At 40.6% G+C, this 123013-nt stretch overlaps 3 protein-coding genes across 3 annotated transcripts; all 3 read right to left on the bottom strand.

Moving 5' to 3' along the window:
* Positions 1–8770: 8770 nt before the first annotated feature.
* Positions 8771–23238, bottom strand: LOC149450853 (keratin, type II cytoskeletal cochleal-like). Its single transcript, XM_089691495.1, has 9 exons — positions 22768–23238; positions 19495–19703; positions 16006–16066; positions 15116–15211; positions 14860–15024; positions 14448–14573; positions 9949–10169; positions 9442–9470; positions 8771–9353 (listed from the first exon to the last, which is right to left on the bottom strand). The coding sequence occupies exons 1-9, from the start codon at positions 23182–23184 to the stop codon at positions 9196–9198; spliced, it is 1482 nt and encodes a 493-aa protein (XP_089547621.1). The 5' UTR covers positions 23185–23238; the 3' UTR covers positions 8771–9195.
* A 14361-nt stretch (positions 23239–37599) lies between these two features.
* LOC149450852 (keratin, type II cytoskeletal cochleal-like) lies at positions 37600–53090 on the bottom strand. The gene is made up of 9 exons (XM_089691357.1): positions 52622–53090; positions 50665–50873; positions 48851–48911; positions 47713–47808; positions 47213–47377; positions 43128–43253; positions 42342–42562; positions 39564–39592; positions 37600–37960 (listed from the first exon to the last, which is right to left on the bottom strand). The coding sequence occupies exons 1-9, from the start codon at positions 53048–53050 to the stop codon at positions 37812–37814; spliced, it is 1485 nt and encodes a 494-aa protein (XP_089547483.1). The 5' UTR covers positions 53051–53090; the 3' UTR covers positions 37600–37811.
* Positions 53091–83845: 30755 nt separating this feature from the next.
* LOC149450851 (keratin, type II cytoskeletal cochleal-like) lies at positions 83846–91486 on the bottom strand. The gene is made up of 9 exons (XM_089691494.1): positions 91013–91486; positions 90538–90746; positions 89917–89977; positions 89705–89800; positions 88118–88282; positions 87907–88032; positions 86822–87042; positions 86549–86577; positions 83846–86103 (listed from the first exon to the last, which is right to left on the bottom strand). The coding sequence occupies exons 1-9, from the start codon at positions 91442–91444 to the stop codon at positions 85958–85960; spliced, it is 1485 nt and encodes a 494-aa protein (XP_089547620.1). The 5' UTR covers positions 91445–91486; the 3' UTR covers positions 83846–85957.
* Positions 91487–123013: the final 31527 nt, after the last annotated feature.

Below are 123013 nucleotides of genomic sequence, written 5' to 3'. Positions count from 1 at the left end.
CTCACACTGCTGGTGTGTTCAATTTTTTGACATAGGGTGCTGGCAGATTACGGGCCTCCCATTGCTGCTGCCAGGCACGTAATCTGCCATGGGCCCCCGTACCGACTCCTCATGCTGTGACGTTGCAACAAGGTGGAATTCAACCCTACATATGTTAGACCGCCTTTACGAACAGCGAAAGGCCATCACAGATTTCCTGATGTTAAAAGCGGATAAAGGTACTCCCTGTGTAACTTAGATGTCAGCCATTGGCAGCTCATGCGTGACACCTGCGCTTGCTCAGGCCCTTTGAGGAGGCCACGCTATTTGTGAGTCGGCAGGACTATGGGATGAACGAGGTCAAATCTGCCATGGGCCCCCGTACCGCCTGGTCACGCTGCTGCTGAGCCCACAGTGTGACCTGGGTCCCTGTACCGCCTCCCATTGCTCCCACTCTGCCATGTGCCACTTTGAGGTCTCCTCACACTCCTGCGGTTTTCCATTTTGTCATAGGTTGCTGGCAGATTACAGGCCTACCATAGGTGCCGCCAGGCCCAAAATCGGCCATGGGCCCCCGTACCGCCTGGTCACGCTGCTGCTGGTCCCACAGTGTGACCTGGGTCCCTGTACGGCCTCCCATTGCTCCCACTCTAGCATGTGCCACTTTGAGGTCTCCTCACACTCCTGCGGTTTTCCATTTTGTCATAGGTTGCTGGCAGATTACAGGCCTCCCATAGGTGCCGCCAGGCCCCAAATCGGCCATGGGCCCCCGTACCGCCTGGTCACGCTGCTGCTGGTCCCACAGTGTGACCTGGGTCCCTGTACGGCCTCCCATTGCTCCCACTCTACCATGTGCCACTTTGAGGTCTCCTCACACTCCTGCGGTTTTCCATTTTGTCATAGGTTGCTGGCAGATTACAGGCCTCCCATAGGTGCCGCCAGGCCCCAAATCGGCCATGGGCCCCCGTACCGCCTGGTCACGCTGCTGCTGGTCCCACAGTGTGACCTGGGTCCCTGTACCGCCTCCCATTGCTCCCACTCTGCCATGTGCCACTTTGAGGTCTCCTCACACTCCTGCGGTTTTCCATTTTGTCATAGGTTGCTGACAGATTACAGGCCTCCCATAGGTGCCGCCAGGCCCCAAATCAGCCATGGGCCCCCGTACCGCCTGGTCACGCTGCTGCTGGTCCCACAGTGTGACCTGGGTCCCTGTACCGCCTCCCATTGCTCCCACTCTGCCATGTGCCACTTTGAGGTCTCCTCACACTCCTGCGGTTTTCCATTTTGTCATAGGTTGCTGGCAGATTACAGGCCTCCCATAGGTGCCGCCAGGCCCCAAATCGGCCATGGGCCCCCGTACCGCCTGGTCACGCTGCTGCTGAGCCCACAGTGTGACCTGGGTCCCTGTACCGCCTCCCATTGCTCCCACTCTGCCATGTGCCACTTTGAGGTCTCCTCACACTGCTGGTGTGTTCAATTTTTTGACATAGGGTGCTGGCAGATTACGGGCCTCCCATTGCTGCTGCCAGGCACGTAATCTGCCATGGGCCCCCGTACCGACTCCTCATGCTGTGACGTTGCAACAAGGTGGAATTCAACCCTACATATGTTAGACCGCCTTTACGAACAGCGAAAGGCCATCACAGATTTCCTGATGTTAAAAGCGGATAAAGGTACTCCCTGTGTAACTTAGATGTCAGCCATTGGCAGCTCATGCGTGACACCTGCGCTTGCTCAGGCCCTTTGAGGAGGCCACGCTATTCGTGAGTCGGCAGGACTATGGGATGAACGAGGTCAAATCTGCCATGGGCCCCCGTACCGCCTGGTCACGCTGCTGCTGAGCCCACAGTTTGACCTGGGTCCCTGTACCGCCTCCCATTGCTCCCACTCTGCCATGTGCCACTTTGAGGTCTCCTCACACTCCTGCGGTTTTCCATTTTGTCATAGGTTGCTGGCAGATTACAGGCCTACCATAGGTGCCGCCAGGCCCAAAATCGGCCATGGGCCCCCGTACCGCCTGGTCACGCTGCTGCTGGTCCCACAGTGTGACCTGGGTCCCTGTACGGCCTCCCATTGCTCCCACTCTACCATGTGCCACTTTGAGGTCTCCTCACACTCCTGCGGTTTTCCATTTTGTCATAGGTTGCTGGCAGATTACAGGCCTCCCATAGGTGCCGCCAGGCCCCAAATCGGCCATGGGCCCCCGTACCGCCTGGTCACGCTGCTGCTGGTCCCACAGTGTGACCTGGGTCCCTGTACCGCCTCCCATTGCTCCCACTCTGCCATGTGCCACTTTGAGGTCTCCTCACACTCCTGCGGTTTTCCATTTTGTCATAGGTTGCTGGCAGATTACAGGCCTCCCATAGGTGCCGCCAGGCCCCAAATCGGCCATGGGCCCCCGTACCGCCTGGTCACGCTGCTGCTGAGCCCACAGTGTGACCTGGGTCCCTGTACCGCCTCCCATTGCTCCCACTCTGCCATGTGCCACTTTGAGGTCTCCTCACACTGCTGGTGTGTTCAATTTTTTGACATAGGGTGCTGGCAGATTACGGGCCTCCCATTGCTGCTGCCAGGCACGTAATCTGCCATGGGCCCCCGTACCGACTCCTCATGCTGTGACGTTGCAACAAGGTGGAATTCAACCCTACATATGTTAGACCGCCTTTACGAACAGCGAAAGGCCATCACAGATTTCCTGATGTTAAAAGCGGATAAAGGTACTCCCTGTGTAACTTAGATGTCAGCCATTGGCAGCTCATGCGTTACACCTGCGCTTGCTCAGGCCCTTTGAGGAGGCCACGCTATTCGTGAGTCGGCAGGACTATGGGATGAACGAGGTCAAATCTGCCATGGGCCCCCGTACCGCCTGGTCACGCTGCTGCTGGTCCCACAGTGTGACCTGGGTCCCTGTACCGCCTCCCATTGCTCCCACTCTGCCATGTGCCACTTTGAGGTCTCCTCACACTCCTGCGGTTTTCCATTTTGTCATAGGTTGCTGGCAGATTACAGGCCTCCCATAGGTGCCGCCAGGCCCCAAATCGGCCATGGGCCCCCGTACCGCCTGGTCACGCTGCTGCTGGTCCCACAGTGTGACCTGGGTCCCTGTACGGCCTCCCATTGCTCCCACTCTACCATGTGCCACTTTGAGGTCTCCTCACACTCCTGCGGTTTTCCATTTTGTCATAGGTTGCTGGCAGATTACAGGCCTCCCATAGGTGCTGCCAGGCCCCAAATCGGCCATGGGCCCCCGTACCACCTGGTCACGCTGCTGCTGGTCCCACAGTGTGACCTGGGTCCCTGTACGGCCTCCCATTGCTCCCACTCTACCATGTGCCACTTTGAGGTCTCCTCACACTCCTGCGGTTTTCCATTTTGTCATAGGTTGCTGGCAGATTACAGGCCTCCCATAGGTGCCGCCAGGCCCCAAATCGGCCATGGGCCCCCGTACCGCCTGGTCACGCTGCTGCTGGTCCCACAGTGTGACCTGGGTCCCTGTACCGCCTCCCATTGCTCCCACTCTGCCATGTGCCACTTTGAGGTCTCCTCACACTCCTGCGGTTTTCCATTTTGTCATAGGTTGCTGGCAGATTACAGGCCTCCCATAGGTGCCGCCAGGCCCCAAATCGGCCATGGGCCCCCGTACCGCCTGGTCACGCTGCTGCTGATCCCACAGTGTGACCTGGGTCCCTGTACCGCCTCCCATTGCTCCCACTCTGCCATGTGCCACTTTGAGGTCTCCTCACACTCCTGCGGTTTTCCATTTTGTCATAGGTTGCTGGCAGATTACAGGCCTCCCATAGGTGCCGCCAGGCCCCAAATCTGCCATGGGCCCCCGTACCGCCTGGTCACGCTGCTGCTGGGCCCACAGTGTGACCTGGGTCCCTGTACCGCCTCCCATTGCTCACACTCTGCCATGTGCCACTTTGAGGTCTCCTCACACTCCTGCTGGTTTCCATTTTGTCATAGGTTGCTGTATGGCCTCCCATTGCTGCTGCCTCCACCGCCACACTGTGGCTCCAAACACTGGTTTTGGCCCCGTGACTGGCCAAATGAGTGAAGTGTGCGGTGATTCTAAGATCGACGGCACTCATCTGCATGTCATACTGACTGACAGTATTATTTCTCTTCCCCAGCAGACTCCAAGGGCATTTAAATTAAAGGTACAGTGTTCTGCACTAATATTAAGTCTCTCTGAAGCCTAGAAACACCCTTTTTTAAGTTAAATTCACAGCGAATATATTCGACTCGAATCGAATATTGTCCACGAATTCGCCGAATCAGTCGAATCGAATTTTTGAATACTTCGCTCATCTCTATTTATAATGTTTCACTTTAAAGTGGTTGTAAACACAAAAAAAAAATCAAAATTGAAATGACCAGTCTACCTCACACAGCATAGCAGCAGACGTAATCTGTCCCTAGTCTGGCCAATAAAGGAGCAGCCAGACATCTGAAATCCTTTCTGCTTTTCTACAGTGAAAAAAACAGACACACAAAAATCCCATTTCAGTCTTTGCAGATGACACCAAGCTGTGCAGTGGAATAACATCCTTATAGGATGTCTTCAACTGCACAAGCTTAATAATGTCATGCAATGCCAAGCTGCGGTTTCTAAAGCGAGCAATATCCTCTCTTGTATTAAAAGAGGTATAGACTCCAGAAAGAGAAATATCATTTTATCCCTGTACAAATCACTAGTAAGACCTCATCTGGAATATGCAGTTCAGTTTTGGGCACCAATTCAAAAAAAGAACATTGGGGAACTGGAGAAAGTACAGAGAAGGGCAACCAAACTGATAAGAGGCATGGAGGAGATCAGCTATGAGGAAAGATTAGAGGAACTGAATTTATTCTCTCTTGAGAAGAGGAGATTAAGGGGGGATATCTTCAACATGTATAAATACATCCGTGGTTCATATAGAGAACTCGGTGTAGAGCTATTCACCCTGAGGTCATCACAGAGGACAAGGGGGCACTCTTTAAATCTGGAGGAAAAGAAATGTACTCTCCAAACACGGAAAGGTTTCTTCACAGTGAGAGCTGTGAAAATGTGGAATAAACTCCCTCAAGAGTTGGTTCTGGCCAGCTCAGTAGATTGCTTTAAAAAAACGCTTGGATTCTTTCTTAGATACACAGAATATAAGTTGATCCTGTGAAAATCCAATAGACTCTTGGGGGATCAGGAAGGATTTTTTTTGACTGCAGGAGCAAATTGGATCATGCTTTGCTGAGTTTTTTTGCCTTCCATGGGATCAACTGTTAGTATAGCATTATAACTTTTTTTTTTTCGTATGGTTGAACTAGATGGACTTTTTTCTATTTTCAGCCAGACTATGTAACTATGTAACATGAAAAAGAATTGTGTCACCACACCCCCTCTCCCGTGCCTGAAAGACTACTTAGGAGTCAACTCCAGCCTGGGGAAACTGAGAAAACAGTTATCCCCATAAACACTGGGGAGCATTTAAGGCACCGGAGATTGCAGGCTTTCATAGGCTGGAGGGAGCTAAGCAACTGTCGGGAATTACTCAGCAGGACCCTGCTGACACTGAGTGTTTATCTCTACTAAGGGAGAAGGGGGGGGGGGGAATACATGCTTTCACAGGTCATCATTATCAACTAATGGGAGCCAAACATCCTCACACAGATTTAACCCCACAGCTCCTAGGGAGGGAGCCAAGCAGAAGAATCACAATTAATCCCTCAATGGTTGGGCACTTCTACTGTAGTGTACCTACTTTCAAGTAACGCCTGATAGTTACACAGTATCAGTGGTCAGTCATGTGTCAGAGAGAATTTCAGATGACTAGCCTTTCCTTTCTTTTCCAGACTATGGACAAATACCTTCTGCTGTTATGCTGTGTGAGGTAGACTAGTCATTTCAATTTAGATTTCTTGGGTTTACAACCACTTTAAACATTACTAAAATTGTTGCTCCCCACCAAAGGGATATGTTTTACTTTTGTTTGCTTCAGTACATGTTACCCATTATAGTGCCAAGTCACCCATGCCATTTTTTTTTACAAACATTTACCTATTAGCCTAAAAGTGGCCATTGCATTTTTTAACATTGATTTTAATGAGATTCAGATTCAGCACCTGAACTTCAGTAATATTTACCAAACCCGCCTCAAATCGAGCCTAGGTACAGTTGTGTTCAAAATAATAGCAGTCAGGCATCACTATCCTGATCAATCACTGTTTTTGGTAGAAATGATATTTCTACAAGGCAAATAATTTACTAGCAGGTGTAGTAGAGTAATAGAAATCCAACAGACCCAACAGTCATGACATGCATGCTGCTGATTCTGTGTAATTGAATCACTAATTGAAAGGGGCATGTTCAAAATAAGAGCAGTGTGGAGTTCTATTAGTGAGGTCATTCATTCTTTGAAAAACAGATGGCAATTATTGCCCTTATTTAGGGAGGAAGGCAGCAAATGTTGTACATGCTGATTACAGTGCATTTCTCTCTGAAATTCTGAGGAAAATGGGTCGTTCCAGACATTGTTTAGAAGAACAGCGTACCTTGATTAAAAAGTTGATTGGAGAGGGGAAAACATATAAAGAAGTGCAGAAAATGTTAGGCTGCTCAGCTAAAATGATCGCAAATGCTTTAAAACCAAAACCTGAAAGACGTGGAAGAAAGCTAAAAACTACCATTCGAATGGATAGAAGAATAGCCAAAATGGCAAGAACTCAGCCAACAATCAGCTCCAGGAAGATCAAAGAAAGTCTAAAGTTACCTGTGAGTACTGTTACAATTAGAAGACGCCTATGTGAAGCCAAGCTATCTGCAAGAAGCCCCCGCAAAGTCCCACTGTTGAAAAAAAGATGTGCTGAAGAGGTTACAATTTGCCAAAGAGCACATTGACTGGCCTAAAGAGAAATGGCGCAACATTTTGTGGACTGATGAAAGTAAGATTGTTCTTTTTGGGTCTAGTGGCCGGAGACAGTTTGTCAGACGACCCCCAAACACTGAATTCAAGCCACAGTACACTGTGAAGACAGTGAAGCATGGTTGCACAAGCATCATGATATGGGGATGTTTCTCATACTACGGTGTTGGGCCTATTTATCGCATACCAGGGATCATGGATCAGTTTGAAAACATCAGAATGCTTGAAGAGATCATGTTGCCTTATGCTGAAGAGGAAATGCCCTTGAAATGGGTGTTCTAACAAGACAACGACCCCAAACACACCAGTAAACGTGCAACATTTTGGTTCCAGACCAACAAGATTGACGTTATGAAGTGGCCAGCCCAATCTCCGGATCTTAATCCAATAGAAAACTTGTGGGGTGACATCAAAAATGCAGTTTCTGGGGCAAAACCAAGAAATAGAGAAGAACTGTGGAATGTAGTCCAATCATCCTAGGCTGGAATACCTGTTCACAGGTGCCAGAAGTTGGTTGACTCCATGCAACACAGATGTACAGCAGTTCTCAGAAACAGTGCTTATACAACGAAATATTAATTAAGTGATTCAAAGGAAAGCAAAATCTTCAAACATTTTTCAGTTTATATAGTGAATGTTTGAGTTTGTAAAGAAGAATACAAACACTGCTATTTGTTTGAACAGTCTAATATTCACTTTTCTTCAATTTTTTTAGAGGAACAACACAAATTTGATATATTTTTCTTCATGTTTGATTTGGAATAGAATGTGTAGTGTTCCCAATGCATTGGTGTGTATGGAAATAAAAGCTATTAGAAGGATTTTGAGCTTTATTCACTTTTTTCAACACACTGCTATTATTTTGAACACAACTGTATTTGTGGTTCACCCTTAATGGTAATTGAGGTAGGGGAAATTATGGCAGAGCTAGGCCAGGACAGATCGCAATCTGACACTCCCGGAAGTGGGAGAGAAGACTGTTAGGGCTGTGCTAGGTTACTTACTCATCCTGTAGTCAAATTTTCTGGCAAGTTCCAAGGCACATGCTAAGTGATTAAAAAACCATGTATATAGAGAAAAACACACTGCAAATAAGAATTTGAAATGCTTGATTTGTGTGCTTTTGTCCTCAATTTTTTTAAGTTGGTGGCAGGGTAGGCTGGTTGTACAAATGTTGATCTGCCAACCAACTTCTGTGTAATTACCCTGTCAGGTTTTTCCCAGTCGATCAGTGCTGCCGGCTATAGTCCCCTTGCCATCAAAACACAATAGCTCAGTGGGAAGGATGTCAAGGTAAATTTGTGTTTATTTTTGTTTGTTCAACCCGCTGGTTGAGTGAAAAAAGATGATTAATGTGCAGGCTGCCTAAGTTAGAGAAAGGACTGGCTGTTCAGAAAAAGTAAAGATTCTAAAAAATACAACAGCCATATATAAAAGCCTTATAGGCTTTTAACTGGGATATTTGTTAGGAAAAACTCTGTGATGTACCTTTGTCTCCAATGGATATACAGTAGTTCAGTTGGTTAAATCTAATTTGTAGCCATTGTCCAATTTGTACACCAAACATTGAATGCCCATATCCCTGATTTTCTTATAGATATGTAACTTATTTTCCTTTCCTGTCCATTTTCTTCATGCTCTGCTCTTCTCCTTTACCCATAAACTCATTTCCCTTTCATTCCTTTTCTTTTTACCTTTAGCTCCCCAGTTATCCCCTTTTCCTTGTTTTGTGCCCTTCGGTTTGGTTAAAATAAGGACCAAATGCATACTGCATTAGAAGTATTTATTGAAATATATGCCATTCTTAGATATATTGCACTTGTCTTTTGCAAACTTTTTTGATACCAACAAAAAAATGTTTAATAAGAAAAATAAAATCTACAAAGCACAAATCTGTAAACAGCAGTTTATTAGGGAATAGGCTAAGGTAACAGTATTGGGCCTGTGCTGATTGGCTTTGAGCTTGTATCGATGGGGAAATGCAGCTTGCTTTCAGATGCTTTCTGTTTGCATTTGACATTAGCTAAGACATTTCTGGGATCTCTCAGAACACATTGACAGGCACATTTGAGCTGAAGTTGAGCTCCTTCTAACCTTCTTTTGACCATCTCCTTATAAGCGCCATCAACCTGCTTTAAGCTGCTTTTGGATTCCCATTGACTTTACAAAGGCTCTTACTGTATTTATGGCTATACCAGCATGAAGCTTTAAGCTAGGAATGTACATAGAAGCAGAAGCATAATGCAGCAGAATGGAATAACGGTAGTAGCAATAAATGCATTGTTGACAGGGAATATGACAATTCTACTTTTCCATTCTAGCAGTGGTGCTCATGGCTGGAATGGTGCTTGCTTGTGTAAACATGACCATGACTTTTTCCACTGCCAGAACTATGTCCACCTTTGAGATGATGATGTCCCCCATGGGACATTCCTCCTGAATGTTGTTTTCCCCCATGGCTGGAGTGCAGGATAGCTACAGAAAAAAAAAAGAAAAAAATGTAAAAGCATTGTTCCTAGGAATTGCAATTTACAACAAAATTAGGATTAGTGTGTTTACTTACATATATTCACATTTCCATCTGAAGACAATCTAAGACAAAAAATATCACAATGCATGTTAAAACATATATAGCAAAGTATGTTTATTGTTACATCTGTGTCAATGCACTAGTGTTATTTATGAAGTGCAGTGTAGAACTGATAATACTGAAGAGGTAGGGGAGGGCAAGAGGCGCCAATGCTTACAGTCACAGCTGCTGATCTTAACCTCTGTGGAGCTGGAAGAGCACCACTGTGGGGAGTATCTGGAGTCAGTGGAGGAAAGATTTCTACAGTAAACAGCAGCAGGCTGCCAGCCAGGACATGGGAAACACTTCATTAGAGGTAAATTATGTCCTTGGTGTTGTATCCACAACAGCATTTTTAATAAAACTTCAGCTGGAGATTTAAGTGTGTAGTGATTTACTACTGCTGTGATCTTGTTTGAAATCTAACAGATTTTCTTTAAATATGAAAGCATCTACTCTATAATCTATTTATCTGCAATGATAGAATAATATCACACTCACCTGTGCTCCTCTCCCTCCAGCATCTTCTTATAAGTAGCAATCTCAATATCCAGAGCCAGTTTGACATTCATCAATTCTTGGTATTCTCTCAGTTGGCGAGCCATGTCCTGCTTGGCCTTTTGCAGGGCAGCCTCCAGCTCAGCCAGCTTATGCTTGGCATCTCTGACAGCAGACTCACCACGTTCCTCAGCCTCATTAATGGCGGATTCCAAGGCTGCACGCTAGGAAAATATGAAAAGGATGAGGAATTAATTATAGAAGCTAATAGTTTCAGGAAGAACACTGACCCAGACATGTTTAGGCTGGAAATACAAATAAGATAAAAAAATAAAGTTTTATTAGTTAATTCTTTGATAGCCAATGTTGGTGCTGATAGCTCCTTTGGATGGGCCATGAGCCAAGCACAATCCAACCACTCTCAGACAAAGCTATATGATCTTTTGGGACCAGAAACAGAAAATGTAGATACTCCTTTCTAAAGCTCTGGTGAACTGTCTAAGGTCCTTGATGTGTGTTGTATGGCCTTCAGATCCCAGCAGTCAGTAGGAGTGAGATCACTAAGTTGTAAAAGGGCTGTATGACAATGATCTGTAATTATTTATTTATTACAGGTACTTATATAGCGCTATCAATTTACTCACCTCTTTACATATACAGTATATTGTACATTCACATCAGTAGTAATAGATCCCATCCCTTGACCATGTCCTATAGCATGTATCCAGTCTTCAACCACACCAAGACCTCAGTCTTTGACCCTTTCCTAAAGGATATACATAGTCCCTGATAGCATTCTTAGAACCACAGTTAATGAAAATGATGTGGAACCCTAGGGTCTACAGTTGAGGATCTTTATTCCTAGTGAGTTGTTCACCACTGGTCTGAAGGCTCAAGGTTCATACAAGGATAGAAGTTTTGTAATATTTGTGAATTGTAATTGTTGCTATTTTGCAAGAATATACGGAAAGAGGATTTTTAAAAAAGTTGAATTGACATGATTAATGAACGCATAAGCTACATTTTTATTCTTGAGCATTCGTAGCTCATTTGCCTATAAATGTAGCCAAATAAACGGATCTAGAGCAAATTCTTACATTTTTTTTATAAAACAATATCCCATTAGCTTAAATTTCTGTGGAATTAAAGAGACATTCCACATTTAAATTACTTTTCAGTAAATAATACAATAGATTTCTTACTTTCTTCCCTTTCCTTCAGTTAGGCCACTCTTCTTTTCTCTTTTTTTTTATGAAGTTAAAGCAACCCTGTCACTATAATAAATATTTTAACCACTTCCATACTGGACACTTTCAGCCCCTTCCTGCTCAGGGCAATTTTCAGATTTCAGTACTGCACTACTATGAATGACAATTACAAAGTATAATTTTTTTTTTTAGACAGAGCTGTCTTTTGGTGATATTTAATCACCACTGGGTTTTTCATTTTTGCTATATAAATTTTAAAAATATCAAAAATTTTGAAAAAAACATGTTTTTCTTAGTTCCTGTTATATAATTTTGCAAATAAGTAATCCTTCTTCATAAATTTAGGCCAACATTTAATCTGCTACATTTCTTTGTTAAAAAATAACCAAAATCATTGCATATTATTTAGTCTATTTGCAGTTATAGAGTCTACAAGCTACAGTACACACAGTATACTTTAAAATTGATCTGTCCTAGTGTATTGACTGCCTATCTTAATTCTCGAGGCCCTAATATGCCAGGACAGTACAAATGTAACCCATTGAAATGTTATTACTTGCAAAACATTAATGTATTGCAATACAATACATTGGGCATTAGATGGGAGTTGCCTGTCGTTCAGGGTCACTCACATGGACAGAACAGCCCTCTGGAACTTGTATGCTGAACAGCAGGACTTAGCTGGAGAGCAGGGTGGTCAGGGACTACATTTTCCAAGAAAGGTAGCGTGTAGGCAGGGGGCATATAAATATCTAAGCCCGGGAGATTGGCCAAGAGAGTGTGGGGAGAGACTGAAGGAGAAGGAGGTGTGCTGACAGCAGAAGTGCTGAACTAGGCCACAGAGCCAGAGTTAGAGAGAGAGGAAGAGCGAAAGAAACCTACTGACCACCAGGTCTGCCACACTGCCCAGCAGGCCCTTCTGACAGTAGGAGACGGGACATTGAGTCTAAACTGGAGAGTCCTTGGACTGACCCCATCTGCAGAGAATATGGTGTCAGCAGAAGTTGGGCTTTCAATAAGAGGTCCAAATCAACAGGGAACCCAAAAAATTACTAAGCAACCCTTAAGGGGGTAGTGCTACACAAATATCTCCCAAAAGACCCCTTATTGGAAAGTAGACTCCTCACGGTATTCAGTAAGGGACATGGTGAATTGTTTGAAGCTGTAACTGTTTTCCCACAGTTCTTTGGAAAATAAAGAAATTAAATAAAATGTGTATTTTTTTCACTAAATTGCTATTTCTTACACATGCCATAGGCATACTTGCAGTTATACCCAAAAACACATTCTACTACTCCTCCCAAATAAGGAGATACTACATGTGTGAGACTTGATGCATAGAAGGGTCCAAAATCCAAGGGACACTTTTGGGTTTTCAAGGAGCATAAATTACGCCTAAATTAGAAGTCTAGTTTCTTGACTACCTATCACATTCAGGGCCGGATCTAGCCTGTCTGATCTGGGGATGCATTGAAAAAAAGTAAAGGGGCTTGCTTTTCGACCTAAAAAAAGATACATAATGAATTGCTATTATAATTTGACAAAGACAATGAACTAGGTAATGGTAGCCAAATGAAGTACACAGGCACACATGCACAATGCTTGTTGCGCTACACACCACACAGCGGATATATCTGTGGAGGTCACCCATCCTCATCTTGTCTCTCTTCCCAGACCCTCCTCCTTTCCCCCAAATCATCCAACTGCATCTGTTCTGATAGCTGTCAGTGTTACAGCCTACCTGACAGACACCTCCCCCCCACTTCCTCACAAGACCACTACCTGAGCCTGACTACCCCTCCCACTAGCCTGCAGGCAGTGTGCATCATTGTGCTAACAGTGGGAAGGGGTAAAAACTTGTACTGAGCACAGGGGTCAAAAGTATGTAACATACAGAGTGCAAGTGACTGGAGTATGTAACATACAGAGTGCAAAAATTAGAAGGGGGTAACATGCAGGCAAATGCTGCAAAGGCAGTGGATGGGATTGTACACATGCTGCAGCTATTATGCTGTGCATTTTGATGTGGCAAAAACTAGCCCCCTGTTGCGTTCAGCTGTCAAATTTGACCCATTTCATTGGATGAGGCTGCCCCGCAACTGTGTGAAACGCATGCAGTTGCAGCATGGTGTGCAAGGTTTTTAGGAGGTGGTGAGGAACCAGAATAACACTTTATCACCACCTGTCAAACACCCTCTGCAAAGTGATCAACTGTGGATTGCTCTTCAGAGGGTAACACAATTGTACTATAGCAAATTCCTTGGGCTTCAATTGTTCCATAAGGACTAGGGGTAGAAAGGGGACTATTTAATGACTTTTGGGTGCAGATGGAGTAATCTACAGTGCTGCGTTTCTGTCAATTATATTGAACTTTCAGCCTGCCCCTGTGGATTGCTAAAGAAGATGTTGGGACTTTAACTGATATTGTGATGGAGATTATCTCACCTGGACCCAAAAGTTAATAATTAGTCATCTTTCTGCCACTGGGCCCCATTAATTCAACATCTGTCAAATGCTCTGAAAAGTGATCCACCATTAAATACTTTTCAGAGGGTAAACCTAGCATAAATGATGGGAGGGTTTTCGTTCTGCTATTTAACTCCTTGTGTGCTAGATTTTAAATACATTTTCTTTCCCTGGAGTTCTTTAAATACACAGGTCCTAAGAGAGAAGTATAAAGCATCTCGTAGTGACAAGATCATATGAATTGTAAGCAAAAGATGGCACATTAATTACACACAACCCTTCTAGTGGGCACTCCTGCACTTTTCAGATGGAATACCCCCTCCCTGCACACACGACCATCCCAGGCAGAGGAGTCCTCCAGAAGGAGCCTGGATTGGCCACACATGAACACTTTTGTCCCAGGTTGCAGAATTTGAATGGCATGTCCATCCTTCCACCTACTGCCAGAAAACAAGGCTGCCGCATATCTTACCTTCTGGAAGAAAAGATGCCCCAGACTCTTGTACCCTGTTAGGGTATTGTTTGCGATTGAATCGGTGTGACAACTAATCAGGCCAAAAGTGGACTATGTAATTGCTTTCAGGTGCAGGCGGAGTAATGTGCTGCACTGTATTTCCCACCAGCAAAGTTTCAGCCTCTTCTATATCAATTTGCCTGGCAGGCCAGGACTTTAATTTAATTGTTGGGAAATGAAGTGCAGGATATTACTCTGCCTGCACCCAAACATGATTAAATAGTCCCCTTATTTAAATGCTCTATGAAATGTGTTGCTTAGAGTATTGGTGAAATTCTGGGAACACTTAAGAAATCTAAAAAATTCTTATTTACCTGAGATTTGGCACATTCAATCTCTCCCTTAAGTTTTTGAATTGCTCGGTTTAGCTCAGCGATCTCATTTTTACTGTTCTGCAAATCATTTCCATTTCTGCCAGCTGCCATGCGCAAGTCCTCAAACTAGGAAAAAAGGATCATCATGTTATTTTTTTCTTAACACTGGTATTCATACAGGGGCAGACTGACAATTCATGGGGCCCCCGGGCAATAGGGGATCATGGGGCCCCTATGGCCTTGCCCAAACTCAAAAAAGTCTATGAAAAAGGTACCAGGAGCATCTCATGGGGCCCCCTACTGACCCCGGGCCCTCAGGCAGTGCCCGAGTTTCCAAATGGTCAGTCTGCCCCTGTATTCATACTAAATAAGGATCTTAATGTTCATCTGGCAGCTACTATGTTAGACTTACCCTTGACTGGTACATGGCTTCTGCTTCAGCTCTGCTTCTGTTGGCAACGTCTTCATACTGAGCTCTGACCTCAGCAATAATGCTGTCCAGGTCCAGGTTTCTGCGGTTGTCCATGGACACAATGACTGAAGTGTCTGAGATCTGAGCCTGGAGTTGATTGATCTCCTACAGAATGAATAGTAACCAAACTTTGAGACTAGATAGGAAAATCAATAAAAGTTAAGAATCCTTTAGCAATAGGTTAATGGAGTTTTACCGCTTCATACAGAGTCCTCAGGAAGCTAATTTCATCGGTCAGAGCATCAGCCTTTCCTTGCAGTTCAGCTTTGTTCATAAATGCAGCATCTACATCCTACAATTAACATTAGTTAGATGAGTCTTGATAAAATGAAGGCAGGGGAGGCATTTGGTTTAGGAAAGACAACATTTCTCAGAAGGTACACATCATGATTTTTATGTCTGTAATATATGCTAAACATATACTTTAAACCTTTAGATAAGCATATATTATCCAATTAAATGAGGCATGTGTATTTTTACTTTTTTTTACTTTTATTTTTTTAGACCAGTGGTGTAATCCAGCTTGAAACTTTTCATCTGTGTAGAGCTTCCTCTACCTGTAGTCACTGATACTTTCCCTCTCTGTACTTGTGCAAGGTGAATGGTCTTGTACAGTGGCGTGTTCACCGCAGGGCAAACAAGGCATTTGCCTTGGACAGCAATTTCCATGGGGGCAGTGGCTGGAGGGGGATGTTTGGGTGATGGCGGTGGGGGGGAGGTTAATTGTGGTTGGTTGTGGCAGAAAATGGTGGGCCTGGGGGGCAGCACAGCTTGTATCCACCTACTGCTCTAGTTTTGCAAAGTTTGGTGAAGATATAAGGGCCTATATCTTGTGTGGCTTGTGAGGAATATACTATATTATAATATGTAGTTAAATTAATGTTTTTGTACCTGGAGTTCAGGTATAAACTTAAGTAAAATGGTATACATGTTCCACAGTATACTAGATGTGCTGAAACAGACCATTTAAAAAGCATAACTCTTTTTTTTATGAGGGTATGTATTATTCTCTAAATTGCAAACATCTGGAACATGTTATTGGTGCATAAATTAAATGATAATGGAAGTACTAGATGACATTCTTACCTTTTTCAGCAGGACAAATTCATTCTCTGCAGAAGCGCGTCTGTTCATTTCTTCTTCATATCTGACAATAAAATAAACTATACTTTCATCTGTACTAGCAAATAATTTATATTTATGTACCACAGCACATGACCTACAGTCACGTATTATTGTATATAGTACTAAGGACCATCTTATGTTTGGGCAGAAATGGGTTAAAGAGTGTACATGCTCCCCCACCACATAGTTGTACACGTAAAGGGCATGCAACCTGTCATCGCTTAAAAGCACTAAAATAAGAGGCAGGAGAAAAGATGGGCTATTACTATTATTATTATACAGAATTTATGAATTTATATAGTGCCACTAGTTTCCACTGTGCCTTACAAAATAAAGATCAATAATACGACCATCAGTCCCACCCCTCATGCCAAGGTACTAGGTATAATCCTAGACTCCCATCTGTCCTTTCAACCCCAAATCCAATCACTGTCCAAATCTTGTAGATTTCACCTCCACAACATCACCAAGATATGACCGTTCTTAACCTCTGAAACTACTAAGCAACTTATTCACTCCCTGGTTATATCTTGCCTTGACTATTGTAACTTTCTCCTCGTTGGCCTACCTCATCGCAGGTTATTCCCTCTTCAGTCGATCATGAATGCTGCTGACAGACTCATCCACCTTACTAACCGTTCCATATCTGCCACCCCTCTCTGCCAATCCCACCACTGGCTTCCCATTGCCCAATGAATAAAATTCAAAACATTAACAATCACATATAAAACCATTTATAAATCAAATTACATCACCAATCTTGTCTTCAAATATCACCCAAATTGTCCTCTCCGCTCCTCCCGCGACCTCCTGCTCTCTAGCTCCCTTGTTTCCTCCCAAGCTCATCTCCAGGACTTCTCCAGAGCCTCCCCCATCCTCTGGAACTCTCTACCCCAATCTATCAGACTTTCGCCTACTCTGCTCACTTTTAGGCAATCTCTGAAAATCTATCTCTTCAGGGAAGCCTATCCTGCCTTCAGCTAATTACGGAATCTTCTATTCCTTCTACCAGTCCATCCCCCACAGTTATTACCTTTTGTACCACCAGCCCCTTCCTCTTAGATTGTAAGCTCCAAGGAGCAGGGCCCTCCTAACCCTTTTGTATTGAACTGTATTGTTACTGTTTTGGCTTTCTTTATTTTGTAAAGTGCTGAGCAAACTGTTGACGCTATATAAATCCTGTATAATAATAAATAAAGACAGTGTAATTACAAAACAGTTCAAGACAAGAGGCTTAGGAAAGCACTGCTTGCTAGAACTTACAATCTACAGGAAAGAGCAAGTGACAAAAAGAGTAGTAACTATGTGGGGAGGAGTTTGAGAAAGTAAAATTCAGTTGTTATATAGAAGCAGGATAGGCTGTGGAAACATGAGTTTCCACAGATTGCTTGAAGGCTGACAGGGAGGGAGTTCCCCAGGATAGGCTCTGAGAGAAGTCCTGGTGGTGAACATGGGAAGAGGTGACGAGGAAGTTAGAGAGCAAGAGGTATTGGAAGGAGTAAAGAGGATGGTTTGGGTGGTATTTTGAGACTAGGCTGGGGATGTAGCTCAGGACAGAGTTATAAGGGCTTTGAATTTTAAAGTTTATCCAAACTCAAAAAAGAAAGAGTTTCTCTGTTATAAGAAACATTTAGACATTGTAAATGTGTCTATGTAGTACTCTGGAACTTCCTGCTATGTGAAGGTGTCTGCACTTCTGTGCCTACAGCCTCATAGCTGTATACCTGCACTGTGATATCTAAGACACTGCTGCCTCTGGCTGCAAGCAGATTTGGGGTGAGATTTTGTGATGTCACTAATGTACTGTTTACTGCTTTCCCTGTTGGATGATCTGATATGAGAAAAAAGACCATGCTGCTAACAAAATGGTCACCTCCAGACAGAGACACAATGCAGGACAAGACATAGTAAGTATGAGTGCAAAGCTCTGCACAATCATAATAGTGCAGTGGTCAGGATTATACATAAATACAGTCCAGCATCCAGAATACAGTAGGCCATTAAAGTAACCTATTAGAACCATCCATACTTTATTGATATGTCTGTTGTATAAGACACTAGTTATAGAGCAATATGAATGTACATAAGATCACATGGAAAATCAAACAATACATGCTGTAATTTTCCCCATGGTAGAACACACGCAAAGCACCCATCAAGAAATTTGATAAATTTGTAATAGATGGCAAGGCAACCATACTGGGCTTCTGGGAGAGAATGTGTTATAATGCCTGCCTCCAGTACACCCTACCATCACCCTGCAATGCTGGCCCCCCTCCAGCCTGGGGACCACTGTCACCCACTAGGTGGAAAGAGGTTTGAAGTAAGGGATGTGATCTAATATAAAATCAAATATTCTGAAGCGCAAGAGGAGGCCCAGTACTAAAAGGATCTCAGTAAATGGTGCATTACCCATGAGAGTTACCACTGCTGCTGTTACCATCAGATAGATGAATCCAGAAGCTTCATAGTGATAGTAATATAAAAACCCCACTAGGGGGAGTACTTTTATTGGAATAAGCAATGGAACATAAAACACTTTAGCCTGTGGCTTGGAGGAAGTGCCTGGGTCAGGTGGATGGCCCGTCCGCTCGGGGATGATGTGCAGTGGTGACGAATGGAGTTGAACCTGTCAGATGCAGGGACCACGTGATCGCGGCTTCCCAGGATGATGTCAAGAGACGGAGGGGAAGCCCAGCGTACTGCCGCAAGCAGGGGAGATGTGGCCGGTTACCAGGACGACATGTTGCTTGTAGGATTTGAGAAAGCGTTTGTGCGCGAAACATGTTGTCCTGGGGAAGTAAAGGATTGTGTGTCCATGAAAAGCTGGGAAAACAATCCTTCACTTCCCCTAGTACAAGCACCACCTAGTGTACACTAAACACATAGCTAGGCACACATTTAACCCTTTGATTGCCCTAGATGTTAACCCCTTCTCAACCAGTGTTATTAGTACAGTGATCAGTGCATATTTTTAGCACTGATCACTGTATTAGTGTTACTGGTTCCCACAAAGTGTCAATTAGTGTAAAAATATCTGTTGCAATATCGCAGTCTCTCTATAAGTCGCTGATCGCAGCCATTACTACTATAAAAAATAAGTAAATGAAAAAAAAAACAGTATATGTCCCATATTTTGTAGGTCTATTTGTGGGGAAAAAAGGACATACGTTTAATTTATATACAGTGTTGCATGAGCAGCAATTGCCAGTTAAAGTAACGCAGCGCCGTGTTGCAAAAAATGGCCTGGTCTGGAAGGGGGATAAATCTTCCAGAGAGCAAATGGTTAACTTTTTTGTATAAAATCAACACATAATAGGGAGTCTGGCATACCTTTTGCACATCACCCCAATAAATGTGCACCTAAACCTTTTAAAAGCTTTCTGCTCTGCAGTACTGGTGGGGGAGGTTTTTTTCAAAGTGAACGCAAACTAATAATAAGTAACTTACTTTCTCTTAAATTCTTCCATCATGTCTTCCATGCTGTTCCGTTCTGCCTCTAGCCGAGCACTCTCACATTCCAGACTCTCGAGTTGTCTCCTGAGATTGCCAATAAAAGCCTCAAACAGAGGTTCAATCTGAGAACTGGTTGTCCTCTGCTCTTGTAGAAAAGCCCACTTGGTCTCCAGCATCTTATTCTGCTGTTCCAGGAATCTCACCTGTAAGAAAAATAAAATGAAGTACAGCATAACCATTAGCAGTCATTAAATACTAAAAGGATAGTGGTTTGCCACAATGTGACATTAATATAGTATTGTGGTTGCTGTATTCTAAGTATTGAGAGCTACATTACCCAGTGTCTGGCAGATTAAACAGGTTCTCAGTTCTCTGATTGATGTGCAGTACGTCTATACTGGGGCATCATATGAAGACAGGTAACAGGGTCAAATTTCAATGTGTCTTCTGTGTTCCTACTCACTAGACAATGTGGTCTTATTTTAGATCATATATAACACAAAAAACAGCGCAAAAATTAAATACATAAAAATAATCACAAATAAATAAATGTCCGTGCAAAAATATATATATAATATTTCAAACATAAGTCCTTATTTTCCCAAAAGGATTTTCAAAACAATGTTCCAAAATGTGCTTCCACCTAATCACCACGTGAAAAATAATATTGACCGCACTCACCAGATGGAGGTGAGTAATAAGCCTCATAGGATATAAGGGATCCTATAGCCCCTCAGGAGGAACTCAAATCGCCTTCACCCTGCTTAGATGCAGCAATCAACTCCACTCTACTTCTCCATGGAATCCTCAATAGTGTGCAAGGAAAGAAAGGCTACATAGTGTAATGCTGCCACTCAATACCATATAAATCAATAGAATAAGGACACTCACATGTTTCAATAAAATAACAGGCCTTGTTTAATAGCCTCAAAGGCTTCAAAGGAACAAGTTTCCAAATTGTAAATATAGGGATCTCACGCTTTAAGGATCACTGTAGAGGATGACCAGCTTTCCACCTCAAAAATGGCTGCTTTAACCGCAAAAGTCGGCGTGCGTTCCAAATACCGGAAGTGACGTAGGCCAAGAAGACGGCAGACCATAAGTGCATCAATGCATTTCACCCCACCCACAGGGCGTTTTCAAGACCACAGGGCGTTTTCAAGATTAGGTGGAAGCACATTTTGGAACATTGTTTTGAAAATCCTTTTGGGAAAATAAGGACTTATGTTTGAAATATTATATATATATTTTTGCACGGACATTTATTTATTTGTGATTATTTTTATATATTTAATTTTTGCGCTGTTTTTTGTGTTATTTATTATTGGTGGTTTTCACTGGTGCACAGCTGCATAATTGTATACTTTCTTTGATTGGCGCTGGGATTTTGTTGAGTTTATTTTAGATCATGTTTGCATTATATGAAGTCTATGTTAAAAATCAGATAGTTGGGAGATCGGTCTCTTTTAATTTTAGATAGAGTTATACCATCTTAGAGAACTCCACATTGTACGAGTATGTATTTGATACAGGATCTCTCAAATAGCCCTGTTTCATTAACACTTTTAAAAGAAATATGCAGCTGCCCATGTTTCCTATTTACTATCACTAATGATAAAACTTATTGATGGATAGATTAAAACATGCCCAGTTTAGGGTTTTGGTATATCCGCTATGTAAGGGGCTTTCCTAGGAAAACACTATGCTTTTTAAACTGTGAAGTTTCCGACCTTTTCATACTGAGGCCCTTTACCACATATAAAACTCTCAGAAGAAAGCTTGTTTGTTAACATTTGTACTTCTCTTCTCTGACTGATGCATAAAATACACAGTGAATGGCCACGATGTGTAGTAGAAGTGAGATAGCAGCAGTCAGCCCAGGATCTTGTGATACCCGTAGCACAAATACTCCTGAACAGGGGCGGACTGACCATTTGGAAACTTGGGCACTGCCCGAGGGCCCAGGGACAGTAAGGGGCCCCATGAGATGCCCTTGGTACCTTTTTTATAGGTTTTTTTAGTTTGGCTAAGGACACAGGGGCCCCATGATCCCCTATTACCCGGGGGCCCCATGAGTTGTCAGTCCGCCCCTGCTCCTGAATGAAAAATAAGATGTAAAGCTTGAACTGCGTGACAGGGACCATTCATAAATAATTGTGTTTTATTTATATCAAGACATATCTGTGAGCAGGGTTTTTTTTCTCAGAAAATAAGTGCAGGTACTCTCCCTTCTGAGTCGCCCCTTGTATTCGCCCCCTACTCACCTCCAAGCACTGTTTCTTGGTTCTACCTCCTACCCAACTCCCAGTATTGCCCCTTTTAGAGAATATAGACCCAAGTATCATTTTGTGATACTAGGTAATTTGTATGTGTATGGGATACATTCATGATAAAATGAAAAGCAGTAAACTAGATCTTCTGCAACCAGCAACGTTAGATCCCCCAGCAACAATAGATCCACCCCCAGAAACAATAGTTCCCTCCCAGCAACAAAAGTCCCCCAGCAACTAATAGATCCATTCCAGCAACAATGGGCCACTAACAGCAACAACAGATCTCCCAGCTGTCAGAATCAACAACCCCTCCAATTGTCAGCAACCATAGACCTCTCTCTCAAAAGTAGATCCCTCCCAGCAACAGTTGACCCCTCCCAGAAACAATAGATCTCCCACCAGGAACATGGGACATTCCCAACAACAATAACCCCCCTTGAAACAATAGCACCCCCAGTGAGAATAGTTCCCCAGCAGCCAACAACAATAGATTCTCCAGCACCCAGCAACCCTTGCCATTACATACATTTAGTGTGTTCCCCCGCGTTTTCACTGAAAAAAAAGCCCTGCCTGTGGCACTTGTTATCGAGTTTATTTTTAAAGTTGTAAATACACTTGGTTACAATTCTCACAGAGATGTCCTGATATAAATAAAAATACAATTATTTATGAATGGTCACACACACCTCTGAGGTGGAGAAGCAGAGAGTGAGATAAATGACACAAATAGCCAGTGGGGTGCTTCTTTCATTCCTTATTAAACTGGCCGTTTGTGCAGTAATCACTGGCAGCTTCTCCTGAACTGTGATGAGAAGCAGAGAACATCCTCACTACTGCCCATAGCAGCCTATTAAACTGCTGCACAGCAGAGATAAGCCGTAATAGTTACCATCATGGCTTATCTCACTTTAATAAACTTACACCTTATTTGTGGCTGCTGGAGCACCAAGAAAAATTATTATTGTATATATTGTCATTCAATAAACTTTCTTACCTTGTCAATGAAGGTAGCAAACTTATTGTTGAGGCCTTTGATTTGATTCTTCTCTTCCGTTCTCATTCTTTGGATGTTTGGATCTATCTCCAAGTTGAGAGGGGCCAGAAGACCCTGGTTAACAGTAACTGGGGTGATGCTTCCAGAACCACATGTTCCTCCAAAACCATGACCAAATCCATGTCCATGTCCATGTCCTGCTTTACCTAAATGAAAACTTCCTACTGACATCTTGGGTCCCTTTGATCCAATATTATGGGCACTCTTGCTGCTGAACAAATGGTGGATCTTGTGACCTTGTTTGACGTGTTTAGAAGAGTGTGATAAGAAACTGTGGGAGCCATAATGTTTGGGTAAAGCAGCACAAGGCTTGAAGTGTGTGTTTCCAGAGGAGACCATGGTACATTGATGAGGCATAATGAATTCTCTCAGTCCCCAAGCTGGTCTGCACAGGATATGTTGAATAGAGGGCCTTCCAGGAACTTGCTAATGCACAGAGATTTCATACTGCTTTTATATCTAAACAGACTGTTAACAGTCACATAAAAATTATGACCAAATGATTTTTGTTTTGTAGCATCATCTCTTCAAATTTATAGAAGGCAGACTAGCAACACGCCTGCATTGTCAAAACTTTAATGCAAAAATTTATTAGCTGTACTTGCTGAAATTTAAAATTGTGTTTGCTAGATTTAGTTTCACCACTTTTAAAAGAGAAAGGTGATGTGGACATCAAACATTGATAATATTATTGTTACATAGTTTGCCAAATGTTAATGACTGGATTTGGTTGGATTGAAGTTTTTTAATACTATTGTTGATATATTGTTGAAGTCCTGACAAGGGATGAACAAAATTGTTTTCATGTCCCCAAAATGTTATCAAAAATCAGATTTCAACAAAATGTCATCATTTAGCCAAAGGCAACTGTTCTGGGTATGGGGAACCATGTAACAATGTTTGTAACAATGTTTGGGTCTAGCAGCCAATCGCTGAATCTGAGTGCTATCACATGACAGAAAGAATGATGACACCTCTTCCCCTAGTGTCCAAAACCAGCCAGTACTTGGATTTTGGTACCAGCTGCAAGTGTGGAATGATTGGCAAGAGAACAATGGCAAGGTGGGCATGCTTGGGGCAGGGGCCCTTCTGCACAGACACTGTCACTTTACCTTGAATGTACAAAGTGACAGCGTCTCTTTATTGGGCACAATTAAGAGTTTCCAGTTTGTTAAATTTTGTCATACCACTCCACTCATTGTAGTTATCTTATATCATAGCACATTGGGCTACTGTATAATAATATAGAAGTCCATACTTCTGTTCCCCTTTGTAAGTAACAAAAGTTACAGCAATTTACTTTTTCTTTAAATCTATGTTCAATCCGTGTACAATGTTATGGAGCTCCAAAGAGTGTACTTAGCAATACTAGAAAAAATGGATTTCTGAACTGCATCCCCTCAGTGCAGGCATGCTTTTATGAGTCCAAGCCAAGTGGAGGTATAGAATGGATAATCTATTTAAAATACTCTATATGTTGATTAAGAATCAAGTAATTATTCGTTTTAGTGTGTAATGTTTTACACCACATGATGAAGAATAAAGAGCAAATCACTACCTTCTATGTGTATAGAACCTGTATGGAGGTTGGAGTCTAAAGCAGCAAATCCAGAGGGACCTATATTTTTTTTTTAAATAATTTTTATTACTATTGTAATCTTATAACCAAAGAAATAATGTAAATTTTCATGGTGAATAAGTACTTTTATATGTTGCATACAAACATTTTTAGACAGAAATCCCTTTCATCAGAGGAACTGGGTATAAAATGCCTTATGAAGCAGAGGTTCCCAAACAGCAATGTGCAAAAGCACAAACAAGGAGAGCAAATACTTTATTTATGGCAGACAGAAAAGGAGTCAAAGGGTTAGCACATAGTCCTGATAACGGAAGGCCGATTAGTCCACTGAACACAAAGAATGGGTACTTTTGTGCACTTCAGTCCAAGGATTGACAGGCTGCCTAATGATGGAATGGAGATATTTCACATAGTAGGGATGGGAAGAAAACAGAGCAACACACTGATATAATTTCAGATATGACAATTTTATTAATAAGTAATGTCTACAGTACTGACATTAAAACCATGGAAGTAGAGCTGGGAACCAGCCCAGGTGGACGCCAGAGCTGTCTTTCGTGGACAACTCCTGTCAGCAACAGCAGTCGGCAGATGGCAGAGGGACAGCATGGTGCAGACCAGAGTACTAAGTCAATCTGTCCCCAGGTAAATGCTGCTGGAAAAATTGCTCATGCTTTGTGTTTGGTGCACTTATAAAACTTTGGTTATCTGTATTATGTACTAACCTCTTAAGGTCTTTTCTGTCTGCCATGCATAAGGTAATTGCACTCCTTACAACCTTTAGAGCCCTGTAGTGCCGCTCCAAGCCTGAGGTGTAGTGTGTTTGGCTGCTTGAACTCAGGAAAAGGAGTGTTGGTGGCAGCTTTCACTCATTCAGAAATGCCAGTATGAGAGGTACAGGATGCTGTTCAGCCATCCTGATGCATGTAGGTAAATGTGATGGCATCAGCCAACGCTGATTCACTGGCCACACCCCCCCAATGCTTTTTGCCCTGCATACTAAGGCTTAGTCATAGAGGTCAATTGTGCTCAATATTTGTTTTTTTTCCAACACATTTAACCATGGTTTCCTTTGCCAGTCATTTTAACCTGACCTTTGATTTATAACCAGGCTGGTATTCATTAGTTAACCATAAACAATTTGTACACCTATGGATTACTCTCTCTATTTGTGTGCCATTGACTTTTTTCCTTTTCTGTGTCTCAACCAGTAATGCATGCATGTAGGGGGTACTTTAACAGGTAACAAAATGCATTGTGCCAGTTTGAAAGCCCTGGAAATACTAATATACATAAATCAAGAAAGAGGTTTGGAGCATATTTATTCAGAAAATGCCCCCATCACATACCGCTTGGGCTTTAATATCTATATCTAACATGAAAATCATGTAAAGTGATTAAACACACACAGCTCTTTTTTGGTTTTGGGTAGGCTGATTGCTATGCAGCTTAGGAAGTCTATTGGTACTTTATCTATGTGTAAATTGCTAGCTACTACCACCTGTCAATATGATCGAGATTTGTTTTCCCTGTTTGTTTCATTTATGCTTTATTTAACATTATGGACAGTGGGACACAAGGATAAAAGACCACTAGCCTTTCATACCCAGCATACTACCAATTCCAGTGCTGTAGCAAATACCCAAACCTCCAGCATAAGAAAAGCATGTATGGTGTATGGTGTAACAATACATATGTATTGTTATCTTCTGTTTATTGTTGAAAACTCATGATTAGTTCAACCCCTGACTAACAAGATATATAAATGTATATTTGGTTTAGTCAGTGACTATATATTTGTATGATGTCTGTTTGTTTTAATATATAAATGGTTTATGTCAACTTTGTCTTTTGTCTGTTGTGTCATCTACTAAATAACAAGCTTATTAAACTAATGACAAATGTCAATTTAAAGAGCAAATTATCAACAAGTAATAGAAAAATTTACATTACTGTATATCCCCTGCAACGGGAATGCTTTATTTCTTTTTACAAATAAAAATGTGAAAAACATTACTCTTCTTCAAACTGTGCATCCATAATGAAAAAGAAAACTAGAATTACGAAGATATTGCTGAAGTTATGCTTCACACCGTAGGTAAAGTACATTAGTAAGTGTATTTCAGTAAACAAAGTAAGTTAATACTGAAAGGTACACAAAAATCTTTCTGATCATTTTATCACGTTTATTACTTCCTCTGTTTCTTGTCTGCTCATTTTATTATTTGTTTATCAAACGTGAGCTTGAATTATGCCGTTTTTCTTATATCATCATATAGTTCTGCATACATACAGTATGTAGTATATAAAGGAAATAGAAGAATGACTGGACTTGAAATGGTTGAAATAACTACAGTATATAGATGCATGACCATCTTGAGGGCATCAGGTAAAAACAGTTGCTCTTGGGAAGCCTAAAAAAAGAAACTCCTCCTAATATGAACTATATTAAAAAGCAGATGTTTTTTGCATAGTCTATATGAACTTTTGGCTGCCTCCTATATTAGATACAGTATAAGTATATCAACAGTGACCAATGGAGATTGTTGTAAAATACTGTAAAGAGTTTCTGCTTTAATAATACATGGAGGATTATGAGCCAAGTTTCCATCATTATGAATCTTTGTGTGTACCAGTACTACCACCATTTTTGCACCTTAATGCATTGACTACATTAAGATAAAAATAAGTCCCAGTAGCAGTATCAACCCCCTTCCCCCAAATACTTGATTCTTCACTCAGTCCAGTGATGTGCCCATCTGTAGGGACTCCCTCCTCTATCCCTGCATTCACAAAACAGAGAGGCAGCAGCAGGAGCCATTGGCTTCTGCTGCTGTCAATCAGAGCCAGTGAGAAGAAAAAGGGGAATGGGGACAAGCAACACTGTGTCTGTCTATAGACACACAAAGCCCAGCTCAGGGGTGTGCCTGCATATGTGTCCCCATAGGAAGTAGCTTCCTATGGTGGTGCACAGAGAAGAGGAGGAGTCAAGAGAGCCAGCAGGGGCACCAGAAGAGGAGGCTCTGGGCCGCTCTGTGCAATACAATCGCACAGAGCAGGTAAGTATAACATGTTTGTTAATTAAAAGAATGCTTTTACAACCTCTTTAACCTTTAGGGTTCATGAACTTTCCCATGCTTTGGCAGTGGAAACGCTCAAGCTCAACTGTGAAGTTCCCGGCCGTTTGATGTATAACTGTAGTTTGTGTGGTGAGTCATATTGATCAATGCATGTTTAGCAGAATTTATATAAACTTTTCCCCAGCTTTCCACACTATATATGAATTGGTCATTGTTGAGCAATAGAGACGGTTGTTTGTTGCTATAATAGGCTACATTGCTGGCTGTGTTGCATATGATTGCTTGAATTGTGTCTTCACCTTGATGACTTTCTGAATTGATAAGTACCATCTTTTACTGCTTCAGCCTCTGAGGTCTTTTAATTTTGTTGCATTTATCTGGTTATTATATATGTGATTTATATTTGGAGTATGCATGAAGGTTGCCACTCTAATGAACTGGCATGAACTTAATGGTCTATGACCTTTTAAACATTTATGACTTTTACCGTGCATATTTGAGAACCTACGAGTCTCATCTGAAAGTCAGGACAACAACAGTGTAGTTATTTCCCTAGTAAACAATTTAATATTCTGAGTGTTATCAACACCCATAATTTTGTCTTTACCTCACTCCATAGCTAGATGATGCTCTGTGTAGTTAGTCCAACCCTTCTTCTTCATGGTTTAGTCTCCATTCATCACATGGCCCACTATGATTTTTGATCAGTCTGATATTTATCTGGTATGATCTACACACATTTTTGGATTAAAAAAGCTTTCTACAATATGCAGGATGTCATTAGAATCGAGTCACTGTCTGCTAATTCTACTGAGACCATACGTTACAGCTATCTTACCAAAACTTGATCAGTTATAGAGATCACACTTGCAGTGCTTGGTTTGTAGAGGCAAAACAAGTTGGAGATATCTAAACTGGCTACATGTCTACTAGAAAGCAAGCATGATTGAACAAAGTCCTTGGTTTTCATCTAGAAATATCCCTGATACTAATTAATGTATAACAGAAAAATTATATAATTGCAATGTATTGAAAAATTTGGATGGGTATGAGACATTTTAGGTCTTCATATGCAATATCTATGGAGATCCTGTGAACTGTGTTTTGTTACCATTATTGATAGTTAAAGTAGAACTATAGGTAAACCTTTTTTTTTCATTTGGGATAGAGTATGGGAGGGTTGTAACCCTGCCAGATTCTTTCTTGCCATCTGTGTCTCATTAAGGAGATTTACGTGCACTTCTTGTCTCACAGCCAAAACAGGAAGTGAGAAGAAATCACTGCAACTTAAGGGAATCCCTTGGGGCCCCCCAAGTCACCAGAACTAGTGACCCCATTGGATAATTTTCCCTCTATTACTTTTCTGGGGACAACCCATATGTGGGACTTTCTTTTACTTTCACTTTCAATAATAATGGTAAATAGGACAAACAGAGAGGGTGAATCTCCCTAACAAGAGCACAGACAGCAATGAAAACCTGACAGGTGTTCTAATTATTCTTCACTCTGTCCAAAACTTAAAAAAAAAGTTTTGCCTTTAGTCATACTCTGACCTTCTCTTGTATCGTGTCCTCAGTCTCTGACTATCTCCTGTACTATGTCCACAGTCTCTGACCATCCCCTGTATCCTGTCCTAAGTCTCTCACCATCTCCTGTACTACAGGTGAAACTCGAAAAATTAGAATATCGTGCAAAATATAATTTATTTCAGTAATGCAACTTAAAAGGTGAAGCTAATATATGAGATAGACTCATTACATGCAAAGCAAGATAGTTCAAGCCGTGATTTGTCATAATTGTGATGATTATAGCTTACAGCTCATGAAAACCCCAAATCCACAATCTCAGAAAATTTGAATATTGTGAAAAGGTGCAATATTCTAGGCTCAAAGTGTTCCACTCTAATCAGCTAATTAAGCCAAAACATCTGCAAAGGGTTCCTGAACCTTTAAATGGTCTCTCAGTCTGGTTCAGTAGGAATCACAATCATGGGAAAGTACAGCACAGTAGCTAAATGGTTAGCACTTCTGCCTGGCAGTAATAGGATCGTTGGTTCGAATCCCAGCCACGGCACCACCTGCCTGGAGTTTGCATGTTCCCCCTGTGCCTGCATGGGTTTCCTCCGGGTACTCCGGTTTCCTCCCACTCTCCAAAGACATGCTGGTAGGTTAATTGGCTCCTGTCTAAATTGGCTCTAGTATGTGTATGTATGAATGTAAGTTAGGGACCTTAGATTGTACACCCCTTGCCGGTTAGGGACTGATGTGAATGTACAATACATATATGTAAAGCGCTGCTTGACGGCGCTATATAAGTACCTGAAATAAATAAATAATAATAATGGGAAAGACTGCTGACCTGACAGTTGTGCAGAAAACCATCATTGATACCCTCCATAAGGAGGGAAAGCCTCAAAAGGTAATTGCAAAAGAAGTTGGATGTTCCCAAAGTGCTGTATCAAAGCACATTAATAGAAAGTTATGTGGAAGGGAAAAGTATGGAAGAAAATGGTGCACAAGCAGCAGGGATGACCGCAGCCTGGAGAGGATTGACAGGAAAAGGCCATTCAAAAGTGTTGGGGACTTTCACAAGGAGTGGACTGAGGCTGGAGTCAGTGCATCAAGAGCCACCAGACACAGATGGATCCTGGACATGGACTTCAAATATTCCTCTTGTCAAGCCGCTCCTGAACAACAAACAACGTCAGAAGCGTCTTACCTGGGCTAAAGAAAAACAGACCTGGTCTGTTGCTCAGTGGTCCAAAGTCCTCTTTTCTGATGAGAGCAACTTTTGCATCTCATTTAGAAACCAAGGATCCAGAGTATAGAGGAAGAATGGAGAGGAACACACTGCAAGATGCTTGAAGTCCAGTGTGAAGTTTCCACAGTCTGTGTTGATTTGGGGAGCCATGTCATCTGCTGGTGTTGGTCCACTGTGCTTCATTAAGTACAGGGTCAACGCAGCCGTCTACCAGGAGATTTTGGAGAACTTCATGCTTCCTTCCACAGACAAGCTTTATGGGGATGCTGACTTCATTTTCCAGCAGAACTTGGCACCTGCCCACACTGCCAAAAGCACCAAAACCTGGTTCAGTGACCGTGAGATTACTGTGCTTGATTGGCCAGCAAACTCGCCTGACCTGAACCCCATAGAGAATCTATGGGGCATTGCCAAGAGAAAGATGAGAGACATGAGACCGAACAATGCAGAAGAGCTGAAGGCCGCTATTGAAGCATCCTGGTCTTCCATAACGCCTCAGTAGTGCCACAGGCTGATAGCTTCCATGCCACGCCGCATTGAGGCAGTAATTGCTGCAAAAGGGGCCCAAACCAAGTACTGAGTACATATGCATGCTTATACTTTTCAGAGGTCCGATATTGTTCTATGTACAATCCTTGTTTTATTGATTGCATGTAATATTCTAATTTTCTGAGATTGTGGATTTGGGGTTTTCATGAGCTGTAAGCCATAATCATCACAATTATGACAAATCACGGCTTGAACTATCTTGCTTTGCATGTAATGAGTCTATCTCATATAATAGTTTCACCTTTTAAGTTGCATTACTGAAATAAATGAACTTTTGGACGATATTCTAATTTTTTCGAGTTTCACTTGTATGTCCGCAGTCTCTGACCATCTCCTGTATCATGTCTGCAGTCTCTGACCATCTCCTGTATCCTGTCCTAGGTCTCTGACCTTCTCCTGTATCCTGTACTCAGTCTCTGACATCTCCTGTACTATGTCCGCAGTCTCCGACCATCTCCTGTATCATGTCTGCAGTCTCTGACCATCTCCTGTATTATGTCTGCAGTCTCTGACTGTACCCTGTATCATGTTCGCAGTCTCTGACTAACTCCTGAGGTGGAGCTCTAACAGGAAGAGGTGGAGCCTAAAGCAGAAGTGGAGTTTACCGATGAAGGAGTGGATCTTAAACAGGAAGGGGTGGGACAAATTTATATGGGGGGGGGGGCGGGCGGCGATTTTAGCCTTGTCTAAGGCATCACAAAACCAAAATACACCACTGGTTATAAGAATAAAACATCAGCACAGCTTAATAATTAAAGCTAAATGTATTTACTACTGGCTTCCATCACTGTACATCACTGATATTAAAATACCTTTGTTATTAAAATGCTATAAAATTAAATCAAGGAAACTGAAACCTTTTTTTTTTTTAAATAATTTTGATATTTTCAATTTCAAAGTGTATCAAATAATTATAGTGAACACCATTTGAGAAATCCTGTAAATTATGGGTATATGAATAGATAGATGCATTAGAGCAGAGGTTCTTAAACTTTTTATTCCGAGGAAACAAATAAGAAAATTATTACTTACATGTACAGACAGATTTGAAAGCTTTAACTGATTTTTGTGCAAATGATCATCCAAAACTGAGTGGACTGAATGAAGTGGATGGGCCATACCATAACAAAACACCTTACTATGATCCACAAGACTTTGAAAGGCAACAAACTGTGAAATAAAGTATAGTCCTGTGCTGCAAGCATGTCTTCTCACTAATTCCCTGGCTTCCAGCCACCACCAGCTACTTCACAGACAAGAAAATGAAGCTGTTCACCAAGTATAAGCCTTTAGTCCAATTTATTCAAACTCTTCATGATACGGACAATGCAATCTGGTATGTGCAAGATGTAACACATTTCACTCCAAACGGAGCTTATTCATAGGGTAAGTCCACTGGTGGACTGCTTAGGTGGGCCACCTGGAGAATCCATAGAGAACAATAGTCTGCCACATTCTGAGCACTTGTGCGGCGCACTCCCAGCACAAAGACAGGTACGCAAATATGCAGCCCCATGGAAAAAGGCCCAGTTCTGTGAAGCTGCATGTTTGTGTGACATCGGCATCAAGGGGTTAACTGAAATAAAAGATCATCATGTGGAAACTGAAATATAATTTAAACATTTTAAAATGGTGTTACAATTACATTTGAAGAGCTGCATTAAAACAGTACCTGGTTGTGACGATACTGACTTCTGATGTGCCAAACTGAACGAAGAGAATGGAGAAGTTATTTTATGTGGAGTGCCACCAAAATTCACGGGCCAGCGACAAGACCATCACATTGAGCTGACACATTTCCTATCACAGCTCACAATAAAGCTCAAGAGAGATCAGGTTAAGCTGCATAGGCCACCCTAAAACCATTCAGAATTAATACACATTTGATGTCTTGGCTGAAACTGCCCTTATACATCTCCAGCTCTAAGACTCTACATACTGTATATTTCATAATCCTGGCTATGATAAACTGATATTCATAACAAGCATCTACCTGAATGTATAATTAAATATTAATCAGTTAGATACCAAGCTGACCTATATTATGAGGTGCAGAAAGCTGATGGGACACATTAACCTTTCTTTGGAAGCCATACATAGTATCCCTATAATGTCTGATGTCTCTCAAATCATGATTTCATTCTGTTCATATGCTGGTTGTTAAACTGTAAGACATGATCATATGGGAAAAATTGATATAGGTAAAAAAACTGGCATTGAGGGAATGCCTGTGCAAGAATATCTCTGCACAGGGTGAGGCTTAGAGAACAATCATCACACTGGTCCCGGCAGCTTTAGTGAGTCCAAGCTGGTGTTTGTGCTGGAATTGTTGGATATTCACTGCTAACTCAAGGAAGTAAATAAAACATCCTTTGCTTTGCAATCCTACTACAGAGCACTTCATAAGAGCACAGTGTAAATCCCATTTGTATGAAAATAAAAAAATATGCAAAATACATGTGCACAAGGTGTCAGTGAATTCAATGCCAGAAGTCTTCCAAGCAAAATAGGTGAGTTGGAATCTTTGGTGTGTGAAAAGAATTATGATTTAATTGGTATTGCTGAATCTTGGCTTCATCCTTCACATGACTAGGCCATTAATATTCCTGGATTTGCTCTCTTTCGGAGAGACAGGTTAAAAAGGAAAGGTGGTGGTGTCTGTCTCTATGTGAGAAGTGATCTCAGAGCGAGTGTGAAAGAGGACCTAGTTGATGGAGAGAGTGATGAAGCTGAAGCATTATGGGTGGAACTGCACATGGGTGCGTACTACATAGGTAATTATTGAAGTTTGTTATAGGCCTCCCAGTCTTAATGAGGAGATGGAGGTGTTAATGAGTTGGAGACTCAGCTCCTTGCACAGATCAAAAGGGCTGCAAGGGCTGGGACAGTGATAATAATGGGGGATTTTAACTACCCGGAAATTGACTAGAACAATGGTACTGTAGGAACAGTTAAAGGGCAAACATCTTTAAACCTACTACAGGACAATTTTATGGTACAGTTCATAGAGGCCCCAACTAGGAATGATGCTCTGCTGGACCTGGTTCTCAAACCATGCAGAGCTTATTACAAATGTCCATATAAAAGAACATCTGGTTAGCAGTGACCATAACATGATTTCATTTATTGTTAGCTGTAAACAGCAAGCACAATATGGGAAAAATAAAAACACTCAATTTTAAGAGAGCTAATTTTCCAAGGCTGAGAGTTGCTCTCTAAGACTTAGACTGGGAGGGAATATTGGCATCGATGAACACAACACAGAAATGGAAGCTCTTCAAAAAGACTGTATGTGAACACACTGCAAAATATATTCCCATGGGCAACAAGTTTAAAAGGCTAAAAATCAAACCTATGTGGCTTATGGCCAAAGTAAAAAAGCTATAGATAGTAAGAAAAGAGCTTTTATTAAATATAAAAATGAAGGAACGCTGTCATCGTTTAAACATTACAAAGAATATAACAGAATATGCAAAAAGAAAATAAAGGCTGCAAAAACTGAAAACGAACAACAGATTGCAAGAGATAGCTGGACAAACCCCCAAACATTTCTTCAAATATATTAATAGTAAAAAGGTCCGGTCCGAGCATGTAGGCCCTTTACAAAATAATCTAGAATGGGTGACTGGGGACAAAGAAGGCAAATTTATTAAATACCTTCTTCAGCTCTGGGTATATAAAGGAGCATGGGGGAGCTCTTGACCATAATGGCCATGGTATTGACACAGCTCCAGATGGTCCACATTTGCTCACAATTGATATGATCAAGAAATATATAGACAGAATAAAGGTGAATAAAACACCTGGACTGGATGCCATACACCCACGGGTTCTTAAAGAATTGAGCTCTGTCATTTCAAAGCCATTGTTTCCAATTTGTAGGGACTCTTTAATGGCTGGCATAGTACCACTGGAGTGGCGTAAGGCCAATGTGGTGCCAATATTTAAAAAGGGGTCAAAATCTTTACAAAGTAATTATGGACCTGTTAGTTTTACTTCTATAGTTGGGAAGATACTGGAGAATTTAGTAAAAGACCATATGGATGAGTTATTGCTGGAAAATATATTTTAAGCAACAGACAGCATTGATTCATGACAGACAGAAGTTTGTCAAACAAATCTGATTTCTTTTTATGAGGAGGTGAGCAAAACCTTGGACAGAGGGGTGGCGGTGGATGTGGTATACTTGGATTTTGCAAAAGTATTTGGCACAGTTCCCCACACACGGCTAATGTGTAAGGTAAAGTCTACAGGCTTGGAAAAATCTGTATGTAAATGGATAGGAAACTGGCTAAAATATCGTATTCAGAGCGTAGTGGTTAATGATTCATACTCTGAATGGTCTAGAGTTGTCAGTGGTGTACCCCAAGGTTCAGTGTTGGGACCCTTAATTTTTAAAATATTTATAGACGATATAGGGTCTGGGATTAAAAATCCCATTTCAGTCTTTGCAAATGACACAGATGCATGTTGATAAATGTAAGGTTATGTACTTGGGGGCTAAGAATATGCATGCATCATACATACTGGGGGGGGGGGTACAACTGAGGGAATCAATGGTGGAGAAGGATCTCGGGGTTCTGGAAGATCACAAGCTTAATAATGGCATGCAATGCCAAGCTGCGGTTTCTAAAGCGAGCAAAATCCTCTCTTGTATTAAAAGAGGTATAGACTTCAGAGAGAGAGAGATCATATTACCCCTGTACAAATCATTAGTAAGACCTCATCTGGAATATGCAGTTCAATTTTGGGCACCAATTCACAAAGAAAATTGGGGAACTGGAGAAAGTACAACCAAGCTGATAAGAGGCATGGAGGAGCTCAGCTATGAGGAAAGATTAGAGGAACTGACTGTATTCTCTCTTGAGAAGAAGAGATTAAGGGGGGATGTGATCAACATGTATAAATAAATCAGTGGTTCATATAGTGAACTCGGTGTAGAGCTATTTACCTTGAGATCATCACAGAGAACAAGGGGGCACTCTTTACGTCTGGAGGAAAATAAATTGATTCTCCAAACACTGAAAGGTTTCTTCACAGTAAGAGCTGTGGAAATGCCAAATAGACTCCCTCAAGAGTAGGTTCTGGCCAGCTCAGTGGATTGCTTTAAAAAGGCCTGGATTTTTTCTTGGATACACAGAATATAACTGGATACTAACATTTATAGGTAAAGTTGATCCAGGGAATATCCGATTGCTCTCCTGGGATCAGGAAGGAATTTATTCCCCTGCAGGAGCAAATTGGATCATGCTTTGCTGGGTGTTTTTACTTTCCTCTGAATCAACTGTGGGTGTAGGATTAAAACTTTTTTTTTCTTTTTTTAATGGTTGAGCTAGATGGACTTTTGTCTTTTTCAGCCATATTAACTATGTAATACATTTTTTTTTTTTTACGGTAGTTAAAGAGGAAACCCCATGTTGCAGTTTCTGATGTCACCTGGGTTTCCTGTGAGCTCTGTTGACAAGCTTTAAAAAGGGTAGCTTTCTTCCTCCTTTCCATACAGAAACAAATAACTGTGACTTATTTCTTATTGATTGCTATTAGCATATAGGTCACCATTATAATTGATATGTTTCTGTGGAGGTGCAGTGGGGGGGAAAAAAAACTTAAAATATAATTTTTCCATCTCATCAATAATCATCAGGTCCAAATAAATATATTAGATGCTCTTGATGACCGTGTTTGTGTTAGCGCCACACACAAGTGTGTGCAATGATTTTTACTTATGTTATTATAATATTATAATTATAATGTTGTACTGTTGCCATCCTACTTATTCCTAGCTGCAAAAAAACAACTATCTTAGCTTAAATTTAAATAAACGATTTACTAAAAGTGATTTTTTTTAAACGCTTTCCTTCTAGCAGGAGAAAAGTAGTTTAAAAACATGCCTAAACTGCATTTTTAAAATTACATTTAGGCTCATTTATGAATGTTTAGGCGTCTCAAGTGCATGGGCATTTACTTATTTCATTGGCCAGAATAATTTATTTTGGCCATTGAAATAAAAAAAGCTGAAGCACTAAATGCATGTTTAGATGTGTTTACACATTTAGGAACGTTTATGTGTGTTTTAGCTCTTTCTGCCAAAATGCTTCTCACTTCAAAGCGCAAGTGATATTTTTTCTTCTTTCTCTAAACGCCCCTGTCTCTAAACTCCTGTAGACACCTATGTGTGCTTGGCCACATGGGCTAACACGGAAGGGAGTGTAGAGGCAGAAAAAACAGTCAAATGCCTGTTTTACGGCCATTTGTGAGCTCAAGTGTGCATAAGACCTAACACAATAATCCCATATCAGTCAACAGTAAATGTGTCAAGAAATTTTTAGCAGAGCAACATACTAGTCAGGTTAAAGGGTGGTCACCTGGGGGACACAAACCAGAGAGGAAAAAATCCAGCAAATTCCAAGATGTTGATTGATAGTCACTTTATATCTGGGTGGACTTGCCCCTTTAGTTTTTATATTAAATTGTTATTTTATTATTATTTATACAAGTGTTTAACACTGTTTGGTACAAATTAAAGTCCCAAAAAGTTTTTTCTTATCCCCCTTTCCCCTTTTCTATGTGGTGGATGGAGGGGAATAAGAGATGGTACCAGTGGAGTACAAGATAGTTATTTTTTAACCTGCCCTTTAGCTTTTTGATAGAAAAAGTGTACGTACATACAGATCTAACTGAATGTTACCACAACAGGTGTAAATGTTATACAATTTTGATTGCTAGCATAGGTAACTTTTCGGGTTTCCATGTATCTATTTTACTGAATCAGTATAAACACATTTAGACGAACATTCACAATCATTTAATGATATGGAAATAGTTTATTTAAGACAATTTTGAAGAGCAGAGATAACTTTATATACAATACGTGGTAATATAGGTCACTAAGCAAGCTTAATATAGTAATACAATGGCAATACAGGGAATTCTCAAGAGCCTGCATCTACAACAATAATGGATTTTTTCTTTGTGCATGTTTGCTGTTGGCAGGAACAGGAGTTGTAACAGTTACTTCAGCAATGGTGCCCATGGTTAGAGTGATGCTTCATTTTAGTAGTATGGCTTACAGAGCTAAATCCTCCCGTGTGGTGATGATGTTGATGATGTACACCGTGGTGACCTCCTGAGTGAGGTTTTCCTCCAGTGCTGGAGTGCACAACAGCTGCAGAGAAATATCAGCTTATAAATTGATATGCAAACAACAGTATGAGTCATAAATGGCAATTACTATACCATGGTGACCTTCATATATTGAAGATTAGGTCTCCAAACTCAGACTTTCAGTGAAGCAGAGTTCTGATACTGCATGAAAAGTTTGTTGCACATTGTTTCAGGTATGACAGTGCTCCTCTACATAGTCTAGTGTCTGCCCCATTCTTTAGCATGGATTTAAATCACTTACTGGTAACTAATGTGTCTTTGAGACCCTAATGTTCAGACTTTCCAGTATCAGTTTGTGTCTCTCACATAGGACTATAAAGATTAGAGGTGCCATAAATATGGAAACTTCCAGCTCAGGTCAGTTTTGGACTTCAAAGACAACCAAACAGTTCACCCTTGAAACCACCAAAACTGGCCATAGTAGGTTGCCTTGCTTTATCCAGTCTGGTTGAAAGTACTTGGAATTGCCTGGGAATTACCATTTTGATGGCCAGCATTAGGATGTTTAAAAAAAACAGCTGGAAACATGCCAAGATCTCTGTAAATGTTGTGCACATTGCTGTTCAGGTTATCATTTACAGACTTAAGCCTTAATGAATAGGACCTTATTAAAGGGAATGTTGCACGCTGTAGCCCCCAAGAGGTATAAAAAGGTAACATATGATTAAACCTCAAGACTTAATAAAAAAAAAGGTCTCCCCAGTCTAATGTTCTGCCTAAACTGCATAAGATTCCTTTTACACAGATGTTGCCATTGGATCCTCCTGCCCGTTTTTCAGGCAGACCCGACTGGAACCTCCATTTTCCTCTATGGACCAGTGGGAGTAAATGGACATGTGTCCATTTACACCTGTTGACATTCAATCCGATCTGCCAAAAAGAGACAGATGGGAACCCATTCCCCTTCCGTCTGTTGGATCGGATGGCAGTCAGATGGAAATGGACAGGCAGTCAGTTTCCATCTGACTACCCATAGAGGACAGTGGGCTGTGTCCGTGGACCTGTCATCTGCTTGCTCAGTGAGGACCAGAAGACAGATACCCTCGTTCTATAGTAGTTTAATCACTACTTCTATTGGTTAAGTTTAAAAGCATTGAGGTCTGGTGTTTGTTTTCTTCACTAGGTATGATTCAACTTCACTGCAAATATGTAAACTTGAAATAGTAGTTTTGGATGGAGCTGGCATTCAAAGTTTTCAACTAAAGCTGGGTATACACTAGTAGAATTTAAAACAAAATTTTTATGAAAATTCTTAGAAAATTAGTGTAAAAATCCTCAATAGTATTCATATTTTGTTCAAAAGTAGTTCAAGATTTCATTTGCTTTTAACATTTGATTTTGGAATGAAAGCAATTAACTGAAGGAAAGCCACATACACTGTTAGAAATTTGTACATTCAAGAAAAAACTTCCATCCTCCTCTTTCAAATGTTTTCGTCACTGCTGTCAAAAACAAACGGGGATTTGACTCTACTAATGATTAGAAAAATGAACAAACATTCTTACATCATTCTAACAAGGAAAATATTGAACAAAATTCTACTACTGTATACCCAGCTTAAATTGTAAGAATACTGTACAGGACTATCAGCATATTTTACTTACATATGTTCACAGAGCCTTCACCAGTCAACCTGAAAAGAAAGAAAGAGTATTACAGCTGTTGTAAACCTTTTTTTTTTTTCCTAAAATGAAAAACATGCTATACTCATATGCTCTGTGCTATCATTTTGCACTGAGCAACCCCGATCCTCCTCTATCCCTGTTGGAGCTGTGTGCTCCTCCTTTTCTCCAAGTGCTTCCATAGCAAGCCGGCAGTTATGGGGGGCACTTGTGCAGGCGTACTCCAGAGCTGGGCTGTGTGCATTCATAGACACATACAGGGCAGCTTGGCCCCACCCCCTGCTCTCTCCACACAGGATTTGATTGACAGCAGCAGGAGCCAATGGCTCCCGCTGCCATCAGAGCCTCTTGTGAAAAGAGAAAAAGGGGAAAAGAGCTGCTGCAGGCAGGACAGCCTTGATTGAGAGAAGACTCAGATAAGTGTTTAAGGGTGGGGGGGGGCTGCTATTCTCTGCAGAGAATGCATTAGGGTAAAAAACATTTGCCTTTAGAATCACTTTATTGTTTTTTGTTCTTTTTAATCAAGCTTGAGATTTATTCACATCAGATACTAGTAGCTCTGTTCCACTCAACATGTGTTTACATAAATTACAGTACAATCTTTTTTGTTCCTTCTCCCCAGAAGTTTCTTTAAAAAGTAATTCCCTTGCAAAGTGAACAGTCTGTTTGCCTTTTATAAATCAACGCCATGTTGCTTTGTGTAAAAATGTGTTAAAGTGCTCTTAGCCAATGTTATGGTGGTGACAAGAACTAGTAATGGATTCTCCAGAATGTATTATAACAGGGACTGACTATAGAGAAGCAGTGATTACTCACGTACATTTACTGTGACAGGTGAGATTGTACAGGCACAATCATGTACCTGTACATTGCAGGTTTCTCGGGTCCAGAAGACTGTGCTGTTATTGGATGCAGCAAAAGCCAATCAGCAGGCCCCAGCCAATGATCTATGGCCAAGACCCGCTGATTGACTCAGTGAATGACAGAAGAGAGCCCTATGTTGGTAAAAAACACAGGGTTCTCTTCATACAGCTGCAATGTGCCATTTTTTCCTGCAAAGCAGATAGTAAAAACCAGCACATTGCTTAGTAAAGCACCACATAGCAAACACACTAAACATTGTTAGGCATATATTTAACCCCTTGACCACCCTAGATGTTAACCCTTTCCCAACCATGGCATTAGTACAGTGACAGTGTATATTTTTAGCACTGATCACTGTATTAGTGTCACTGGGGATGTCAGTGGCAGTTAGTTAGTTCCCCTCAGAGCCAGTTAGTGTCATATTGCCCACTGCACCATCACAGTCCTACTATAAGTCGCTGATCGCAGCCATTACTAGTATTAAAAAATAAATAAACCAATAAATAGAATTCCAGTATCTATACCATAGTTTGTAGACACTATAACTTTCACACAAACCACTTATTGGGATTGTTTTTACTAAATACATGTAGCAGAATACATTTTGGCCAAAATTTATGAAGTTTTTTAAAACATTTTTTTAATTGGATATGTTTTATAGCTTTTTTGCTCAAATGTTGGGGCTTTTTTTCATTTATATCGCAAAAAAAATAAAAAAAAGCAATTGTGATCAAATACCACAAGAAAAAACAATTATAAAAAAATACATTTAGTTAGCGTACAGGATTGCATGACTGCACAATCACCAGTTAAAATAGTGCAGTGCCTGCAATAAATGGCCTGGTCATGAAGGAAGTAAAATCTTCCAGAGCTCAAGAGGTTAATGTGAGTATGCAGTACTTTTAGGTGTTTCCTTTTTAAAAAATGTATTTAACTGCTTACCAACCATCCTATAACAGAAATACTGTTACAGGGAGTCACGGGTGCACAAAATCATGTATATACATGTGATTTTGCATTTGTGGGTAGGGTGCGTTTGCGCACCCTACCTGCGCCACCACCTTTAGGATTCCAGCTGGTGATTACTCTCCGGCGCCCGGTGATTACTGAGGATCTCTGACAGGGAGGAGAACTGTTTTGTTTACTGACAGTTCTACTCCCTGTCAGCTTGGGCACACTGCTTTGGATGGGGGTGCACAGTGAAGCACACAGACACCGCCCCATAGTAAAACACAACCCAACACATAGTTAACCCCTTGATCAGCCTTAATGTTAACCCCTTCCTGCCCAGTGCCTTTAGTACAGTGTCAGTGCTTTTTTTTAGCACTGATCACTGTATTAGTGTCACTGGGGATGTCAGTGACACCATCTCAGTTCCCCCCAGTGTTAGAATGCCCGCTGCAGTCATGCTATAAGTTGCTGATCGCCACCATTACTAGTATAAAAAAATTTAAAATCCCAGTATATATATGCCGCCATTTGTAAATGCTATAACTTTCGCGTAAACCAATTAATTTACACGTATTGGGATTTTTTTTTATTGCAAAGACATGTAGCACAATACATTTTGGCCTAAATTTATAATGAAATACATTTTTTTACTGGACATGTGCAATAACAAAAAGTCAAAAATATATTTTTTTCTCGGTCTTTTATTTTATAGCACAAAAAATAAAAACCGCACAGGTGATCAAATACCACTGAAAGAAAGCTCAACTCGTGGAGAAAAGGGCGTAAACTTAATTTGGGTGCAGTGTTGCATGACCACGCAATTGACAGTTAAAGTAACGCACTGCCTGGTCAGGAAGGGGGGTAAATGCTCAGGAGGACAAGTGGTTAAAGAACATACTGAAATTTTGATTTGTGACAGTCAAAGACAAAGAGTCAAACACTCACCTGTGCTCCTCTCCCTCCAGCATCTTTTTATAAGTAGCAATCTCGATATCCAGAGCCAGTTTGACATTCATCAGTTCCTGGTATTCTCTCATTTGGCGAGCCATGTCCTGCTTGGCCTTCTGTAGGGCAGCCCCTAATTCAGCTAGCTTTTGTTTAGCATCTCTGATAGCAGCTTCACCTTGTTCCTCAGCATCATTAATGGCAGCTTCCAGTGCAGCACGCTAAAATTATTATAAATGTATTGCATTCATTTTGTGTTATAATGCATCCATATTGCTACGACCTCACTTCTAATAGCATCTAAGCTGACTGGGTAATATTATCCAAGATCTGTGTGTAGCCATTCCTGCACGGCATATCATAACTGAGTCAGTCTGAATTACAAGACAAGATTTAAAACCCTGAACTAACACCATGAACCAAGTGGACATTTTCTTTCTCTGCTGCCTGTGTCAGCAATGATGGAAATCATGGGATTCCAGTGACTCCTAAAGAAGGATAGGGCCAGGTAACAGCATTAACCTAGGGATCCTGTACAGAAAACCATTTTCTTGCATACTAGTAGTAATGCCAGTTTTTGAAAATTGAAAAAAAAAGATTAATTAAAAGATATATTTACAGGTTTAAATTGTCCTGCTTATAAAATGTTATGTTTATCTTAGATGTGTTTTTACCTGATGTCCAATTGTAAATGTAAATGTCTTATGTTATTATTTTCTTAACCTGTTTTATGCTTTGGCTATATACATGTAATTATACAAATGCTTTCTATGTATAACATTGTACCTGAGATTTAGCACACTCAATCTCCCCTTTAAGCCTCTGAATTGTTTGGTTGAGCTCAGTGATCTCCTGTCTACTGTTCTGTAGATCATTTCCATTCCTTCCAGCAGCCAAGCGAAGCTCGTCAAACTACAGGGTAATGACACAAGCAATAACAAGTCATATTGGTAAGGGTGCATCCCAGTACACAGGATAGATACATTTAACTATAGGATAACGGTAAAAGCAATATAAAAATGCATTGTATGCAAACAATGTATCACTTCCAATATAATTAGAGATGAGTGAATTATTCAAAAATTCGATTCGGCTGATTCGCCGAATTTGCGGGAGAAATTCGATTCGATGCGAATTTATTCGCCACAAATTTAACTTATTAAAAGGGTTTCTAGGCTTCAGAGAGCCTTTATATTAGTGCAGAACACTGTACCTTTAATTTAAATGCCCTTGGAGTCTGCTGGGGAAGAGAAATAATACTGTCAGTCAGTATGACATGCAGATGAGTGCCGTCGATCTTAGAATCACCGCACACTTCACTCATTTGGGCAGTCACGGGGCACGACGAAGAAGAAGAAGAAGAAGAAGAATGAAAAGAAGAATGAAAAGAAGAAGAATGAAAAGAAGAAGAAGAATAATGAAAAGAAGAATGAAAAGAAGAAGAAGAAGAAGAATGAAAAGAAGAAGAAGAATAATGAAAAGAAGAATGAAAAGAAGAAGAAGAAGAATGAAAAGAAGAAGAAGAAGAAGAATGAAAAGAAGAATGAGAAGAAGAATGAAAAGAAGAATGAAAAGAAGAATGAGAAGAAGAATGAAAAGAAGAATGAAAAGAAGAAGAAGAAGAATGAAAAGAAGAAGAAGAAGAATGAAAAGAAGAAGAAGAAGAATGAAAAGAAGAATGAAAAGAAGAAGAATGAAAAGAAGAAGAAGAATGAAAAGAAGAAGAAGAAGAATGAAAAGAAGAATGAAAAGAAGAAGAATGAAAAGAAGAAGAAGAAGAATGAAAAGAAGAATGAAAAGAAGAAGAAGAAGAATGAAAAGAAGAATGAAAAGAAGAAGAAGAAGAATGAAAAGAAGAAGAAGAATGAAAAGAAGAAGAAGAAGAATGAAAAGAAGAATGAGAAGAAGAATGAAAAGAAGAATTAAAAGAAGAATGAGAAGAATGAAAAGAAGAATGAGAAGAATGAAAAGAAGAATGAAAAGAAGAAGAAGAAGAATGAAAAGAAGTATGAAAAGAAGAAGAATGAAAAGAAGAAGAAGAAGAATGAAAAGAGAATGAAAAGAAGAAGAAGAAGAATGAAAAGAAGAAGAAGAAGAATGAAAAGAAGAAGAAGAATGAAAAGAAGAATGAAAAGAAGAAGAATGAAAAGAAGAAGAAGAAGAATGAAAAGAAGAAGAAGAAGAAGAAGAATGAAAAGAAGAATGAAAAGAAGAAGAAGAAGAATGAAAAGAAGAAGAAGAAGAAGAATGAAAAGAAGAATGAGAAGAAGAATGAAAAGAAGAATGAAAAGAAGAATGAGAAGAATGAAAAGAAGAATGAAAAGAAGAAGAAGAAGAATGAAAAGAAGAAGAAGAAGAATGAAAAGAAGAAGAAGAAGAATGAAAAGAAGAATGAAAAGAAGAAGAATGAAAAGAAGAAGAAGAATGAAAAGAAGAAGAAGAAGAATGAAAAGAAGAATGAAAAGAAGAAGAATGAAAAGAAGAAGAAGAAGAATGAAAAGAAGAATGAAAAGAAGAAGAAGAAGAATGAAAAGAAGAATGAAAAGAAGAAGAAGAAGAATGAAAAGAAGAAGAAGAATGAAAAGAAGAAGAAGAAGAATGAAAAGAAGAATGAGAAGAAGAATGAAAAGAAGAATTAAAAGAAGAATGAGAAGAATGAAAAGAAGAATGAGAAGAATGAAAAGAAGAATGAAAAGAAGAAGAAGAAGAATGAAAAGAAGTATGAAAAGAAGAAGAATGAAAAGAAGAAGAAGAAGAATGAAAAGAGAATGAAAAGAAGAAGAAGAAGAATGAAAAGAAGAAGAAGAAGAATGAAAAGAAGAAGAAGAATGAAAAGAAGAATGAAAAGAAGAAGAATGAAAAGAAGAAGAAGAAGAATGAAAAGAAGAAGAAGAAGAAGAAGAATGAAAAGAAGAATGAAAAGAAGAAGAAGAAGAATGAAAAGAAGAAGAAGAATGAAAAGAAGAATGAGAAGAAGAATGAAAAGAAGAATTAAAAGAAGAATGAGAAGAATGAAAAGAAGAATGAAAAGAAGAATGAAAAGAAGAAGAAGAAGAATGAAAAGAAGAAGAAGAAGAATGAAAAGAAGAATGAAAAGAAGAAGAAGAAGAATGAAAAGAAGAAGAAGAAGAATGAAAAGAAGAATGAAAAGAAGAAGAAGAAGAAGAATGAAAAGAAGAATTCCTTTACAGCAAAAAGTGTATCTGCAGAGAGCTCCGCTATTTCTGACAGTTCTCTGACAGTTCTGACAGTTCATTTACAGCGGTTGAAACATTGTATCTATTTATTTCCGAATAAAAACATCTGTATCCTAAATGGAAACAAATAGATACAATGTTTCAACCGCTGTTAATGAACTGTCAGAACTGTCAGAGAACTGTCAGAAATAGCGGAGCTCTCTGCAGTGACACTTTTGCCGGCTGATCGGGGAAAATTCGATTCGTGCATCCGAAGTTTGCTAAAATTCGGATTCGATGCGAATCGAATTTTTCCTAATATTCGAAACGAATTCCACTTCGCCAAGTTCGATTCGCTCATCTCTAAATATAATATCCACATGAAGTTTCTATTGTATGCCCTATCTAATCAGCACAAGTAGTAACGAATAAAAACTTAGAAATAAAGAATACATGTATTTTGTTATATATGAAAGTTGTTAATCTACAAGAATGCATCATGACAGATGACCCTTGATTGCTCAGTCAAAATTAAGCTTAACTTCAGCCTTACTATTAGTCTTGCACAGTTGTACAGGCTCCTCCTCTGTCCTGAAACTTTTTATTCTGATTTTACTGCGCACTGTGAGCTCGTTTCAGTGTGCATTAAAAGTTGCAGCAAGTCATCCAGAGCCTGCCTCAATTCTTTTAGAGAATTCAGCATTATCTCACCCATATCTTATGTGTATGGTACTGTGCACATACATGTGTGTTTTTTCACTCAAGGATTGTAGGGTGTAGGTCTTCAGACCTACCCTAAAGTCCAAGGGGAGGATATGTGGCCATTAGGTTCCTTCCTCCCCTGCCTTGGTGGGGCTCTTTTTGGGAGAACCCCTCACCTAGTACTTGTTGGGTGTCTTTGGCTGATCACAAGGAGAGGGGTCAACTGAGCCTTTTGGCTAGATGGATCTGAGTGTGCCTTGCCCCCCTTCCAAGAGTCTTGCACCGTGAGGGATCAGGGAAGGATCCTTCCTTTTTGGGAGTAGCCTATATGACACACTCTAGTGCAATTTGTTTTTGTGTGTGTTTACGTGCACTTTTTGGTACACTTTTTGTGCACCACAGCGAGGGCTTATATAAAGAAATTCCTTCCCACTCTTACTGTCCCTTTCCAATCCTTTCATTGATTGGATTTGGGTTCCTTAAATTATGGAGGCTCAGCATAGCATGTGGGCATTACAGTGGAACCTGCCTAGGAACATCCATTCTTCCAAAGTGACATCTACCTCCCGCCCCCTCCCACCAGCCATGATCTGCCTGCAGATGACATCATTGGGTTTAAAATAATGTACATAATGAAAACAGAAAGTTTTTTTTAATTATTTTTCATTTTATTAGCATATTGGGGGAAAAAAGAGTAACCAAGGAAGGCAAATTATAGGCAGATTGCACTTCAGTTTTAAAGTGTACTATGTCCAGGGGTGGACTGACTATTTGGAAACTCGGGCACTGCCCGAGGGCCCGTGGTCAGTAGGAGGCCCCATGAGATGCCCCTGGTACCTTTTTCATAGGCTTTTTTGAGTTTGAGCAAGGACACATGGGCCCCATGATCCCCTATTGCCTGGTAGCCCCATGAGTTGTCAGTCCACCCCTGACTATGTCATTAAAAGTTGTGGGAGTGTTACAGAGGTATCTTTCCGGTACTATTAGTCTTACCCTTGACTGGTACATGGCCTCGGCCTCAGCTCTGCTTCTATTAGCAACCTCTTCATATTGAGCTCTGACCTCAGCAATGATACTATCCAGGTCGAGGTCTCTGCTGTTGTCCATTGACACAACCACTGAAGTGTCTGAGATCTGAGCTTGGAGCTGACTAATCTCCTGTAAAATATCACATATTTTATAATTATTATTATACAAGATTTATATATCACCAATGGTTTGCACAGTGCTTTACAAAATGTAAGGAGATAGGACAGCTACAATACAATTCAATACAAGAGGGATCAGAGAGACCTGCTTGTTATCATGTACAAATACACATCTAAAGCACAGTTACAAGTGATTGACAGAGTTACTTTATACAAAGAATGCACAAATCAGTAGTTGCTTTATTATAAGGAAATCGTTACTTTTTTAAATTTAACCTTTGATTGGACAACAGTGCTCAAGCGAGAGAATGAAGTCATTATCAAAAAACACTTAAAAAGTTTTACCGCATCATACAGAGTCCTCAGGAAGTTGATCTCATCGGTGAGGGAATCGACCTTTGTCTGCAGCTCGGCTTTATTCATAAATGCTGAATCGACATCCTAAAGTAAAAAAAAAATGCTAATAAGGTATGTGTACACAAAAAGAAAATGTAATAATAATGGGCCCTGTATTGATCATTTACTTTTCCCTGGAACAGTATGAAAAGACAAAAAACAGCAGGATAAGGACTGCAAATAAAAATATTTAAACAGCAAATACAAATGTAAAATGGACCATGCAGTAAAAATACAAGTTCTGCTTACTATATTAGGGGCCCCCACCCTGTAACCACAAGGTTTGATTTAAGTGAAGGAAATGTAATGCTCATGTCCATGTACACATCCAAATAAAAGAAAACATTTTGCTTCAGGTTCATTCTTGCTTTTAGAAAGAAAAAGGTATTACAGACCAAGTATGACACTAAATTTGAAGACGCTCTTCTTCACATAACTCATGCTGGACACATACAGGGAAATTATGGCTTATTCAGTAAGACGGTGAGAAAAAAACCAAGGCTAATGGACAGTGCAGGAAATCAACAGCAAACAATGCTAAATCACCTGCTATATTGCTTTTGGCACCTCTCAAAGTAGAGGTGAAAGTATATCTCTGTTTCCCAGAGCATGAAGTATAGGTTTGTCCTGATATCAATACGGAGGGCTAGTAAATGTAAATAAATGATAAGGGCAGCCTCAGCTTATATATCTTCACCAAACCCACACCCTGATATATTTTGCCCCACCCACTGGGACTTGGTCATCAGCTTAATCATATGACTAAGCTCTGGTGGGAGGGGCAAAATGCATCAGGATGTGTGGTTTGGAGAAGACATGTAGGCTGAGGTCGCTTCTTATCATTTATTTACCCAGGCTGGTCGGGTTTAGCGGAAATCCTTTCCTTTTTACAAAGCTAAATCACCCGACCACAGAAAACTGACATCTGATTGGTTGCTGTAAATATTGGCATTTTACATTATAAAATAGAATCTAAATGAGGATGAAACCACCAGATCCCACCACTTGAAAGCATCAATTCTAAACCACAAACCACCAAAACTGATGTTACATAGCAGTGCATGTGTGATTACAGACTACCACTTACTCTCTTCAGTGCAACAAACTCATTCTCGGCTGCTGTGTGTCTGCTAAGCTCTTCTTCATATCTGCAAAGGAAATATGAAAATGTATTTATGTTAATCCTGATTGCAGCAAGAAAGACCAACTTCCATGGTCCAACCAAGGTCATTTTAAATAGACAGATAGTTAAACAACAATGCCAGCCAATAACAAAATAATTTGTTCAGCATTTAAAATCAACCCCCCCCCCCAAAAAAAAAAAGCAGCTCTCGCTACAATACTCACTTTCAGTCAGTTACTCACCACTGTAGAAGGTCCTCTTCTCCAGTAGATAATGTTCCTCTTCTTGGTTGAAAGAGGACCAGCTTAATTAAACACACTTCCTATGAGCACGAATTGTTACACACACATACCCTGGGGTGCGTCATCATGTTGGCCTGGGCTCACAAATAAGCAGTACAGAACATTACTTAGACGCCTTATGTGAGCAATGTTTAGGACCAGCTAAATAAGAGGTTTGATACTAGTGTTGGGCTTGATGTTTGGCTGAACACACGAACCTTACGGGTGTTTGGTGGGCTGTTCACCTGCTACGCCCCACAATGCACTGTGTCCATTGTGACAGGACAGGTGCAATGCTTTGGCCAATCACAGTGCTTTATGACATCACTCGCTCGCACCCCCCCTTTCCTGACTTGCCAGGCTGCATGCTCGGATATGGGTCTGGTATGGATTTTAGGGGGGACCCCACACCATTTTTTTAAAACAATTTTGGCATGGGGGTTCATCTCAAAATCTATTCCAGACCGGAAGGCCTTTGTATGGATGGAGGGACCCCACGCATTTTTTAAAAAAAAAATTTAATTGCCAGGCAATGCCAGCAATTCTTTTTACATTCAGCTGTCAGCAGGGAACCTGCCTATTAATATAACTCATGCGGTATTTCAGTAGCTGTGCAGTATCTTACCGCATATTCAGATGCAGTAAGATGCTGACTAGTGAATTGTCCCCTCTGTTCAATGTTCGTGGTTGAATGTTCGACCGCAAACCGAACAGAGGGGTGTTCGGCCCATTACTATTTAATACTCACCAACCCCACCACCCATTCTTTGCTCTGTTCAAGAGCTATGACTGCCTGAAAAAAAAATGTTTGATGACTGTATCTTCTGTAACACTCTATAGGTAGGAACCACAGTGTGCAGCAGGGAACAAGGCAATCCACGCACTCAACAGTATCTCAGATGTGCAGAGAGCAAAAAAAGTAAAGATTAGAGAAATGGCAGGATGACAGGTGAGCATATCCCTCTGCTATACCTGTTTCTGCTTTTTACATTTTCTAACTACATGAGTCATTTTAAATCCAAATGCCCAGACAACTAGTCTTTTTAGAAAGGCAATAACAGCTCCAACATTGTTCTCATGACAGATTGCGCTGCAGCATCAGATTTCTCCAACTGTTTGCTATATACATAGTTGATGTCTGGACCAGGACAAGGGGGTGGGCAGGAGAGGTGGCTGCCTGGGCACAGCAGTTTATTATATTTACGGGGGTGCCAGTGAGATCATTCTGATACAAGGCAGTTTGACAAGCGGATAACTGCTGGGGGTAAGATCCCCTAAGCTCACACATAATGAAGGTGGCACAGTTCAGGTTCTTTGCCCTGGGCACTGGATGACCTTTTCCTGGCACTGGCTGGTGAACATAAATTCAGCGTAGTAGGGGGACACTCTGTTACAAAGCAACATCTTAGATATACAGAATTTCATAGGTTTAATTGAACTCCCCTTTTTGAAGATATTGAAATGCATTTTTAGTTAAAAAAAGAATGATGTGTGTACCTTCCCCTTATTTCATTCAGGGATCCTTCTACGCTGTTCCTCTCTGCATCCAGACGAGCTCTCTCACATTCCAGATTTTCCAGCTGTCTCCTAAGATTGCTGATAAATACCTCAAACAGAGGTTCAATCTGACACCTGGCTGTCTTCTGCTCTTGTAGTAAAGACCATTTGGTCTCCAGCATCTTGTTCTGCTGTTCCAGGAATCTCACCTAAAGCAAACAGGAAATTTCTGATCAGCACTAAACCTTAAAGTACATATTTACAAATTGTTTAATGCAGTAACAGCATACAAACAGTTGATATCATACAGATCTGAAAAAAGATGTCATCTGGTGTTACAGATATGTCTTAATCAAGTAGTAGCAGCATAACAGTACATATCAGAAGGCACATGTTAAAAAAACATATAAAGACAATATATAAGGATATACAACTAACCTTAGATATAACAGGTATAGAACTGTATTCAAAGAACAGTCTATCTGGGAAATCTCAATAAAGATTGTACAATAGATTAGTAAAAAAAAAGGTGTTCTAGTAGTAGACCATAAATCCCATTTTGCAGAAAAGTGAGGCATGGATGCAGAAAGAGTGTGAAAGATTCTTTCCTTCAGCATTATGGCATCTACTCTATCTCTGATTTTCAGTTTAAGGCGATCGCCCATAATGCAGCACAGTGTTTCCCAATAATTTTTCAGTAAAGGCACCCTTTTAAATTATGCACAATTTCGAGTCACCCCGTTAAAAAATGTGAAAAACTAAACTAATAGTTTTACAAAATGCTGCAACATCCACATGGTACTGCTTAGTATTCCAGCATTTTTCTCTTCTCCCTCAGTTTCTCTCCCTCACTCAGCTAATGTGACCCCAGTAGTGATGGAAAGGGCAGGGGAGGGGCAAACAAAGATGCTGTGCAAGTGCCCAACATCCTCCATATCTACTGATGAAATCATTGGATGTTAGGATGTTGGCGGCTGGAAGGTTGTAATGGTGCACAATGAAAACCTGTGGCTTTGTGCAACTAAAAGGCAGGTTTCATCTATCTATTGGCTTGTATACAATTTTTGGGCAATTTTTAGCCATTTTGCCAAGGCAACCCTGAAGAAACCTGAATGCACCCTGGTTAAAAAAGGCTTATGTAGTAACACAAGTAGAATGGATTCAAGTTTCTGAAGGAAAATCTTAAAGTGTAAATGCAAAACCTTTTTTTTTAGTTTTTGATAGAGTGGAGAGGGATTAGGACATCCATCAGGTTTTTACTACTGTCTGTGCCCCCTGTCATGGAGATTCACCGTCTCTATTTGTCATGTTTATCCTTGTCATCATAAAGTGAAGGTGAAAGAAAGTCCCAAATCTAAGGTTGTCCCCAGAACAATACATAAGGGAAATATTCTGATGGGGACACTAGTTCTGGTTACCCTGGTGACAACCATGGAATTCCTCACTTTGGAGGGATTTCCTTTCACTTCTTGGTTAGGCTATGGGACAATAAGTAAAGGGAAATTTTCCCAATGGGACACAGATGTTAAAAAAATACTGACCATCCCTTACTCAAGAAGTCCCTTACTCCAAAATGAAAAAAAAAAAGAATTGCATTTAGTTCTACTTTATTTCGCTGAATTAAAACATTTTCTGATGCCACTAGTGATAATGGCTTTCCTTGAAACTGTGCCCCTAGCAGTCAGATATAAAATAAAAAGGTGGACATCTGTCTATAGAAAGCAACATCATTATGAAAAAGCAGATTGTAAATAAATATAGTTATTCAGGAGTTAAAATTCGGAATGCTCACCATAAATGCAATTTCTAAAGAAAACAGGTGGGTTATAAATGTTTGTTCACTAAATAATGTTTATATAGAATAAAATGAGACACTTGTAACACATATAATTATAAGTTTCTGCCCAAAAGGCAAAACCACTCCATTTGAAAGTTTTCAACAAAAAAAGGACCTCACCTTATCAATGAAAGAGGCAAATTTATTGTTGAGACCTTTAATCTGATTCTTCTCTTCTGTCCTCACTCTTTGAATACTTGGGTCAATTTCCAAGTTGAGGGGAGCCAATAGACCTTCATTTATAGTAACAGGGTTGATCCCTCCACAGCCAAATGAACCGCCAAATCCGTGACCAAGAGAACCAACACCACATCCAGATTTATGTCCATGTCCGCCTTTACCTAGATGAATGCTTCCTACTGATATCTTATGTCCTTTTGAACCCATATTATGTAGACTTGCACTGTGATGCAGGGTCTTGTGACCATGTCCATAATGTTTAGAAGAGTGTGATAAGAAGCTGTGTGATCTAGAATGTTTTGGTAAAGCAACAGAACAGGAACTGAAGTGCTTTTGTCCAGAAGAAGCCATGATGGAGTGATGGGACATGATGGATCTTCTCACCAAGGTGATGTTTGGATGATCTCAGTTGCTTTTTGGCTTGTGTTGACATTTGATTTTATCTGGCTGGTTTTATACTTTAAGCTGCAGTTATGAATTACGTCACTAAAAATTATAGTCTGGTTTGGAAGCAACTTTATGTCATGTTTTATAAGAATAAAACTTCAGCACACCTCAGTAATCAAAGCTAGATGTATCACTGAGTGGCTTCCATTGCTAACATCAAGTAAAATAAAACCCTGTCAATCAATCTAAAATGTTCCTATTTACGTGTTCATATAGTATACATTTAATATAAAAGAATATAATTTTTAACAGTATTTAAAAATAGTTTCATATTGAAATGCTGATTTGGAAATGATTTGAACCTAAAGTTAACTTATCTTAAGAAAAAAAAAAGGATCATTTACAGGAACATAATTGTAGCCACCAAAAGATGCTGATAAATAGCTTGAGTTCTTAATTCTGACCTTTCTAAGCACCCTGGATGCCTGCTGAGCTTCCTATGCTTGTGCTTATACTGTATTCCAAAAATGTAGACCATTCCAATCATGCCTGCCAGGTATCCAAGGTGACTCAACAGGTTTCTCAGGCACCAGGAAGACATTTTTGTAAGTGGCATGTTCAGTAGTGATGGGCCGAACTGCCCTAGAATATTTTCGGCAGGTGATCTGCGAACTTCAAAGAAATTTGAATCTGAACCCCACTGAAATTAATTGGAGCCAGATTTGCAAATTAAACAAACCCATTTTCTGGGGTAACAGACAAGGGGGTGTCAAAAATAACATGGGGGGATACTTCCCTGAGAAACATAGTCAATGTAAAAAAAATGTATTCAGCCAGGAGCAGCAACATTTTATATGCTTATGTATGTGTGGGTTCATTAAATAACATACCGGGAGGGGGGGGGGGGGTGTCCCTAATGTGATGTGCAGAAAGTGCACATAACATTAGGGCCAGCAGCAGCAAAAAGCAGCAAAAAAGGAAAAAAATTACAAACTGCTGGCAAGTGACTTTGACAGCTGTCATTGCTGGCTAGCACATCCTAGAGCAAGCATAAAAAAATGCATATAGACCCTTAGAGTCTGGTATGGATTTTAAGGGGGTACCTCATGCAAAACAAATGTATGAGACACCCTAGGAAATCCATACCAGACCCTTTGGTAAAGCATAATAATAATAATAGTATAAAGTTCCCCTAAACATCCATACCAGACCCTTAATCTGGACATGCGGCCTGGCTGGCCAAGAAAGGGGGGGGCAAGTATTTTCACTTTTTTCCCCCTCAGAACCATACCAGGCCACATGCCCATAACATGGCAAAGCACCTTGTACACATGTTACTGAGGACAAGGGCCTCCTGGCAACCCTTACCTGGTGGTTGTAAGGGTGTGTGGAATCTGGAAGCCTCCTTTACTTATAAGGGGGCCCTTAGATATTGCCCCCCCCCATTCATTAACAAAAAAAGTTATAACCTAGAAATAAAGACATCAAAACATTTGACAAGTCCAAAAAAAAAATCCAAAAAAATGTCCCCCGTAAATTCAGTGTCAATCATGACCACCACCTAACGATTTGCGCATGCAACTGATGGTGATATTAGCTTGATGTCCCTGTTATCCCCACCCTTTTGCTTTGCCTACTGCTTCCTATGGAGCCAACCCATGGCTTCCTCAGGAACCAGTGAGAGCAGGAAGTTGTCTTATAGAAACACAGCTTCTATACAGTATACAGTATATGATGCCTGACTTCTGCTGAACAGGGGAATGAACAGGGTAATGTTTAGGTGTTCGCCTGAACCCCTGAACAGCCAAAGTTCTGTTTGAACTGTCGGCTTATCCCTAATGTTCAGGCAAAAGCAGACACTTAAGGCTTCCATCCCACACAAAATCAGTCCTTGCTGCATCTAAGGCAGGCCATAAATTATGCGATTTTCACTCAATTCCCCCATCAGCAAATTCAGTTTTGATGGGGAAATCCCTCCCATGGAGCTATTGTGTTCTTCTGGTGAGGAGGAGATGGGAGCGGTCCCTGCCAGAGAACACAATGATTATTGCTATTGACTATAGCTGATGGCAATAATTGCATTCTAGAAATCCGAAATGCTGGCTGTATGCAAGTCAATTGATGGATCAACTTGGGTACAATTTAGCCTGCACATAGATGGATCAAATTGTGGCTGGTCCCTGCTGAACCAGCCAGGAATCAAACCATCCATGGCTGGCTTAACAGACAGAAGAGATAGAGGGGCAGTGTCTGCTAGGACTGTGGGAGGTCCTACTCTGAGAGATATTTTTTCATAATCATAGACTTACAGGGGGACTGAGGGGACATAAAATCTATTCTTGACTATAGGGCCATTTTACTTGCTAGTGCTTTCACTGGGGCTTAATTTATAGATGATATATTCATTTCTGGTGAGCAATAGGTTTAAACTTGTCAATCATTGTCTAAATGAAAAATCCATAAATGGAAACTACCTGCGTATTTGTAAATAACAACTTCAAGCTGATGTTTGATCTGCTTATATTTTGTTTGCCCTGGATCTTCCATTTTACCCCTTTGCTATGCAAATGTATAACTACTATGTAGTTACTTCATTTTCAGAACAATAAAATCAACAAGCTCTCCTCTATCTTAACACTTAATGAGCTTGTGCAACACTTAGCCACTAATGTGAACTCTTAATGCTTAAGTGCCATCTGACCCTAACACGTAACTCCTAAAATTAAGTCAATACTACCATAACCCCTAAAATAAGTCCTAACACTGATCGCTTGTTATTGTCCTGTACTGGGGACTCTACACCCAATCACATGTAGCCCTGCATGGAAATCATGTGTTGCTCAGATCCACACTTCAGAAGAAACTGCTCTGTGTTGAAATTGTATTCAGTTAAACTAATTAGCTGCATATATAAAACTTTAATTTTCACATCTGCAAATTCTGAAATAAATTGGGTATGTTTTTGCATCTCATATGGTTTGGCCACTTTTTAAACTATTTTTGTTTGATATCATTTTTTAAACTTTGAAATAGCAAAAATATTAATCCGTAAAGGCGTTCATGTCACAAAGTCCTTTTATGATTCTTTAGTTATTGTTTGCTTTAATTATAGGTGGAAGATATAAAAAAGGCATTTATTAAGGTCTTTATTGAATGAAGTATCGGACTCATCATAAGCATAAAAGTCTAGACAGCACATGCATCACTGATTCAATTAAAATTTACCATCATGAAATGTAAATGACGTGACACAAAATATATTAAACAATGGCACATGATCCAGTAATTTGCTGGTAGATTGGCAGCAAAGTAAAGTAAATCACTTGAGCATATCTGAATGGGTCTGCATAAAGAGTGGAAATGGTAAAAATCTTTAAAGGATAAGTTCACCTGTTAGACAAAAATAATAGCTGAACATTTATGCACAAAAATGTGCATTGATTATTTTTGTCTACAGGAGCCTGGAAAGCATCTCCTGCAGACCTGTCAGAATATTTGCTTGTTGTACGGGATGTACGGTCAAGCAGATATTCTGAGAGAAATCTTCAATGAACTACCATGGTGCTCCACAGCGCTGTGGTAGTTCATTGAAAACTAAAAGCCCACAGCTGCTAAGGCTGTCGGGACTTGCAGTTCATTCATTCATGAAAGTCTGTGAATGAATGACGCTGCCATGTGGGCAGAGCCCCGCACGTCCGCGCTGTTTTCAAATCTGATGGATAGTACAGGGAAACATTTCCCCACATTATTTGTCAGAAGGAGGGGAGGCAGCGAGCGGTGGCTGCGGCTATGGGAACATGATACATATTCCACCCTAAAAATGGGTGGAACATGTCACATGTTCCCACAGGTGAACTAATCCTTTAATGTATTTGTTTTGGCATGTGTGCATTCAAGCTTTTTGGCATATCTTGTGCACTTTTGAATTTCTGATCTTTTATTAGATTTGCTATTTCTCTTCATTTAAGTCAAACTGTGACTTTTGGGATTATATAATAAAAACACAATTTTTAAGGAGTGAAAACTGGATTTATTTTTCAACATACTTTCCTGCTACATTTATGCACTTATCCCAGCGTTTAACTAATGCCTGGAAATTTTCAGTATAGAAAGATTTGTTAGTACACCTGCCTGCTTTGTTAGGACAGCCTGCTTCACTTCGTAATCAGTGCCGTTTGTCCCAGAAAACAGATGTCATCACTGTATCTGCAGATGCAATTGTTCGAAATTTTTTTTGATGGTGTTGAGTCTGCCTGCTTGCAGTCTGCTGATTCCAGAGTGAAATGATATGCCCAGGTTTCATCACATGGTCTTCCCTGTCAAAATGCTCCTTCAACGCAGTGCAGACTTCAACTCTACTGTGCTGGTCAAGAGCGGAAAGCTGTCTTAGTTAGCGTGAGCTAACTTTTCGGAAATTCAAATGTTAATGAATGATTGTGTTTACCGTTCCCACAGAAAGATTCATCTCTTGTGCAATTTCATGACAGGTTATGCGTCAATTATCCAGGATCAGGCCTTCCACACGCTGAACATTCACAGGAATGACTGCTGTGGTCTGGTAACCACCACGACCGGGAACATCACTGACAGATGTAGGGCCATCTTTGAAATATTTATACCATTCAAATGTCTTACTGCGGCTGAGCATCTCATCACCGTACTGTGCCTAAAGTCTTCTGTAGATATCCATGGGTTTTATGCATCCGTTCACAAGAAACTTCTTCACCACACGCTGTTCCATGCACACACTAACACTGTTGTCTGCCATCTTGATTAAAGGTCTCTGGACTGGCCCGCGACATGTGAGCTGCCTATCAGTAATAGGACATACTACTTGTGTGTAGTACCGCCACGCTAGCATCACTTTTTATATCTGTAAAATAAAAGTCCCAGTATATATATATATATATATATATATATATATATATATATATATACACACATACACAGTATCTCACAGAAGTGAGTACACCCCTCACATTTTTGTTAATATTTTATTATATCTTTTCATGTGACAACACTGAAGAAATGACACTTTGCTACAATGTAAAGTAGTGAGTGTACATCTTGTATAACAGTGTTAATCTGCTGTCCCCTCAAAATAACTCAAAACACAACCATTAATATCTAAACTGCTGGCAACAAAAGTGAGTACAACCCTAAGTGAAAATGTCCAAATTAGGCCCAAAGTGCCAATATTTTGTGTGGCCACCATTATTTTCCAGCACTGTCTTAATCATGGGCATGGAGTTCACCAGAGCTTCACAGGTTGCCACTGGAGTCCTCTTCCACTCCTCCATGAGGGCATCACCGAGCTGGTGGATGCTAGAGACCTTGCGCTCCTTCACCTTCTGTTTGAGGATGCCCCACAGATGCTCAATAGGGTTTAGGTTTGGAGACATGCTTGGCCAGTCCATAACCTTTACCCTCAGCTTCTTTAGCAAGGCACTGGTCATATTGGAGGTGTGTTTGGGGTAGTTATGTTGGAATACTGCCCTGCGGCCCAGTCTCTGAAAGGAGGGGATCATGCTCTGCTTCAGTATGTCACAGTACATGTTGGCATTCATGGTTCCCTCAATGAACTGTAGCTCCCCAGTGCCGGCAGCACCAATTGGTCCCGATACTGAGCATTTGTGCGAGTACTTGCAAATGTATTTGCAAATGCGCAGATACCTAAAAGCAATACCTTTGTGGTGCAATGTGAGTCCATACAAAATTAATAGGCTCATTTAATAGTGCAAAGAATTGCATGTGATTTGAACAGGAATGTGGTGCAACTCCTGTCCAAATCACATGCAATTACCCTGCGGTTCATTTTGTATGGGCTTAAAGGTGTCGGTAATTGGTATCGGTGAGTACTCGAGTACAAGTATCAGTACTTGTACTTGCCAATAAATGTACTGTATCTGTACAACCATTTTTTATATATATATATATATATATATATATATACATACTGTACATATACAATCCTCAGCTTCACTGCTTGCCGCCCGCCTGCAATATACTAAGGCAGAGCGGCAGCTACAAGCAAAGTGACATAAGGTCTACTAACACAGGATGGTGCTGCTCCCCCCTCGTGACTGCTGTGTCCAGCTGATGCAGTGGAATGAAGATCCCGGTGAATGGGACCATGTGATCATGTGCCATGCGATCACATGATCACTATGTAAGCAAAGCTGTTATGAATCATAACAGCTCTGCTTCTCTTCCTAGTGAGATGTGATTGGCCCACAGCTGTTACATGATACATGGGGCCAATCACAGCACCCTGTATCATGTGACCAGCTCCAGCCAATAACATATCACTGTCCTGAACTTAACTCAGGTATGATAGTTCATGAATGAGTTAGGTTCTGACAGCAAGCTTTGCATTGGAGGAGAAATGACCCTTATTACTCCTGCAAAGCAAAGTGTAAAAAAAAAAAAATCCCTGATCACCCCCCCCCCCAGTAGTACAATGTTACTATGTTACTATTAAAAGTATTAAAAAAAATAATTAAACAATGTTAAAACAAAAGATATATATACATTTTTTAAAGAGTTTTTTTTTAACTACTTGCCAACCGCTTACATACATTCTTACGTCGCTTCCTATTTTGGGGTGTGAACGCACCTGCGCCCCCCCCCACTGCCCCCCCCACCAGTCGGTCCACGGAGAGAAGTGAGGACACGGCACAGAGTAAAAGCACGACTACATTTTACACACACACTTTAGATTAGCACATTTAATTCTTTGATCGCCCCTATTAACCCTTGCATCGTCCCTATTAAGTCTTTGATCACCCCGTCACCCAACCAGTGCCATTAGTACAGTGTCAATATATAGAATTTTTCACTGATCACTGTATTCCTGCCACTAGATAACGTCAGGGTTAGTTAACGCCCCTCCCAGCCAGGGTCAGCTAGCGCTAGATTGCCCACACACTATAACACTCACGCTATAGGTCGCTGATCACCGCCATTACTAGTTTAGTGTTTGTACAGAGTTAGCAGGATCAGCCCAGTTCGCTGCCAACACTAGCATTTAGCTCCTTTGCTGTTTTTCATGGAAGATTTGTTCCAATTGATTGTGGGCCAAGGCAATTTATACAAACAACAATACATGGCCGCCCACCCAATTTCAGCTCTTTCCAGACAATTTTCATGGAAACCTATCACAGTTTCTAAATTTAAAATTCTTTTGGGCCTAACTCTTAACATGGGCATTACAAAAAAGAATGAATTGCAGAGCCCAAGTTCTCAGCTGTTACATATATGCCCAATATGGACCAGCAATGTACTGGTACGTTGTTGGGCTTTGAGTGGTTATACCAGGATGATGCCTGCAGCTACAGGCATCATTCTGGTACCTTTTTTTAATCACTAAAAAAAAAAAAAAAAAAGCACCTTTGCCTCCCTGCACGTGCGTGCGCAAGTGTTGCCCTCGCAGTTGTACCATGCATGTGAGTTATTGCCGCGAATGTCTGATCGAGGGCAGTAATTCTAGCACTAGACCTCCTGTGTAAATATAAATTGATGACCTGTAAAGGCTTTTAAAGCATCGCCTATCGATAATAAAAATGTATGTACTTTGTTGCCATTGCACGGGCATGTGCAATTTTAAGGCATGTCATGTTTGGAATCTATTTACTCTGCATAACATCATCTTTTATAATTTATCAAACAATTGGGCAATATATTGTGTTTTTGTACATTATGATGCTAAAAATGGGACACATGCGTGGAGGCTGAAGATGGCGGTTGCACATTGACCTCGCTCCGCTTCACCGCTCTCTCTTCCAACTCCTCCGGAGCTAACATTAGATAAGTGCAGCAGAGAAGCACAGGTACCGGACTCATTTGCAGATCCCCATGGGCAAAATCAGGCATCAGAAATATCCTCCATCACCCACCAAGCAGTTGCGGCCTACACATATGGATAAATATGTGTCACGAGCCGCATTCCCGGCATCGAGTCATCACACGCTCCCAGCGGCAGAACCGGATGATCCGTCAGGTTGTGAGGCGGAGGTAACACATCACTCTGCTTCCCCCCCTTTCTCCTATCCCCTTCCTTACAGCTGACTTTCTGGATGATAAGTTACATGGTCTTCTGCAGAGTTTGTCCAAAACTATTTCTGCGGCAGGGGGAAAAATAGCCCAGGAACTCAGAGAGGAGATAGCATTGGTGGAAGAACGTACAGACCACCTAGAAACCAAATTTGATGATCTGGTGCAATATGTACATGTACTGGAGGAAGATAATCATACTTTGAAACAACAGATGTCCCAGTTAAAATCCCTACAAGAAGATTTAGAGAATAGGGAGTGGAGACAGAATCTCTGTATACGTGTCGTTCCTGAATTCATGGAGACGCTGACCTGCAAGATTATCTATGGGTCTGTTCAGTGCATTGGCCCCGGCAGTTCTGAACATAGATTGGCAAATGGACAGGGCCCACCACTCTCTTTCCCCGAAACCACCATTGGGCGTGAGGACAAGAGACATCATTGATAGTAAAGAATCTCTGCTGAATTCCACGCGTAACACTGCCTCGGTTGACTTTAGAGGGGAAAAAATTAAAATCTATAGTGATATGTCCCCTATCACACTGTTTAAAAGATGTACACTTTGTCCACTTACTCTCCACCTTCAGAAGAATTGCATTATATACAGATGGGGCTTTCCATTCAGGTTAACCATAACCAAAGATGGCACTCAACACACAATCAAAGGTCTTCAAGAAGGAGAGGCATTTATGCGTAACTTAGGCCTACCTCCTCTCCCGGATGAAGCCTTAGCACTACCAGCACTACCCCTACCCAAGCCAAGAGCAGTCAACACTCCTAACAAGATGTGGACACCGGCAAGATCCAGAAACAAGACGCGCCTCCCAATTCCTCAATGCTCTCCTGCTTCCCGGTTATCTTCTGTTACCTGTTGACGTCACGCAAAACGCAGCTGATGCCACTTAAGACTTAACGTCTATTGACATGTCCTGCCTGTCAATTTTGATATCCCCTTAAGGATAAATCCGACACCCTATCGGGATCTTCTCAGATGTTGTCCTGTTATTTGTTGTTTAATTTGGAAGAGAGGAGTGAAGTCACCGCCTGACTTTCACCCTCCCTATGTCGTCCCCAAACATCTACAGCTATTGCTGTAGATGCCTGGGTGGCCTTGGTTGCTCAGGCCTCCTCCAGGTTTTGGCCTCATATTATGTCTGCAAATCTTTTTTGGATTTGTTTGTTCTTTGTCTGCTAGTTTTTTTGCGAAGTACTGGATGCGTCTTTCTTAGTCAATGTTTTTTGTGTTATTCTTTGTTAGAACACCATGGTTTATTTGTCATATTGCCCTGCATACAATTGCTTCATGTTCAGATTACACAAACATGTCTCTACGACTATACTTTTGTAATGTTAAAGGTTTAAATTCAATGAGGAAGAGGTCGATAGCTCTTAGGGAATTTCATCAGTCTAAGGCTGATATTCTTATCCAGGAAACACATTTGAAAAAGGGAAGCTCATTTAACTATGCCCTCAGATATTTTCCTATAGTATACTTTGCTATGGATGGCACAGGTAAAGCAGGTGTCGCTATTCTTATCAAGAAAGATTGCACCAGTCCAGGTGGTATCCTCGGTACTAGACGCACAGGGCAGATTTATACTACTGCAATGTCAATATGGTGCTGTCTATATTACAATTATTAATGTGTATGTTCCTAATACTAATCAATTGATGTTCAATTAAACAGTTTTAGTTCTTCTCTCCGGTGCACCACATCTACACCAGACTAGATTACTTTTTGCTATCAACCCCCTACTTAAACAGACAGTAAGCTCCGATATTGTCCCCAGCTCCTGGTCAGATCACTGTTTTTTGGCTTTAGATCTGTTTCTAGATCGATCAACTTCACGCATATGCCACTGAACCCTGAATGACACAATTTTACATCAAGCAGATGTCAACACTTCTGTTTTGAAAGCATTTGAAAGCATTGCGTGAACTTAATACTGGATCTGTGTCAGCGTCCTCAACATTGTGGGAAGCTCACAAAAGTGTTTATTAGGGGTCATTCTATAATGGAAAGCTCACGTCTTAAGAAGTCCCTGTTTCATCAGAAAACTGACCTTATGAACCAATTAGCTCAAGCACAAAAAAAAAGTATTGATTCGCCCTCTCTGCCTAAACTTCGCTTAGTGGTACAACTTAAAGATCAACTTAATAAACTTGAGGCCAGTTCTATAGTGAAGAAACTGCTATGGATGAAACAGAAGTTTTATCAATACACTAATAAACCTCATAGGATGTTGGTGAATAAACTGAAAGCACACTCGACTACTTCTGCTCCTGAATTTTTGTTTCAAGCAGATGGCACCCCTACTTTTTGCACCAAACAGATAGCCCAAGTGTTTGGAAACTTCTATCATAAGCTTTACAACTGTTTATCACGAGACATACACCCCACGTTCCATAGAAATTCTTTCAACGCTTTTTTTTCAGCCCTTCATCTCCCTAAACTGAAAAGGGAAGACAGATTAATTTTGAACACACCTATTACTATGGAGGAACTGTGTGCAGTTGTTAAGGAACTACCGTCGTGCAAAGCTCCAGGTCCAGGTGGGTTTTCCTACACATATTACAAGCAATTTATTGCAGATATAGGCCCTGCCCTATTGGAATTTTACTCCTCTCTGCTGAGCAGAGAAGAACCTCATTTGCAATTTCAACATTCTCATATCACAGTCATTCCCAAACCTGGCTAAAACCCCAGCTAACTACAGGCCCATAGCATTATTAAACACAGATTATAAAATTTTTACTAAACTCTTAGCTAATCGTTGGACTTTTTTGCTTTCCAAAATCATACACAATGATCAGGTGGGATTTATCTTGGCGAGACAGACAGGAGACAACACTAGGAGTACGATCAATTTAGATGACGTACTCCATGGCTCACGAACAACAGCTCTATTGCTAAGATTAGATGCTCAGAAGGCATTTGACTGGCTCGGATGGCCCTATATGTTTGAATTACTGCGACATGTGGGAATACAAGGACCTTTTTTTTAAAGCTATTATGGCACTGTATTTATGACCTACCACACAGGTTAAGCTTCCCTGTGCCACATTCGATACTTTTCCCATGCTCAATGGCAGTAGGCAGGGATGCCATCTGTCCTCACTCCTATTTGTGTTGTGTCTTGAACCATTAGCAGTAGTAATCAGAGCACACTCTGACATATTGGGAGTGACTGTGAGGGGGAAGGAATATAAACTCTCACATTTTGCAGATGACGTTCTATTGACTATTACTAAACTACATTTGTCATTACCTGCTTTGCATAAACTTTTACAAGCTTTTAGTGATCTGGCTATAAAATAAACACTTCAAAGATGGAAGCTATGCCCCTTAATATCCCATCCCAAGACCTTTCACTGCTCCAACAAAATTACGCATACTACTATGTATGTCATCTATTAAATACCTTGGCACTCATATAACCCCAACGTATGCTCAGTTGTTTGAGGCTAGCTATCCCCCACTGTTTCGGGAAATCTATGGTTTCCTAAATCAGTGGGATGCCTATAATATATCTTTCCTGGGTAGGGTAAATTTGTTAAAGATGTCAATTCTTTATCTTTTTTAGACTCCCCCAGTCACGATCCCACAAGCTCAACTGCAAACTCTACAACGAGCATTTCTTAGATCTATTTGGCATGCCAGAAAGCTTTGAATACCGAGAATGGTTCTTTTGACATCTAAAAATAACGAAGGCTTAGGAGTACCAGATATTACCAAATACTATCTAGCCACTCATTTGAGACAAACGCTATCATGGTTCACCCAAAAACCTCAGAACAGATAGGCAAAGATTAAACTAGGCTATATTTATCTGATCCACACATGTTCATTGTTACGTCCTTTTCATTATGCAATACCCCTGTCCCCTCCCCCTCTTTGCTTGAATCTATGAAATTTACCCTCAAAATTTGGTCAACTTGTGTGAAATCTCAGCAGTTATTATCCATGTGCTCTCCATTGTTGAATGTGTTATATAATCTGGAGCTCCCAGATATTCTGTCTTACCCACAGATCAGCTCTTGGGCAATTAATGGGATATTTCAACTCCATCATCTGATCAATCCAGTCTCGCATAGGTTCGGTCATTTGAGGAGATTAGGGCGTGGAAATCCACAATACCTGTATTAGCCAGATATACCTATTTACAGTTCTGTAATTTTTTCCATTCCTTGAATCCTTCTCTAACACTAGATCGCCCCACAGATTTCAAGAGGATAGCTCCCTACCAACAACATCTTATCACCTCTTTATATAAACTACTTTTTCATAAAGGTTTTCTTACTGATAACCCTCATTGTTATATGAAGAGATGGGAGGATGAACTCTAATGCCCAATCTCTTTGAAATGTTGGCAGATGACAGTTGGCATACACCTAAAGAGTTGTTGTAACTCTGTTTTTGAAAAAATGGGATTTGGCCTTTAATAAAAAATTACAATATAAGAAAAAAAAATTCTAAAAAGTGCATTTTGCCCAAAAGATTTGCTTTTGAAAAATTGCTGCGCAAATACTGCGTGATGTAAAAAATTTCAACACCTACTGTTTTATTCTCTAGGACCTCTGCTTTTAAAAAAATATATAATGTTTGAGGGGTCAAAGTAACTTTCTAGCAAAAAAACAGTTTTTTCATGTGAACAAATGTGAGAAATCAGAAAAGGCTTGGTCTTCAAGAGTGGGTGATGTGTGTCATAAGCTTCTAATGCTGGCCTGGAAATGTCAGGATAGTAGAAGCAATCACTCCAAAGGACCCCTTTTTGGAAAATAGACACTCCAAGGTATTTGCTAAGAGGCATGATGAGTATGTTTCAGATCTAATTTGTTACCATGTTTTTGGAAAACAAAACATTTCTTTTTTCTTTTTTTTTTTCAAAACCACGTGGCAAATATGATATCTGTAAAATACTCACCATGCCTCTTATCAAATTCCTTGGGGTGTCTACTTTCCAAAAAGGGTCATTTGGGGGGGGGGGGTTTGTACTATCCTGGCATTTTAGAGCTTCCGAAACTGTGATAGATATAAGGGAAGTGATATGAGGAAATATGCCCTTTGGTCATTGGATTTTAGGGGCTTGTATGTAGCTAGGCTGCCAAAAAGTCTCTCACATGTGGTATCCCCATACTTGGAAGAAGTAGGAGAATGTGTCTTGGGTCATATTCAAAAAAATTTGGGGCAAAAAATAAAATGTTCCATGGACTCAACATGCCTCTGTGCAAAATCCTTGGTGTGTCTACTTTCCAAAAAGCGGTCATTTGGGGGGGGGGGGGGGGTTGTACTGCCCTGGCATTTTAACACCTCAAGGAATGTGATAGGCAGTCAGAAAGTAAAAGCTACGTAAATTCCAATATATATACCATAGTTTGTAGACGCTATAAAACTTTCACACAAACCAATTAATATACCGTATTTTCCGGCGTATAAGACGACTTTTCAACCCCTGAAAATCTTCTGAAAAGTCGGGGGTCGTCTTATACTCCGGTGCGAGCCGGTGTCAGGGCGGCACTTTTTCGAGGGGCGGCGCGGCGCCGACCCCCCTCCTCCTCCAACGAACACTAAGTACAGGGGTGGGCAGAGGGGCTGCTGTACCTTACCTGGCTCCGGTCCCACGACAATCCGGTCCAGGAAGCGCGGCTGCTCCTTCTTTCAGTTCGGCCGCTCAATGGTCACGCGGCCGCTCGGCTCCGCCTCCTCACCGGTGATTAGGGCACTGGAAAGGCACACAGGTGACCAATCACTGACAAGGAGGCGGAGCCGAGCGGCCCCGCGAAAATCGAGCGGCCGAACTGGAAGAAGGAGCAGCCGCTCCTCTCCCCCACTGACACCAACGATGAGACACTGTTCCTCCCCCACTGACACCAACGATGAGGCACTGTTCTCCCAACTGATACCAATGATGGGGCAATATTCCTCCTCCCCACTGATACCAATGATGGGGCACTATTCTCCCCACTGATACCAATGATGGGGCACTATTCCTCCCCCACTGACACCAACGATGGGGCACTATTCCTCCCACTGACACCAACGATGGGGCACTATTCCTCCCACTGACACCAACAATGGGGCACTACTTCTCCTCCCCACTGACACCAACGATGGGGCACTATTCCTCCTCCCCACTGACACCAACGATGGGGCACTATTCTCCCAACTGATACCAACGATGGGGCGCAATTCCTCCCACTGACACCAACGATGGGGCGCAATTCCTCCCACTGACACCAATGATGGGGCGCAATTCCTGCCACTGACACCAATGATGGGGCGCTATTCCTCCCACTGACACCAATGATGGGGCACAATTCCTGCCACTGATACCAATGATGGGGCGCTATTCCTCCCACTGACACCAGTGATGGGGTGCTATTCCTCCCACTGACACCAGTGATGGGGCACTATTCCTCCCACTGACACCAATGATGGGGCGCTATTCTTCCCACTGACACCAATGATGGGGTGCTATTCCTCCCACTGATACCAATGATGGGCCGCTATTCCTCCCACTGACACCAATGATGGGGCACGATTCTTCTCAATGACACCAATGATGGGGCACTATTCCTCCCACTGACTAATGATGGGGCACTATTCCTCCCACTGACTAATGATGGGGCACTATTCCTCCCACTGACTAATGATGGGGCACTATTCCTTACACACTGACACTAATGATGGGGCACCATCATTGGTGTCAGTGGGAGGAATAGTGTCCCATCATTGGTATCAGTGGATGAAATAGTGCCCCATCATTGGTGTCAGTGGGAGGAGTAGTGCCTCATCATTGGTGTCAGTGGGAGGAATAGCACCCCATCATTGGAATACCATACTGAAATAGCATACCATATTGAAATCAAATCTGATGTTTTTTCATTTTTATTTGGTGTGCGTTGGAAGAGGGGTAGTCTTATACGGCGAGTATAGCTCAAACCCTATATTTTAACAGGAAAAGTAGGGGGTCGTCTTATACGCCCAGTCGTCTTATACGCCAGAAAATACGGTACATGTATTGAGATTTTTTTTTTACCAAAGACATGTAGCAGAATAGAATTTAGCCTATGTTTATGACTAACTTTGAGTTTATTGGATAATTTTTATAACCAAAAGTGAAAAATAAAGCTATTTTTCAAAATGTGTGGTCTTTTTTTATTTATAGCGCATAAATTAAAAACCACAGAGGTGATCAAATACCACCAAAAGAGAGATCTATTTGTGTACAATAAAGGACATAAATTTTGTTTGGGTACAGCATTGCACGACTGCGCAATTACCAGTTGAAACAGTGCAGTGCCGAACAGCAAAAAATGGCCTGGTGAGGAAGGGGGGTAAATCCTCTGGAAGGCAAGTGGTTAAATGAGTACATGAAAAGTAAGATTTTAATCAATATCTCAATGAACACAAGAACAATTTCCAAAATGTTTGACAAAACTGAGTTTTATAGAACATTTGTTTAGCTCATTACATGAATGTAAGATTAATAATATAACTTGGATTACAAAATCTTCCGTTTTACTCAAATTAGTTGATGCAAAAATTAATATACACCACAACAAAAACTACTACATCTAGTATTTTGTATGACGTCCATGATTTGTAAGGACAGCACCAAGTCTTCTAGGCATGGAATGAACAAGTTGGCGACATATTCCAACATCTTTTTCTATTCTTCAAGAATGACCTCTTTTAGAGTCTGGATGCTGGATGGAGAGTGATGCTCAACTTGTCTCTTCAGAATTCCTCATAGGTGTTTGATTGGTTTCAGATCAGGAGACATACTTGGCCACTGAATCACTCTCACCCTGTTCTTCTTCAGAAATGCAACAGTGGTCTTAAATGTGTGTTTTTGATCATTGTCATGTTGGAAAAGTACATGACGACCAAGGGCACAGAGTGATGGTAGCACCTTCTCTTTCAATATAGAGCAGTACATCTGTGAATTCATATGATATTATGAATGAAATGCAGCTCCCCGACACCAGCAGCACTGATGTAGCCCCACAGAAGGATATTGCCACCACCATGTTTCACTGCAGGCACCATGCATTTTTCTTTGTACTCCTCACCTTTGCGACACCATACAGTTTTGAAGCCATCAGTTCCACAAACATTTATCTTGGTCTCATCACTCCAGAGTACAGAGTCCCAGTAGTCGTCTTCTTTTTCAGCATGTGCCCTGGCAAATCCTAGGTGGGCTTTTTTGTTCATGGCATTTAGGAGAGGCTTTCTTCATGGACGACACCCATGCATGCCATTCCTCTGCAGCATACTCCATATTGTGTCACAGGAAACAATCACCCCAGTTTTGCTTTCTACTTCTTTAGTTAACTGCAGTGCACTTGCATGGCGATTTTCTTCAACCCTTCTCATCAGAGGACACTCCAGTTGAATAGTTAACTTCCATCGACTGCCTGGAAGTCTCTGTGAGATGTTTGTAGTTCCATCTCTGTTAAATGTTTGTATCAGTTTTACTATAGTTTTCTGACTTATAAGTAAAGCTTTGCTGACCTTCTTGTAGCCTTCACCTTTCTTGTGTAAAGAAATTATTTTCTTTCTCAGGCCCTGTGACATTTCTCTTCCATGTGGTGCAATTGCTGGAAGGGGTTTTCTTCATTAAGCAATGGCATTTTAAGATCAACTGTCTGCTGGACACTTGTTTAATGGATAATTAGACTCACCTGTAGTTGAATTCTTGTTAATTAGGATTTTGTCGTCTAAAGGTTAGCTTTGCTCGTAAGACTTTCGTTGGGGTGTATTCATTTTTGTAACATGATCTTGAATTAATTTGTTAGGAAAAATACTTTTTTGTGTGTGTGCAAATTAATAAATCTTGTTTGCAATCAATGGCCTGAATTTGTGGGAGTTACATATTTACATAGTTAGCCTAGCTGAAAAAAGACAAAAGTCCATCCAGTTCAACCATACGAAAAAAAAAAGTTATAATCCTACACCCACAGTTGATCCAGAGGAAGGCAAAAAACCCAGCAAAGCATAATCCAATTTGCTCCTGCAGGTTAAAAAAATTTCTTCCTGATCCCCCGAGAGGCAATCGGATATTCCCTGGATCAACTTTACCTATAAATGTTAGTATCCAGTTATATTCTATGTTTCTAGGAAAGAATCCAGGCCTTTTTTAAAGCAATCTGCTGAGCTGGCCAGAACAAACTCTTGAAGGAGTCTATTCACATTTTCACAGCTCTTACTGTGAAGAAACCTTTCCGTATTTGGAGATTGAATCTCTTTTCCTCCAGATATAAAAAGTGTCCCCTTGTCCTCTGTGATGACCTCAGGGTGAATACATGTTGATCATATCCCCCTTAATCTCCTCTTCTCAAGAGAGAATACATTCAATTCCTTTAATCTTTCCTCATAGCTGAGCTCCTCCATGCCTCTTATCAGTTCGGTTGCCCTTCTCCACGCTTTCTCCAGTTCCACAATATTCTTTTTGTGAAATGGTACCCAAAACTGAACTGCATATTCCAGATGAGGTCTTACTAATGATTTGTACAGTGGTAATATGATATCTCTCTCTCTGGAGTCTAATCCTCTTTTAATACAAGAGAGGATTTTGCTCGCTTTAGAAACTGCAGCTTGGCATTGCATGTCATTATTAAGCTTGTGATCTACCAGAACTCCTAGATCCTTCTCCACCATTGATTCCCCCAGTTGTACTCCCCCTAGTATGTATGATGCATGCATATTCTTAACCCCCAAGTGCATAACCTTACATTTATCAACATTAAATCTCATTTGCCACATAGTTGCCCAATTAAACAGAGCATTGAGGTCGGCTTGTGTGTTGAAGACATCCTGTAAGGGAGTTATTCCACTGTACAGCTTGGTGTCATCTGCAAAGACTGAAATGGGATTTTTAATCCCAAACCCTATATCGTTTATAAATATATTAAAAAGTAAGGGTCCCAACACTGAACCTTGGGGTACACCACTAACAACCCTAGACCAGTGACACATAAACCATGTGCAGGAAACTGTGTCAAACGCTTTTGCAAAATCCAAGTATATCAATGTCCACAGCCACCCCTCTGTCCAAGGTTTTTCTCACCTAATCATAAAAAAAATCTGATTTGTTTGACAACTTCTATTTTTCATGAATCCATGCTGTTTGTTGCTTAAAATACTTTTTTCAAGCAAGAACTCATCCATGTGGTCTATTATTAAACTCTCCAGTATCTTCCCAACTATAGAAGTTAAACTAAGAGGTCTCTAATTTCTTGGTAAAGATTTTGACCCCTTTTATAAATATAGGCATCACACTGGCCTTACGCCAATCCAGTGGTACTATGCCAGTCATTAAAGAGTTCCTAAAAAATAGAAACAATGGCTTTGAAATGACAGAGCTCAATTCTTTAAGGACCCGTGGGTGTATGCCATCCGATGCAGATGCTTTATTCACCTTTATTCTGTCTAAATATTTCTGGATCATATCAGTTGTAAGCCAACGTGGATCATCTGGGGCCGTATCAATACCATGCCCATCATGGACAAGAGCTCCACCATGCTCCTTTGTATACACAGAGCTGAAGAAGGTATTTATTAAATTTGAATACCACAGTGTAGCGCTAACACAATAAACTAAATGTGATAACACAATCAAAAATGATATATATATAAATAAATAGTAATTAAATTATAATTACGTGCACGACAATCAATCCCCCTAAAATCCCCACTAGAGGGATCCAAAATACATAAATAAATAAATATGTGCAACAGGTGAATTATCTCTCTTTCGGAAAATAAACAGTGCAAATGGTGTTAGGTGTCATCCACACACACAAATAGGTGAAATGACACTAATTGTAAGGGACCGCCCGGCGGTACCACTAGCACTCAACTGATCGGACGTTCCCAGTGTACGGAGTCTAAGCCCCAGAGTACTTGTTCACCAGGGCCCCTGATGGTGGGGATGGGCTTGGAGTACCCTGGGACCAGGTCATGACTACTGAGGACACCCGTCAGTGGTAGGGGTATTCGCCAGGGGCTCCCACGGGAGAGAGCCAGGTATGAGGAGGTCTGGAGACCCCGTTGAGAGGGATGGATGGATGGATGAGCAAGTGCAAGGTCATACAAGCCGGGTCGGTAACTATTGGGGCGGTGCGGTACAGAGCAGAGGGCAAAGAATAGTCGGGTCACATGCCAGGTCAGCAACAGCAGGTCAGATCCAATAGGGGGCATTCAGGAGAGAGGTCAGGCAAGCAAGGGTCAAGAACAGGAGAAACAGCAAGGTCAGGGCACAATCCGGGTCAGCAACTTACTTTCACAGGTTCACAGGTACACAGGATTCAAAGAGACCAGAAGGCACTGAATGACAGCTCAGGGCCGTTTAAATATCCCGCCCTGCGCTGTCATTGGTGCCAGGCGCGCTCCTGTGGTCTCTACTGCGCATGCGCGAACCTGGTTGCCGCGGTCGGCCAGGTCCCGGCGCCCGCGTCCCTGCACAGGGCGGTGTACTGCGCCTGCGCCGAGCCCAGTGGTGCGGCGATCCCCGACATTGCCCCCCCCCTACGGGCAACCTCCGGATGCCCACCCGATCTCTCCACCACGGGTGATCGCGAAGAAACTCCCGGACTAGTCTAGGTGCGTGGACATTATGAGCCGGTTCCCAGGAATTGTCCTCTGGACCATAGCCCTTCCACTTAATTAGGAATTGGGTCTGGCCCCCCCTTCTTCGGCACTTAAGGATTGTTTCCACCTCAAATTCCTCTTGTCCTTCGACAGTTATGGCCTCCGGGGGTCTGGATTCTCGTTCTGGGAAGGCATCTGGGATCACTGGCTTCAGCAGGGATACATGGAAGACTGGATGAATTCTGAACGTGTCCGGAAGGATAAGCTCATATGCTACTTCGTTGACCATCCGTTTTACCCGAAAAGGCCCCACAAATTTAGGTCCCAATTTTTTCGAGGGACAAAGCATCTTTAAATTGGTTGTGGCCAACCACACCTTCTGCCCAGGCCGCAACGCCAAATCCCCTCTTCGTTTCTTGTTAAACGCCTTCTTATTGTCCTCTTGGGCCCGAGCGATGGCTTCCTGGAGTATTTTGTTATTGGCGGAGAAGAAGGTCAATGCATCCTGCATCGCTGGAACTGGGCATTCAGAGACCAAATCAGGGAGAAAGACAGGGTGAAACCCATAATTCGAAAAGAATGGGGACTGCCCCATTGCAGAATGGCTTGAGTTGTTATAAGCGAACTCCGCCAGGGGTAAGAGTGACAACCAATCATCCTGCAGGAAAGACGTGTAGCAACGCAAGTATTGCTCCAGGGTCTGGTTCGTCCTCTCGGTCTGACCGTTGGTCTGAGGGTGGAACGCAGAGGAGAGGGACAACTTAATGTCCAGGGCCTTGCACAGAGCCCTCCAAAATTTAGATGTAAATTGGACCCCTCGATCAGAGACAATGTCCTCAGGTACTCCATGAAGTCTAACGATCTCCTGGATAAATATTCGCGCCGTCTCGGCTGCTGACGGAGTCTTCCTTAGTGGCACGAAGTGAGCCATTTTGGATAGGCGATCAATGACCACCAGAATTGCTGTGTGATCTTGCGACGGTGGGAGCTCGAGTATGAAGTCCATCACGATCCTCTGCCAAGGCCGTTCGGGAATCGGCAAAGGTCGCAACAGCCCCCAGGCTTTGCTCCTCGATGGTTTGCTCTTCTGGCAGATGGTACAGGATCTCACGTAGCGCTTGCAATCCTTAGCCATGTTTGGCCACCAAAAAGAGCGCCGGAGAAACTCCAGAGTCTTGACTGGGCCAAAGTGTCGTGGCAATGCCCCAAAACCAGGGTCCGGACTTCCTCAGGTACCACGATTGAATCTTCCTTCCACAGGAGTCCCCCCTTGTTCGGGAGGGATACCCCAACTGGGGTTGATGTGGCTGTAGATGCTTCTATTAGCTTGGAGCGAAGGTCCGTCTGGAGCGCCAAGAAGTTCCCTGAAGACAAGATAGTGTCGGGTACCAGTTCTTCTTTGGAGTCCTCATACATACGAGATAGCGTGTCGGGCTTCGTATTTTTAGATCCGGGCCTGTAAGTAATATGAAAATTAAATCTGGAAAAGAACAGGGCCCATCTTGCCTGCCGTGGGCATAGACGCTTGGCAGTCCTCAGATACTCCAGATTCTTGTGGTCTGTGAAAATCAATATGGGGTGTGAGGCACCTTCCAGCAGGTACCTCCATTCCTCTAACGCTGCTTTGATAGCCAACAGTTCTCGATCACCGATATCGTAATTCTTCTCCGCTGAGGTGAGTTTCCTCGAGAAGAATGCTACGGGATGGAGTAATTCTTTGGTGCCTTTCCGCTGAGACAGGATGGATCCTACCGCATTCTCCGATGCATCTACCTCCAAGATGTAGGGCAGGGCCGCGTCCGGATGGCCCAGGATGGGTGCCGAGGTAAATAGCTTTTTCAGAACTTCGAAGGCTTCTTGAGCCTCCGGTGTCCATTTGAACTGGGTTCCAAGTTTGGTTAGTTGAGTAATGGGGGAGACCAGACCCGAGAAGTTCTTGGTGAACTTCCGATAAAAGTTTGCGAACCCTATAAACCGTTGGACGCCTTTTTTGTCCGTGGGTTCAGGCCAATCTAAAATTGCAGAGACCTTCTGGGGGTCCATCGCGACCCCCGCGGTGGAGATAATCAGGCCTAGAAACATGATGCTAGATTGCTCGAAGCAACATTTCTCCGCCTTGGCATATAACCCATGCTGCCGCAACCACCCCAATACCTTTGCCACATGCATCCTATGATCCTCCAGGGAGGGTGAAAAAATTAATATGTCGTCCAAGTAGACGATAACGAAGACATCCAAAAAATCCCTGAAGATGTCGTTCACGAAATGTTGGAAGGTGGCTGATGCATTGCACAGCCCAAATGGCATGACCAGGTATTCAAAGTGGCCAAACCGGGTACGAAGGCCGTTTTCCACTCGTCCCCCTCTCTTATGCGTACCAGGTTATAGGCCCCCCTTAAATCAAGTTTTGTGAATATAACCGCTGCCTTTAGGCTCTGAAACAGTTCTGGTACCAATGGCAATGGGTAACAATTTTTGATCGTGACCCTGTTCAGCTCCCGGTAGTCGATACAAGGTCTCAGGGTTTTGTCTTTTTTCTCCACGAAGAAGATTCCCGCTCCTGCTGGAGAAGTGGAGGGGCGAATGAATCCCTTCTGGAGGCTGTCCTCAATATATTCCTTTAGGGCCCCCAATTCAAGCTCAGATAGGGGGAAAATTCGCCCAAAAGGAATTTCAGAGCCTGGTAACAGGTCGATTGGACAGTCATATGGGCGGTGGGGGGGCAGGGTATCGGCTCCCCGCTTACTGAACACGTCCAGGAACCCATGATAGGCTGCGGGAATAACCTGTTTCAAATCAGAGTCTCCTTCGGAGCATAGGAGAACTCGGGGCCCTGCGGGGCCCGAAGTGCGACAATGTTCCTGACAGTATGGGGCAGGGAACGAGATTGACCCGGTTTCCCAGTCAATCTGGGGGTTATGGGCCCGTAACCATGGGAGCCCCAGAATGACTGGGAAAAGAGGTGACGCAATAGCGTCCAGGCGGAGGAATTCCTGGTGCTGGTTGGCAATGGTAGTGGCAATGGGGGGAGTTTCCTGATTAACTACCCCCAATTTTATCTGGGAACCATCGGCCAAAAAGATGTTGAAGCCCTTCTGTCTGTGTTGGAGAGGGATACCCTGTTGGTCAGCAAAATCTAAATCCAGGAAACAGCTGCATGCCCCCGAATCAACTATGACTGTCACCTCCATGGTCCTTTCTGGAAGCTGAAAGGAGAGGGGCACTACTAAGTATTGCGAAGGACAGGTATTGCTAATAGACAAGGAAGAAGAACGGGTGCACTTACTCATTTTCAGTGAGCAGGATCGCACCATATGGCCAGCTTCACCGCAGTAAAGGCAGAGGTTCTGGGCTCGTCTGCGCTGGCGTTCCTCCGGTGGTAATTTAGGCCGCGCCAGGCCTAGCGGCATAGGTTCCGGAACATCTCCTGGTGGTGGATTCTGGATGCTTTGTCGGGTTGATTGGCTGGGGCCTAGGAATGGACCCCAGGTATTTCCGCGACCCTGGCCGGACCTCTCGAGCCTGCGTTCCCTCAGTCTTCGGTCAATTTTAATTGGTCTTTTAGAGACTCGGGAACCTCCACCCGGGCCAGCTCATCTTTCAAGGGATCGGAGAGCCCAATACGGAACTGGTGCAACAGAGCAAACTCGTTCCAGCGTGTGTCCCCCATCCACGCCTGAAATCAGAGGCGTATTCCTCTGCCGCCTGCCGGCCCTGTCGTAGCGCATATAAGGTCGCTTCGGCAGAGGCTGCCCGCTGTGGGTCATCATACAAGATGGCCATTGCTTCAAAAAAAACTATTGACCGATCCCAGATGAGGATCATTGTTTCCCCTTAACCGGTGGGCCCAATCCTGGGGTTCACCCTGCAATAGTGAAATGATGAATCCTACTTTCACATTTTCGGTCAGAAAGGTACGGGGTTGTAGCTCAAAGAACAAGAGACAGGAATCACGGAATGACCGGAAGCGTGTGCGGTCCCCGTGAAAACGCTCCGGTAAGGGTACTCGGGGTTCCGCCATAGGGAGCGGGGCGGAAGCCCCTGAGACTGGCTCCTGAGTTACCAGGGTCGGGGGTGCAGAAACCGGGGCCTGTGGGGCAGGGTCAGAAATAGAGCAAGTCTGGAAGCGATTCTCCAGCTGCATACATCTGTCCTGCAGGGCCGTTACGGCCTGCGTCAAATTAGCTAGGTGCCTGCAAATTCCCTCTAGCGGGGAGGGCCCTCCTCTAGGCTCAGTCATGGCCTTCTGGTACTGTAAGAGACCGCCCGGCGGTACCACTAGCACTCCACTGATCGGACGTTCCCAGCGTACGGAGTCTAAGCCCCAGAGTACTTGTTCACCAGGGCCCCTGATGGTGGGGATGGGCTTGGAGTACCCTGGGACCAGGTCGTGACTACTGAGGACCCCCGTCAGTGGTAGGGGTATTCGCCAGGGGCTCCCACGGGAGAGAGCCAGGTATGAGGAGGTCTGGAGACCCCGTTGAGAGGGATGGATGGATGGATGGCTGAGCAAGTGCAAGGTCATACAAGCCGGGTCGGTAACTATGGGGACGGTGCGGTACAGAGCAGCAGGCAAAGAATAGTCGAGTCACACGCCAGGTCAGCAACAGCAGGTCAGATCCAATAGGGGGCATTCAGGAGAGAGGTCAGGCAAGCAAGGGTCAAGAACAGGAGAAACAGCAAGGTCAGGGCACAATGCGGGTCAGCAACTTACTTTCACAGGTTCACAGGTACACAGGATTCAAAGCGACCAGAAGGCACTGAATGACAGCTCAGGGCCGTTTAAATATCCCGCCCTGCGCTGTCATTGGTGCCAGGCGCGCGCCCGTGGTCTCTACTGCGCATGCGCGAACCTGGTTGCCGTGGTCGGCCAGGTCCCGGCGCCTGAGTCCCTGCACAGGGCGGTGTACTGCGCCTGTGCCGAGCCCAGCGGCGCGGCGATCCCCGACACTAATAGGTGTGTACACTGCAAACATATATTAAATTAAATTAAAGTTCCAAGAAGAGCAACACATATGGTAGTGCTCCAACTTCACTCTCATGCAAATGGTGATGTGTGGGTGATCAGTAGGTGATAATCCTTCAGTGGCCAAAATACCCCCTCACCTCCTTACATAGACCCCAAAGGGCCAGCTCGCTTTGGGGATCAACCGATCCTACAAGGACAGACTCCTCCCAGGCTTCCCCTCAGTGATGATATACGTCTCAAGCCTCCACACAGCTACCAGCAAGCATCTCCCAGGACCATAGTAAGACATAAAAAAGATCCTCCACAGTGCAAACTTGTTTATTCCAGCATGAAATAAATATAACAATGCCCACTCACATTTTATGATTCATAAATCCGCTTGTCTACCACATGCTAAGGGTGTACTGCATGGGTATCTAAACAGGGTGTTCCAATATGGCCCCCACGCCGGAAATGACATCACCACGTTACTGGAAGCTCCTCCCCGCGTACCGACGCGTTGCGTCACGCTTAGCACGTGACTTCCTCAGGGTTTTAGGGGGATTGATTATTGTGCACATAATTATAATTTAATTACTATTTATTTATATATATATAATTTTTGATTGTGTTATCACATTTAGTTTATTGTGTTAGCGCTACACTGTGGTATTCATTGTTATATACACTTATTAGCTATAAGGTTAGTGTCAGCAGCTTTAGGGTTAGGACTCCATTTAAGCGCAGGAGAATCCGCTTTATATTTAATAAATTTGTCTTCTCTTTGTCCCCAGTCACCCAGTCTAGATTATTTATTATATCATGCTCGGACCTGACGTTTAATATTTTGTACTATAGTGTCCCATAGAAAATGTTGATTCTGAAAGGAAAGGAAAGGTTTTCTGACAAATCTGTTGGGGGGTTTTCTCATTTATGCTGAGCACTGTGTGTGTGTGTGTGTGTATATATATATATATATATATATCTATATATCTATATATCTATATATATATATCTATATATATATATATCTATATATATATCTATATATATATATATATATATATATAGAGATATATATATATAGATATATATACATACACACACAGTGCTGCAGTATGTGGGAAATGCAGTATGCAGTTGTATCTATAAGTATAGCATATGCTGTTCTCTGGATAATTGACACCTTGGGGGCTTTTTACTAAAACGTGAGAGTGCAAAATCTGGTGCAACTCTGCATAGAAATCAATCCGCTTCCAGGTTTATTGTCAAAGCTTAATTGAACAAGCTGAAGTTAGAAGCTGATTGGCTACCATGCACAGCGGCAACAGGTTTTGCACTCTCCAGTTTTTCCTTTTCTGTTGTGTGGGCTTCTGAAATCTTTCCTCCCTTACAAGATATTCATTGGGACTAGGAAAGCCAATACTCTTTATTGACTGACTGACTAAAACACTTCTATATCAAGTTTACAACATCTTCTTGTATTGCCACAATGTTCTGCATACAATAAAGGCTTTCCTAGATGTAAGGTATTTGGTGAGTTCAGCTTGTAAAGATTGGTCACAGTGAGTGTCTCTGCTATTTACAGGCCAGGCATAGAGGTCTCAGGAAGGGGAAGTCACTATTATAATAACTCAGGTCAGAATAGTCAAAAAGAAGTTTACACTGAATTGCTTTTGTCCTTTATGGACTGAACTTTGTTTTACCTGCACTAGATAAAGACATTTCTGATATCCAGCAGGGAAATGTATTAAGAAGATTCAGTCAAATGTATGTGTTGGGCAATATAACATCTCTTTACCTTTAACGTGTATACATTGTTTTGTCTTTTAGATTTTCCCTGCTGTCTCCCTTTGTAAGCTGTTAGACTGAGCTAACAACTTGACAGTTCAGTCCGGATATGAATTCAAACATGAATGAAAGCTATCATTGCAGTAGTCATTCATAAATTACTGTTAAACCTCATGCACATGGACATTTATTAGCTCTTGTGTCCTCAAGCACAAAATCCCTGTCACTTTCACATATGAAAGTGGAGAAAGGCAGTACCTGCTTCATTAGGTAAATGCTGATGCAGAATTGAACAGCGTTTACACGAGTATGCAACGTACAGCGATCCACGTATTGGTGGTTGTACAGTATGTGGCAATTGTAACTCCCCAGGTGTGGGAAATCTCTGGAGACTTTATGACTGAGGATACAGAAGCTAATAAATATCTACTGAAGGCCGTATGTGTAAATACTGTAGACAAAAAAAAGTATCCAAAATGGAAGTTCACTTTACTTTCACCCAATGCAAATGACTTAACAAAGCTACTGAAAAATATAATTTCTTTAAAAAAAAACAAAACGAAAAAATAAAAAATCTTACGGTGGCCTGAATTGCGGCAATTCAGTGAGCCAAGTTTTTCTCTTTTTTTTGTGCAAACTTCTTTTTCCAATGGCTTTTTTTAATGACATTTGTATTTGGACATAGGCTATTGAATATCCCAGTCCTTCTCTTTTCATGGAACATCAACATTAACCCTTAGGTAACCCTAATTAGCTTTTTACTAACTCCATCATCTTATTTCCCATAATTTTTGTAGTGCCAAATAGCAATTTTTTTCAGATTTTATTAACTCTTTTAGTTAAAAATTTATCTAACTCTAATTATTTTTATTAGCTTCTTCACATCCTTTAGCTTTTTATTTACAGTTTGAATGTAAACATCTTACATTTTTTTAAGTTTTTGAAGCACCAAATTAAAAATCTGTGGGGGTGGATTGCACTACAGGGGGTTCATTTTAGCATCCAGAGGACAGCATTCTATCACTTACCATAACCTGAAGTGCTGGCATGTCTATCCATTTATTCAACAGCTAGTGTATTCTAATCGCAAAAAGGTCAGTGTAATGAAGAGACCTGGTGGACCTACTAGGGTAATTTATAATGATTTTATATATACTGTGTATTACATATCATTATATCTAATTACAGGAGTACTTGTACTTTATGAGATATTGTGTGTTCCTATATATTTTCTGACTGTATACAAGTAATATACAATATGATGTTTATCCCTATTTTGTCCAATCATGAACAATACAATGTGAACAATTTTATGGTTCTTAAAAAAAAGATTTGGATATTCTCTCAAATCATATTAGGTTTAGATACCTTCAGAATATGGACTGAAATGGAGGAGACAGCTGGAGTCACCACAGTAATGTTTGCTGCCCCAAACCACTAATCCTTAGTGTCCAGCCTTAAAGTAAGTAAATTAATGAGAGATGCAAGCTAGGAATATAATGGTTGAGAACCTAGTCATGGACATAAAAAAATAAATAAATAAATATATATATATATATATATATATATATATATATATATATATGTATGAGATGCATAGAGCTAAAGCAGGAAGATGCTTGCAATGGAGATCACAGGTTAGATAAGCTAACACTGTATATATAAAGCTATTGGGCTACTAACAAGAGTGTCTGGACACACAAGACATGCCTAAACACACTCACATGTCAGGAAGGATCCTGCTATTTTCCAGGAGAATTTAAAGTGTCTTTACTGCATAGACACAATTAACATTTCTAGATGTTACCTAGAAGTTAACAAATCTTTACTTTTTGTGTTCAATCCACTTTAAAGCTAGACATAAGCAGAATGTTTTCTAAAAAATTTCAACACAATATTTTTTTTTTCAGACTGGTAACTTATATTAATTGCAATTCTTTTGTTTGGTTTGTACAATGAGATGATTGTTCCTTATTTGAACAGAAGCATCTATTGGGAAGTATTTTGTCCGTACTCTCAATAATTGTGGTATTAACATTTTTCAAAAACAATTTGTTAGCACAGACTAGAATCATTTTCCAAAAATTTCCAATTGTTTTTATACTAAGAATGTTCAGTTTTTGTTTAGTTAGTCAAATCATTTGAAAAGTCAGCCTATATATGGCCAACCTGTGACATCACTGGCTGTAGAACTTGTGAGTATCTACTAAACAGTACAGATTTAGGAGACATTCGTTGTACCTAAGCAACTTACTAAAGTACAGTTTAGTACAGTTTTAAGTATTTCTTACCTTTTAGAGGTTTCTCAGGAGAAGGTGTCATGATTTACTGCAAGGTTCTTTGAACAATGTTAGAGTGAGTCTGTCTCAAGTCTGTCCTCATTAACATACAATGCAAGAAGCCTTGCCTCTGAATTTGTAACCCTTTGTTAGGACAGACAGTGTTCAAATCAAGTTACAATTGATAATGAAGATCTGCCTGCACAGCAAACACAGCAGCCCATACCCCTCTTAAACAAAGATAACTAAATAGGATTATTCCTTGCTGATGGGCCCCGTAATAGAGTATCTAAAAAGTAAGCTACAATTTTTAAATGTTTTTAAGTTATATGCTGTGTGAATAGGGACAAGTAACACATTTAAAGTAGTTGTTATCCTAATTTTGGCTGCAAAATTGGAAATATGTTTTAAGATGTTTTATTTAATGCTTTGTTAAATCTTTTATATATGATTTTGGGTAATTATTACTAGTGATAAAAAACCACCTGTCCCCTGGACCCTACTCCCTCTCAAATACTGCAGTCACCCTCCAGCTCTATCCTACACTCTCCAACTCACATCTTCAATCTCTCCCTCTCTACTGGCACCTTTCCCAACACTCTAAAACATACACCAGTCACCCCCATACTTAAAAAGCCTTCCTTGGACCCCACCAATCCTAACAACCTATGCCCCATCTCCTTGCTCCCCTTTTCCTCCAAACTCCTTGAATACCTGGTCTATAACCAACTGAGCGACCACCTCATCAAGAATAACCTTCTTGATCCCCTTCGGTCTGGATTTCACCCTCAACACTCCACAGAAACTGCTCTCCTAAAACTCACAAATTATTTACTAACAGCAAAAAATAGTGGGCACTATTCTGTACTCCTACTTCTTGACCTGTCATCTGCCTTTGATATGGTTGATCATCCCCTCCTCAAAAAAAAATTCTCTATTCTCAATCTGCACCTCCTCCCTGGGTCAGCTGATAACCTCCCATGGCTTCAAAATTATTTCTACACTGACAACACCAAATCAATCTCTCTACCCCTCAGCTCACAACATCAGTCTACTCATGTATCACACACTTACTGACCGACATATCAGCCTGGATATCACACCACTTCCTCAAACTCAAACTATCCAAAACCGAGCTCCTAATATTTCCTCCCCCACATGTCCCTTCCCTTGACTTCTCTGTGAAGATCAATGGTACAACCATCAACCCGTCGCCACATGCCAGGGTGCTAGGTGTAATCCTGGACTCTGAACTCTCATTTCGGCTCCACATCCAATTACTTTCCAAAACTTGCCATCCCAACCTCCGCAGCATCTCCAAAATATGCCCCTTTCTAACCAATGACACCACAGAGCTCTCAATTCACTCTCAGGTTATCTCTTGCCTCGACTATTGCAGCTCCCTCCTCATTGGCTTACCTTTACATAGGCTATTCCCCCTCCAGTCCATCATGAATACTGCTACCAAGCTCATCCACCTTACCAACCGTTTGGTGTCTGTGACCTCTCTCTGAAATTCCCTCCATTGGCTGCTACTCACCCAACAAATTTAGTTCAAACTACTAACAACAACTTACAAAACCATCCAAAATTTGGCCTCCAGCTACATCACTAACCTAGTCTCAAAATACCAACCAAATCACACTCCTCGTTCCTCTCAAGAAATCCTGCTCTCTAGTTCCCTTGTCACCTCCTTCCATGCTCGCCTGCAGGACTTCTCTGGAGCCTCTCCCATCCTATGGAATTCCCTACCCCAATCTGTCCGACTATCTCCTACTTTTAGATGATCCCTGAAAACATTTCTCTTCAGAGAAGCCTATTCTGTCTCCACCTAACAACGGTACATGTATTTTCTCCATTGGCTTATCTCTCACAGTTATTACCTTTTGTATCACTTGACTCTCCCCTTTTAGATTGTAAGCTCTAACAAGCAGGGCCCTCTGATTCCTCCTGTATTCACTTGTATTATAACTGTATTGTTTGCCCTCATATTGTAAAGAGCTGCGCAAACTGTTGGCACTATAAAATCCTGTATAATAACAAATAATACTGTAAGCGGAAAGCTTAGTGCATACCTTTCATATAAACCTTTTCCAAAACAACAGACAGGATTTAGTGAAAGAGAGAATTTTATTGACATACACCCACACTCGAAAAATTACTTCTACAGTTGCACAGCATTGTTAAAATAGACATAAAATCAATCAAAATTAATTAAACTGTATGAACAAGAGCTTGGAAGTCTTTGGAAAAGGAAATATAATTGAGGTATATACATACATTTCTAACTGAGAATAATTTCTTGACTTTGCTGTAGTGCTATTCTTCTGCTGTTAGATCTTCATCAATGTACAACAGGAACTATATGCATTTCAGAAGGTGAAGTAGAGTATAAAGAAATAAGCAAAAACAGCTTATTCCATGTCTACCTAGACTTAATCACCACTAGCTTGTAATCATCTGAAAAAACACAAACCTTTATTTAGACAGGATTTATTCCAGGATATATAGATTATATAGCGTTCCTTTATAATTTCCTTGTGTACGCAGATATTGTATGTTATCGGTAAACACAGCACAGACTTATTAATACTCAATACATCAACAGTCTTCTTATTCTTTTGTTATACAATGCCAACTTTTAAACAATCTATGTTGCATAACCAAGATATATGCATATAAAATAAGTATATGCCTATTTATCACATAGCAAATCCTATTTCTGCAATGCTTTGCCACCTTATACATCATGTCCCACATTTGTTAGGAACCTCTGCCATAAAGTCTCTCATGGAAGACTGACTGATATTTTTGTAAATTGTATATTCTCTGTATTGGATTTCTCTTTATGTAGGTAACTATTGATTACACTGCAGGAATGAAAATCTCTCAATACTCTGGAAATGTAAAGGTTGAAGAAGTGATTATGTATTTCCATTATCTTTTGAATGTGTTTAAGTTTTTCTGATACTGTAGGCTATTACACAGCCTTACTCACATAGGGAATACAAACTGAAATGAAACAAAATGAAACACAGATATACTACATAATTCCCTGTAGCTTGGAGTGTTGCTGCCTAGCTGTACTTTCATGAAACAGCAGTGGATTGCATGTCCAGCAGCTAGTTAGTACTTGATGACCTCCAGAATACTATTGGCAGACCCATGGAAGCCAACACAGCAAACCTGTAGTATTCTGGGGGTTACGTGGTACCATTTAATTGCCCAATAGGCAGCCAACCTCTGCTTCATGGTTGGGCTATGTTTAGCAGGTAAAAAGAGCTACTCCTTAAGCATCCACATGTCAGAAATGGCATTTCAAAGATTATCTACAGTTATATAATATTTATATATTTATTATAATTTTATTTACCCTGCGTTTTGAGCTTTCACAACATGTCTTGTATGAAGTGATGTCTATCAACTAAAGAAGTAGTGGCTGTTCACCGGGCAAAATGAATGATGGCAATAAGGGGAACCTCTGTTCACATTTAATATTCAATCAGGTGAGAGGGAAATTAAAAAAAATCATTTTTGCTAACATATAATTTTATACTAAGTTCACTGGGTTTTATGTGTACCTGTAGTTTTGTTGCTCTTATCATCCATATTAATAAAAATAAGATTGACATTTTCTTTGCTGTAGACTGATAAGTAATTAGAATAATAGGCTGCACTGTCTTTGCTATCCATTTTTAAATGATTTTTAGGTTTGCATTGTGGTAAGATTTAAATACATAAGCATACATACTAGAGGCAAAAGAGACTAGAAGTTTCATTGTATATGCAATAATGAATATATGTATGAGGCTTACAGGATTATTAAACATACAAAAAGTTGGCTTACTTAAACGTATATAGAGATATATAGAAAGTCCAAATTAATTATTATTGAAGAATGTGGTGGAATTTGCTATATGATTGGAGGTATAGTACAGTTTTGCACTATTGGTCATTTCAGGCAGGGGAGAGGCTGGCTACTCTGTCCTTCAGTGGGATTACTGAGCAGAAAGTCAGCTGTACTGGGAAACATTTACCCTACAATCATAGCCTTATCTTTGTTGTTCACTTTGCAAATTCTTATGAGTTTATTTGAATAAGTTTAAGTTTAAACAAGTTTATTTAAATAAGTAACTTGTTTTAAATTTTGTTTTAGTATAAGCCTACTTTATTTTAAGTTTATTGGTCCTTTAAGCATGCTTGGTACACAGAAGTTGCATCCTTTAGCAGTGGTGCCCATGACTAGAGTGGTGCTTCATTTTGGAGACATGGCTGCCTGAGCTGAATCCTCCCTTGTGTTGGTGGTGATGGTGTCCTCCATGGTGTCCACCTGAATGATGTTTCCCTCCAGTGCTGGAGTGCAGAACAGCTAGAAAAAAAGTAGATAGCCTCTTAGAATTGCTCCTAAAAGCTCCCCAGGCTAGCATTCTGTATTCAATAGAATAATATGGACCCAATACCAAAATTTATTGTTGATATCACACCAGTTACTATATGCATACTGTACACATTTAAGAAATGTATTTTGTAGAAATATAATTTTGGAAATAAATCCAGGCACATAACTATTGCACTAACCAGGTCATTATTCAGTTTGCTGACACATTTATGAATACAAATGAGTATATATATCTTTGTGTAAATTACTCTTTAAAACATGTCTAATACATTATACCCTATAATTGATTTAATTATATGCAGCTTTTGTTCAGATACATGGCTTAATGTACTCTTGTGTGTGTTAAACTAGCCTTTTTTGCTGTGTACAATTGAAATCCTCACAATAATTAATATTAACTTATTGGGTTACTTACAAACATTAACATGACCATCTGAAGCCAATCTGGAGGAAAAAACAATTATAAACAAAATTAACATCTAAAGTACTTTGAACCTTATACAACAAAGATAAAATTAAATGAAAATACAATGATACATTTTTAAAATGTGTTACTATTATTTCATATATTGAATGCAAATATGTAACAAGCATTACATATTTACTTGTATTGTTCTTATGCATACTTTTTCACTTTTCCATTGCTATAATTTTAGAAGAGTCCCATTCTAAGAAATATCACACTCACCTGTGCTCCTCTCCCTCCAGCATCTTCTTATAAGTGGCAATCTCAATATCCAGAGCCAGTTTGACATTCATCAGTTCCTGGTATTCTCTCAGTTGGCGAGCCATGTCCTGCTTAGCCTTCTGTAGAGCAGCCTCCAGCTCACCCAGCTTGCTTTTGGCATCTCTGACAGCAGCTTCACCACGTTCTTCAGCTTCACTGATGGCAGCTTCAAGTGCAGCACGCTGGGGGAAGAGAAGGTAGTATTTTATTTAAAAGCTTTATTTCTTGTAAAAGCTTATAGATCTGACTTAATGGAGACTGATGAGGTTATCGCTTTGCTCTCTTCTCTTGTCTGCAAGTTTCTTACCATTTTTTGTACACTGCAGGACACTTGTTTGACGTTTAGTACTGCCCTCCCTCTACCACTCTGAGTGCTGTGGTACAGGGACAAAAGCTCATACTAAGTCAAATACAGGTGCCAATACTATTTGCATTTAAAAATATGTTCAGTTTATTATTATTATTATTATTATTATCATTCTAAATATATAACTGCATTGTTTTGTGCTTTTTTTATATCTGCTTGGGGCTCAGCTTTAAAGTGGTAGAAAAGTCCAATGTATTTTTCTTTTAGGGGCTCCCTGCAGTTATAGTATATGCCATGATATCCTAGTATGCATCCCATACCTGTCAAAGCCCTCTAGTGCTGTGGTGTAATCAATCCGGTGGGTCCCGGGCGGTTTCCTCTTTGCCCAGTCTTCTTTCTGGGTTCTCTGTCATCAGCCACTTGAAAGGCCAGGCTGCCATAATGTCACTCCCATACATGCACACAGGAGTCACATTGTCGGGGAACAGATTGAGGGCCATAAATGTACACTGAGCTGATGGCTGACAGGCAGGAGGAAGCTTTTATGACAGAAGAGACCGACATGTCCTGTCTGTCAGAAAGTTTTTAAAATCTGACTTTACTACCTATTTAACCTATGGGAAATATACCGAATCACCAGCAAGCCATAAAAAATGAAAATATATCAAAAGTACAGAAAAATTCATAAGATATGAAAAAATATAAGGCAGACAGCAGTTGTTAAAATAACATTATCTACCTGAGATTTGGCACACTCAATTTCTCCTTTAAGTCTCTGAATTGTTCGATTGAGTTCAGCAATCTCATTTTTACTGTTCTGCAGATCATTGCCGTTCCTTCCTGCTGCCATTCTCAGGTCTTCAAACTGATTGCAAAAGAGTAAATAATGAACAAATCAGGTTATTTTGATTGTCAATTTGTGCAGAAGAAAAACAGAGTGCCAGACTCACCCGTGACTGGTACATGGCTTCGGCCTCAGCTCTGCTCCTGCTTGCGATGTCCTCATACTGAGCTCTGACCTCAGCAATGATACTGTCCATGTCCAGATCTCGGCTGTTATCCATGGAAACTACTACTGAAGTATCTGAAATCTGAGCCTGGAGCTGACCAATCTCCTGCAACAATACCATATTAGTTTGATAAATTCAGGCTTATTAAGTGAAAGTCATGATGATCTCCAAACTTTAATAGGTCAGATCAACCAGTAAAGTTTCAAATTACTGTATTCAGGTTACATCTTATCTTACTAAAATTAACCTTTGACATTTCCATCTTTTCTAGTTCTTTAATTAAAATGCTGAGTATATATTTTTTATTGAGATGCAATCAATATTTCATTTTATATTTGTAATAATGAATCTATAGCACCCTCTCTAGCCCCAGGTCTATGTATTATCCTCAGCTCCCCTTTGAGCTATAGAAGGGAATGGCCATTTCTCAGGTGTCAAAAGCAAACGGAGCCTCTCCATATGGAGACTGAGCCATTCCCTGTAAGGATGAATATCTCATTCTTTTGTTAGCATGTATGTGCTTCTGATCTCACACAATGTCTGTCCATATCCATTTCAGTATTCTGTTAGATGACAGCTAGCCTAGTTAAGTTTAGGCAGAACTGCAGAAAATTCGAGAAGGGTTCCTCAGTTATGAGGATTGATTACATAGACTACAGTTATTCACTCTGGAGAAAAGGCTCTTAAGAGTAGATATGACTATAATGTACAAATTAATCAAAGATGACTTCAGTAACAATACTAAACTGTTAATTCTAGGATCCATGAAGAGGACATATGACCCAATTTGAGGTTAGAAGAAAGGAGGTTTGACCTTAGATTGAGGAAATGGTTCTAACAGAGAGTGTGATTAACTTCAAAAAACTTTTAGATGTCTTCCTCATGAAGCAGAATATACACAGATATGGGAATTGATACAGAATTAAAATCACACAAACACATCAGGTTGCATCATGGACCTGTGTCTTTTTTCAACTTTGCAAACTGTAAAAATTATAACTCATAATCTATGTAACTATGTAACCTCTATCAGATACTTATTGCTGTCTGTGTTTTTGCTGTGGAGTACACCTCACACTTGAAAATATGACAGGAATGAAAAAGATCTCCTCAAAGTAAGGAGAGATTTCACATATCTGAACTGTCAGAGGAACAGGTGTCCCTAGTGGCAGATTTCCTTTCTAGATCTGTTCCAGTGGCAATGCATTATGCTATAGTAAATGGGGCAGGAAGTGAGGATAAATCTTCCAAAAATGTACACAGCGATAAAAATCTGATAACAATAAAAACCAGCAATACAAATCTGAAAGAGGTTCTACCACCACCTGATAAAAAATAAGTTCTCATTTACCCAATGAAGATATGGGTGCAAAATCAAGGTTGCAGAAGAATAAATTAAACTTTCACATTTAAATAAATAAGGCCTCTTTTTATAATATAAAAAAATGTAAGTGACACATTTTAGGAGGTGGGCAAGTAGTAAAATATGTGTAAATATTAAAATAGAAAATATATTGTTTATTTTACCGCATCATAAAGAGTCCTGAGGAAGTTGATCTCATCAGTCAGGGAGTCGGCCTTCGCCTGCAGCTCAGCTTTGTTCATGAAAGCAGCATCAACATCCTACAATAAAAATGTCAAACAATGATCTCCTTCTGAAGAAACATGCTTCTAGCTTATGTCTTCTTCCATGTTTTGTATGTTCCCAAGATTCCCACGAGTGAATGTTTATCACTTACTCTCTTCAGAGATACAAATTCATTCTCTGCTGCTGTTCTTCTGTTCACCTCATCTTCATACCTGCAGTGAAATCAAATTTGGTAAGATCATCTCCACCTACTGAATTTGTATTTTGCATAAATGATAGTATGCAAACATTGAGTTCATGCACAGACTTTGCAGAAAGTTATTATTTAAATCAACACTTTTCAGGGAAAGATGCTAACAGTCAAGATGGTTTTCAAAAGTCATGTCTTAATGCAATTTACTTTAAGAATAATAAAACTATCCAAGTTAGACTTGGAATAGTCGTCAGATAGTTTTGGCATTTATCTATGTGCATCTTAGGGCTGTTTTATTGCTAGTATGTGCTATACTACATAATATACAGAACTCAAAGTTTTCTAACTTGTTGGGACAGTTCAAATAATCAGACCTTGAAGGAGTGTTTGTTTGAAACGGATATACACAATAAAGTGAGTCTGAGCAGTGTTTGGGACTTAAATTCAATCAAAATCGTATCATGTTGCTGGCTGATTCTGCATTGTGATGTTTAAATAAACTTGTGCCTTCTGGATGATAGAATAAATATTCTGGTAACTTCTGGTATTGTTAGACTTATATTTTACTCTGTGACGCACCTTCTCTTCAGTTCTTCTACAGTTCCTTCCATGCTGTTCCTCTCAGCCTCCAGACGAGACCTCTCACACTCTAGACTCTCCAGTTGCCTTCTGAGATTGCTGATAAAAGCCTCAAAAAGAGGTTCAATCTGGCACCTGGCTGTCTTCTGCTCCTGCAGCAGAGCCCATTTGGTCTCCAACATCTTGTTCTGTTGTTCAAGGAATCTTACCTAAACCAAACAAAACACACAGTAATTTATAACGTATTTGTTTCCTACATTAGAATCACTTTAAATTTTAAATGGGCATGGCAAGAATGGTGTTCTCAGCATGTTTTCTAACCCTAAAATAGTTGTCTTGATGTGCCCTCTCAAATCATCAATTCAGTGGACAACTCTCATTCAAAGCTCAGTAACCAAGGTGTGCTAAAATAGTTCAAATATAGATATTGTAGTGAGACACAAAATCATTAGTATTAGAGAAAAAAATGTGTTACCTTGTCAATAAAGGAGGCAAACTTATTGTTGAGACCTTTAATTTGGTTCTTCTCTTCAGTCCTTACTCTTTGAATACTTGGGTCAATTTCCAAATTAAGAGGAGCCAGTAGGCCCTGGTTCACAGTTACAGGGGTGATTCCTCCACATTGTCCTCCAAATCCATGACCAAGTCCAACAATACCATATCCAGATCCATGTCCATGTCTGTGTCCACTTTTTCCTGAATGATAGCTGCCAACTGACATTTTATGTCCTTTCGATCCAATATTATGGGCACTTGCACTGGTAAAGGAATGGTTTATCTTGTGGCCATGCCCAGAATGTTTAGTAGAATGTGATAAGATGCTGTGTGAAGAATGTTTGGGTAAGGCCACAGAGCAGGAACTAAAGTGCTTGTGTCCAGAGGAAGCCACGATGGAATGATGAGACATTATGTATCTTCTCACTGAGAATGTCAGGTGCAGTCTCTTAGACCTTTGAGATCCCAAGAATGTATCTTTGAACACCGACCTGGTCCTTTTTATACATAAAGTGGGTGTAGTCATAATATCATAGCCTGTTATTACATCTTATGATTCCAGCTAGGTAGCATCAGATCCTCCTTGTTTCATAGGAAATAAAACAGTCATGGCGTATGTTATAGCGTACCTTTACTGTTAATATAAAAAACATCAGTAGAAAAAATAAGCAATGTCAAAACAAATATAAAGCCTATTTAAACATGTCTTTATCAAGAATAGCATTACAAGAGCAGGGTGTTTTAAATATATTAGTGCTAGATGTGTAAAGCTTTTAATTGGCTATGAAGTTAAAACAAACCTTTTTTTAGCTAATTCAGGGAAAAGCAATAGGTTCCATTTAACACAGGAAGTTAAGTATTTTCTGCTCTGGGGGGGGGGGGGGGGGAATTTAAATCAGTCTGTTGTTTTGCTCTATGGGAGAAAAGTACAGTTGTACTTTAAACTCCAATGCCTCCCCCTTCACAGGGGACAATGAGATTTTGTATTATTCCCTTTGTCTTATTTCCTTGGTTATATATGTTGTTTTTTGGCTCCGGAGATTTGTTGATCTGGTGAGGTTAAGAGTGGAGCAAGGCTCATAGAGTGAATTATATTAAGTGCTGTTTGGCCTTCTTGATTCGGGGGTCAAATAGGAGGTTGGGCTTATTTCCTATAAGTGGTGGCACATTTGGCTGTGATTTTGTTCAACACAATCAGATAATGGATGAAGATCTTTTTTGTGTACATCTATGAACTCTGGGGTTGATTTACTAAAAACAAATAGACAGTGGGGTTGATTTACTAAAGGCAAATATTCTGTGCACTGTATGTCTCAAATCACTTTTGCCCCAAATGTAATTTGTTTACGGTGATTTATCAGTTTGAGCTACATTTACATTTGGACCGTACAAGAATTGATATGTTTTATGTAGATATACGAATTTAATTTATTTAAGGTTCACACATGAATTGACATGTTTTTATGTGCATATGTACATTCACAGTATATGAAGCGCTTTCCTAGTATTCAATATAAGATACACGTTATGTCGCTGCCTTAAGTTTTTTCAGTACTGGCAGGGCAAAAATAATGATGTCTTCAGCATACATATTCATAAAATCCCCTTAACCTGTGTTTTGAGTTTATTGAGGTACCAGATGATAATCATCTACTAATCTAAACAGTTTTATTCTTAGCCAGAAAGCTCCTAGCTAGGAAGCGGTTATCATCCTCACCTAGTACTGCTGAAAGGTGGGAAATAGAGGTCAATACTTATCTTAGATTAGAAAAGGTTGCTTAATACATATCAACAGTGGGGTTGTCACAACAAGAGGAAATGTGGACAGGGTGGTTGAACACACCTGAAGTGGCACCAATAGCTTTGATACATGATTGATTGTTATGTTAATATTTTACTTATACTGTGTTAATTATCTTTTTTTTACTATACTGTCTGGAAGGATATTGTTGCTAAGGAAGAGATGTTTCCGACAACTTTTTTACAATGTTCTAAATACCATGGGGCAAAGATGGGCTAAAGTGTTGAAATTCAAGTACCACGATGAGTAGATCGTTATTCTTAATAAAAATCTGAATTCATTAAAATATTAATTAATTCATTAATTCATAATATTCATAATTAACATTGATATCAATGGAGTAAGCAACCTTGGTTTTACCGTGTTGCTGTACACACTTTTAGAAACGAGTTGTGTAGCGAGCGCTTACTGTAGTGAAAATTTGGTACAAGCCGCTAGAACACCAAAAAAGGTAACCAACATAACCTTCCAAGATAATATATAGACAAAAAGGTGCAGCGCTAATAATGAAAAGGTGAAATGTCAACATACACTCAATTTCAAGAGTAGAAAGATGAGGACATTAGATCATATATTCATCACAAAAATAAATTCGATGTTCAGTCTAGTGTCCACAAACATATAAAAGGATGTGATGTGCCAATTTTGCCAGGTCTCCTTTGCCAATCAGAGTGAATGATCCAAAAGTGAGCAGGAAATAAATTAAATGCGCACTCACCAGAAGTGCGTTTAAAATACGCATGAAAGAAGTTTCCTCTCTCATCAGGTACATCTAGGTTCTCCGCACTCAGGTAAAGCTGCGCTCACTGGTCCTCACTGGTCATCCATCCTGGTCAGGTTCCCTGGTTCATCAGACACTCATACACCTCTGGAGTCCCTCCTTAAACTTGGTACTGCGAAAGGGTGGCGCTCATAAAGAGCCCAATAAGGGACATCACATAGCGTGATACTGCATAAAGCACTTTATTTCAGGAGTAATGATGTAACATAAAGATAAAATACTGACTGCAATCTTAAAAGCATAGCCACCAGCGGTGGTTAAGATGTCCAGGTGCTGTAGCCCCCCTTACACACTTTTATTCTGTATACAAAAAGTGTTTAAAAAGCATATAATAAAACTATCTGATTAAAAAAAGTTTTTGTGAACACCAATAAGACATACTTTCTCCTGCTATAGAGTTTATAGACAAATTTCTGGTCTTTAGTTGATGAAGGTAGACAATACAGTGATCAGAATCCATAGTAAACCAGGGAATTTTATATTACCTTCTACACAAAGCACATACAGTAAAACAAAAAAAAAAGTTTGAAATACCAATTCATGTTAATATAAATTGTAAATTGTGCTTGCCAAAAACATATTTCTAGCAGGTCCATTCTGCATAGACCACTTTGTCATCTTGGGCTACATCAAATGAAATATCCATCAAATCATTTTATTAGGTCATTTAATATCAACATATGTAATAGTGAACTAACTCTACTAAAACTTCGAGAAAAGGATCTGTCTTTTTTGTCAGGAACTAAATATTATCTTGTTCAGAAGGAGAAACTAAGCAGCCTTGAAGTGGTTGTAACATATAACTACTGAAGTGATTATCTTTGGGTGATACACAGAAATTAAACAAATCCTCCTACATACATTGTACCTATTTATCTGCAGCCTTTCTCCCCTATAGCCTGCTAAAGCACACTTTTTACAAATAATTTTTGTACAAAGAATTACAAAGAAGGCAGGGGATGGGGATCTGATGTCACAAACTGCACACCATAGAGCAGGGAGCTGAGCATAAGCTGAGACTTGAGTGGAGAGAATGGACACACCTCCTCTACATAGTCTCGTAGGGAAACATGCACAGCTGAGTTTGTTAATCACCTTCTGTGTGCTGGGGGGGGTATATCTACCGAGATCCTGTGGTGTCTGCATGACCTGACAGAAGTGACTCATACAGATAGCAGAGAGAGCAAATAGGGACCACACTAGGTGCTTTGTATTGAGACTAACACACACCATAGAGGGATATGTTTTGTTAATTTTTCACTTTATAGGTTCACAACCATTTTATTTCACACTTAAATAAATAGTTTAAAGGATAAGTTCACTTTTTAAAAAGAAATATTAGATGCTCATTTTTTTTTTTGCAGGTATTTACTATTTTTTTTTTTGAGCCTGGAAAGCATTGCACTAACAATCAGCAGATCACTGGTGCCATACAGATCTCCTGTAAACCTATCAGTGTATCTGTGTATAACACAGACACTGCGCTTAGAACTACTGTACAAATAAAGCAGCTTGCCCATATAGGCATACAAAACAATATAGTGGAAAAATGCAGCGCTAGTTGGAACATAAAGTCCCATACACAATAATGTAGATGACAGCACAGTCCATGTAGGCTTTCCATATAAAGAGATGAAGAGCCATTCAAAAGAAAGGGGTTCCAATCCAAAAAAGGGACCACCACCATACACCCAAATAAATTGGCCTCTTCCCAAAAGTGTTGACCGCAAAATTCAGTCAACATAAGCACTGTTATAAATCTAACAGGTGCTGCAACTGGTTCTTGGATAGGAAGCACTCACAGGGTCATCCAAAATGTTCCCAAAAAGAGCTTCAAATGGCAAACTCCCCATAAGGACACTAAAGCACCACATGATAAGAAGAATTGCCCACGTACAGTGTAGTAAATGCAAAGTTAAAAAACGATTTATTGAATTGCACAGTACATAGCAAGCAAAAAAAACAGCATATCAATGGCACTGTGATAAGTTTCTAACCAACAAGATGGCTGCTGTACCTCCAGAGAACGATGACCTCACACAGTGTGGCTCCACCCTACCTGTTTAGTCATCAAAAGACGTTGTCAGGGGCATGGCCTGCGCGGCACATCGCGCAATATAAATAGAGCCAAGATGGACACTCCCACTCATTGAAGAGTGTTCCACAGACCGAAAACAGCACCTCAGACCGGGAAATGAAGGCAGGAGCAGGGGCGGACTGACAACTCATGGGGCCCCTGGGCAATAGGGGATCATGGGGCCCCTGTGTCCTTGCCCATACTCAAAAAAGCCTATGAAAAAGGTACCAGGGGCATCTCATGAGGCCCCCTACTGACCCTGGGCCCTCAGGCAGCGCCCGAGTTTCCAAATGGTTAGTCTGCCCCTGGGCAGGAGTTAACCACCTCCACGTAACAACGCGTTCCACCTACAGGAAACGCAAAACACCGGTGGGGAGTAACAGCGGATCCCATTTAACAGGGGTCAAATGAGTATGTTACCAAAATAATGCCAGAAATTGCCATAATAGCAACAAATGGTTAACCTCAATATAAAATTGAACTATAAAGAGCATTAGAGCATTAAATTTAATAAAAAATTAATAAAAAGTTTGGGGCAGTACCATCTTGTGTCACAAATCAAAATTACAACGCATAAAAAAAGAAACTAAAATACACCTAAGAATAACATTCACAAAAATGTAAAATACAATATAATATAAAATCAACTATTATTGATGAAGGCATATAGATCTCACTCAATGTTAAATCCAAAAGCAAGAAATGCCTTAAGGGAATATATCCATAGGGTTTCCAATTTGGAAATTTCCCTTCTAATATGATTACCTCTCCAATTCAATATAAACCTATCAATAGCAATAAAGATGGTACCATCCGGATTTTTATTATGGCATTCCGCATAATGCCTAGAAAGACTATGATTAGGAAATCCCTTACGGATATTCCTAATATGTTCATCCAGCCTGGTGCACACCATGCGTAACGTCCCACATATTGCAACCCACATGGACACTGTATCAGGTACACCATGTGATGCACGTGTTGACATCTCCAATATCATATACCTTATGAGTACAACCAGATTGGAAGGTAATAATTTTTTTCTTCAATCTATAGGCATTAATGCTACAAGTGTTACATTTCTTACATAAGTAGTAGCCCTTCAGATTTTGAAAGAACATTGGTTTCAACATATCATCCCGTGATATAGCATCAACCTGTAAAAATGCCTCATCTAGGGAATTATAGTCCCTATCCAAAAATCTCTGTTTAAGAAAGTCAACCTCATGCAAAAAGTCTCCACGATGGGTGCAATTCCTTTTCAATTTATAATACTGGCTCTTTGAAACAGATTTGAGCCATGCAGAATGGTGAAAGGTCTTGATATCAATATAACCGTTACGTTCTGTTTCTTTGAAGAAAGTTGAAGTCAAAATCTCTCCCTCCTGAATTTTAAAGGTAAGATCCAAAAAGTGGATTTCCACTCTACTAGCCTCATATTGAAGGCTGATCCCCCGATCATTAAGGTTAAGATGATCAATTAATCTCTCAAGGGAGGTAAGATCATCATCCCACAGGAGGAGGACGTCATCTATATACCTCTCCCAGAGCACCAACTGAGGCCTTTGTTCCTTATAGATGACGTCCTCCTCCCATTTGGCCATAAACAGATTTGCCATACATACTAGGCACGAATTTCAGGCCCATGGCCACTCCCTTGTTTTGTAAAAAATATGAGCCCTTAAACTAGAAATAATTGTGACCCATTGCGAAGTCAAGTAAACCCATTGTAAACCCTTTAGAGTGACATCCCTCCGGAGGAAGCAATCCACAGCTTCTCTCCCGTGCTCATGTGAAATGATGGTGTACAGAGAAGCCACATCTGCTGTAGCCAATATATAACTAAATGAAACACAAATGATGCAGCGCTACTACCATAAAAATTCTTCACACATAAATGGATAAGTGAAACAGTGCAAAACTAGTGACACAAATAACATAAACACACAATATTAAATAGTGCCAAAAACTCATAAATAATCACATGTGACAAGTGTCAATACGAGGTCCTAAAAGGACCAAATAACATAAATGGTGCCCCAAGTAATCCAATGGGATCCAATAGTGCTCAAATCAAACAAGTAAGTCACAACAGGACTCAATGTGCTAGAAAAACCTCCCACCAGAACTTAAAAATCAGTTCCCACCATATAACACAAAACGCATGTGCATCCCAATAAACGCATAAACTAAGAACTGATCATGCAAACAAACATGAATAAATGAATGAATATATAAAGTCCTGTGAGGTGCAAAACACCTGACAATATACAAAAAACCATATATAAAGTCCACAGCAATTCTTGAAGAAGAAAAAAAAAAAGTGCTGATAAATGTGCAGAGATATCCAAAAATGGCTGAATTGCCTGCTCACCTCCCTCTTGCGACCCGCACAGGGTCAAAAGGCCTTCAGGATCACTAACACATGGACCCTTAATAGTAGGTAATCCTCCACAGCTCTCCACACTGACCTCCCCTCATGTACAGGTTCCAGCACAGGCTCACAGGGCAGCAGATCTCCTCTTCAGGCACATAAGGTGGCTGCAGCCACTTGATCCCTCAGAAAATAGAAGTGAATGCTTGCATAGTGTAAAACTATTTATTCACCAAACAAAGTATCACATATCGAATATGCTCACATTTAAAATCATCTTGTACATCACATGTAAATCAAACCTCAAATCAGATGTACTTGCATGGGTGTCCAATGTAAATAAAGAAGGCGTCCGACCGGAAGTGCGTCACTGCCAACGCGTATCGTCACGCTTAACACGTGACTTCATCAGGGACTTCATTAAGCGTGATGATACGCGTTGGCGGTGACGCACTTCCGGTCGGACACCTTCTTTATTTACATTGGTTCATTTATTTACATTAGTTCATTGAGAACTACAAGCCGACAGCTGCATAGGCTGTCGGGACTTGTAGTTCATTCATTCACAGAACTCTGTGAATGAACGATGCAGCCCTGTGGGTGGAGCTCTGCATGTTGGCGCTGTTTTAAAAAACTGACAGCTAGTACGAGGAACTTCTCCCCGTACTGCTGTCACAGACAGCAGCTGCAGCGGTGGGAGCATGCTACATATTCCCCCCTGCAAGTGGGTGCAACATATAACATGTTCCCAAAGGGAAACTTATCCTTTAAAGTGTTACTAAACCCACAACAGTAAAATCAGTCTGTATATGCAGTAAAGCATGCTTGTTATACTCACTGTGGAACCTAAGGGGTTACTCTTCTGCATTGTGTAAAAACGCTGTTTGATCGTGACTTCTCTGATCCTCCCCTTCTTCCAATGTACCCCTCTTATCTCCTGATAAGACATATAGTGTGGAGTCACTCTGCACATGCTCAGTTTGGTGTGTATTGCTAGAGAGTTTTTTTTTCTTAACTTGGGGGAGTGCATGTGATTAGCATAGGACCAATCAGCACTGTCCAGACAACAGAATGAAAACTCCTCCTACAAGCTTTAACGTGCTCTGCTGGATACTGCTAGAAGTCACAAGACTGCTCTAACTGCTGATGAGAAAAGGTATTTAGCAGTTTATATTTACTAAAATAATTGCATTTCCATTATCTGTGTACTATGGCAGACCAGATATAGTGAATGCAGGGTCCTGGGTTTAGTAACACTTTAACACTTGAAACTTATTGGTAAATCAAAATTCACATGTCATCTGTGTACTTGATTAATATTAAAACCCAAGCGCATACTTTTGTGCTTCCACGTGCAAGAGTTCACTAGAAATATAATTAGTGTGCTAAACTTTAGTTTATCAGGTTTAACTGAAAAAATAAATATTATTTGAAAAAATATAAAATTAAAGTGATTGTAACCCCTCAGCTTGTAAAACAACCCATTCAGTTTAAAATATAAATGAAAGGCAAAACATTTGTATATAGATATAAAAAACCTTATAAACACTTTTTTCCCCTTTTTTATAAGTGATCACATTCCCTCTTTTCTCAGCTGCATAAGGAGCTCCTGGAAGAGAAACAGCAGCATGTTGACCATTGGAGGAGAGCAGGCTGAGTTCCCAGCATAGCTACCAGAGAACAGAGAACTGACCATGGTGTGCCTAGTGTGATCAATATTTAATAGGAAAGCAGAGGGACTGGCAGGAACACCAGGGATTTCACATAAAGGAAGCAGTACAAAGAGAACAGGATACTTTTTCATACAAGTACATGGTACAGCATGCACATATCAGGAACTGGAAATATTGGGTTTACATATTATTTAAGGCATTAAAACAAATTTCACTCTATAGTACATTCAACTAATTCGCTGCTATTATGCTATTCTCCCATCTTTTTGTGGTAAATGGCTGCTCTGGTACTTTCATTTGACTGGAAGGGGAGAGTCATGGGCACACCTATACCCAGATGTATTCTTTCCTGTGGGTGAAAGAATGAGCACAATTAGATGTAAGGGGTGATGTAATTAGGTGAACTTACTTCATACTGAGCGCATTCCCTTTCCATTTCTAATTAAGTTAATGTTTTTTTAAAGTTTTGGCTTTATATACACTTTATAATTTATAAATGTTATGCAAAGTAGCTCAAATGCGTCACCACGTCGCTTCTTATGCAAAGTAGCTCAAATGCGTCACCACGTCGCTTCTAAACGTTACGCCACGCCCCTCATATCTTCGTCAGGATCCTGACGAAGCTAAGAGGGGCGTGGCATAATGCGTAGAAGTGACGTGGTGACGCACTTCCGGTCCAGCGCCATCTTGCTACTCCAAAGTGCTTTCAGTACACCCTAGAGAGGTGATACACACTGCGAACTGTCTTCCCTGCAAATTGTGAGTCTGTACTTGGCGGTTTTATCTTTATTAAACCTGTTATGCAGTTTTACACTATGGAGGATCTTTGTGTTTCTGTTGCATGATCTCAATACCACGAGTTTATAAGGGTATATACAGTACCATCTGTCTATGAGAAACAACTGAAGGTGGAGTTAAGGCTACTGAGATTGGTCGAGCTATCTGTATCCTGAAAGCAGCGTGCAGGATCCAGAGTGATTCATAAGGCGTTGTGGCCCCTGTGGGTAGCAGGGGGAAGGTGAGCCGGCATGCCTGCCATTTAGGATATCTCTCACCACCTGCACCAACACAGGAGCATGTTTTAGAAGAATTATGCCATTTATATGTGAAATCACTGGTTGCTGTGAACATTAACTATAATATCACCTGTTATGGTGTTTTTTTTCCCTGTATAGGGAATCACTGTGTGCCACTTTTAGAGATGAGCGAATTATTCAAAAATTCGGTTCGGCTGATTCGCCGAATTTGCCGAATAAATTCGCTTCGAGCCGAATATATTCGCTGCGAATTTAACTTATAAAAAGGGTGTTTCTAGGCTTCAGAGAGCCTTTATATTAGTGCAGAACACTGTACCTTTAATTTAAATGCCCTTGGAGTCTGCTGGGGAAGAGAAATAATACTGTCAGTCAGTATGACATGCAGATGAGTGCCGTCGATCTTAGAATCACCGCACACTTCACTCATTTGGGCAGTCACGGGGGCCAAAACCAGAGTGTGGAGCCACAGTGTGGCGGTGGAGGCAGCAGCAATGGGAGGCCATACAGCACCCTATGACAAAATGGAACCCACCAGCAGTGTGAGGAGACCTGAAAGTGGCACATGGCAGAGTGTGGCGATGGAGACAGCAGCAATGGGAGGCCGTACAGGGACCCGTGACACACTCTGGACCTGGCAGCAGCATGAGGAGGCGGTACGGGGGCCCATGGCAGATTACGGGCCTGGCAGCAGCATGAGGTGGCGGTACAGGGGCCCATGGCAGAGTGGCGGAGCGTAAGCAGCTAAAATTGAAGGCCATACAGAGGCCTATGTTAAAAAGTCCCTCACAGTTAATTCCAATAACGAACTCTACTCCTCCGTGCAATCTACTTACGAGACCCTGGGCAGGTCTGGGTCCAATTTGTGGTAGAGACTGGTTTTGTTCAGCCATGCTTGAGCGAGTAATAACAGGTCTGTGCTGCCCTTTGGTGTCTGGCTTAATGCGCACAACACTGAACGTCCCAGCGTTTGTCAACGATTTGCCGTTAAGTGATGCAAACCCGCTGAACCACGTTCATGAGGAGCCGGTACAGGGGGCCATGAATCAGTATGGACCTGGCAGCAGCGTGAGCAGACAACAGAGGCACATGGCGCAGGGTGGCGGTGTAGGCAGCATTATTCTGAAGCCATACACAGGCCTAGGTTAAAAAGCGGAAGCCGTCAGCAGCGTGAGCAGACGACAGAGACACATGGCGCAGGGTGGCGGTGGATGCAGCAGTATTCGGAAGCCAAACACAGGCCTCGGTTAAAAAGCGGAAGCCGTCAGCAGCGTGAGCAGACGACAGAGGCACATGGCGCAGGGTGGCGGTGGAGGCAGCAGCAATGGAAGGCCATACAGCACCCTATCACAAAATGGAACCCACCAACAGTGTAAGGAGACCTGAAAGTGGCACATGGCAGAGTCTGGCGATGAAGTCAGCAGCAATGGGAGGCCGTACAGGGGCCCATGACACACTCTGGACCTGGCAGCAGCAAGAGGAGGCGGTACAGGGGCCCATGGCAGAGTGGCGAAGCGTAAGCAGCTTAAATTGAAGGCCATACAGAGGCCTATGTTAAAAAGTCCCCCCAGCAGCAGTGTGGGGAGACGACTATCAAGAGTCCAATGGCAGAGTGGCGGAGCGGAAGCAGCTTCAATTGAAGGCCATACACAGGCCTAGGTTAAAAAGTCCCCCCAGAAGCAGTGTGGGGAGACGACTATCAAGAGTCCAATGGCTGAGTGGCGATCCGGGAAGTCAGCGTTGTGATTGCAGATGCAATGCAGAAATTCTACGAAGTAATGCCGTGGGTGCGAAGAAGATCATATACCGTCGTACTTCCATCCATAAGACGGAACAACCTGCGAACCGGGAGCTTTATTGCCCTGACCCGCTGAGCAGCTTCTGGGATACCCAAGAGGCCCATGGCAGAGTGGCGGAGCGTAAGCAGCTTCAATTAAAGGCCATACAGACGCCTATGTTAAAAAGTCCCCCCAGCAGCAGCGTGGGGAGACGACTATCAAGAGTCCAATGGCAGAGTGGCGGAGCGGAAGCAGCTTCAATTGAAGGCCATACACAGGCCTAGGTTAAAAAGTCCCCCCAGCAGCAGTGTGGGGAGACGACTATCAAGAGTCCAATGGCTGAGTGGCGATCCGGGAAGTCAGCGTTGTGATTGCAGATGCAATGCAGAAATTTTATGAGGTAATGCCGTGGGTGCGAAGAAGATCATATACCGTAGTACTTCCATCCATAAGACGGAACAACCTGCGAACCAGGAGCTTTATTGCCCTGACCCGCTGAGCAGCTTCTGGGATACCCAAGAGTTTGGCTTCTGTGGGGAATATGGTTGAAAACTGAAACTTAAAGGCATGTTGACGGAAGGGCACCAGTGTCAGTGCTCCGGAGGGAATATAGCTTCAAAGCTGACACTTAAAGGTATATCGACGGTCAGAGACCACAGGAAGTGGAGCTTGCGTCTTAAATCGACTGAATGTGGCAGACGTGAAACGTCTACGGGCCGTATATGAAACGGGTTGTTCCTCTTTCTGGAATAAGTGTTGGAAATGGCCACTCTTTTTGGTGTGGCGTTTTGTCTATTTAATTCCGATAACGGACTCTACTCCTCCGTGCAATCTAGTTACGAGACCCTGGGCAGGTCTGGGTCCAATTTGTGGTAGAGACTGGTTTTGTTCAGCCATGCTTGAGCGAGTAATAACAGGTCTGTGCTGCCCTTTGGTGTCTGGCTTAATGCGCACAACACTGAACGTCCCAGCATTTGTCAACGATTTGCCGTTTAAGTGATGCAAACCCGCTGAACCACGTTCATGAGGAGCCGGTACAGGGGGCCATGAATCAGTATGGACCTGGCAGCAGTGTGAGGAGACCCGAAAGTGGCACATGGCGCAGGGTGGCGGTGGAGGCAGCAGTATTCGGAAGACATACCCAGGACTAGTTTAAAAAGCGGAAGCCGTCAGCAGCGTGAGCAGACGACAGAGGCACATGGCGCAGGGTGGCGGTGGAGGCAGCAGTATTTGGAAGCCATACACAGGCCTAGGTTAAAAAGCGGAAGCCGTCAGCAGCGTGAGCAGACGACAGAGGCACATGGCGCAGGGTGGCGGTGGAGGCAGCAGTATTCGGAAGCCATACACAGGCCTAGGTTTAAAACTGGAACCCAGCAGCGTGAGCAGACGACAAAGACGCACATGGCAGAGGATGGATCTGGCAGCAGTATGAGAAGGCGGTACAGGGGCCCGTGGCACAGTGTGGTGATGGGGGCTACAGCAACTGGATGCCAGAAAGTGGCCGATAGGGCTATATACTGCATGGAATTATAAAGTTGTAAAGACAGCGGCCTATAAGGCTATACACAATATAACAATCATGACTTGATTGACCATTGGCCTATAAGGCTATACACAGCATGAATATCATGACTTATTCTGAGAGTGGTTTGGAAGGCTATATACAAAAAGTAATTCATGAGCTGTCCGGACAGCGGACAATAAGTACATATATACAAATCAATTCATCAGCTGTCCAGCCAGCGGCCTCAAAGGCGACACATATAGAAAGCAATTCATGAGCTGTTCAGACAGCGGCCTCTAAGGCGACAGATATACAAAGCAATTCCCGAGGTGTTCAGGGAGCGGCCTGAACGGCTAGGTTATTACTAAATATATTTTTGTGGCCAAACATCGGCCTATAAATAGATGTCTACACAGTGACAAAAAATTATGTCGCCAGACAGCGGCCCCTAAGGCGACAGATATACAAAGCAATTCCCGAGGTGTTCAGTGAGCGGCTTGAACGGCTAGGTTATTACTAAATATATCTTTCTGGCCAAACAAACATCGGCCTATAAATAGATGTCTACACAGTGACAAAAAAGTAGGTCGCCTTACAGCGGCGTATCCTACAAATTGACATTATAAGAAATGGTTTAGACCAAAAAAAAAAAAAAAAAACTTTGATGCGATGCTATACCTTAGTAGATTGTGGAAAGTCGACAAGTCAAGCGTAACTGTGTACATTACAGAAAATCTTAACAAGATAACAAAACATGTGGCCAAACCGTGACCGATACAACAAGTTAACAATGTAAGAAACAGGAGGGGGCCAAACCGTGGCCAATAAATAAACAGTCCACCTCATTGATGAGATGGACAACACGTGTCAAATAAATATTTAAAAAAATTGCTATTCCATCGGTCTGGAACTGGTCGACTATAAATAATTAAAAAGTTTAAATTCATGTGACAGTCGTCCAGCGACGTATAAATAATTTAAAAACACCAATTCATGAGGGGCCCGACCAGCAGAGTATAAGTCATTAAAAAGGTTCAATTCATGTGACGGTCGTCCAGCGAAGTATAAATAATTTAAAAACCCCGATTCATGAGGGGCCCGACCTGCAGAGTATAAGTCATTAAAAATGTGCAAAACATGAGTCGGCCGACCAGCAGCCTCTCAATAAAATATATATACAAATGTACGGATCAGGTGGAGGTCTTCCATTTGTCCCTAATAACATGTTTGGGGCATGATTCATGGCGGATTTAGTCAGTTGTGTCAGGAACTGGTGGTTTGAAATCCAGACTAATCCACGCCTGATTCATTTTCACAAACGTGAGTCTCTCCACACTTTGGGTGGACAGTCGTGTCCTCCGCGGAGTTACAATACCTCCTGCCGCACTAAACACGCGCTCCAATGCCACGCTACTGGCCGGGCATGACAGCCTTTCAAGGGCAAATTCAGCTAGTTGGGGCCAAAGGTCAAGTTTCGTTGCCCAGTAGTCAAGGGGATTGTCTACCTCGGTTGGCAGGGTGCTGTCCAAGTAGGCCCAAGCCTGTTGTTTGAGGTCCTGCTCCAGATCCACCTGATGCTGCTGCTGCTGCTGCTGCTGCTGCGGCTGGTTAGTAGTTTCCTCACTGCGCTGGTGAAGAAAGCTACTCATCATCGACTGCAGACTGAGGCAGCCGCTGCTGGTGGAGCTGCCACTGCTCCTACCACCCCACCCCTCCCCTGCTGCCATGGCAGCGGAACGCGAGCGCACAGGGCCCACAGTGTCTGAGGATGGACGTTGGCGCAGAAAGGCAGAGACCAACTGACTACATAGGTGGTTTTTATAGTACGTTATTTTGGCCTCCCTCTCAGCAGGTGTGAAAAAGGCCACCATTTTTGAACGGTAGCGAGGGTCCAACAAGGTGGACAGCCAAAAGTCATCCCTCTGTCTGATGGTTATTATTCGGCTGTCGCTACGCAAGCAACCGAGCATGCTATGGGCCATTTGTGCCAAGGAATGCGAGGGTGGTGTGACCCTCCTGCGCTCAAAATAATGTGTTTAAACAATTAACAAATAAATGAACCCCAAACAGCTGCTAGCATTAAATCATATACCAGTGATCAAGTGAATATAAACCTAATAAATGCTGCGCTACATTCAAAAATTAAAGTGAATGTGGAATACAATGACATAAATCAATATATTGACAATAAAAACCATATAAATGCTGTGCTACATTCAAACTAATTAAAGTGAATGTGGAATAGAATAAAAAACAAAAAACAATAATAATAAATATAATAAAAAGGTGCTAAGTGATAACACAAAAATAATAACAAAACACAAAACATAAATCAATACGCATGTGCATGAAAACACATACATATATAACATCACACGTGCACAATGTGAAGTGAGGTAATATCTAAATAATATACGCAAACTCAAAGTCCAATAATGAAATATTAAGTGAAAAAAGTCCAATATTGGAATATTAAAGGTGAAAAAATTAATGATTTTGGTAGAATTGTGTTTCCAATATACTGTAAGGTGACCACAGGTGAAACAAAAAACCGTGCAGGTATCTGGGTGTAGATAACTTGTGAATCCAACCACCTTCTGGATTAGCCTCTCACCTCAACTCTTCGACCCTTGCGGGTCACAGAGCAGTATGGATCCCTCTCACAGATCCTCCAGGCACCAAGGCACTCCAGAACCACTTCTCAGGATACAATATTCCCACTCAGCTCTTCTTCAAGTGTAGATGAAATATCACTTTCCCAGAACAAAACAAACGGATCCTCCCATAGTGCAGTAAGGTTTATTATACCATAGGAACATCACATGTATAATAAAATAACTCACGTAGCAGCCAGTCCACATTAAACCCTCATGCTCTCAATTGAGGATATGTGTATATGAGTTGGGTGTACAGCTGAATCCACAGGTGTACCAAGATGGCCGCCACGCCGGAAATACGTCACCGCGCTACGCCGACGCGTTACGTCACAATATCACGTGACTTCATCAGGGCTGTCAATCACAGTGACGATAGCTCTTTAAATACCCGGCCAAGATAACAGGAACCACCCACGTCAGCATTCCATTCAGCCTAATCGCAACGATACTTCCTGCAGCCATTAAACTGAAGACCACTGGGGACTATAATGCAAGGATGCCAGACTTACATCTACAATGGGCACATTTACACAGAAAAGTGTATAATGATGCACCAGAGAGAGATAACAAAAATGTAACGATTCTGCAGCAGGCACATTTACACAGGGGAAAAGGATGTATTATAATGTACCAACCTGCAATGTGAGTTATATTAAACAGAAAAACCTAATGACCATTCCCTTTTAAAATATTTTAATAGTTATTAAAGAAATTTTGTTATTAAAAAATTAAATTAAAATGTATAGAAAGGACCATATCTCACATAATTATAGACCAAACATAATGATCCATAACCATGTATGCCAATAAACAGCCAATACCTATTATTAATAAAATTGTCACAAAACGGAAATATACATATACTTCTGCGTGTAAGGACGCATACGTGTATATATAATCCTACAATTTGGATAATCATAAAAATATATTAAAATTAAAATAAAAGAAATATTTAAATATTTCATTAATGAGAATATTTTAATAGTTTTTGGAATATTTATATATATAGAACAGAGATTATTGCTTTTAATTGGTAACTACATCCTTTACCAGCACATAAAGGGCAATTTACGGATAAACTCACACACACATATACTATCCGAAAGCATGAGTTTACATAATCAAAATTAAAAATTAAAAATTAAAAATTAAAAATTAAAAGATCTATACCCATAGCACCATCTCAAAATTACCTCAGAAATCAGAAATAAAACAGTTTACATCAAACTCGATATTCAAACCATTCGGAAAATAAGTATGCATACTATAAATCCACTTGGATTCTAATTGGCTCAAAGTACGCACCTTATGACTGCCTCGCCAATGTCTCTTGTATTTGGTAATACCCCAAAATTTTAATTCACTAGGGTCTTTGTTATGACACTTGGCAAAATGCTTAGAGACGCTATGCTTCGGGAACCCCTTCTTAATATTTTGTACGTGTTCCCGGAGCCTGACCCAAAGTGGTCGTTTAGTTCTCCCTATATATTGCATTCCGCAGCTACACTGTAGCGCGTACACAACTCCCTCTGTCCTACAAGTAATGCATTCTTCAATTTTAAATTCTTTCTTGCTTGTAGATGAAGAAAAAGTCATCAATTTCTTATTCTTGCCTTTTGTGGCTTTGCACGCGTAACAAGTTCTACATGGAAAAAACCCATTTATATCCAGAAAGGTGACATTCTTTTTATTTGGTGGATCAAGAACGTTTTTAACGATTTTATCTCTTAATGAAGGGGCTTTTCTATACCTGAAACTGGGGAAATCTGATATTATCTCTTTCAGGGCCGGATCAGCTTTCAATAATGACCAATTTTTTCTAAAGATAGTTTCCACTTTCTTATAATGGACATTAAAGTCTAGACATATTACAAGCTGATCTTTCTGTTCCTCATTTTTCTCACGATCTACCAGCAACACGTCTCTATTGATGTTCCCAACCTCTTGGATCGTGTTATTAATAGAATCTTGCTGGTAACCTTTGGCTTTAAACCTCTGACCCAAATTCTGTGCTTGGCTCATAAAGTCCTCCTGCAACGTACAGTTTCTCCTGAGTCTGATCATTTGACCTTTAGGTATGTTTAATAACCACGGCGGGAAGTGGCAACTGTCTTGAGGGATGTATCCATTCCTATCAACACTCTTAAAGAATGTCTTGGTGATAATTGTATTTTGTATGATGTGAATATCTAGATCTAGGAAGCTAATCCGCTCACGACTATGTTCCCATGTAAGAACAATGTTTTTATCATTCCTATTTAAATTTTCACAGAAACATAATAAATCCTCTTCTCTTCCCTTCCATATTAATATGATATCATCTATATATCTTTTAAACAGAATAAGTTCTTTCGGAGGACTCAAATGAACTGCCTTCTCTTCCCAATGTGCCATGAACATGTTTGCCACACTGGGAGCAAAACGGGCTCCCATGGCTACACCCTTAATTTGATTATAAAACATGTTCATATGCCAAAAGTAATTATGTTTTAAACAAAATTCTAAACAGTCCAAAATATATTTTCTCTGCCCTCTTTTCAGATTTCCATATTTTCTTAAACCCCATTCCGTAGCTTCCATCCCTTCTGTATGACCAATAATCGTGTATAACGATGAGACGTCAGCTGTTGCCAAGATCACATCATTACCATCTACATTCTCCAACAATTGGATTAGGTGCTTGGTATCTCTCAGATACGACCTAGTCAATCTCACCAATGGTTGGAGAAACATATCCACGTATTGCCCTAATCGTGCCATTAGAGATCCAATCCCATTAACTATAGGACGTCCTGGAGGGCAAATACTATTTTTATGGATTTTCGGGATAGTATAGATAATGGGAATTCTGCACATTTCAGGAACAAGATATCTGGCTTCTTTTTTACTCAGATAATCCTTCTCAAATCCTCTTTTAATCAACCTTTCTAGATCTTTCTTGTATTTAATCGTGGGGTCCTTCTTAATTACTTCGTAGGTATTATTATCACTTAATTGGGTGCCCAGTTCTTCCAAGTAATAATTTTTTGACATGACCACAATACCCCCTCCCTTATCGGCCGGCCTGACCACTATGTCATTCCTTTGTGTTAACATCTTAATTCCTTTTTGCATGTCTATATTCGGCCGAAACCTAGGGAGTTTGAGGGATTCCAAATCTAAGCTTACCATTTTTTTAAAAGATTCTATTTGACAGTTATTACTAATCTGAGGGTTAAATAAGGATTTGTTCCTTAATCGAGTATATTGAATATTACTGACTGGTGCATTTTTAATCACATTCTTAGTATTAGACAGACCCATAAAGTACTTTTTGATGTTAATCTTTCTGATAAATTTCTGTAGGTCTATGAAGATATCAAATTTGTTAGCTGGTTTTGGAGGGGCAAACTTCAATCCCTTATCCAATACAAGAATCTCTTCCTTGGTGAGTGTAGTACCACTAATATTAAAAATACCCTCTCCTACTACTCTCTTTTTCGCTTGGACCTTCCGTCCTGCTCTACACCCTCTTGTCTTCCGGGACTTGAATTGGCACATACTTCTTTCCGGGGACTTCTCTCCCCACCCTCCTTCCCTAAAAAATTCCTCTGTTGATAGTCATAGTCCAATGGTTCATATCTATTATAAACCGGGATGGGACTCCTCCCTTCATACCGTGGTCCCTGCCATCCTAATTGATCCTGTCTAGGACTCCTGGGATAGTAGGGCCTGTTGTCCTGTCTCGGACTTCTAGGGTAAAAGGGTCTATCATCCTGTCTAGGGAAATAGGGAGGGCCATAAGGCTGTTGATAATAATGATGATTGGGTTTGGGATAATAAGGTCTATAAGGTGGACGATAGGATTTACCATGTCCATTATTTTTCCCCTGTGGTTTATTTTGAAACGAACCACCATTCTTAGGTCTCCATCCATTGTATGGTGTCTGGTGTCCCTTATTTCCTTTGGGATAATTCTTTTGAGAATTCCCTTTGTCCTGACCTCTAGCTTCTTTAGGATGATCATTCGTATGTCCCTTCATAGGTTCTACACGTACTTCTTTAACGGGAGTAGTATCAGCTGAACTACATTCTGATTCTACACCTGAAGATTGCCATTTAAAGACTTGATCTTTACTGAAATCATTCATATCCCTTTGATATTTTTTCATCTTTTTATTTTTCACTTCTACATCAACTTTCTCCAAATCTTTATTTAATCTTTTAGCGAGATTGACCATTTCTGGAGATTCCTTATGTGGTTCCATCTTTACTTTAATCTCTAAAATTTGTGTCTCTAAAATTCTTAATTTTCTCTGTTTGCGTTTTAATAAAAATCTCATTAATTCCAAGCCCTTTTCCTGAAAAAAATCAAACCATTCATTTTTTGATTCCTGGTCTATCAAACCATCACTAATGGGCACATCCCATCTTAATCTTCTTGGGACTAATCTCTCTTTGAGGTATTTTTCATGGGTGACCATGTCCCACCATAGTCTAACCTTTTTCTCCATTACATGACCCAATCTTCTGTATAATGTATTTAAATCACCTATGGGCTCATGCGGAGTTTTACTAAAAATATCCTCTATATTGATAGACCTGTTTTCTAAAAAATTAAACACCTCCATTATGAGCTAGCGGGAGAAAAAAGGTAAAAAATAGCAATAGTGGTGTGACCCTCCTGCGCTCAAAATAATGTGTTTAAACAATTAACAAATAAATGAACCCCAAACAGCTGCTAGCATTAAATCATATACCAGTGATCAAGTGAATATAAACCTAATAAATGCTGCGCTACATTCAAAAATTAAAGTGAATGTGGAATACAATGACATAAATCAATATATTGACAATAAAAACCATATAAATGCTGTGCTACATTCAAACTAATTAAAGTGAATGTGGAATAGAATAAAAAACAAAAAACAATAATAATAAATATAATAAAAAGGTGCTAAGTGATAACACAAAAATAATAACAAAACACAAAACATAAATCAATACGCATGTGCATGAAAACACATACATATATAACATCACACGTGCACAATGTGAAGTGAGGTAATATCTAAATAATATACGCAAACTCAAAGTCCAATAATGAAATATTAAGTGAAAAAAGTCCAATATTGGAATATTAAAGGTGAAAAAATTAATGATTTTGGTAGAATTGTGTTTCCAATATACTGTAAGGTGACCACAGGTGAAACAAAAAACCGTGCAGGTATCTGGGTGTAGATAACTTGTGAATCCAACCACCTTCTGGATTAGCCTCTCACCTCAACTCTTCGACCCTTGCGGGTCACAGAGCAGTATGGATCCCTCTCACAGATCCTCCAGGCACCAAGGCACTCCAGAACCACTTCTCAGGATACAATATTCCCACTCAGCTCTTCTTCAAGTGTAGATGAAATATCACTTTCCCAGAACAAAACAAACGGATCCTCCCATAGTGCAGTAAGGTTTATTATACCATAGGAACATCACATGTATAATAAAATAACTCACGTAGCAGCCAGTCCACATTAAACCCTCATGCTCTCAATTGAGGATATGTGTATATGAGTTGGGTGTACAGCTGAATCCACAGGTGTACCAAGATGGCCGCCACGCCGGAAATACGTCACCGCGCTACGCCGACGCGTTACGTCACAATATCACGTGACTTCATCAGGGCTGTCAATCACAGTGACGATAGCTCTTTAAATACCCGGCCAAGATAACAGGAACCACCCACGTCAGCATTCCATTCAGCCTAATCGCAACGATACTTCCTGCAGCCATTAAACTGAAGACCACTGGGGACTATAATGCAAGGATGCCAGACTTACATCTACAATGGGCACATTTACACAGAAAAGTGTATAATGATGCACCAGAGAGAGATAACAAAAATGTAACGATTCTGCAGCAGGCACATTTACACAGGGGAAAAGGATGTATTATAATGTACCAACCTGCAATGTGAGTTATATTAAACAGAAAAACCTAATGACCATTCCCTTTTAAAATATTTTAATAGTTATTAAAGAAATTTTGTTATTAAAAAATTAAATTAAAATGTATAGAAAGGACCATATCTCACATAATTATAGACCAAACATAATGATCCATAACCATGTATGCCAATAAACAGCCAATACCTATTATTAATAAAATTGTCACAAAACGGAAATATACATATACTTCTGCGTGTAAGGACGCATACGTGTATATATAATCCTACAATTTGGATAATCATAAAAATATATTAAAATTAAAATAAAAGAAATATTTAAATATTTCATTAATGAGAATATTTTAATAGTTTTTGGAATATTTATATATATAGAACAGAGATTATTGCTTTTAATTGGTAACTACATCCTTTACCAGCACATAAAGGGCAATTTACGGATAAACTCACACACACATATACTATCCGAAAGCATGAGTTTACATAATCAAAATTAAAAATTAAAAATTAAAAATTAAAAATTAAAAGATCTATACCCATAGCACCATCTCAAAATTACCTCAGAAATCAGAAATAAAACAGTTTACATCAAACTCGATATTCAAACCATTCGGAAAATAAGTATGCATACTATAAATCCACTTGGATTCTAATTGGCTCAAAGTACGCACCTTATGACTGCCTCGCCAATGTCTCTTGTATTTGGTAATACCCCAAAATTTTAATTCACTAGGGTCTTTGTTATGACACTTGGCAAAATGCTTAGAGACGCTATGCTTCGGGAACCCCTTCTTAATATTTTGTACGTGTTCCCGGAGCCTGACCCAAAGTGGTCGTTTAGTTCTCCCTATATATTGCATTCCGCAGCTACACTGTAGCGCGTACACAACTCCCTCTGTCCTACAAGTAATGCATTCTTCAATTTTAAATTCTTTCTTGCTTGTAGATGAAGAAAAAGTCATCAATTTCTTATTCTTGCCTTTTGTGGCTTTGCACGCGTAACAAGTTCTACATGGAAAAAACCCATTTATATCCAGAAAGGTGACATTCTTTTTATTTGGTGGATCAAGAACGTTTTTAACGATTTTATCTCTTAATGAAGGGGCTTTTCTATACCTGAAACTGGGGAAATCTGATATTATCTCTTTCAGGGCCGGATCAGCTTTCAATAATGACCAATTTTTTCTAAAGATAGTTTCCACTTTCTTATAATGGACATTAAAGTCTAGACATATTACAAGCTGATCTTTCTGTTCCTCATTTTTCTCACGATCTACCAGCAACACGTCTCTATTGATGTTCCCAACCTCTTGGATCGTGTTATTAATAGAATCTTGCTGGTAACCTTTGGCTTTAAACCTCTGACCCAAATTCTGTGCTTGGCTCATAAAGTCCTCCTGCAACGTACAGTTTCTCCTGAGTCTGATCATTTGACCTTTAGGTATGTTTAATAACCACGGCGGGAAGTGGCAACTGTCTTGAGGGATGTATCCATTCCTATCAACACTCTTAAAGAATGTCTTGGTGATAATTGTATTTTGTATGATGTGAATATCTAGATCTAGGAAGCTAATCCGCTCACGACTATGTTCCCATGTAAGAACAATGTTTTTATCATTCCTATTTAAATTTTCACAGAAACATAATAAATCCTCTTCTCTTCCCTTCCATATTAATATGATATCATCTATATATCTTTTAAACAGAATAAGTTCTTTCGGAGGACTCAAATGAACTGCCTTCTCTTCCCAATGTGCCATGAACATGTTTGCCACACTGGGAGCAAAACGGGCTCCCATGGCTACACCCTTAATTTGATTATAAAACATGTTCATATGCCAAAAGTAATTATGTTTTAAACAAAATTCTAAACAGTCCAAAATATATTTTCTCTGCCCTCTTTTCAGATTTCCATATTTTCTTAAACCCCATTCCGTAGCTTCCATCCCTTCTGTATGACCAATAATCGTGTATAACGATGAGACGTCAGCTGTTGCCAAGATCACATCATTACCATCTACATTCTCCAACAATTGGATTAGGTGCTTGGTATCTCTCAGATACGACCTAGTCAATCTCACCAATGGTTGGAGAAACATATCCACGTATTGCCCTAATCGTGCCATTAGAGATCCAATCCCATTAACTATAGGACGTCCTGGAGGGCAAATACTATTTTTATGGATTTTCGGGATAGTATAGATAATGGGAATTCTGCACATTTCAGGAACAAGATATCTGGCTTCTTTTTTACTCAGATAATCCTTCTCAAATCCTCTTTTAATCAACCTTTCTAGATCTTTCTTGTATTTAATCGTGGGGTCCTTCTTAATTACTTCGTAGGTATTATTATCACTTAATTGGGTGCCCAGTTCTTCCAAGTAATAATTTTTTGACATGACCACAATACCCCCTCCCTTATCGGCCGGCCTGACCACTATGTCATTCCTTTGTGTTAACATCTTAATTCCTTTTTGCATGTCTATATTCGGCCGAAACCTAGGGAGTTTGAGGGATTCCAAATCTAAGCTTACCATTTTTTTAAAAGATTCTATTTGACAGTTATTACTAATCTGAGGGTTAAATAAGGATTTGTTCCTTAATCGAGTATATTGAATATTACTGACTGGTGCATTTTTAATCACATTCTTAGTATTAGACAGACCCATAAAGTACTTTTTGATGTTAATCTTTCTGATAAATTTCTGTAGGTCTATGAAGATATCAAATTTGTTAGCTGGTTTTGGAGGGGCAAACTTCAATCCCTTATCCAATACAAGAATCTCTTCCTTGGTGAGTGTAGTACCACTAATATTAAAAATACCCTCTCCTACTACTCTCTTTTTCGCTTGGACCTTCCGTCCTGCTCTACACCCTCTTGTCTTCCGGGACTTGAATTGGCACATACTTCTTTCTGCACTATGGGAGGATCCGTTTGTTTTGTTCTGGGAAAGTGATATTTCATCTACACTTGAAGAAGAGCTGAGTGGGAATATTGTATCCTGAGAAGTGGTTCTGGAGTGCCTTGGTGCCTGGAGGATCTGTGAGAGGGATCCATACTGCTCTGTGACCCGCAAGGGTCGAAGAGTTGAGGTGAGAGGCTAATCCAGAAGGTGGTTGGATTCACAAGTTATCTACACCCAGATACCTGCACGGTTTTTTGTTTCACCTGTGGTCACCTTACAGTATATTGGAAACACAATTCTACCAAAATCATTAATTTTTTCACCTTTAATATTCCAATATTGGACTTTTTTCACTTAATATTTCATTATTGGACTTTGAGTTTGCGTATATTATTTAGATATTACCTCACTTCACATTGTGCACGTGTGATGTTATATATGTATGTGTTTTCATGCACATGCGTATTGATTTATGTTTTGTGTTTTGTTATTATTTTTGTGTTATCACTTAGCACCTTTTTATTATATTTATTATTATTGTTTTTTGTTTTTTATTCTATTCCACATTCACTTTAATTAGTTTGAATGTAGCACAGCATTTATATGGTTTTTATTGTCAATATATTGATTTATGTCATTGTATTCCACATTCACTTTAATTTTTGAATGTAGCGCAGCATTTATTAGGTTTATATTCACTTGATCACTGGTATATGATTTAATGCTAGCAGCTGTTTGGGGTTCATTTATTTGTTAATTGTTTAAACACATTATTTTGAGCGCAGGAGGGTCACACCACTATTGCTATTTTTTACCTTTTTTCTCCCGCTAGCTCATAATGGAGGTGTTTAATTTTTTAGAAAACAGGTCTATCAATATAGAGGATATTTTTAGTAAAACTCCGCATGAGCCCATAGGTGATTTAAATACATTATACAGAAGATTGGGTCATGTAATGGAGAAAAAGGTTAGACTATGGTGGGACATGGTCACCCATGAAAAATACCTCAAAGAGAGATTAGTCCCAAGAAGATTAAGATGGGATGTGCCCATTAGTGATGGTTTGATAGACCAGGAATCAAAAAATGAATGGTTTGATTTTTTTCAGGAAAAGGGCTTGGAATTAATGAGATTTTTATTAAAACGCAAACAGAGAAAATTAAGAATTTTAGAGACACAAATTTTAGAGATTAAAGTAAAGATGGAACCACATAAGGAATCTCCAGAAATGGTCAATCTCGCTAAAAGATTAAATAAAGATTTGGAGAAAGTTGATGTAGAAGTGAAAAATAAAAAGATGAAAAAATATCAAAGGGATATGAATGATTTCAGTAAAGATCAAGTCTTTAAATGGCAATCTTCAGGTGTAGAATCAGAATGTAGTTCAGCTGATACTACTCCCGTTAAAGAAGTACGTGTAGAACCTATGAAGGGACATACGAATGATCATCCTAAAGAAGCTAGAGGTCAGGACAAAGGGAATTCTCAAAAGAATTATCCCAAAGGAAATAAGGGACACCAGACACCATACAATGGATGGAGACCTAAGAATGGTGGTTCGTTTCAAAATAAACCACAGGGGAAAAATAATGGACATGGTAAATCCTATCGTCCACCTTATAGACCTTATTATCCCAAACCCAATCATCATTATTATCAACAGCCTTATGGCCCTCCCTATTTCCCTAGACAGGATGATAGACCCTTTTACCCTAGAAGTCCGAGACAGGACAACAGGCCCTACTATCCCAGGAGTCCTAGACAGGATCAATTAGGATGGCAGGGACCACGGTATGAAGGGAGGAGTCCCATCCCGGTTTATAATAGATATGAACCATTGGACTATGACTATCAACAGAGGAATTTTTTAGGGAAGGAGGGTGGGGAGAGAAGTCCCCGGAAAGAAGTATGTGCCAATTCAAGTCCCGGAAGACAAGAGGGTGTAGAGCAGGACGGAAGGTCCAAGCGAAAAAGAGAGTAGTAGGAGAGGGTATTTTTAATATTAGTGGTACTACACTCACCAAGGAAGAGATTCTTGTATTGGATAAGGGATTGAAGTTTGCCCCTCCAAAACCAGCTAACAAATTTGATATCTTCATAGACCTACAGAAATTTATCAGAAAGATTAACATCAAAAAGTACTTTATGGGTCTGTCTAATACTAAGAATGTGATTAAAAATGCACCAGTCAGTAATATTCAATATACTCGATTAAGGAACAAATCCTTATTTAACCCTCAGATTAGTAATAACTGTCAAATAGAATCTTTTAAAAAAATGGTAAGCTTAGATTTGGAATCCCTCAAACTCCCTAGGTTTCGGCCGAATATAGACATGCAAAAAGGAATTAAGATGTTAACACAAAGGAATGACATAGTGGTCAGGCCGGCCGATAAGGGAGGGGGTATTGTGGTCATGTCAAAAAATTATTACTTGGAAGAACTGGGCACCCAATTAAGTGATAATAATACCTACGAAGTAATTAAGAAGGACCCCACGATTAAATACAAGAAAGATCTAGAAAGGTTGATTAAAAGAGGATTTGAGAAGGATTATCTGAGTAAAAAAGAAGCCAGATATCTTGTTCCTGAAATGTGCAGAATTCCCATTATCTATACTATCCCGAAAATCCATAAAAATAGTATTTGCCCTCCAGGACGTCCTATAGTTAATGGGATTGGATCTCTAATGGCACGATTAGGGCAATACGTGGATATGTTTCTCCAACCATTGGTGAGATTGACTAGGTCGTATCTGAGAGATACCAAGCACCTAATCCAATTGTTGGAGAATGTAGATGGTAATGATGTGATCTTGGCAACAGCTGACGTCTCATCGTTATACACGATTATTGGTCATACAGAAGGGATGGAAGCTACGGAATGGGGTTTAAGAAAATATGGAAATCTGAAAAGAGGGCAGAGAAAATATATTTTGGACTGTTTAGAATTTTGTTTAAAACATAATTACTTTTGGCATATGAACATGTTTTATAATCAAATTAAGGGTGTAGCCATGGGAGCCCGTTTTGCTCCCAGTGTGGCAAACATGTTCATGGCACATTGGGAAGAGAAGGCAGTTCATTTGAGTCCTCCGAAAGAACTTATTCTGTTTAAAAGATATATAGATGATATCATATTAATATGGAAGGGAAGAGAAGAGGATTTATTATGTTTCTGTGAAAATTTAAATAGGAATGATAAAAACATTGTTCTTACATGGGAACATAGTCGTGAGCGGATTAGCTTCCTAGATCTAGATATTCACATCATACAAAATACAATTATCACCAAGACATTCTTTAAGAGTGTTGATAGGAATGGATACATCCCTCAAGACAGTTGCCACTTCCCGCCGTGGTTATTAAACATACCTAAAGGTCAAATGATCAGACTCAGGAGAAACTGTACGTTGCAGGAGGACTTTATGAGCCAAGCACAGAATTTGGGTCAGAGGTTTAAAGCCAAAGGTTACCAGCAAGATTCTATTAATAACACGATCCAAGAGGTTGGGAACATCAATAGAGACGTGTTGCTGGTAGATCGTGAGAAAAATGAGGAACAGAAAGATCAGCTTGTAATATGTCTAGACTTTAATGTCCATTATAAGAAAGTGGAAACTATCTTTAGAAAAAATTGGTCATTATTGAAAGCTGATCCGGCCCTGAAAGAGATAATATCAGATTTCCCCAGTTTCAGGTATAGAAAAGCCCCTTCATTAAGAGATAAAATCGTTAAAAACGTTCTTGATCCACCAAATAAAAAGAATGTCACCTTTCTGGATATAAATGGGTTTTTTCCATGTAGAACTTGTTACGCGTGCAAAGCCACAAAAGGCAAGAATAAGAAATTGATGACTTTTTCTTCATCTACAAGCAAGAAAGAATTTAAAATTGAAGAATGCATTACTTGTAGGACAGAGGGAGTTGTGTACGCGCTACAGTGTAGCTGCGGAATGCAATATATAGGGAGAACTAAACGACCACTTTGGGTCAGGCTCCGGGAACACGTACAAAATATTAAGAAGGGGTTCCCGAAGCATAGCGTCTCTAAGCATTTTGCCAAGTGTCATAACAAAGACCCTAGTGAATTAAAATTTTGGGGTATTACCAAATACAAGAGACATTGGCGAGGCAGTCATAAGGTGCGTACTTTGAGCCAATTAGAATCCAAGTGGATTTATAGTATGCATACTTATTTTCCGAATGGTTTGAATATCGAGTTTGATGTAAACTGTTTTATTTCTGATTTCTGAGGTAATTTTGAGATGGTGCTATGGGTATAGATCTTTTAATTTTTAATTTTTAATTTTTAATTTTTAATTTTGATTATGTAAACTCATGCTTTCGGATAGTATATGTGTGTGTGAGTTTATCCGTAAATTGCCCTTTATGTGCTGGTAAAGGATGTAGTTACCAATTAAAAGCAATAATCTCTGTTCTATATATATAAATATTCCAAAAACTATTAAAATATTCTCATTAATGAAATATTTAAATATTTCTTTTATTTTAATTTTAATATATTTTTATGATTATCCAAATTGTAGGATTATATATACACGTATGCGTCCTTACACGCAGAAGTATATGTATATTTCCGTTTTGTGACAATTTTATTAATAATAGGTATTGGCTGTTTATTGGCATACATGGTTATGGATCATTATGTTTGGTCTATAATTATGTGAGATATGGTCCTTTCTATACATTTTAATTTAATTTTTTAATAACAAAATTTCTTTAATAACTATTAAAATATTTTAAAAGGGAATGGTCATTAGGTTTTTCTGTTTAATATAACTCACATTGCAGGTTGGTACATTATAATACATCCTTTTCCCCTGTGTAAATGTGCCTGCTGCAGAATCGTTACATTTTTGTTATCTCTCTCTGGTGCATCATTATACACTTTTCTGTGTAAATGTGCCCATTGTAGATGTAAGTCTGGCATCCTTGCATTATAGTCCCCAGTGGTCTTCAGTTTAATGGCTGCAGGAAGTATCGTTGCGATTAGGCTGAATGGAATGCTGACGTGGGTGGTTCCTGTTATCTTGGCCGGGTATTTAAAGAGCTATCGTCACTGTGATTGACAGCCCTGATGAAGTCACGTGATATTGTGACGTAACGCGTCGGCGTAGCGCGGTGACGTATTTCCGGCGTGGCGGCCATCTTGGTACACCTGTGGATTCAGCTGTACACCCAACTCATATACACATATCCTCAATTGAGAGCATGAGGGTTTAATGTGGACTGGCTGCTACGTGAGTTATTTTATTATACATGTGATGTTCCTATGGTATAATAAACCTTACTGCACTATGGGAGGATCCGTTTGTTTTGTTCTGGGAAAGTGATATTTCATCTACACTTGAAGAAGAGCTGAGTGGGAATATTGTATCCTGAGAAGTGGTTCTGGAGTGCCTTGGTGCCTGGAGGATCTGTGAGAGGGATCCATACTGCTCTGTGACCCGCAAGGGTCGAAGAGTTGAGGTGAGAGGCTAATCCAGAAGGTGGTTGGATTCACAAGTTATCTACACCCAGATACCTGCACGGTTTTTTGTTTCACCTGTGGTCACCTTACAGTATATTGGAAACACAATTCTACCAAAATCATTAATTTTTTCACCTTTAATATTCCAATATTGGACTTTTTTCACTTAATATTTCATTATTGGACTTTGAGTTTGCGTATATTATTTAGATATTACCTCACTTCACATTGTGCACGTGTGATGTTATATATGTATGTGTTTTCATGCACATGCGTATTGATTTATGTTTTGTGTTTTGTTATTATTTTTGTGTTATCACTTAGCACCTTTTTATTATATTTATTATTATTGTTTTTTGTTTTTTATTCTATTCCACATTCACTTTAATTAGTTTGAATGTAGCACAGCATTTATATGGTTTTTATTGTCAATATATTGATTTATGTCATTGTATTCCACATTCACTTTAATTTTTGAATGTAGCGCAGCATTTATTAGGTTTATATTCACTTGATCACTGGTATATGATTTAATGCTAGCAGCTGTTTGGGGTTCATTTATTTGTTAATTGTTTAAACACATTATTTTGAGCGCAGGAGGGTCACACCACTATTGCTATTTTTTACCTTTTTTCTCCCGCTAGCTCATAATGGAGGTGTTTAATTTTTTAGAAAACAGGTCTATCAATATAGAGGATATTTTTAGTAAAACTCCGCATGAGCCCATAGGTGATTTAAATACATTATACAGAAGATTGGGTCATGTAATGGAGAAAAAGGTTAGACTATGGTGGGACATGGTCACCCATGAAAAATACCTCAAAGAGAGATTAGTCCCAAGAAGATTAAGATGGGATGTGCCCATTAGTGATGGTTTGATAGACCAGGAATCAAAAAATGAATGGTTTGATTTTTTTCAGGAAAAGGGCTTGGAATTAATGAGATTTTTATTAAAACGCAAACAGAGAAAATTAAGAATTTTAGAGACACAAATTTTAGAGATTAAAGTAAAGATGGAACCACATAAGGAATCTCCAGAAATGGTCAATCTCGCTAAAAGATTAAATAAAGATTTGGAGAAAGTTGATGTAGAAGTGAAAAATAAAAAGATGAAAAAATATCAAAGGGATATGAATGATTTCAGTAAAGATCAAGTCTTTAAATGGCAATCTTCAGGTGTAGAATCAGAATGTAGTTCAGCTGATACTACTCCCGTTAAAGAAGTACGTGTAGAACCTATGAAGGGACATACGAATGATCATCCTAAAGAAGCTAGAGGTCAGGACAAAGGGAATTCTCAAAAGAATTATCCCAAAGGAAATAAGGGACACCAGACACCATACAATGGATGGAGACCTAAGAATGGTGGTTCGTTTCAAAATAAACCACAGGGGAAAAATAATGGACATGGTAAATCCTATCGTCCACCTTATAGACCTTATTATCCCAAACCCAATCATCATTATTATCAACAGCCTTATGGCCCTCCCTATTTCCCTAGACAGGATGATAGACCCTTTTACCCTAGAAGTCCGAGACAGGACAACAGGCCCTACTATCCCAGGAGTCCTAGACAGGATCAATTAGGATGGCAGGGACCACGGTATGAAGGGAGGAGTCCCATCCCGGTTTATAATAGATATGAACCATTGGACTATGACTATCAACAGAGGAATTTTTTAGGGAAGGAGGGTGGGGAGAGAAGTCCCCGGAAAGAAGTATGTGCCAATTCAAGTCCCGGAAGACAAGAGGGTGTAGAGCAGGACGGAAGGTCCAAGCGAAAAAGAGAGTAGTAGGAGAGGGTATTTTTAATATTAGTGGTACTACACTCACCAAGGAAGAGATTCTTGTATTGGATAAGGGATTGAAGTTTGCCCCTCCAAAACCAGCTAACAAATTTGATATCTTCATAGACCTACAGAAATTTATCAGAAAGATTAACATCAAAAAGTACTTTATGGGTCTG

Source organism: Staurois parvus, unplaced genomic scaffold, assembly GCF_062004578.1.
Source record: "Staurois parvus isolate SC_StPar_1 unplaced genomic scaffold, SC_StPar_1.0 ptg000562l, whole genome shotgun sequence".
Lineage (NCBI taxonomy): Eukaryota > Metazoa > Chordata > Amphibia > Anura > Ranidae > Staurois > Staurois parvus.
This window is presented reverse-complemented; position numbering and strand designations above follow the sequence as displayed.

Coding starts and splice junctions, on each gene's coding strand:
- LOC149450853 (XM_089691495.1), bottom strand. CDS start 23,184: ATGCCTCATCAATGTACCATGGTCTCCTCTGGAAACACACACTTCAAG. Junction 16,067..19,494: donor ATGGAAGAATTTAAGAGAAA/GTAAGTTACTTA, acceptor TTTTATTGTCAG/ATATGAAGAAGAAATGAACA. Junction 10,170..14,447: donor TTGAATGTGCCAAATCTCAG/GTAAATAAGAAT, acceptor ATATTTTCCTAG/CGTGCAGCCTTGGAATCCGC.
- LOC149450852 (XM_089691357.1), bottom strand. CDS start 53,050: ATGTCCCATCACTCCATCATGGCTTCTTCTGGACAAAAGCACTTCAGT. Junction 48,912..50,664: donor CTGAATGAAATAAGGGGAAG/GTACACACATCA, acceptor TTTCCTTTGCAG/ATATGAAGAAGAGCTTAGCA. Junction 47,378..47,712: donor TGAGGACTCTGTATGATGCG/GTAAAACTTTTT, acceptor GATATTTTACAG/GAGATTAGTCAGCTCCAAGC.
- LOC149450851 (XM_089691494.1), bottom strand. CDS start 91,444: ATGTCTCATCATTCCATCGTGGCTTCCTCTGGACACAAGCACTTTAGT. Junction 89,801..89,916: donor AATTTGTATCTCTGAAGAGA/GTAAGTGATAAA, acceptor TTTTTATTGTAG/GATGTTGATGCTGCTTTCAT. Junction 87,043..87,906: donor TTGAGTGTGCCAAATCTCAG/GTAGATAATGTT, acceptor CTCTTCCCCCAG/CGTGCTGCACTTGAAGCTGC.